The sequence below is a fragment of the Delphinapterus leucas genome, chromosome 3 (assembly GCF_059928025.1).
Source record: "Delphinapterus leucas isolate spDelLeu-1000000601 "Yukka" chromosome 3, BTC_Dleu_Yukka2, whole genome shotgun sequence".
In the NCBI taxonomy this organism is placed as follows: domain Eukaryota; kingdom Metazoa; phylum Chordata; class Mammalia; order Artiodactyla; family Monodontidae; genus Delphinapterus; species Delphinapterus leucas.
Window position 1 is genome coordinate 144,964,611 of NC_143131.1, and position 144,179 is coordinate 145,108,789.

At 45.4% G+C, this 144,179-nt stretch overlaps 2 protein-coding genes across 3 annotated transcripts; one reads left to right on the plus strand and one right to left on the minus strand.

Annotated features, from left to right (window-relative positions):
* The first annotated feature begins 58,569 nt into the window (after positions 1-58,569).
* Positions 58,570-65,786, plus strand: C3H5orf58 (chromosome 3 C5orf58 homolog). Its single transcript, XM_022595145.3, has 3 exons — positions 58,570-58,757; positions 59,543-59,636; positions 64,223-65,786. The coding sequence occupies exons 2-3, from the start codon at positions 59,543-59,545 to the stop codon at positions 64,372-64,374; spliced, it is 246 nt and encodes an 81-aa protein (XP_022450853.1). The 5' UTR covers positions 58,570-58,757; the 3' UTR covers positions 64,375-65,786.
* An 861-nt stretch (positions 65,787-66,647) lies between these two features.
* On the minus strand, positions 66,648-111,209 carry LCP2 (lymphocyte cytosolic protein 2). Of its 2 annotated transcripts, none has more exons than XM_022595136.3 (21): positions 110,967-111,209; positions 106,851-106,913; positions 101,997-102,043; positions 92,646-92,711; positions 92,189-92,220; positions 91,549-91,586; positions 88,827-89,025; positions 86,560-86,657; positions 84,092-84,158; positions 83,907-83,990; positions 81,069-81,094; positions 80,933-80,952; positions 80,733-80,840; positions 79,343-79,373; positions 77,148-77,160; positions 76,317-76,446; positions 74,780-74,829; positions 71,346-71,440; positions 70,660-70,737; positions 68,959-69,114; positions 66,648-67,396 (listed from the first exon to the last, which is right to left on the minus strand). In XM_022595136.3, the coding sequence occupies exons 1-21, from the start codon at positions 111,042-111,044 to the stop codon at positions 67,274-67,276; spliced, it is 1,602 nt and encodes a 533-aa protein (XP_022450844.1). In that variant the 5' UTR covers positions 111,045-111,209; the 3' UTR covers positions 66,648-67,273. The 2 variants fall into 2 exon arrangements, with proteins under 2 accessions (XP_022450844.1, XP_022450843.1); XM_022595135.3 differs by having other exon boundaries at positions 84,092-84,161.
* Between the last annotated feature and the right edge of the window lie 32,970 nt (positions 111,210-144,179).

The window sequence follows — 144,179 nt, forward strand, 5'->3', positions numbered from 1 at the left end:
GGCTCCATAGGAACAAGCTTCAGGCTGCCACTGCTCAGGATCCCACCACCTTGGAACTATGAATGGGCTCCTCTCCCAAAGCTGAGCAAGCCCAGGCTGACTGCAGATCACTTCCAAAATGGTGAAGTTCAAAGGGATGTCTGGGGCAAACGGACAGAGAATGTGGTGGGAACCAGGTGCCAGATATGAGCAGGTGGAACCTATAAACAGGGGATCCATCTGAGTGGTTAAGATCTTGAGCTCTGGGGTTAGAAAGACCAGGACTCCCCCACTTGGCTCCACCACAAACCAACTATAATACTTTGGGTAAGTTTTTTAATAATCTTTCAAAGCCTCAGTCCCCAAACTGTAAAATGAGGATAGCAATAATACCTTGCCATGACACATTTTAAGGTTGAATGAGCCAAAGCTTGTTAGTACATGGCACTAGGAAGATGCCAAGTAATATGGATGCTGGTAGATCTGCAGAGCTTGTGTTATTCTGTCATCTGTCTCACCGATAGACTGGAGATATTATGGGGCAGGAACCCAGGTGACTGAGACAGGGCCAGGCTCATGGTCGATGCTCATCAATTATTTGCTGGATGCATGGCAGATGAGGCAGAGTGGAAATTACACTTTCTGTTGTTTTGTTATAGTGTCGATTTATTTTCCTGTCTCCCTAACTAAACTGAAGCCCTAGAGATTACAGATAAACATTATTCCTCTAGTATTCCCAGTGCCTAGCACACAACCTCTCTGAGTCTCAGTTTTCTCACCTGTATAATGGGAATTAAATCCCTATTTGATAGGGTTTTCTGAGGGTGACATGAGCTAATGCATGTACAACACTTTGCATGGTGCCTGGCATCATGTAAGAGCCCAACTGGGATTGTAACCAGCTTACACAAAGGCGTCACAGCCAGAGTCCAGAACTGAGCAGGTGCAGGTAAAGGTCAGCTCCCTGACACTCCCAGGGTGTTGCCATCTGAGGTGACTGGTGGACAAGCTTAGAGACTACTCCCTTTTTACTAAATGCTCATCTCCTAGACACTAGGCACCATGCAAAATGCCTGACAAGCAGGCGCAGAGCAGCTAAGTAACTGGCCCGTGATCAGAGAGGCACTAAGTGATAGAGCTGAGATTTGAACCTGAGAATCTGGCTCCACAGCTGCCATGATTGAACTTCACTATTCAGCTTCTCTAATGAGGGGTTTCATGACCTCAACACTATGGGCATATGGGGCCAGATCATTCTTCATTACGGGGCTCCCTGTGCATTGCGTGATGTTCAGCTGCATCCCTTCCTCAACCCACTAGATGCCACGTTGGGACAAATGAAATTGTCTCCTGACCTTGATAAATGTCCCTTGGGTTGAGAATACCCATTTGAAACCACTGCTGTAAGGGGGCAGCACTTTTCCCCTCTCCTCAGCCCAAAGCAGCCCTCTCCCCTTCGGCACCCCAAGGCCATGTCTCCTGGATGTAGTGCCTTGACTGGAAGCGGAGAGCCGTTCCAGCTCCACAGACCTGTGGGTGACCTGGTGAGTCAGCCCCTTCTCTTAACATTTCTTTTTTATCAAAAAAGACTCCCAGGCTTCCCTGGTGGCGCAGTGGTTGAGAGTCCGCCTGCCAATACAGGGGACACGGGTTCGTGTCCCGGTCTGGGAAGATTCCCACATGCCGCGGAGCGGCTGGGCCCGTGAGCCATGGCCGCTGAGCCTGGGCGTCCGGAGCCTGTGCTCCGCAACGGGAGAGGCCGCAACAGTGAGAGGCCCGCGTACCGCAAAAAAAAAGAAAAAAGGCCCCCAACATCCACCCAATTGCCCAGTGCAGAAGTGTGGGCATCACCTTTGACCCTCTCTTCCTCACCACCACCGTTTCATCCCTCTTCCAGTCTTATTGGCACCACCTCTTACATAGTGTTCAACTCCCTCCCTATCCATCCCCTGCCCTTCCTCTCCATCCCCTCCTCAGCTGCTTCAGGGCCATCCTCTCACCTCTGGGTCAACTTCCCCACCTGTGTCTGCCTCCTATCCTACCTTCTCAAATCCAGGGTGATCTTCCTTAAACACCCTCTCAAATCCAGGGTGATCTTCCTTAAACACAAATCTGATCACTTCCTGCCTTAGGTGTTTCCTGAGAGCATCTTCTGCTCCTGAAAGAGATGAAGTGAGGACAAAGCCCAGTGAAACTGAGACCTTTGGGGTGAGGCAGAGATGGACTCCTATCAAGACATGTAGCTCCCTGCATATGACCACATCACAGGGGTGACCTGTCTGTCTCCCACACCACATGGTAAGCTCTGCACAGGCAGGACATCTCGTTCCCTGGTCCTCAGTACCTGCCACACAGCCGGCACTCAGCAAATGCTTGTTGGACGGACGAGCGAATGGATGGACAGAAACAGGCACATCCATGTACAGTGCTCTAAGCTGGGGAGAGCGGCGTGAGCCCATTGCGGGGGATCCAGAAATATTGGTGGGGTGACCAACTTCCTGCCCCCAAGTAGGACTCCATTGTACAAAGATGAGTGCCCTTCCTATAAAGCCATTTCAGATCCAGAGAAGAAGATGGGAGAGTGAGATGGACAAGATGCAGCAGATCGTTTGCTGTGTGTCTGGCAGTTCTCCCTTGAGCCAGAATTTTCTTACAGGGACTAGTTACAGGAGGGAGTGACTTCCCAAAGAGCCTGGCCCTGGAGACTGGGGGCGTCTGATGGTCTTTATTTTGGGGAAAACGCACAATAAGCTTAACTGTGTTTATCTGGCAGGCACAACCTCACTCTGTCCAGTGGGTTTTCTTGACGGCGTGGGGAACAGGTTTGTTCTAGCAGAGGAGCTGCTGGGGCCGGCAAGGGCGTGTCCATGTGGAGCACACCCGGCACCCTACTCCCTAGTACTCCTGCAGCACCCCTCGCCCTCCCCTGCCTTTGCCTGCACCCCAGGGAGGGGGCCAGCCAGCCAGAACTTGGGGCTGGAGACAGTGACAGCTGCACCTGCCCAGAGCCAACATCTGTTCCCCTGGATTTTCCATGTCAGTGATTCCAAGATCAGCTCTGATTGCCCATGCGCCTTCTGAGGCCTTTCGGGGCAGAGCAGGGGACTCAGAGTAGCCGTGGGCCTGAGCTGCCTTGAAAGAGGCGCTCCTGAAGGTGGCAGGTAGACGTGACCCTCCCACCCCGCCCATGCACGCACAAAGAAAGTAAGTAGTAGGAGCAAAGGAGCCTGTCAGGAGACAGAACCTAGATTAGGGATCAACTGAGGCCAGGCCAGGTGGGGAAAGGAGGACCCTTCTTGCTTGACCTTAAGCCAGGGAGATGCTAACAGACTGGAAATTCATGCTCCAGCCCATAGCCTCTAGAGTTGGAGCCCAGAACCTTTAGGTCAAGTCAATTTAATAATAGTTTCCAAGAGGACAGGTCTGGAGTCAGAGAACTGGGTTCAACTCTAATATCTTCTCATACCACCTGTGTGACCTTGGACAAGTCCCTTTACCTCTCTGAGCCTCAACTTCCTCATCTGTGAAATGGGGATTTCTGTGAGGACAACTGAAACAATAGATTAGGTGCTCAGCATAGAACCTGGCATATTGTGGATGCTCAAGGCAACCGGTTTCTGTAGTAAGAAATTCTCCGTGCTTATGTCCCCCCTCCTTACACAGGGAGGGGACAGGGATGAAGTATGCAGTCTGGGATGAGGAGAAAGGGGAGAGGCTGGAGAACAAGCGTCTGCTGGGACAGCGACTGAAGCAGGAGCTTCCCTTGGCTACATAAGTCCATGCCTCACGTGGGAGACAGCTGCAGGACCATATTGGTGGGGTGGTATTCTCCTTTGCCAGTTGTGGTAATTTCTATTGATTACCCTCCCAACAGACACTCTCCTGAAACCCACACCCATTTCTTCATTGCAGGCAGAGCCACCTTCCATGGTAGAAACTAGAAATGCTATACATTGTCTTTCCCAGGCTTCCTTGCATATGAGCACATAATCTGTTCATGGAAGGAAGCACACTTCTTTGGCTGGCCATGGATGTGGCTATCTGTGATGCTGGGAGCTGCAGCTGCCATGTTGCAACCATGTGAGGACAGTCTCAAGACCAATGTGCAAAGGATCAGAAAGATGGGAGAAACTTTCTGGAACTTTCATGGCTCCAGAGTTCTTATAATGGGAGAATAAATGAAGTCACTGCTCAAGCCACTTTTGCCAGGTTTTTTATTATTTGAAGCAAAAAACATCCCAGCACCAGACTTTTTAAGCTTGAGAAAAGCATCTTGACCCACAGTGAGTCTGGGACTATATACCAGCTGTTCCTAGGGCCTCCTACTGCCCTTCTCTGGCCTGAATGAAAACGGCAGACACTGAGACATCAAGGAAGGCTGCTGGATCTGAGGCCACACCACATCCCCGCATCCCAGGCCTCCAGACAGAATTTGGTGAGTTACTAAGATCTCTCGTGTCACTCAATGTGCTCACTCCTTCCACCAACAAAGTAGATGCCAGGGCCTACAAAGTGGCCAGCCCCGGAGGAGGTGATGAAGATGCAGAGCTGAAAATGCATGTCTCTACTCATCTGTTCATTCATGCGTTTAATAAACTTATCCAAACCTTCAATATCCCTCAAACTTATTTTTATAAAATTTGGTGTTTGGGCTTCCCTGGTGGTGCAGTAGTTGAGAGTCCGCCTGCCGATGCAGGGGACACGGGTTCGTGCCCCGGTCCGGGAAGATCCCACATGCCGCGGAGTGGCTGGGCCCGTGGGCCATGGCCACTGAGCCTGAGTGTCCAGAGCCTGTGCTCCACAACGGGAGAGGCCACAACAGTGAGAGGCCCACGTACTGCAAAAAAAAAAAAAAAAAATTTGGTGTTTGCTTTGCGATTCTTTGGAGTATGCCCCTCAAATTCCAATATTCCAAAGTAGCCCATGAACATGGAAATTTTGGGAACTACCGTATTGCACAAGTCACTGACCTTCCTGGGCTTGTTTCCTTCTCTAAAAGAGAAGCTAATATAACTTTCTCACTGGAAAGAGAAAGTTCTATTAGCCTCCCTGGTTCTGACCAAGGATCAATGAGCAGTGGTGATTTTTAGAAGCCTTCAAAGGCAGGAGGGTGTAGATTGCAGTCTAGCTTCATCATTAGATCACATGCTCCATCATTAAGATCATACTTCATCATTAAGTATGTTATACCGAGCAGACCAGGTTTAGAATACTGGCTCTGCCAATTATTGATGGTAAAGTCCTGGAAAAATTATTTTACCTCTCCTGGCCTCAGTGTCCACATCTGTAAATGGGGACACACAGTGCCCACCTTACCTCTCAGAATTCATTGCACTTAGCTATGTAAGTTCTTGCCACAAGCCAATGCTCCACAAATAAGAGCTATTTCTGTTGCCAGGGGCGTTCTTGTTACTGTTAGGAGATCTCCAGCCCTCTTGAAACCTTTTCCATAAAAGCCTCAGAAAACTCTTCTGATAAAATTCATTTTAACTTAAGAGATAGACACGCCTTCAGGTAAGGGAGGAAAGACTATCTCTGCAAACCAAACAGACTACAGGAGAATTGGAACGTCAGAGCAGAAGGTACTGTGAACATCATCCTGATCACCACCTCACGGAGCTCTGGGGAGGATGAAAAGAGATGATGCAGTCAGTGGCCAGAAGGGGCACATGAGAGCTTTGTCAGGAGTACTGGGGATATTCCCCTTCTTAATTGAGTGCTAATTGCACAGGTATGGTCAGCGTGTGAACATTCATTGAGGGGAACACTTCTAATTAGCACACTTTTCTGAAAGTATGTTATACTTTCAATGACAGGTTTTCACGATTCAGTTCAATGCCAGTGTTGAATACTTCTAGCTATAATAAATGTTAAATATTGGTGCTCTTGTCCCACCGCCATGCCCCCAGTAGATACCTCAACAGAATCTTCTGAGTTCATGCGTTTGCTGCTTTCCAGAGTTCTGGAAGGGCAGACGCTGATAGGGAAACTGAGGCATCAGGCCCCAGAGGCTCAAGGTCACAGGGCTCCCAAGGAACTGAGTCAGGCAGAGCCCAGCAGCACCTCCCTTCCCACAGCCCCTCCCCTCCTCCTTCCGTGGCTGCCTCCCCACCCGGCGGCTCGTTTCTGCACCTAGAGAGGGTGTGGGGACCCATTAATTCCTAGGCAAATGGGCTCTGGGCGTGTGTGTAGGGGGAGGAGGGGGGCGGTCCAGGGACAGCTCAAACAGGCCTGGGCCGCCTAGTGCCCTGAGGCAGCCACCCCCTGGCCTCTAAATGACAGTGTGGAGTGTTTGGCTGTTTGCAGGGTAAACAGGAGGGCTGGAGCGATGACTGGGGAGGAGGGTATGCACCTCTGGCAATCCAAAACAAAGAGTGAGTGCCGCCGGTTCCTCCTGCACCTGGGAGGTCGCTGAGGGCCAGCTGGGGGCCAGCCTGGGCCAGGGGCTGCTGTTAGAGTCAGCACCAGTCGTCATGAGAAGGGGAGGCTTGGCTTCATCCGCCTCCAGTGAGCTCTGCACCCTCCACCCTGGCAGCCTCTGGCTGGGCTGAGACAAGCAGTGTAGGGTTAAGCCTTGCCTTCCCAGGAAAGATAAGGGGTGAGAGAACCTGCTGAGAGAAACCTGGGGGTCTCACTCTGCCTCCATCTGTCTCCCCAGCGTCTGGCACAGTTCTTGGTTCTCCGGCTGAGTGGCAGCATGAGCAAATAAATACAGATGCAAAACCAGACTGCGTGGGTTCAAGTCCCGGCTCTCCCATTCATCTTTCTATGGCCTGGGGCTAGTTATTTAACCTCTCTGTGCCTCAGTTTCCTCAACTCTAAACAACAGTTGTTGTGAACATTCAACGCCCAGAGTGGGCAGCCTGACATCCACTGGGATGTTGGGACAGTGCACTGGGATGCCAGACAGTCTCAGGAAAGTCTTCGTTATTATTATTAAACAACATATAAATATTTTCTTATTATTAAAAAAAAAAACAGATGACAAAAAAGATAGAGTTTGTCTCCCCTAATATCACTCCCTTTCTCAGGGGCAGTATTACCTGTTAAAGGTAATGTCACATTTTTCCAGACCTTTTCCTGGGGAGACTCACAAAGCAGCCCCATGGGCCGGCTGAGGGCCCCAGGCTGGTCTGAGGGACAGAGGCCTTGGGCTGGCCATCACTGTGCAAGACAGATCCTCTGGCCAAGAGCATTTCTCCAGAGGCTGATGAGCATGGAGGTCCTTAAAGCAGTTTTGAGAGCTTCATGGAAAACACCTGGGCATCAAGGAGGACGAGCACATCCAAGGCGATGCTTCCCAGTAGCAGCTGTGGGACCCCCCTGAGTCAGAGCCTCCAGCTCCCAGGCACAGGGGGTGGTGCCTCCAGCTCTCCCTCAAGCCTTCACAGGGTGTCAAGGAGAAAGTCTCGGTAGATGGCTGGTAGGTCTGACTGTCTCTCCAATGCTTGTTCTGCTTTTATCATCTTCACTTTACGGTAACCTACTTATGGTAAGCCTTGCTGGTTTACCATGTGTAACATACATGATATAGGTTTACCATACCAAATATAGATTTCCTCCTAAAGTTTGTTTTGTTTTTTTTTTTTCTTCTAATTTTAAACAGCAAGAGGATTTTAATTAAAATGTTAAATAAATAATGTTTTGGGTGATTGGCAGAAATGGCAAAAATCATTCTGGTGGGAAGGAAAGGGTTGAATTCCGGCACACACTGTCTTAGATAAACGAGGATGGCCTTCTCCTGAGCAAAGCCCTGAAGAGAGTTGCCCAGCCACTGTGGAGGCTTGCACCAAGGCCTGGGCAGCCCAGGGCAGGACTTCTGGGGAGTGGGCAGCCTGACATCCACCTGGATGTTGGAACCGAGATGTTCTAAGTTGACCCAGAGAAGGCCCAAGTTAAAGTTAGCCCTGGAAGCCTCACTTAGACCTGTCAGGGTGAGCCAGAGGAAAACCAGAGCAACACCTAGGTTTTCTTTCTTTGAGCAGTGCCTGGGGACTGAGGTCAGCCAGGCTCAGTGGAAAGAGCACGGAAAGCAGAGTTCCAGCGTCAGCATTATCGTATCAAATGCTGTTTCCCCGGGGAGCCAAAGGGGCAGGCTCTAGAACTAGACTGTCTGGGCTCAAATTTCTTCTCTTCACTTTCTGAGTTTGTATCCTTCCACAATTTACTTGTGGCTCAGTTTCCTCATCTGTTAAATGGGAATAATAATGGTTCCTATCGGTCTTTGTGAAGATTGAGATACCTAAAGTACTTGACAGGGTCTAGCAAGGGTAAAGCTAAAACTCAATAAATGCTAACTGTCTTACTATTTCTATTCTTACCATTCGTATTGTTTTAAAGCAGAAGTTTCCTAGCGTGTTAGGGCCTTTGGGACCATCCTGCTTTGCCTTGGAGTCAAATGGCCTGCGTTTGCATCCAGCTCAGCCTTTGGGGATGTAATCTTAGGCAAGACCATCACGAAGCATTTAAGCCTTAGTTTCCTTGTTCATAAAATGAGGCTGATCCCGGCACTGCAGCATTGTATCTGGATTCAATGAACTGGAGTCTGCGTACGAAGATACCTAGCACGTTGCTGGACACGCAGCAGATATCTGACAGGTGATACTTTTCTCTCCTCGTCCCCCCAGACACACAGGAGCATGCGTGCTCACACACACACACACACACACACACACACACACACACACCCTCCTATTTTAGTCTTGGCCTGAGGCTGACAAGCCCCAGATTAGTGCTCAGTGACAACTTTGGCTTTATCAGCCCCCTTAGGGGTATTTGCATATTGGTAGAGACATGAAAACACTTCCCATTTCCAAAGAGTGAAATGGTAGGATTACCAGACCTCCTTCGACATTCATTTCATTCACTGAGGACATAAGTACCTTCTAACAACTTTATTTCATTACAAAATAAATAAATAAATACATGACACACGTTTAGAAAAAAGCAAACAATTCAGAGATGAATAGAAGTAAATTTAATAGACTCTTAAGCCTTTTTTCTCCCCCTCAAGTCTCCCTTCTGTACCCCACTTGCAGTGTTGACAGCTGGTGTGCATTAGGTTCATAGAAATATGTATGTTCACCCATGGGAGTGAGAGAAAAGGAAGGAAGTTTAAAAAAAAACCATACTATACATGTGTCCCTGCATACATTTTTCACTGAGTGTATCATAGCCATCTCTCCAGACGAATAGAAAGAAAAAAAAATCATTATTTATCCTAGACGCTTAATCCAATACTGTGGATGTACCGTAGTTTATTCAGTCTCTCCCCTATTGATGTATATTAGTTTTGTAGGATTTTTCTAGTTTCCTCTCTACAAATTCAACCAATGTAGCAATAATCATCCATGTCCGTGTATCCTTAGGAGTTTTCATTTCTACTGGTTAGAGACCCAGAAGTGCAATTTCTAGTCAAAGTGAAAGTACTACTTGTACCCTTATTTGAGGGTACAGAAATCTGTTGACTACAAAGCAACAACATTCTAGAAAGCCTGGAGATTTGGTGGGAGGGCAGGGTCCACATCTACTAAATACCAAACACTTGCCTCTATGAATTATCTCAAAGTCCTCCCATTAATCCTCGACTGGGGGAGTAGGCATAGGGAGTACCCATCACACGGATGTGGAAACAGAGGCTCGGAGAGAAGAAAGCACTTGCCCAGACTGGGTGCTTCTGAGATCTCAGCCCAACTCCAGGGAGCTGAAGACCTGTTACCCACGCTTAGTTGCCTCTGCGGTTGAGCCATAAGCAGAAGGTATCTGGTGCAGGAAGACCTGAAAGTTTCCAAAGGTGAGAGGTGTCTGCTGTTGGGGTATCTTTCTGCTCAGGAACAATCAATGTTATTAATTGTCTCTGTCTTTCCTTCTCCCTGTTTCCAATCCATCAACCTCCTGGCTAAGCATCACCTTTGATGGAGAGACAGAAGAAATCTGCCTATCTAGAACACCTAAGGATGCTCGGGTGGCCTTCTTTCCTTTTCTTATCTCTGCAGGCTGGGGAGGAAGCTGATGCTTTGCTGATGACCTGTGGGCCCCACCACGTTGAACTGGTAGGAAGCTCAGGTGGCAGAAGGACTGGCTGGATCACAGTGGAAACCTTGGCATTTCTGAATCTACAGAAGCCTGAGGGAGGAGAATCCTTCAGTCTGGGCCATGGGGTCTGGAAAGAAACTTCTGGCTTCTAGACATTCAGATAACTAATTTGAATAGTGAAGAAACGGAGGCAGACAGATTAGAGACAGAACAAGGTGAGAAGACACAAATGACAGAGAGAGACCATCTGATTTACCGGAGCTGGAGTCAAAACTTTTACGAGGTCATCACAGGGGTCATTCAAATGGACTATTTGAATCTTATTTGACTAGTGGGATAGTCAGTGTGGTCAGAGGGTCACCCCACACTGACCAAGACAGCACACAGCAGTTGTCCTAAGTAATGACTGATGTCTGTACTGCATATTCGGGTTCCCAGAGCCTTCCTCTCATGATCTCATGGAATCCTTGCAAATTTCCAGTGAGGCCACAAGCAGGAGATCCATTTTTCATACAAAGAAACTGAGGTTGAAAATCCAAGGGCAATAGGAAGCAGAGCTGGAAGGACCTGCTTCCAGGAAGCTGGAGGAGTCTGAAGACAGATTGGCAGGGAGCCTCAGACTCAGACCCTTCTCCCACCCTACCCCTTTTCCTGCCAAAATGCAGAGTTCAAGCTTAGAACCACACAGACTCTGGTCTGATCAGGGAGATGAGCCATCTCTGGCAGAGGCCAGGGTGAAGGAAAGAATGAAAGGCTTAGTTCTCCTGTATCACCAAATGTTTTTTAAAAAAATCTTAAGTGTTTCAGTGTTTGATATAGGCCAGGCCCCGTGGTGCAGAGTCCAAGGCTTGCACCCCTCTTGAAGGCCAGGGACATCTTGACTCCTTTCCTTAACCATGGGCTGGGCACAGACTAACTCCTTCTCCAACACATGCCTAATTACCTGGAGAGTAAAAGGGCTCATGCTTTAGAACAAGGCAGCCCTGAATTCTGATTCTGCCTCAGGCACTGGCTGCTGTGTGCCATTGGGCATGTCATTTCACCTCTCTGAGCCTCAGTCTGGGTCATCATCTGTAAAGAACAGACGAAGGAAATATTGTGAAGGGGAAGATACATAGAAAGATATGCCAGAGCGCTTAGCTCAAGGCCTGGCAAGGGGGTGAGCAATAAACAGCTGTATTCATTCCTTCTGTGGCTCTTTTATGAGGCTTTCCTGTTGCCAGCACAGAGCAGAGGCTGTCAGATGTGAGCCTGCACAGAGATCCCCTGGACAGTGGGCCCAAACAGCAGATCTTCTGACTCAGAGGCCTGAGGGAGGCCCAGGAATCTGGCTGTTAGGGGACCCTAGAACTACACACTGATGGCAATTCCCTTAGGCAAAGGCCAGAGGGGTCCAAGCACAGTCCTAGGAAATGTCCTGGGCTCTGCGTGGTCCCTGGTGGCTTGGGAAAGGCTCTTTCTGATGGCCTCCAGCCTGATGCATCCCCAAGCACCCCCGATCCCTGGTCCTGCCACTCCTCAGGCTATACTGGCCTCCCTCACTGCCTGGAGGGCTGAGGTGTGCCACGTTTAATCCCTGTGGCTCGCCGGGAAGAGGGGATTGCAGAAGGAGGCCAAGCATCCTAACTCAGCACCGCTCCGCTTCCCCCTCTCTTGCCCCCTCAGCCCTCACTCCAGCTCCCAGCACAGGCAGTGTGGGCCTCAGCAGGTCAGCCTCCTCCCCAGGGTCCCCCGGATTGCCTCTTCTGTGCCCTTCCCAGCTGGCCACCAGCACAGTCCAGCCTTGCACCCAGCCTGGGGTTTCCACGGCTCCTGCTGCCCCCTTGAGGCCAGTTCCTGCAGCTTTGCTCCTGAGCCCTGACAGTACTTTGAAGAGGCTGGGAAAAGTCAGCCGGGGACAGACAACCCCCAAGGAGTGAGGGAGGTTCAAGGTAGTCTCCACCATCACCTCTGCATCTCTCTCCCATCTCTTTCCTCGCTCTTCTCTCTCAGGCTTTCTCGGTTCTCTGTTGCCTTGAATCGAGTCACTTGTCAACTTCTCCAGGTCAGCTGTCCAGCATCGTTATCCTGGCACAGGGTGCATCCAGGTCTTAGCACGGAGGAGGTGTGCCGCTCCCCAGATTTAAAAGGACGGGGTGCTGACCCACAGAGAGCTGCTCTGGACCTAGCCAGGGCTAGAGCCATAGCCCACTCTTAGTGCTCCAGACTCTGGGTGAGGCAGAAATAGAATATCTCAGGTTTATGGCCAAAGGAGACTCTTAGAGCCTCACCTGCCAAGTAGCAAGAATGGCAGCTGTCAATTATTAAGCATCTACTGTCTTTCAGGCATCAGACAATGTCTTCTCTCACCAGATCATCTGAAGTAACACTGAGGTAGGGTATACTGGTCCCATTTTACAGGTGAGAAGACCAAGGCTTGAAGAGATGAGAAGCCTTGCTCAAGTTCATACAGCTACAAGCTGGGAGAATGCGGGTCAGCTTCCCCATCTGCCTGGCTCACATAATTCTGTGTTCTTGCCCTCATGGGTCATGTGACCCAACCTGCCCAGCTATGGGAGGCCTGTGTTCTGCTGGGGGAGCAGTCACCATGCACAACGCTGAGGAGTCCCTCATGCCTCAGTCCAGGCTTCCTCGATGGCAGGGGCCCTTCTGGATCGTACGTCACCCTCTACAGCTCCTCAGCCACCCCAAATCCTGGAAAGGCCTCCCGGATGGAGGAGGTCCACTCTGTCAGGACCCACAGAGGCAGTCAAGGGCTCTAGGTTCAAAGTGCCTGAGCGCTTGCTCTTCTGGCCTCAGTAAGTTACACAGACTACTGGAGGATCCTTCCCAGCACAGCTCGGGGACTCAGATTTCCTGGCTTTGCCACTTCCTAGCAGCATGGCCTTCCTGAACACTGGTGCCTGCCCTTGGGAAATGGGGATGATAAGGGTACTGACCTCCAAGGGTTGGCAGGGGGATCCAGTGAGCTAAGACCGTCAGGTGCTTACCCAGCATAACCTCTGACAGGAGGTGGGTGCCCCCTCAGGGGCAGCTGTCATCAGTACTGTCAATTCGCCGATCATCTCCTGCTGATCTGGAGTTCTTGTCTTTGCAAAAGATAGTATGGAGGGACTTCCCTGGCGGTGCAGTGGTTAAGAATCCGCCTGCCAATGCAGGGGACACGGGTTAGAGCCCTGGTCCGGGAAAATCCCACATGCTGCGGAGCAACTAAGCCTGTGCACCACAACTACTGAGCCTGCACTCTAGAGCCCGTGAGCCACAACTACTGAGCCCGCGTGCCTAGAGCCCGTGCTCCGCAACAAGAGAAGCCACCGCAGTGAGAAGCCCGCGCACCACAACGAAGAGTAGCCCCCGCTCGCCGCAACTAGAGAAAGCCCGCACGCAGCAATGAAGACCCAACGCAGCCAAAAATAAATTATTTTAAAAAAATAGAATTGAAAAAATAATTTGTGATGGAGTAATAAAGATAACTTCATAGTTAGCCAAGATTTTTCAAAACAAAGGGCACGTGATGTCAAATAGTAAAACAAAGTCTTTGTTCTTAGAAAGGGAACTGCTGCTCTGAAGCATTTGCATCTTAACCCAGAAGTGAGGGTCTTTCAGAAATGGCTGTTCTGAAATTTGTCCTTGAGTCTGCCAGAGGTCACAGGAAAGGGACAGGGCATTGTGCTATTTGAAGGGTGGTTATGAAACCATCTCTTCTGACTGGTTCCCAGAACTCTGCTCTTTACTTTGAGCTCTGCAGACTGCAGGTGATGTGGAAATAGCCTTGCTCCTAATTCTCCATTTCCTTGTTTCTGCAGCAGTCCCACTCTGCCCTTGGGCACGCTGCAGCCGGGAAAGCTGTCATCTGGGCCTGGGTAACACCTCCTGCGCACAGCCAGCCAGCCGTGTCACCCTGGGCAAGTCAGATCACGTCTCTGGACCTCCTTCTCCTCAGTAAAACAAGGCAGTTGAACTAGGTGATAAGTTACTGACACCTTGAAATTCTTGGATTTCTCTTCAGTAAATATTAAACTATTGCCTTCTCTTCCTAGCCACAAAGAATTCAAGTGTATCTGGATCATCTCTGCCCAATCCAGGGCCTATTACAGCAGAAAGGACCTAGTAGCCCCAAGTTGGTAATTAACTGACTGAAAGAACATGGCAAGCCACATCTCACTGACCCTATTTCTCCACCTTAAAATGATCTAAAACCTCCATCATAGGGCTGTTGAGAGTGATAGTACATACAAAGGCCCTAATGCATAGTAGGCCCTCAGGAATCCTCTGTTGAAGGACAGGGCCCCTGTAGAGGTGGTTTGAATGAAGCTACTGGCTCACACAATGGAACACTGCTCCTGCTACCCCAGCAAGTTGGGGACATGTTTGTCCCCATCAAAGATCCAGGTTCCAGTAAGACATGCTTCATAGCACCAGCCAGCACACCCAGAAGGAAGGAGCTCTATTATTTTCTGTGATGAGCTTGGAAATAGCTACAGATTTAAGCCTATTGATGCAAAAACACTGGTTTGTTCTCGAAATTAGAGTTGAATTCTTTACCCAGGAAGAGAATTTTTAGAGAAGCAAGTTGTCCTCTAAAAAAATAAAATAAAAATCACACATATTTTTTTTCAAGGCCATTTCTCTAGTGTTCCAGCACCATCGAATCCAAGAAGGTTCAAGATAGAAGTCACCTTAGAGAACTCAAGCTCAACCCCTCATCTGACGAGTAAAGAAATTGCAGATCCAGAGAGAGAGGGAGTCCCAGGTAATGCAGGCAGTTGCTAATACAGGATGGGGTGAAATTAAACGAGCAGATTAACTGTCACTGCTCGGTACCGTATTTTCTGCTTTGAACAGCACTTTCACGCCCATGTGCACACTTAACGACCCCGTGAGGTAGATATGAGCATCTCTGTTTGACAAATGAGGAAATTAAAGTTCACAGTATTGGAGGGATCTGCTCGTGATCACCTGGCTTTTTCCCCTACGTCCCTGTGGCTGAACCAGAACTTCTCTCCGTGGCTGTGGGAAGTGTTGGAATGATTCTGAAGGGAGGGAGACATGCTTGGGCTCCCAGGGCCCAGTATGTCAGCCTGTAGGAGTAGAGGGGAAGGCTGTGTGTGTCGGGGCAACTGTCGAATGTGGGTACAGAGTGGTTACTCCCATGTCCTGGGTCAGGAAAGATGGGCTACGCCACTCCCGAGTTTTGTTCACAGGCCCAGGCTCATACCATGTACCAGAGGTGTCAGAGAATGTGGCCTCTGGCTTATCTGAAGAGACAGAGCTAACTCCCATGAACCAATTGGAAAGCGTGTCATTCAGCAATAAAAAGGAACAAACTACTAACACAACAATGGGGAAGACACTCAGAAACAGTATGTTGAGTGGAAGAAGCCAGGCTCAAAAGAATGCATGTTGTATGATTCCATTTATATGAAACTGTAGAAAACACCGATCTATAGAGACCTGGTACAGAGTGAGTGAATGGAATAGAAAGGAATGAGGTGGGAAGAGATACAGTTGGGTTTACATAGATAGATTCCTTGACCAGAGGGGCAGGGAGAAATGATCAGTATTAAGCCTCTCCCAAGGAGCTAACCAGTTTTGGAATGAGTGGAGGCCCTTAGACAGAATTCCTCTGCTCCCCGCTTTGACTTTTCTTGTTCCTCTTCCTGAACTTCCATTGCTTTCCTCTCGGCTCCCCCAGACTTCTGACCTTGGCCTGCAGGCAGTCGGTCTGCCCACACCTCTTGGCTTTCACTGCAGAGGTCCTTGGGGCTCTCCCAGACCCCACTGCCCTCCTCTATATGTCCTGACCCTCTTCCCTCCAGCCAGAACAAACCAGCCCCCCTCTGTCACACTCACAGCCAGGGAGGAATCCTGCAGCAAGAGACATGAACTGCAAACTGGTGGACGAAGTTGCAAGATCCTGCGCGAAAGGATGAGTCTATGTTTCTCTGATGTTCTTTCAAACAGATTCATTTCTCCTTTGATGTTCTCATGGAAATTCAGATTTTTCTTTCTGGCAAGACCATACGCTGAAGTTTAGAAGAAATTTAGATTAAGCTTAGAAGGGTAACGCAGCGGTTTGTTGGGGTAAGATCATTGGCTTTGAGATGAGATAAATGTGAGTTCAAATCCCAACTCGGCCACATCTGTAAAAGCCTGACTTTCAGATAGCGGCCCTGGCACACAAGAACCGAAGTGATGACCACAGCGATTCATGCTGAGGAGGTTTGCAAAGCACCTTCCTGTGCAGGCTTCATTTAATCTTCACAACGACCCCATGAGACAGGAAACGTTTACAGAAGAGGAAACTCAGGTTCAGACCCAACATGATTAGAAATGGAGGTGAGTTTCTCCCCAGAGGAGGAGGTGGCTTTAAAGCTGAAATTCGCAGCCCCTCTGCCATATCATTGTGTTTTCGTTACTTTTGATAGCTTAACCTCTAGGAAATTACTTTGCATCTTGTATCATGAAGGGGGTATCTCCTCAACTGGGCTGCCATTTATTTGATTAAAGGATTTGCATCTCCTTCACCTCTGTATCATCACCCCCTCCCCACATTTGAGCAGTTCATGAAATAGCAACCGACTGACATGAACAACAGGCTTTGGAGAGAATTCTTCAACAGCCCAGCTATCTTTCCCTCTCCACCCATTAAAAAAAGTCATCTTAAATATGAATGTTCCATTATAAAAGTAAACATATCAAATGCAGAAAATTCAGAAAACTATAAAAATAAAGAGAAAAAAATAATTTATGATCTAACCACCCAAAAGTATTATTTTGTCCTATTTCCTTCCAATCTCCCTGTGCAGAGATTTTTATTATTGCTCTTTATCTAAGAGTCTATTCATTATAAATGTTTATTTTTTTTACAATCAAAAAGTATATTTGCGCATTGGAAAAGGGAAAAAAAAACCCTGAAAAATAATATAAGTTACTCAAAAGATTACAACCAAGAGATAGTTAATGTTAAAATCTTTGGCATATTTTGACTTCTCCGCATTTCATCCTGAGGACCCCGAATTGCAGAACGGGGGGCTCCCAGGCCTGGCTGAGGTTCAGATCAGCCAAAGAACATCTCTACGATCCATGAAACCAGAGTGCATAAAGCAGAGGTGTTTGTTCAGCTGTTTTAATCTAATGTTGAATGTGTAGGATTGTATAGGAAAGTATAGGATTTCTTATTTACTCTTTTTTTTATATATACGGCAGGTTCTTATTAGTTATCCATTTTATACATATTAGTGTATATATGTCAATCCCAATCTCCCATTAATGACTACTTGATAATTCTATCACATGGCTGAACCCAAAATCATTTAACCAGTTCCAAGTGGTTGGGCATGTTGGTGGTTTTCGACCAGTCATGTTTGTAAGCACCGGTGAAACCGACATCTCTGCTGTTACCTCTGCTAGCAGGCTCTCTGGTCATTGACTCAGAGGTACCAGGGCAGCCACATGGGCACTTGGATTCCAAAGGCTGAGTTTCACCTAACTTCTGTTCTTTTCGGTGTAAGCCTGAGTGCCCATGGATCTGAGAGAGCCGATGGATTTGATTCATCTGGAGGAACAAGTTTCTGATGAGGAAATGACTTTGTGGGTTCCCCCTAGGAACCTCCTGCAATCTTTCTAGAATGTCAGCTTCTGACCTCCCTTATAGATGGATGCACGGGGATAGAGAGGGCAAAAATGTAGAAAAGGAACTTTTAAAAATGAATATGTGAAAGACACTACCATGTGTAAAATAGCTAGCTAGTGGGAACATGTGGTATAGCACAGGGAGCTCAGCTCGGTGCTCTGTGCTGACCTAGATGGGTGGGATGGGGGGGAGGTTCGAGAGGGAGGGGATATATGTATACGCAGAGCTGATTCACTTCACTGTACAGCAGAAACTAATACAACATTGTAAAGCAATTATACTCCAATGAAAAAAATGAATATTTGCACACGAAAAACATTCCAACATTTCAGAGGAAGAAAAGGAAAAAGGCCACAAAAAGTAATCTCTCTCTCACACCCAGATTCCCTATTACCTTTCCATAGGCAAATATTGTCCATGGTTTCTCATGTCTTCAGGAACTGTCTACACTTACACAATCATTTCTCTATCTTTCCACCTATCTATTCACTTGTCCAGCTATCTTTTTTCCATGTACCTATATAGATAGCTACTCATCCACCCACCCATCCATCCATCCATCCACCCATCCATCCATCTATCCATCCATCCATCCATCCATCCATCCAACCATATAAAAAATCAGGAATCTTTAAATGAAGGTTAACCACAAATAGAGCAGTTTAGAATGGACTTTAAGAGATAGCACCCTGGTTCCCCAGCCCAGCTACCCACCTGCTTTGTAACATTAGCCAAGATACCTTACTTCTCTCTGCCTCGATTTCCTGATATGAAAAGATGAGTTCCCTAATACCTCCCAAGGGGACTGTGAATGTGCCTTGGAATGTGGAGACAGGAAGGCCAATGCGAGAGTGGATGGAGAGTCTTGCTCTCCCTAGACCTGCAGGGAGGAAGGACATCATTGAGGTTTTCCACCCAAATGAGTGCACAGGAGAGGAGAAAGGTGAAGCAAGGTGGCCAAGGGGAGTTCACCCTTGGACACAGGTTGGTCACATTGGCACCCCTGCCTGGTGGAAGGGGACAGAGTGATCTTTCATAAACATTACTTCACCTGCTTTGTGGGAGATAAGGTGTTTGCTAAACTTTGTGGGAAGAGCAGGACCTTCCGCGTGACCACAACCAGGATGGTTGCCTGCTCAGACCGGCTGCCGGGACCTCCAGCTCAGCTTGCCCAAAATACAGGAACCAGCAAACAGCGCTGGGTCTATTTAGTGTAAATAGAGGCAAATGCTCGGGAGATAAAGGACAAAGAGGTCACGGCTGGGAGAGGGACAGTGGCCTCCGCATGAGCCAGTGTCTGTGAACACCTTTGCAATGAGGGGTTCAGGCTCCTGGTGTGGCATTAGCTCCCTCTGGGGTTTGCATCAGGGCCTCTATGCGGCATAACCACGTGAAGGGTGCTCCCTGGAGTTGTGCATTGGGGCAGACTGGCATGTACACATCAACGCGCTCATTGGTCCTTGACTATTTGGAAATTCTATTGACTTGAGAAGTCTGCCACTGTCCGTGCTGGCACTGGGCCCATCCACATTTGGCTTTCGCATTCTGTGCTTCCTAATGCCATTTCTTAATTAAGATTACACAGCTTTAGTACGTAGACTTGATGTTAAGTAATGGCCCTAATTAAGAGTGAATTTTAATTAAGCTTCATTCAGAGCCTGCCTCTGTTTGCCAAAGATTTGCAGCTGAGAAGGGGAAAGCCTGCCTGTACACAAAACTTTGACCTTTGTGCTCCTGAGCTGTCTCGACCAGATGGGTTTGCTTGAATTTCTGGCCTCAGGAGCACATTTCTTCACCGCGCTGCAGGGGATATAAACTACATTCCCACCTTCCCTCCCAGCCAGCCACAAACTCAAAGCCCAGGCAACAAGAAAACAGAACAAAACTATCCTGAGTGTAGGGGGACTGCAATTCCTGAGGCTCAGCCCAGGGGTCAGCAACTGTTGAGGGAATATCACCCACATTGTCCACCTTGTCTTAGGAAATAAAGTTCACTCACTGTTCTCCAATTCTCATGATACCCACTCTACAGATGAGAAAACCAAAGCTCTCAGAGGCTAAGGCTCACGGCTAGTGGGGGTAGAGGGAAGACCAGAAATCAGATCTGGTCTCAACGCCTGTGCCCTCCCCTGGTTAGAACACAGCCTTCCAGTAAATGGCGAGCATCTATGAGTTTGGGAGAAACCAACCTCCTTTTATTTCTTATCGGGCCACTTAAACCAGTGTTTCCCAAACTTTAGGGTTCGTACGCCATACAAGTGAGTTTTACCACATCTGTAAACACAATCATGGACTTAACAGTGAAAAACAAACTCATTTGTTTTAAAACAAAACTTTATGTACTACCATAGAAACTGCTATCAAGCACAAGTTCTCATAAAAATACAACAATGAAAAATGAAACAATGTTATTAAATTCAAAGCAGAAACTGTTACCTTCTAAAAGTCCAAGACTCAGGCCTGTTTTTTATCTAAAAAAGAAAGATGAGAAAAATGTCAAAGACATGAGCATGAAACTGAGACTTTGACCTTGAGATAATCAGAAGGCTTGAAAGAGAGTTGGAAAGATAATCGTTATGTCACAATATGACTCAGTCCTATCCAGGTGCCACCTAAGAACGACTCAACTGCCCAACACTTTCCAAGACACTGATCTAGGCCTTTAGCACACGGTTCCAGGCTTTGCCTCTGAGTAATATTGCCCCTCAGCTGCTCCACGGATGACAAAATTCTGGCCAGAATTTTCGCTCTCCTATCCCCCAGCCCTGGCCCAAGGATGAGGTGTGGATATTCCTTTGGTGTTTCAAGTGCAAACACAGTGAAATCAAAATGCTCTCCAGGCCGGCTGGCGGGGTGCGCTCAGCTGCAGAGGACAAGCCTGACTGCCCTGTTCTGAATGTCATCGCCAGACCAGTCTCCTTCAGGATACTGAAGTTCCCACCTTATCAAATCACCCACTGAAGCTAAGTTCTAAAACCATTTTGATTTTTCTAGAAGGAAAAGGTAAGTGAAAAAATGGGATTCAATTACCTTGAAAAAAAAAGGGGACAATTTCACTCACAAATTACATACTTAGAAGTTCAGTTTGAAAATAGCAATTCAAATGAATCCTAGGCCAAGTTAAAAGGGGAAAAACAAAAAGGAAATCATTTATTAATCCCCTTCCATCTACTCCTTCTGACTGAGTGAATCTTCCTTAGACTCAAAAAAAGGATAAATGGGCTTGAAACAATTAAATAAGCACTTTATGACTTTAATAACCCAAGCCACAGAACTTTTCCATTAAAAGTTGGGTATTTAGAAGACCTAACCAGTCTAGCGACCACAAAACCACCGTGTTTCAGGTGTTCTTCTACATGGAGCTGGAGAAGGACTCTCTGCTCTTCTCCAAGGGATTTCAGGTGAAGTTTCAACCAAACCCTTTAACAGAGCCAAAGACTCTTAGATAAGCCTGCCCAATCTGTTCCCACTTCCTACACCTGGAAAACTTCACTAGAAAAGAAGATACCTTGCTTGAAGTAGAAGAACAATATGGAAATTAATTTATGCCAGACAACCATCATTATCCCATGAAAACCACTACCCATTCCTTTTTTCTTTATGTTTTTAATGCCTGGCATTGGAGTGACGGTTAATGGTTTCTTAAGGCATACTTAGCATATTTTCTCCTGCCGTGAATAACGACAGCTGGAGCCAGACTGCTCTGCAAGTTACCAGCTGTGGAACTTGGAACCTCAGTTTCCCCATCTGTAAAATGGGGATAATAATAACACCGACCTCGTATCGGATTGTTGTAAGGATTAAATGAGAGCATGCTTAGCACAATGCGTGGCACATAGTCTGTGCTCAGTGGACAGTCGATGGTTGACATTAACCCTGGCTCAAGCTTGTGTTGTGGTTTATCTCAGCAGCTACTGACTTGCCTGTTGGGAGAAGACGCTCCTACGCTCAGAAGTATTCAGAAGACCTGCAGGAAGGTGGTGAGTGACTCAACTCCTCTGTGAGTCTCTGAGATGCTTCTCTGTCCTCATTTCAGTTTTCTGCCCACCACGTGGGCCAAAGAGCACTGACCAGAAGCAGGCGCGATCATTGTCCTGAGGACCTGGCCGGAGGGATGGGGCCATATGTAGCACAAGAAAGAGGCGTGTGCTCAGACCAGCACTGTCTTGGAAATCCATTTTGACTGTGGATCCAAAGTAAATCCTTCCAGGCTTCGTGCCACACACCAAATCCTGCACACACGTATGCATTTCTCGCTCCCTATGCATATCTCCCGCACATCTGGGCAAACACCCGTCCCCGCACATGACATCTCATGCACATAGCTGTCCAGCCCTTTGATAAAATGCGCTGTGTCTCCCCAAGTGAAGCTTAATGTGCCTCAGCCTGGGGATTTATACCAAGCAATAAAATCCGCAGAATAGAGAAATGCAAATAGATTGTATAATATAATATTATCATTGTCAACACAAAAGACTTTTATTTACAGCCCCCCAAAAGAAAATACACTGTAGTGTCATTTGTTTCAGGGAATGCAAAAAAGGTTTCAACAACTAACAGGGCATGTTTCTGAGCAAAATATGCCCCATATATGATGTTGGAACACATATTGTCAGTGGCCGCTCGTGTGTCTGTGTTCTTGCAAACAAACCCGTGGAGTCGAGTTAGAGAAGGTCACTTCCAGCCTCTTTGAACCACAGGCCACCTGCCTTGTCCACACACAAACCAAGCAGCGCAGATTTATTTGGCGGGAGAGGGCCTCTGAGGCCGGTCATACTCGATGAGCGCATCTCAGGATGAAGTGTCTGAAGTGTTACTAACTTGGCTTCCTGAGAAACTGAAGGGGGATGTGAGAGAGGCCAAGTGAACGGGGTTCATGCTTCGAGCCAAGGGAGGCAGTAAAGAGGAAATACAGGAGAGCAGACAGAGGCAGTGACTCCATCTTTTCTCTGGGCTGCATCCCTATGAGCTGAATCCCCACATTCCCAAAAGCTAGAGATCCTTCCATCAACGCTTTTGTTGCACAGGTTACTGACCTCTAATGAGACCAATTTTTTTCATGGATTTGGTTAAAAAATAAATCTGTTATTTTATTTAGGGATTTAGGTGTCCTGGGAGACCTGGTCACAGTGATGGTTTCATTTCTGTCTGAGAGGGAAGGGTGTAAATTTATAAAGCTTTAAACAGTAATAATTACCCGAAAGATTTTATGCAAAAATATATATATTCTAGCTGTTTCACCCAATAGCACTAAGAAATATGCAGGTATCATTAGAGCCACTTTATAGATGAGAAAACAGAGGCTTGAGAGAAGTAAAGTACATTATCCACGGTCACCCAGCTTGTAAGAGGGAGAATTGAGACACACATTCAGGTTTGTTTGACTCCAGAGGCCATGATCCTGAACTTTACCCTAACCTGCCTGACCACCCATTACGAAAGCCTCAGCCTGTGCTGGGTGCCCCAACAAGGGTACGTCATTCAGTCCTCCCAGGTGAGGTAGGCATTATGGTTCCAACACACAGATGAGCAAAGTGAGGCTCCAGAGAGGAAAAGCATTTTCCCAAGTTACGCAAATGTTATGGAGCTTGACTGGGATTTGGATCCCAAGCCCTGATTCCAAATCCTGTGGGATATAAAATGAGAGTTTGAAGGTGTAGTGATTATACCTTCTTCAGCCCATCATGCTCCCTATCAGTCCTACATGTTGGGTGAGTTTCATGGATAATCAAATCAGTAACCTCATTTTGCAACCTACGATTCCTATTTTTTTACTTGCAGCTCATTTGGACAAGGAAGGTCGCCATGTTTGAGAAGACAGTTCAGTAAAGCACTCTTCTTTTTTTTTTTTTTTTGCAGTACGCGGGCCTCTCACTGTTGTGGCCTCTCCCGTTGGGGAGCACAGGCTCCAAACGTGCAGGCTCAGCAGCCATGGCTCACGGGCCCAGCCGCCCCACGGCATGTGGGATCTCCCCAGACCGGGGCACGAACCCGTGTCCCCTGCATCGGCAGGCGGACTCTCAACCACTGCGCCACCAGGGAAGCCCAGTAAAGCACTCTTGACCATCCCCAGGGTTTCTGCATCCAGGGTGGGTTGGACGGGTCAAAACAACCAACTCCAGTTAAAAAAGGAAGGGAGGAAACCCCACCCCAGAGAGCAAGCTGATCTCCCAGGGGTTAAATGCCACGACCCTCCTAACTCAGTCCTGACCCATCCACCACAGATCCCCTGGTGACCTTCCACCATGTGCCCCAAAGTCAAGACAGAACCCAAAGAATGGTGAGTTCTGTCAATCTGCTTTCACTGGACCCCATCATCACAGGGAGGTCAGAATAGAGAGGACTCACTTATTCAGGCAACAAATATTGGTGACCATGAAATTGGGTGGCACCATGTCATGGGCTGGGGATTTGGTGGAGAGGAGCACAGACACATTCTCCAGTATCTGGGACTTATATCCTAGTCAGGGAAACAGATGACAATCGGGGAAACAGATAAACCAGACCAGCTATCAGATGGTGCTAAGTGTAAGAAGACAATAAAACAGGGGGTGTGATACTGGGGAGTTTGGGGGGTAGCATTAGATGCAGAGGTCGGAGAAGGCTTCCCTGAGGAGCTAACACTGACTGGGACCTGACTGATGAGAAGGGGCCGCCCTAGGAAGACCTGGGCATCCCGAGCAGCCCTGGGGAACTCTGTTTGGGGCAGTCACCCGTCAGAGTGTCCATGATGACAGGAAGGTCACAAGAATCCCCAGACTCTAATTTCGGTCCACAACGAATCACATCCCTCTGTGAGCACCACGGCCCCAAACCCCCACTGCAGCCACACACCCACAGCAGAAGCTTGTTTGACCAAGAGAGTAGCGTTCCAAAACACACTCAGCGAAAACCTCCCTGGGGAGGTGAGGTCTCCAGTTTCTTTCTTTCTTTCTTCCCTTCCTTCCTTCTTCCCTTCCTTCCTTTCTTCCTTCCTTCCTTTTTTCCTCCCTTCTTTCTTTCTTCCTTCCTTCCTTCCATCTCAGCCATGCCTCATGGCTTGCGGAATTTCAGTTCCTGGACCAGGGATTGAACCCAGACCAAGGCAGTGAAAGCGCCGAGTCCTAACCACCGGACAGCCAGGGAATTCCATGCAGTTTCTCCTTTAAACAGTAAACATTTTGGGAATTCAGAGCTTCTCACAGGATGGCACCTGCTGTAAGGGCCTGGAGTTAATTTCCACACCTGCCTTATTTAGGATTCTGCATGAAATCTTAAGGGAAAATGGAGGCATAAGTTTTCATTGCTGATAGAGGCTAGCTGGCATTTGCAAAGGGAAAAGTTACTGGCATTAACTGAACACCTTGAGCACCAGCTCTGAGCTGGATACTTCACCTGTGTTGTCTCCTTCATTCCCAGGCGGAAGGTATTAAAAGATGCAATTTTATAGCCCAGGATACTGAGTTCTCTGAGAGGCAAAACAACTTCTTGAAGGTCACATAGCAAGGAAGTGGCAGAGCCAGAAAAAATTACCCTATATTACATTAATTTCTAATGGGTTACTGATTACCTTACATTAATTGCATTAATCCAAAGTATTGATCATTAATCCAATGTATTGATCAATCATACTAGGTTCCAGGCTCCCTGTTAGATGCCTAGGCTCACAGAAGATTTCACTGAAATCTCACCATATGTGATTCCTATTTCCATCTGGCAGATGACAAGATTGAGACTCAGGGAGCTGGAGTAGCTTGCCCGGGTCACTCAGCTCCTAAGTGAAAAGCCAGGATTCAAACCCAGGTATCTCTGATTGACACCCTCTCCCTTTTTTTTTTTTCTTTGGGAAAGAGAGACTAAAGAGACTCAAGCGAGGAAAAGATAGAAATGTTCCATATTAAAAGAGACCAAAGAGATATGACCACCAAATGCAAAGTCTGATTCTAGACTGGTAACTGTACTGAGGGGAAAGTGTTATTTTGTGGTCAACTGACAAAACTGGAATGTGGATGGTAGATTAGATAAAAATTCGATATTGAATTTATGATGTTGGTGACTCTGCTATAATTATGTAAGAGAGTATCTTCATCCTTAGTAAACATACAGTACAGTATTCAGAGGTGAAAGGCCATGATATATGCAACTTGTTTATACGGTTCAGAAAAAAAATAATTGTGTATGTGAGTACACGCATGTGTTTGTGTGTGCGCACACGTGCATATAGAGAGAAAAAGCAAATGAGGCAAAATGTTAACAGTAGATGAATCTAATAGGTTTATTTACTTTTCTGTAAGTTTGAAATTATTTCCAAATAAAAAGTTGAAAAGAGAGAGAAAGCATTGCCAGATGTCAAAATGGGCTTGTGGTTTTTTCCTGAGTCCCCCTCCAAGGATTTTCGACCCTTTTCTGTATCCTAATTCTTCCCCTCTGTCTGAAATGCCACCATTACTAATTCATTCCTTCAGCGTTACATGTCCAATTTTAAAATGCACTTATCTTTGAGTTATGTGTCATTCAGATCTTAAGGAGATGGAGCTGGAAATGTTAATACGCACCATCATTTGTTGAGTGTTACATGCCAGGGATGGTGATAAGGACTTTCTCTGTGTTGTCTCACCTAATCAACTTAATAGTCCCAAACGCCGTAAAAGGTAGGCACTCTTACTCTCCTCATTTTAGAGACCTAGAAACCTGGGCACAGAGAGTGTTGTAACTGGCCTCAAGCCCCTCTGCAAATAAGCCACAAAGCTGAGGTCTGAACTGAGACATCTTTAAAAGCGCAATCTTCCAAACAAGTGAACTGTTTGCTTTCACAGCAGAAGAAACTAGATACCAATTAATACAGGAGCTTGCATTCTTCCCAAGATGCACAGCTGATTTCCTAATCTCTACTCAGTGTCCCAGGCACTGTCTTACGCGCTGAGACAGTAATCTTCGTTTTCTGGAGAAGCATCTTTAGTAAGGTATCATGAATGGTTCCCTGCCATAGGACATCAGCTGGCTTCTGAGCAACAACAGGGGATTTAGAAATCACTGGCAACTCACCAGGTGCTGTCATTACCATCACCAGGCATTCTGACTTTCCCAGGGTGGTCTCCTTGTCAAATGGCTGGTCCCACGGTCAGACCACAGCTCTTCATGAGTGAGTTGGGAAAGGCTGACTTCTGTTGGCTGATAGCTCAAGAGAATTCCCCTTTGGAAGGCTCTCCACCAACCCAGGAATCAAGTATTAACTCTTACAGAGCATATAAGTTCCTGAAAAATCAGTCCTTTACTTTCCAGTTTCATGTCTTACTGCCCCCTCCTTCATTCCCTGTTCAGATCATACTAAGTTTCTTCCACTTCCCTGAAAGTGTCTGATTTTTCTCACCTTTGGGCAAATGCTCTCTCCTATGTCCAGAATGCCCCTTGTCCTAACTCCAACTTTTCCTACAAAATTCTGCTTTGTTCTTTTTGTCACAGCCTAGATATCACTTCCTCCAGGAAGCCTTCCCTGAATTCTAGACTAGAGTAGGTGCCCCTCCTTTGGGGTCTCCAGGCACCAAGGTATTAACTTTTTTTGTTCCCTATTAATCTCCTTGTAAAGGCCCATCTCTCTCCCTATATAGGCTCTTTATAGTCCCATGAAACAGGGGCTATGTTTTGTTCCCCCAATTTATTGGCCATAGCTTAATACAGAGTAATGACTCAGGAAATATTTGGTCCATGAGCAAATAAAGGAAGGAGAACTTTAATCTTAACCTGAATTTCCATATGCATTGATGAGGGTTTTGAGTTAAGGCCATGATTCTATAATGCGAGAAGTAGTTTGGAAAACTAACTCAGGTCCTGCTCAAGCAGACCTGCTTTTGGGGCCTAGATCTGCAACACTCTGAGCCTTTAAGTGAGTTACCTAACGTCTCTAGGTCTGTTTCCTCATCTGTAAAATGCACGTCAGCACTGCATCTGCCTCATAGTTCTATTATGAGCATCAAATGTGACACCCATGGAGTTGTCATCACTCTCCCTGACCCTGGCAAACACTGGGTAAGTGTAGGTCATTAGGATTGCGATTTGTTATGTTATTATAAGTACTATCATGATTATTATTGTTAAAGCCATATTAGAAGTAAAAGAAGCAGACATAGACATTCAGCTGGCTGCTACCATGGAAACCTGGATAAACACCCAGAAGTGTAATTGACTCTTCCTCCAGATGTCAGATGTACCGCAGCATCGGGGGGTCTTGCCTCAAGCAGGATCTACCTCTGCACACAAGATTTCTGTTTCCTTTGTCAAACTCAAACCTGATTAGGGAAAAATAAAGCACATCGTTTCAAATTCCCAGTCTCTGGTGTCCACAACCAAGACAGATGTGTTTTGCTAAATCTGGTCTGCAACCTTGAGTCAGGCAAGATAATACTTGGGTCCTGAAAGTACATTTTTTCAGGTACATTTACCAATAAAAACTGGGCTACCAGCTCCAGAGAACTTTAGTCCTATGAGCATGAACGTTGCAGCTGGAGAGACTGAGGCTGGAGAGGCAGCAATGCATTGTGGTTAGGCACGCAGACATCAGACCCCAGCCCCGCAGCTTACTAACTGCACCACCTGGGGCAAAAATTACTTTACCTCCGTGCCTCAGTTTCTTCATCTGTAAAATTAGGCTAATCAGAATATCTATCTCAGAGGGTTTCATAAGAGGATTAAATGAGTAGGTATTTATGAAGGGATTTGAACAGGGTCTCATACTACGTGTTTGCTAAATAAATGTTAGTACTTTGTGGTCAATTCAAACAAGAGAGAAAATTATAGATTGTATCCTCAGAGCCTTGGAGACTATGGATGTCTGTACTTATTTCTGCATTTTTGTTTCAAAGGTATCTGCTCAGGAGGGCAGGAAGGAGTCAGGAAGAAAATCTTTTTTGTTCTGCCTGTATAGTTGGCAATTCCCATGGGGGAGAAATCAATGAGAACTTGATAAACAGTGTGCAACCCTCTCTGGCGAATCCCTAAAATTGATTCCACTAAGATCCTTGACTTTCAAGTCCTCTATAAAGGAGGCAAAAATAAACACAGACTTTTCTCTAAGCTAGGAGGTAAAATTTTATTTCCAATTAAAAAAAAACTTTAAAAAAAAGACCAGTTACATCCAAGTCAAAGGTAATTTATTTTATAAGGGGTTGTTCAAGTATAGAATAAGATAGCACTACTCATAATAACCAGCAACAAGTGTACATTTTAAAGGGCATTTTAAACATCTCAGAACATATTTGCACATCTTATCTGCCCTCCACACATGTCCCATTCCTTCTGTATTGCAAAGAGCTCACGGCCCAGAATTACATGACTTACATTATTCTGTATGAGCTTCTATTCATAAGCAAGTGATTTTGTGTTTCTAGGCCTCAGTTTTCCTGTCTATGTAATGAAGATAATGTTCCTTACCTCGTGGTGTGTATTAAGCAAGTAGTAAGTGAGTAAGCTATGCGAAGCCCCTGGCATGGTGACCGGCATATATTGTTAGTATTTATTGCATCGCACAATAAAATGTGAAGGTTAGATTATGAGAATAGAATGTGAAAGTTAAGAGAAAGTGCCTCGAAAATTTCACATGAGGGGTATTATTTTAAAGGGGATTCATATTTTAAGGAATAATGGTTAAATTTCTAGGTATGATAGTGGCATTAGGGTTATGTTTTTAAAAGGGACCCTTCCAGATTGTAGCCTCTAAATACCACTAACTATTAAAAAGAACCAGGGCTTTGTGGGAAAAATGATAAGGACTGATTCCAGGTCTAGGAGGAATTGTACAAGATAAGACATCTTGTCAGCCAGGGAGCCATCAAAGACCACCAGGGCTGTGACAATAGGACTCAGGAGTCAGTTTGAAGAGGCTCCCACTGGCCAAAAAATGGGACAACTGGAACATCAGTAAAGGCTATAACGGCAAAGGATTGAGAAATATCAACTATGCGCAAAGGTGAGTTTGTAAATGATACTGGGAAAATGACCACTTTGGGAAGACTCTAGAGAGCCAGCTTTTTTATTTTCAAAACTGATTTTAAAAAGGGGAGAAAATCAAGAATTTATCCTGCCTTCCTAGAGGAACTGTTCCTCTGCATAATCAAATAGTTTAATAAAAGAAGTCTCTTTACCTAGGAAGATTCCAGATAATAAACTCCAAGGGAATGGTAGAATATCACCATTTTGTACACTCCTAATGATTAATGGATCTAGTCAATGACCATCCATGGTTCCTCACGTCACCAAAGAGAGACAACCACATATCATGTGCTATGACATAATCTTGTCCCTTCAAAGAATAAAAGCATAGAATCTTATCACGCTTCAGGGTCTAATTGTCTGATTACAAAAAGTGCATGGGACAAAGGAATATGTTCAATACCACGCTACAGTCAGCAAACTGAGAAACTACAAGACAAATAACCCCCCCAAAAATGGAAGAAGATAGATATTGAATAGAAAGAGAAAGAAAGGGAGAGTGAGGAATCTGTAGATTAAAGGAGACTTAAAAATATATCAACCATTTGGAATGTATGAATCGTATTTGGATCCCAATTTTAGCAATCTGTTTTTTAAAAATCAGGGAAATGTGAATACTGCCTAGATATTTGATGCTATTGAAGCAGTTCTTGTTAATCTTGTAGGTGTGTAAATGGTATTGGGGTGATTTTAGTTGTCTTAACTGAGGTGAAGTTCATATAACAGAAAACCAACCATTTTAAAGTGAACAGTTCAGTGGCATTTAGTATATTGACAATGTAGTGCAACCACCATCTCTATCTAGTTTCAAAACACTTTCATCACCCCAAATGGAAGCCCCATACCCCTGAAGCATTTGCTCCCCATTCCCCACTCCCTACTTCCTCTGGTAACTACCATCCTGCGTCTGTCTTGTCTATCTCTGTGAACTTACCTGCTCTGGATATTTCATATAAATGAATCATACCATATGTGACCTTTGTAACTGACTTCTTTCACTTAGCATAGTGTTTCTCAGGTATATCCATGTTGCAGTATGACTAAATTTGCTTTACAATGGTATGTTAGTTTCTGCTTTATAACAAAGTGAATCAGCTATACATATATCCCCATATCTCCTCCCTCTTGCATCTCCCTCCCACCCTCCCTATCCCACCCCTCTAGGTGGTCACAAATCACCGAGCTGACCTCCCTGTGCTATGTGGCTGCTTCCCACTAGCTATCTATTTTACATTTGGTAGTGGATATATATCCATGCCACTCTTTCATTTCTCCTAGCTTACCCTTCCCCCTCCCCATGTGCTCAAGTCCATTCTCTATGTCTGCGTCTTTATTCCTGTCCTGCCCCTAGATTCATCAGAACTTTTTTTTTTTTTAGATTCCATATATATGTGTTAGCATACGGTATTTGTTTTTCTCTTTCTGACTTACTTCACTCTGTCTGACAGACTCTAGGTCCACCCACCTCACTACAAATAACTCAATTTCGTTTCTTTTTATGGCTCAGTAATATTCCATTGTATATATGTGCCACATCTTCTTTATCCATTCGTCTGTCAATGGACACTTAGCTTGCTTCCATGTCCTGGCTATTGTAAATAGAGCTGAAATGAAGATTGTGGTACGTGACTCTTTTCGAACTACGGTTTTCTCAGGGTATATGCCCAGTAGTGGGATTGCTGGGTTGGATGGTAGTTCTATTTTTAGTTTTTTAAGGAAACTCCACACTGTTCTCCATAGTAGCTGTATCAATTTACATTCTCACCAACAGTGCAAGAGGGTTCCCTTTTCTCCACACCCTCTCCAGCATTTACTGTTTGTAGATTTTTTTGATGATGGCCATTCTGACAGGTGTGAGTTGATACCTCATTGTAGTTTTGATTTGCATTTCTCTAATGATTAGTGATGTTGAGCATCCTTTCATGTGTTTGTTGGCAATCTGTATATCTTCTTTGGAGAAATGTCTATTTAGATGTTCTGTCCATTTTTGGATTGGGTTGCTTGTGTTTTTGATATTGAGCTACATGGGCTACTTGTCTATTTTGGAGATTAATCCTTTGTCAGTTACTTCATTTGAAAACATTTTCTCCCATTCTGAGGGTTGTCTTTTCGTCTTGTTTATGGTTTCTTTTGCTGTGCAAAAGCTTTTAAGTTTCATTAGGTCCCATTTGTTTATTTTTGTTTTTATTTCCATTTCTCTAGGAGGTGAGTCAAAAAGGATCTTGCTATGATTTATGTCCTAGAGTGTTCTATGTTTTCCTCTAAGAGTTTTATAGTGTCTGGCCTTACATTTAGGTCTTTAATCCATTTTGAGTTTATTTTGCTGTATGTTGTTAGGGACTGTTCTAATTTCATTCTTTTTCATGTAGCTGTCCAGTTTTCCCAGCATCACTTATTGAAGGGGCTGTGTTTTCTCCATTGTACATTCTTGCCCCCTTTAGCAAAGATATGGTGACCATATGTATGTGGGTTTATCTCTGGGCTTTCTATCCTGTTCCATTGATCTATATTTCTGTTTTTAATGCCAGTACCATACTGTCTTGATTACTGTAGCTTTGTAGTCTATTCTGAAGTCTGGGAGCCTGATTCCTCCAGCTCAGTTTTTCTGTCTCAAGATTGCTTTGGCTATTCAGGGTCTTTTGTGTTTCCATACAAATTGTGAATTTTTTTGTTCTAGTTCTGTGAAAAATGTCATTGGTAGTTTGATAGGGATTGCATTGAATCTTTAGATTGCTTTGGGTAGTATAGTCATTTTCACAATGCTGATTCTTCCAATCCGAGAACATGGTATATCTCTCCGTCTGTTTGTATCATCTTTAATTTCTTTCATCAGTGTCTTATAGTTTTCTGCGTACGGGTCTTTTGTCTCCTTAGGTAGGTTTATTCCTAGGTATTTTATTCTTTTTGTTGCAGTGGTAAATGGGAGTGTTTCCTTAATTTCTCTTTCAGATTTTTCATCATTAGTGTATAGGGATGCAAGAGAATTCTGTGCATTAACTTTGCATCCTGCTACTTTACCAAATTCATTGATTAGCTCTAGTAGTTTTCTGGTAGCATCTTTAGGGTTCTCTATGTAAAGTATCATGTCATATGTAAACAGTGACAATTTTACTTCTTTTCTGATTTGGATTCCTTTTATTTCTTTTTCATCTCTGATTGCTGTGACTAAAACTTCCAAAACTATGTTGAGTAACAGTGGTGAGAGTGGACACCCTTGTCTTGTTCCTGATCTTAGTGGAAATGGTTTCAGTTTTTCACCATTGAGGATGATGTTGGCTGTGGGTTTGTCATATGTGGCCTTTATTATGTTGAGGTAAGTTCCCTCTATGCCTACTTTCTGGAGAGTTTTTATCATAAATGGGTGTTGAATTATGTCAAAATGTTTTTCTGCATCTATTGAGATGATCATATGGTTTTTCTCCTTCAGTTTGTTAATATGGTGTATCACGTTGATTGATTTGGGTATATTGAAGAATCCTTGCATTCCTGGGATAAACCCCACTTGATCCTTTTAATGTGCTGTTGGATTCTGTTTGCTAGTATTTTGTTGAGGATTTTTGCATTTATGTTTATCAGTGATATTGGCCTGTAGTTTTCTTTCTTTGTGACATCTTTGTCTGATTTTGGTATCAGGGTGATGGTGGCCTCGTAGAATGAGTTTGGAGTGTTCCTCCCTCTGCTATATTTTGGAAGAGTTTGAGAAGTATAGGTGTTAGCTCTTCTCTAAATGTTTGATAGAATTCACCTGTGAAGCCATCTGCTCCTGGGCTTTTTTTTGTTGGAAGATTTTTAATCACAGTCTCAATTTCAGTGTTTGTGATTGGTCTGTTTATATTTTCTATTTCTTCCTGGTTCAGCCTCAGAAGGTTGTGCTTTTCTAAGAATTTGTCCATTTCTTCCAGGTTGTCCATTTTATTGGCATATAATTGCTTGTAGTAATCTCTCATGATTCTTTGTATTTCTGCAGTGTCAGTTGTTACTTCTCCTTTTTCATTTCTAATTCTATTGATTTGAGTCTTCTCCTTTTTTTTCTTGATGAGTCTGGCTAATGGTTTATCAATTTTGTTTATCTTCTCAAAGAACCAGCTTTTAGTTTTATTGATCTTTGCTATTATTTCCTTCATTTCTTTTTCATTTATTTCTGATCTGATCTTTATGATTTCTTTCCTTCTGCTAGCTCTGGGGGTTTTTTTTGTTGTTGTTCTTCTTTCTCTAATTGCTTTAGGTGTAAGGTTAGGTTGTTTATTTGAGATTTTTCTTGTTTCTTAAGGTAGGATTATATTGCTATAAACTTCCTTCTTAGAACTGTTTTTGCTGCATCCCATAGGTTTTGGGTTTTCGTGTTTTCATTGTCATTTGTTTCTAGGTATTTTTTGATTTCCTCTTTGATTTCTTCAGTGATCCTTTGGTTATTTAGTAGTGTATTATTTAGCCTCCATGTGTTTGTATTTTTTACAGATTTTTTCCTGTAATTGATATCTAGTCTCGTAGCATTGTGGTCAGAAAAGTTATTTGATATGATTTCAATTTTCTTAAATTTACCAAGGCTTGATTTGTGACCCAAGATATGGTCTATCCTGGAGAATGTTCCGTGAGCACTTGAGAAGAAAGTGTATTCTGTTGTTTTTGGATGGAATGTCCTGTAAATATCAGTTAAGTCCATCTTGTTTTATGTATCATTTAAAGCTTGTGGTTCCTTATTTATTTTCACTTTGGATGACCTGTCCATTGGTGAAAGTGGGGTGATAAAGTCCCCTTCTATGATTGTGTTACTGTCAATTTCCCCTTTTACGGCTGTTAGCATTTGCCTTATGTATTGAGGTGCTCCTATGTTGGGTGCATAAATATTTACAATTGTTATATCTTCTTCTTGGATTGATCCCTTGATCATTATGTAGTGTCCTTTGTCTCTTGCAATAGTGTTTGTTTTAAAGTCTATTTTGTCTGATATGAGAATTGCTACTCCAGCTTTCTTTTGATTTCCATTTGCATGGAAAATCTTTTTCCATCCCCTCACTTTCAGTCTATATTTGTCCCTAGGTCTGAAGTGGGTCTCTTGTAGACAGCATATATATGGGTCTTGTTTATATATCCATTCAGCCAGTCTATGTCTTTTGGTTGGAGCATTTAATCCATTTACATTTAAGATAATTATTGATATGTATGTTCCTATTACCATTTTCTTAACTGTTTTGGGTTTGTTGTTGTAGGTCTTTTCCTTCTCTTGGGTTTTCTGCCTAGAGAAGTTCCTTCAGCATTTGTTGTAAAGTTGGTTTGGTGGTGCTGAATTCTCTTAGCCTTTGCTTGTCTGTAAAGATTTTAATTTCTCCATCGAATCTGAATGAGATCCTTCTGGGTAGAGTAATTTTTTTTTTAAACATCTTTATTGGAGTATAATTGCTTTACAATGGTGTGTTAGTTTCTGCTTTATAACAAAGTTAATCAGCTATACATATACATATATCCCCATATCTTTTCCCTCTTGCGTCCCCCTCCCTCTGTCCTCCCTATCCCACCCCTCTAGGTGGTCTTGAGGACATGGCGAGGGGGAAGGGTAAGCTGGGACAAAGTGAGACAGTGGCATGTACATATATATCCTACCAAATGGGTAGAGTAATCTTGGTTGTAGGTTTTTCCCTTTCATCACTTTAAATACATCCTGCCACTCCCTTCTGGCAGGGATATATTTATTATTATTATTATATATTTTTTGGCTGTGTTGCATCTTCGTTGCTGTCTGCAGGCTTTCTCTTGTTGCAGCAAGTGAGGGCTACTCTTCATTGCAGTGCGTGGGTTTCTTATTGCGGTGGCTTCTCTTGTTGTGGAGCATGGGCTATAGGCACGTGGGCTTCAGTAGTTGTGGCACGCAGGCTCAGTAGTTGTGGCTCACAGACTCTAGAGCACAGGCTCAGCAGTTGTGGTGCATGGGCTTAGTTGCTCCGCGGCATGTGGGATCTTCCTGGACCAGGGCTCTAACCCGTGTCCCCTGCATTGGCAGGTGGATTCTTAACCACTGTGCCACCAGGGAAGCTCTATCCTGCTCATTTTTGTATCGAAGACCCTTCTCCAATGTCTAGCACGGTGCTTTGTATTACAAAGTGGGTATCCAACAAATACTTGTTTAATTAACGAACTAATTATTGTGATCAGATCCCCACGGAGTTTTCTCTTCTCCCGGGTAAACATCCCTCGCACATTCAACCATTTTCACTTCTCAGAGCTTTCTCGATGAAACCCAGGGTCAGGACCAGCGAGAAGAAGAGAGACGCCCAAGTTGCAATGTTGAAGAAGCCCCAGCTCTCATGTGCCCATCCTGCACTTGCACGAGCCTGGGAGTGAGGACTTCTTTATACGTTGCACCCTGGGCACCTCTCTTGCCTCATCCTACACCCTCTCCAGAAAGGTAACTCTCTCTTTCACATCCCTGGACTCCAGATGAGGTCAAACCAGAAGATATGGTGGAAAAGGCTGTCATCTTCCAAGCTCTGCACACTGTACTGTTAATGCTAAGATTTCACTTCTTGTCTCTTAACACCTCTCCTCTTCACACTAGGTCTGCCTCTGCCCCTCCATCCCCTCCCAGATACACACATGGGCTCTGTCAAGCCAGCACTGGCCCATCCTACCCTTGCACAGTTGATGTCTTAAGACCGGGAGCAGAACTTTACAGTTAATCTGAATAAATTTTGTCTTGTTTCTTTCAGCAACTCCTCCTGCTGTGTATCATCTTTTCTTAGGTCCTTATTTGTTATTCAGCCTATTAGCTATTTTCCTGAGCCTTGTTTCCATTCATTCATTCATTCATTCACTCCTCATATATTCCCTGAGCACCTGTTCTGAGTCAAGCTCTGTGCTGAGGGCACAGAAATGAGTGACCTGTCTCTACCCTTGAGAATCTCTGGCAAAGGAGGAAACATGCAGGTAAATAGCTGATGACAACTCAATGGGCTGAGTGTGACTGTAGAGAAGAATGGCGGTGCTCAGCTCATAGAGTGGCACTTGGACCAGACAAGAGGGCCAGGGAAGGCTTCTGGAGGAAGTGACGTGGCGTGAGATCATAGGGGATGACCAGATGATTGTATCATTGGATCTGACACACGAGCCGTCTACATCTTCCTCCAAGTTGTTAGTGATCATGGGGACGAGACCAAGGCTAAGCCTTGCTGCAACCAGGAAACCACTCCCACCTGAAAGAGAAAGTCACCCTGAGGAATACCTGCGTGCTCTAAAAGACTGCTGAGAGCTCATGTGGGGCCTTAGTGCAAGTGAGGATTCGAAAAGGGCAGCCCTCAGCAGCCTCAGCACTGCTCCCTCTCTCCACCCACCCCCAGTGTGGTCTGGTGCTCTGCTTCTCTTCCTCTTTCATCCATACGCATGGATGCCTCCCTTTAAGCTGGTGTTGGAGGAGAGGGCATGTGACTAGCCTGCAGTCCCCAAGCCAGCCAAAGATAAAAAGAGGCTGACATTCAGGACCCTGGATTTGGGAGTATCGGGCAACGGGTTTCTGTTCAGAACCTACGCGATTCCTGCCACAAGGAACTTACCGCTCCTCAAGTTTCCAACTAAACTCAGTTCTCAAGCTCTGTATCGAAGCTGCAGTTCAGTTGGCCGGCTCTTTATTAAGGAAACAGCAGCCCCTGCTGTCACTCCGGTTAGAGATTATGACCTGAGCTGTGCTCCGAGCGGGAGGAGGATTTTATTTATACCTCCACCACAACATTTCTGGAAAGGAGTCCAGCCAGACCACTGTCCACTGCCTTTATTTGTTTGCTCGTCTGCTTTATTTCAAATGAACTTGGGCTGAGGATTTGGGGATACCATCTGACCTATTATTATTATTATTAATTATAATAACAGCAATGACCAATTATTGAACACTTATTGTGTGTTAAGCACTTACATGCTTTTTTTTTTTTTTTTTTTTTTTTTGCGGTACGCGGGCCTTTCACTGTTGTGGCTTTTCCCGTTGCGGAGCACAGGCTCCGGACGCGCAGGCTCAGCGGCCATGGCTCACGGGCCCAGCCGCTCCGCGGCATGTGGGATCTTCCCGGACCGCGGCACGAGCCCGCGTCCCCTGCATCGGCAGGCGGACTCCCAACCACTGCGCCACCAGGAAGCCCTTACATGCATTGTTTTGTTTAATTATCTCAACAATAAAGGTTATTATTCCCACTTTGCAGATTAAGAAGCTGAAAACACTGATCACTTGGTATAATTATTTTTATTTAACAATTTAGTAAGAATAATTTAGTAACTATTTATTCATTTATTCACTCCATACATTTGTATTTAGCATCTATTTAGTACCACGAGGAATAAGGCACTGCCTGTGCCTTCATGAGGTAACGACAGAGTAAGGAGGGGGAACAAGAGGAGAAAAGAACTAATATTGATTGGGCATCCACTCTGCTCAATGTTTTTAATTGCATTATCTCATCAAATCTTCCAACAATCCTGCGAGGTAAGTGTTTATACATCCATTTTACAGATGAGAAAAACTGAGTCTCAGGGAGTTCAAATGACTTGACTATGTCTGTACAGCTGGTTGGTGGAGGAGCTAGGATTTAAACTCATTTCTCTCTGATGCCAAAGCCCTACTTCTTGTGAGTATATATTCTAAGAAATGTTGTTTTTTTTTAAAAAAAAAAAAGTTTATTAAGGCATACGAAGGGGTCAGGAAGGTGAAATGAACAACTCTGCTCAAGGGCAGGCAGATAATTCACTAAAACAGTTGGTGATCTTTGAGTTCCATTGAGCATTCATTTCCTCAGTCATCCAAAGAGCCAGAAAATGTTTACTGAGCACCTAGTTGTGCCAGACATTTTACAGAAACCAGGGAGATGATGGACAAGCTAGTATGATATTATCTGCCTTCTTAGGAATGCGATATCAGGGGATAAGGGAGGTCTAGCATTAAACAATGCAACTCCCAGCAAACTCTCCAGTTGGGATCAGGTGCTAGGAAGCAAGAGAAATAACAGGTGTCACAGAAGTACAAGGGGTGCCCTAAGTGAGACTGAGGTGTGTTGGGAAGCCTGGATGAGGAATTCACATTTGAGCTGCCCCAGAAGGCCATGAGCAGAGGCTAAATAGAGAGAGAGGATGTAAGAGCTGTCAGGCAGAAGGAAGAGCACATGGGAAGATTCAAGGCAGGGAGCAGCTAGGAGCACGGAGTTTGTGAAAAGGAGAGATGGGAAGGAAGGTGAGGCTGGGGAGAGGGCGAGGATCACAGGAAATCAAGCCAAGTTAAGGGCTGGGCACGTATGTCTGGAGCAGGGCTTCGCAAACTAGCTGCAGGAAACAAAAGTTCTGTTTTTGTTTCTCTGGTCTCTCATATACCAACACTTTTGTAAAATACAATAAAAGTGAAAATTAAAAAAGCAAACATACACAAAATAATGGCATAAACTTATGATTACCAGATTCGATGGACCTAAAACGGCTCTGTCAAATTGCTGTTTTTCTACTTATCTCACTGTGGACCAGTTACAGTTTGCAAACTGGCACCTGTTGAGGATGCTTCCCATGCGAAGCACTGCTTAGAGCCTCAGGGAGCCATTGTATCTGTTTCTGGAAGAATAAGTAACATTCAGCTAGGGGATAATGAGAAAACTACAAGAGAGGAGGGCCTTGAGGGCAGAGGCAGAGCCAAGGAGAGCAACCTGACGTGTTTGGGGAACGGCAGAGTATGGGGTAGGTGGGCCGAAGGGGTGAGAGGCGAGGTTGGCAAGCAAGCTCAGGTCTGGGAGGCTTCCTTAGCTTTGGTGAAGAGATGAGCAGTTAGAACTGCACTGAGCAGACCCTAAATAGCAAAAGCAGCTGCCAGGGTCATTGCTCTCTTTTGAGTGGTGTAAAGCAGCCATAGGCAGTTCTATGTGCATGAATCATCATGGTTTGCGCACCTGATCGCCGACCTCAGCATTGTCCCTCCGCACACACACACAAAAAAAAGTAAGAAAGAAAAACAAAGCACCTGATTGGATCAATACTTAAGTCAAAGGCAACCATTTATAATTTGATTAGAATGCTTAGAAATGCAATCACTGAAGATCTTTAACCAGTAGGAGTGGCTTATACTTCATAGTAACTATTTGACTCAATCTCGGGTATTAGAATTATTCATTTAATCGTTCCAAAAAAGAAAAAAAGAAAAGAAAATTCTAAGTGTAATAGAAATAGCTTCCATTTCCAAGCCCTGGGTACAAATGTTTTTCACACTATATTCACAAACATAGTGAAACTCAGAGCAATTCCATAGGGTCCCGAAATTCACACAACTAAGTAAATGGCAGATGTAGGATTCCAGCCCGGAACGTGCACTTCTTCCCACGGTTCACACACCTCTGGGCTCAGTCACATGGCCATGCTGGTCAAGTGGGAGACAAGGGACCTGGTGGGTAGGATGGGTGGTTCAAGGGCCCCAGGGCAGGACTGGGAGGGCTGTTGGGGAAATATTCCATATCTAAACACATTTTCCTTTGCTGGGCCACCGGGGTTGGCGGGGGTATTCAAAAGCAATGATAAACAATCTTTTAAAATGTTTGGTTGGAGTAGAAATAGAAAACAACCTAAATGACTGCTTTAGGGAAACACTGAAATGCAAAGGAAAGATGATACAGAAGAGGGGTGTAAGGGCTGCAAAACTGGTTGTATAAACATTACCCAGCAGACCTTTCAAATGGAAAATCTGATATCTTCTTAAAATTGCTAGAGTGACCCTTCACCGAACATGTGCTCAGTGCCTTACCTGTATTATCTCATTCAATCTTCACCATGACCCTAAGAAGTAGGTTTGAGTACAGTCATCCCTTGGTATCCCGGGAGGACTGGTTCCAGGACCCCCTGCAGATACCGAAAATCCAAAGATGTTCAAGTCCCTTATATAAAAATGTGTAGTACAATCTGCCCTCCGTATCTCCGGGTTCCACGTGTGTAGATTCAGAAGACTGACGGCATTCCCGTTATACAGATGAAAAAACTGAGGTTCAGGGAAGTTAAGTGAGTTGCTCAGAGACCAGAGCTAGTAAGTGGAGAACCCAGAATTTGAACCAAGTTACCAGACTCCAGAGGCTGAACTTTCAAACTCAGTGAGGCCTGTCTCTCATGCTGATGAGAGACTGCAAGCTTTGGCCAGTGAAGTGGAGGTGAGACTATCTTTGGAAGGCAGCTGGGGGATTCCCTGGGACCCCTGATGCTGGGAGCGCTGGTCCCTGTGTGTCTGAAGTGGGAGCCCTCCTTCTGGCACCAAATAAATGGAGGTCCCATTGCTCTTCCTGAATGGCCTTTGAGAAATTACCTGGATGGACTCATGGGTGAGGTTTTCATTTCTTTTCATGTGATTCATCAAACAGTTCTCACCCAGACATTGAACGTCCGAGGACGGCGGCTGAAGGCAGGTCATGTTTTGCATAGGTGGGTTTCCCTTTCTAGTGGGTACAGGCCACAGCACCACAGCCCTATTCAGTGCACATAGCAAGTGGAATCCACTTGTGAGTTGAGATGAATTTGACCTCAGCACGATGATAATAATGCTCCTCACAGACAGCATCATGGCAGTGGGAATCATCCGGGACAAATCCAAAGAAGCAAATAGCAATCAGGGTCAGACAGAGCTGTGAAATGCCACCTCTGCTCTCACCCTAAAAACAGAGTCTCAGAGGGAACTTTTCAATTGAGGTGGCCGCCAACATTACACTCAATTGCAACCAATCATTCCAGAGGTCTCTCTGCAAACTTCCTACAGAACTGACAACTGGGCTGAGAAGATGGCCATCCTGACATTAGGAGAAAATATTTGATAATAAATCAACAAAGACTTGTTCTTCTTGAAGCTGCCATTGTAGAACGGAGAAAGGCATTAAGAAAGCAAATTCATAATAAATAAAACAATTACTGACTGTGGTAAGTTTGGGGAAGGAAATAAACTGGGTGATGAGTCAGAGAATAACTGGGGCAGTGAATCATTCAGGGTCCCAGAGGGAAACATTCAAACTGGGTGACTGGAGAGAGTTTTTAAAGAGACAGTTTACAAAGGTGTGGGAAAGATTGGATAAAGAAGAAAGCTATGGGGCAGTAGCACCATGGCTAAAAATGGCACCATTTCTATCCATAGCCTGAAGGGACAAGGGGAGAAGGCAGTTACCAGAACCTGGAACCAGAGGTCATCTGAGAGGATGATCGACAGCAGTTGTGACCTTTGGAAGCAGAAGTGACACCACCACCTTCAATGACCCAGCACACAGGGAGCAGAAGTAATAAATAGGACCTAACATCAGAAATATCATTTGATGAAGCAATTGACAAACGATTAATCTCCAAAATTTACAAGCAGCTCATGCAGCTCAATATCAAAAAAATAAACAACCCAATCCAAAAATGGGCAGAAGACCTAAACAGACATTTCTCCAAAGAAGATATACAGATTGCCAACAAACACATGAAAGGATGCTCAACATAGCTAATCATTAGAGAAATGCAAATCAAAACTACAATGAAGTATCACCTCACACCGGTCAGAATGGGCATCATCAAAAAATCTACAAACAATAAATGCTAGAGAGGGTGTGGAGAAAAGGGAGCCCTCTTGCACTGTTGGTGGGAATGTAAATTGATACAGCCACTATAGAGAACAGTATGGAGGTTCCTTAAAAAACTACAAATAGAACTACCATATGACCCAGCAATCCCACTACTGGGCATATACCCTGAGAAAACCGTAGTTCGAAAAGAGTCACGTACCACAATCTTCATTTCAGCTCTATTTACAATAGCCGGGACATGGAAGCAAGCTAAGTGTCCATCGACAGATGAATGGATAAAGAGGATGTGGCACATATATACAATGGAATATTACTCAGCCATAAAAAGAAACAAAATTGAGTTATTTATAGTGAGGCGGATGGACCTAGAGTCTGTCATACAGAGTGAAGTAAGTCAGAAAGAGAAAAACAAATACTTTATGCTAACACATATATATGGAATCTAAAAAATTGGTTCTGAAGAACCTAGAGGCAGGACAGGAATAAAGACGCAGACATAGAGAATGGACTTGAGAACACGGGGAGGGGGAAGGGTAAGCTGGGACGAAGTGAGAGTGGCATGGACATATATACACTACCAAATGTAAAACAGATAGCTAGTGGGAAGCAGCTGCATAGCACAGGGAGATCAGCTCGGTGCTTTGTGACCACCTAGAGGGGTGGGATAGGGAGGGTGGGAGGGAGACGCAAGAGGGAGGGGATATGGGGATATATGTATACATATAGCTGATTCACTTTGTTATACAGCAGAAACTAACATATCATTGTAAAGCAATTATACTCCAATAAAGATGTTAAAGAAAAAGAAAGAAAGAAAGAAAGAAAGAAATATCATTTGAGGGGACTTCCCTGGCAGTCCAGTGGTTAAGACTTCGCCTTCCAGTGCAGAGGGTGCTGATTCGATCCCTGGTCTAGGAGCTAGGAGCTAAGATCCCACATGCCTCTTGGCCAAAAAACATAAAAGAGAAACAATATTGTAACAAATTCAATAAAGACTTAAAAAAAAAAAAGAAATATCATTCGGTGGAAACACTTTGATGCTTCACTTCTAGGATGGATTTCCCTGGATGTGAGGCTTGACAATGGCAGGTTAGGGAGAAGAGATGGCCAAGCACAGAGCAGCAATGGCTCAAGACCCCACTGTAATCCCACAGTAAACCACACTCTTCAAGTGCAGTTGCTTTGCAGACACCCTGCGATTTGGCCATTGAAAGGGGGCTATTTGCATATCAGGTCAGCCAAGGAACTCTTGTCAGCCTGGAGGGAGGTGGTCTCTGGACCTTGAGCGATGACCTTGGGCTAGCCACTTAGTATTTCCAGGCCTCAGTTTCCTCATTTGTATACAGAGGGAAGTAGGCTTAATGATTTCTAGATACCAGGCAAGGCTGTACAGAGGAAGAAGCACAGGGTTTGAAGCCCAGCAGCGTGAGTTCAAGTCCCTCTATACTACTGGCTGGACGACCTTGGACACACCATATCTCTGGGCCTCAGCTTCGCTACCTGGTAAATGGGGATGACAGTGTCCACCCAGGCCAATCACGACGTTTAAACGCTGTATGTAAAACCTCTAGCATTTTGTGCAAAGAATAGGAGCTCCATTCATGTCTATTCCTGTCCTTCAAGGCAACATGTCATAAGCGCCAAGAGAGCAGCCTCGAGGTAGATTGGGTTTGAATCTGGCTCTACTACTTTCTGGTCAGGGACCTTGGGCAAGTCATTTAATCTTTCTAAGCTTCTGCATCCTCATCTTTAAAACAGGAAAGAAAAGATACTGCCTGCCTTTATAGGGTTGTTGTCAGAATCAAATGAAATAATGTATATTCTGCACTTTGAATAACTTCCCTCATCACCAACCCTCGTCCCTTCAGCTGTAATATTCTGCCCCTGTACATAACATTACAAAGAGCTTTCCAGAATGTCCTGTGTGAGATTTTTCTCAGTACTTTTAGTTCAAAAAAGTTACATGGGGTTGGTTAAATATGGCACCATCAGAATTTTCGCTATAATTGGATTGAAGCCATATGCTGAAATCTACCTTGCTTTGCCCTGGGTGACATGCATCCAAGACGATAGTCGGTGCGCCCAGCAAAGATGGCACCAGAAGAAAAGAATCTGCATTTACCTCAGATCCCCAGAAGGCCACCAACCAAAGGGGAGCTGCTGCCAACCCTTCGCATCTCAATTTATTGCCCTAACTGCTTTCTCAGACCCCTGGTGGGGCATGGTATGAAGCAAAAGAAATTGTATCCACTAAGAAGGGAGCTGCTAATTTAAATGTATAGTTTGGCAAAGTGAGCACCTCTGAAGAGCTCTGAGGGAGATAATGGCGGCTTCTGTTTGGAGGCTGGAGTCAGGAGGGTTGTTAACTGCACTTTAGGGCCAAGTGTTGCTATAGCAACAGATGACTTAGGGACAGTTTTGACAGACTGTTTATTTGAAAGAGTTTACATTATGAGAATAATTTGGGTTCTTTCTGGAAGGGATAACATAAGGACTTTTTTTCCTCTTAAACATAAGGATATTTGAAGGAAAATTCTTTTTCCAAAGCTGCAGAATAAGTGGGGGAAAAGATTAGTAGGTTTTGTGCAAAAATATTAGCAGTTATAGTCCTTATGTGGAGAGATTACAGGTGATTTTTTGTTTTACTTTTGGGGCACTTTTCTGAGTCTTCCACAATGGTTTTGTTTTTGTAACTAGGAAAATTTTACATTAAAAATAATATATTGACTATGATAAGACATAAGCCTGGAAATATTAGAAAGCTCAGGATCAAAATGGGGGTGGGTGTTTGTGGACTGAAAGAGGGTTGAGCCTGGACTTGGGGGAGGAATGGCCCACAGGGACTTTGCAGTACTACTGACCCTTGGCCTGGGGTTCCCTGGCTTTGACTCTGGGCAAGCACCCCAGGGGTAAGTGAGTGACAGGTTGACATTTTGCTGAGGGGAGAATTCGAATCCTGCTGTCCTGGGGATGGAGTAAGGGAGCTCAGCTCCCCCTTCATCACATTCATCACCGCTTGACTTTGCAGCACACATGAGGCAATTCTCCTAATTTCAAAACCATATTTCATTGCGAAAAGTGGCCATCAAGTAATGGGGGAAAAAAGTCAGTGGTCAATGTGCGACGTGAGAGTTTACCCTGGAATGTCATGACTGGAGGGAAATGAGATTTGAAAGACATACTGTACAGATATTTATTTTTATATTGTGAAGTAGGCAATTTGTGAAGATCTTGAGATGTTTTTCTCTAAGATGCTTTTTCCAGGGACTGGTGTAATTGTTTGTGAGGTGAGAGTGGGGTATTGAGGCGGCAGGGAATTTCAGGGGAGAAAAATCTAAGACAGCAAAACTTTCAGCATGCATTTATTGAGCTCCTTATGTATACCAGGCATTTATTTTAAGGAACTCATAGTTATGCAGTAAATACTTAAGCAACAATAATATGCTATGCTATGTTCATAAACAATATAACATGATTGTGAAGGGTTGCAGAATATGCCACCCCAAAATATGCCTTTTTGGCATCAGGATTATTTTGAGCTGATTATTTTTGAGAAACTGCAGACACAAGAGAAGCTCTTAAACAGAGTAGAAGTTACCCTTGTGTAAGGGACATTTACATTTATAAAGGACATATATATTTGTAGGCGTCTCCGACCCTGTACCAGGAAGAGGAGGATAACGCTAAATCAGAAGAAACTCTGGTCAATGGAGAAGACACTGACTTAAGTCTGTATAGCAAACCTTACCCCTGTTTGCTGTGTCTTTCCTGGGAACTTCTCATAACCAGCCTCTCTTCCTCTCCCCAACTTTCTTTTGTCTTTATTGGAAGCTGGTATTTAAGGTGGAGGCTTGGACCATCTCAGGGAGTTACTCAGTTTCTCTGGGTATCTCCCGTGTATACAAAAGGAACACATGTTGTTAAAAGCAAGACAACAGGCTTAAAATGGACTTGCTTATGCTAAGCCCTGAATCCACAAAGCTGAGGCTTGACTTAGTGAAATTACAGTTTCGGCTCCCCCAGAAAAGGAATCTTAAACCAGTCGATCAGGAATCACCTGATTGGCACTAGTGAGGTCATCTGCCCGATAGACCCCTGCCAACCCCTAAAGGAAAGTAACCTTACAGTAACCAACCCACTTCTTTGCCTAGTATAACGTTCTTGTTCCTGCTCCCTTTTGCCTATAAAAGTCTCTCATTTTGTACAGCTACTCAGAGCGCCTTTCTCTCTGCTGGCTTGGATGCTGCCTGATTCATGAATTGTTGCATAAAGCCAGTAAGATCTTTAAAATTTACTCCGTTGAATTTTGTTTTTTAACAATTTTAATAAACTCCTGTTTGTTTTTCTCTTGTAATAAAATCTGTGTTTTATTACAGGGAGTTGTAGCCAAGAACTTAGAAGGGTAGAGAGAAAACTATTTTTCCTCTCCCACAGTGTATAAAAACCACAGGCTTGGATTCAGATTTACATCTTAATCTGGTTCTGCAAATAACCAGCTGTGTGACTTTAGCCATTTGCTCAGCTAACAGAAATAAGTCACATGGCCAGGATTTGAACCCGTGCGTATATGATCCCAGAGTCCTGGGTTTCTTAAGTCAAAAGGTTTCAATTGGAAAGACTTGTTGCTTTCTGGCACGTCCTCAGGCTCCTCTGTTTCATCTGGATATCTGTCTGGCTCCAGCTGCAGTTCTGGCTAGGCAACATTCTTCCCGCAGCCTCCTGTGCCCCAGAATCCAGGCTATGGGACACTGTTTGCTTAGGTTCTCCTACTTGTCTCCATTTTTAATTTTGTCAGAGCCGTGAATTAAGCAGGAACCAGATACGATTTATTAATTCCATTCCTACCCCATGATCATGCCCAGAGGCTTGTAGGCACACACTGTAAATCACAAAGAATAATAATAATAATAAAAAAGAGCTCTCTGTTGAAAGCTGCCTTAGGGGCCATCTGTCAGCTTGTCAGGGACCCCCAGAGAGCCAGCTTCCTCTTTCCTTATTCCAGAATAAACCACAGGAAGAGGAGTCTGTAAGCGACAGGAATTTTGAGGCCAAATGGAGAGACATTCCCAGCCCCATCTGCCTTCTTGGCTAGCCATGAAACCTTGCCCCTTCTTTTCTACAAAAACAGGGAATTAGAAACTAATGTGCCAAGCCCTTGGTAAAGATGTTCAGATGCAATCTTCACAACGGCCCAATTAAGTAAATACTTAAATTATCCTCGTTTTACATATGAGGACATGAATACTCAGAAAGGATAAGTAACTCTAGGATGTGCAGCTTATAAACTGAGGAGCTAAGATTTAAATTCAAAGACATATGATTCCAAAGCCTATGCTTTTTTAACCACACTAGACTACTAGAAACTTCTAAATCCTTCTTGAAAGTCCTTTTCGAGCCTCCCAACAAAAAAATCCCAAACTGTGGTCCTGATGCAAGAGAGAATTAGGTCAGTGAGAATGTTAAAAACACACAGTGACCTCCAACTGGCTCCCTTCCATGAGAGACTGGTGAAAGTTTCTTATTCACTCAACAAACCCTCCCTGGTCCCCACTCTGAGCCAGGCACTGGACTAATTACTGACAATACAGGGACAAGTAAGGCCCAGGCCTCAACAAGCTAGCAGGAAAGACAGACAAAGAAACAAATACAGTAAGCATTTTAGGGTGTTCTCAAGAAGTAGGGGATACATTGAGAGTACATGGGAGAGATGAGTTCCTGGGCAAATATCCCCATGGGATCTCAGAGACACTGCAGGAGAGTAGTAGGCATATGGCCCTGCCACTTCCCACCTGAATAATCTCTAGCCCAAGACTAAACCGCTCTGAGCCCATTTTTGTCCTCAGGTGTACAATGGGGACGATGCTATTTTGCAAGGCTCTAACAATAAGGAGATAATGCAGGCCATGCTTAATGCTCCTGACCTTCCAGCACCATGTATCACTCATCACCAAGTCCATGTTAATTCTATCCCCTAAACACTCTCTGATTTCATTTCCATCTCTCTGCACACCATTTTAAACAAGGTATTGCCAACTTTCACACGGACTATTCAGCTAGACTCTTAACTGGACTTCCTGAGCCTATTCTTTCCCTCTTTCAATCTGTTCTCCATCATGAAGCCAGGGCCATCTTTCCAAACCACAAATATGATCTTATCAACCACCACCATTCCCAGTCTTCACCTGTCTAAGAGCCCTTAGTAACTTCCCATGGGTTTCAGGAGCGACTGCATTTCTCCACACAACCTCCATGGTCTGGCCTCTGCCCCTTCTCCCATCTCTTCTTGCCCTAGGCATCCCCTTGCTCCCTGCTCTCTAGCCTTGCTGGACATTCTTTCAAGCCCTCTCATGAACTAAGCTGTCTTCTGAGGCAGGGCCCATGAACAGGCTGTTTCCTCAGCCTGGAATGTCCTTCTCTCCTTCTGTTCTCAGCCTGAATGTCCCTACCTCAGGGACACTCTTCCTGAAAGCTGCCCCCAACACATGGCATGCCCCTAACTAAATCGAGCTGTTTGTGGATTCCAGTCTGTCTCTTCCTCCAGACCACGAGCTATCCATGTCCACCGGCAGACCAGCAAGAGAACTGTCAGTTTGGGCTCACCCCTATATGCCTAAAACTTGGTGACTGACACACAAGAGATACTCAAGAAAGAATTGTCGCATGAATGCATGCACGGTACTCGATAAGTTTACGAAAATGTGTTTCTTTTCCCTTGCCTAGGGCTTCTTATATATGCAGTTCAAAAAAAGTTGCTCTTGTTTTGTGGCTCGTTTAATGAAATAAACGATTTGTCAAGAGTCCTCAACAGTTGCAGACACCTAGAATTTCTCCCTGTACAAGAGATGGTCGGCAGAGGGCCCCACAGGAGCAATTATTGAAGTCAGGTCAGTGAATATAGCAACTGCTGGGAGACAGCAGACCCTGTCCCCAAGTCTGTCTCTCCTTGAACCACTCAGACAGAACACCACCATCAGGCTGCATACTGCTGTGAGCTCTGGCCCGCCGTGTCCAAAATCCTTTTGATCTAGCTTCAAGAAACATAGGAAGACATAGGGCAAGAGATCAGAGGCCAATGTAAATTATTTGAACACAAATTCACTACTTGCTGCTTGATTTGTCAGTTTCACGGTAAAGAATTTGTAATCAAGAGCTCGCCCTGTTGGGTAGAATCGTGCATGAGTGTTAGGGGAGATTTGCTTTCTATGGGGGCCACTTTTCACTTGCCAGTCAGTAGTTTTATTTCCATTTTAATTTTCAGAGCATCTGCCCCCCAGCAACAGCCTGCGATTTGGAATTCATGGCTCTGTTGTGTGTTTATGCACTGTGCTTGCTTGTAATTGACAAATTTAAATTCTGGTCATATTTCATTTATTACACAGACCCGGGGAAAAATCTTCGGTGAAAACCTCATTACAGCGAAAGTGCCACAAGGTAATTGCTATGAAAGAACTCCTGCATCAGCAGGGTTGAATATTTCATCCACCCATAAAATGATTATGCTGACAAGATTCTGAAAAATAATAAAATCTGTTTAATAAAAAAGAAGCAAAATATCAGTGTTTTTACACACAAGGTATTAAAACATCCTTCATTTTGGACAGATCCTAAGTCATTTGATTTTTATTCAAATGATGATCCACAGCCAAGAGAGTTCTTTTATCAGAGTTTCATAATTCTTCCTACACCACACGAGGCTGCTTTGAAGCTCTCAGGCGTGTTGTTGCCTTCTAGGACAGCCATGAGTGTGCTTTTTATTGCTCTCTTGGATGTTTGGTCTGTGCGCCAGGATGAATCAGAAAGCAGAAAAAAACTAAGAATATTCAGTGTTTAGATTCTGTGGTTCATCCACTTTCTCCTTGACCACCATGGGAACTGTCCCTCCATCAGAGGGCTTTAGAAGCCACGAAGGTATGACTTCCACTGTCAGAACTTTGCTGAGGGCCCAGCAGAGTGACGGACGTCGATGCACACCCTGGTTTCTCTGACTCTTCAGCATACCACTGTAGCAGGCCAACCCCTTCATTCAGTCACTGGACCAAGATTTATTGAGCACTAACTGTGTTCCAGGAATCGTGCTAGGCACAGAGTACAATCATAGGCATTGAGTAGACAAGGGTGAGCACAATGATAGTTTCTTGCCCTTATAAAAGATATGTAGTAACAGTGAAAGAGACCAACCCAAACAAAACTGAAAAGTAAAGAGAAACATAAATTTAAAAAGTACAATTTAAATCAAGTATTATATGGAAACAAATAAGGGGCTGAGAGAGAGGATGGTGTGATATTAGAGGATGGCCTCTCTGAACCCTAAAGCATAAAAAGAAACCAGTTTGGGAGGGTCAGAAGGAAACAACTGCAAAACAGTTGTCAGCATGTTCTAGGACTGAAAGATGTGTGAGACAAACAGAAACCGGAGCTCATAAGGCCTTATAGACCAGGGTCAGGAGCTCTGTGCTTCTTCCAAAGTGGACTGTAGGAAACCGCTGGAGGATTTTGAGCAGGAGATGCCATGATCTAATTTACCTTTTATAAAGCACATCCACCTGTAGTGTGCAGAGCGAGCAGATCATGGGGGCAAAAGCAGCAGTGGGAAGCCAGTAGGGATGCTATAGCAAGCAACACAGGCCGGGGTAGAGGGGTGGGGGTGGGGGATGGTTTCCAAGACCAGGGGAATGGCAGCAGGGCTAGCAGTAGGGAGTTTTTTAGCACAAAAAGTTACATATTAAAATGTAAATATTAAAGAAAATCATGTAAAATCTCAGACCTTAGCACTGGAGTTTACATTATGTTGGCAAGTGAAACTGGAAGCAGACAAACAAAAAGGCTAGGAAATAGAAGAAATAAAGACCTGAATTAGGAAGCACCTGAAGCTGGAATATCCATCTCCTTCCTCCCCCCTCCCAGAATCAAGCAGACCTTGTGAGTCTCTGTTTGCTGCTATTCCCGGGGAGGGGGGGAGCTTCTGCCCCAAACACTTAATTAGAAATGAAGTGGACCTGATATATGCCTGAAAATTATATACATACATGTATACATATAAGATCTTACGGAAAAACCCAAACGAAATTTTTGGCCAACCCAATGTATATATATTATTTTATATACATTTATATATATTTTATATACATATATACACATAAAATTTTCAAAAATGACTGAACTCTGGCATCAGTAGCCAAAATAAATTGCAACTATGGTCACACATTTAATTTATGTAGAAAATGCTCAATGAAGCCATAAGTCAATATTCCTCAAAATATGGTCCATAGTTCCCCTAGGTTAGAATGGAAGAGGAGGGATTTAAAATGCAGATTTAGGGAGCCCCAGCTTAGATTTACTAAATCAGAGTCATTGGGGAGAGCCTTGGAATCTGCATTTTCACTAGCTCCCTAGTAATTTTTCTACACTGTCAAGTCTGAGAAGCTCTGCCTCAAAGTGACTGATATTTTAACATGGTGAGAAATGCTCTGGAGAGTTTAAACTATAGAGAAGATGGGTTGGGACTAAAGTTACAGCTGGGCTAAATAAATAAATGCAAAAAAGTGAAATCACCCATAAATCTCACTACCCAGGGATAATCATTAACATTTTGGTGTTTATTCTTCCAAACTTGTTTTTATGCACATATACATTTTTTTTCATTTTAAAAAAGTGAGTGCACACTTAGAGTCTATTGTAATTGACCTCATGAACATAATACTTTTTTTTTTCATAAAGGCACTCATCTTTCATTACATGGCTGGCTGATGAGAGTGACGTGTGGGCACTGGGGGCAATGCCCAGAGGGAGAAACACCTGATCAGGATCTATGTCTTTAATAAACATGGGAAGTATTGTTGGGAGATGGAGGGCTGACATGATAGAATTAGAAACACATTTTATTTAGGGACAGAGAAGGTTTTCCCTGATTGATGGATCTCTGAAAATAAATCCAACTTGTGTCATGAATATGCCTTGCTGGATGAAGGCATTTTCTGAAAAGCCAAGTGCAAAGAGTTTTCAGGCAAACAGGCATAGCAAGCAACTGTCAAAAACAGCACCATGTTGAATACTGTCGGCTTTTGTCCATCTGCTTTCTCAAAGACGCATCTTCTTTCTTGGGTTACAAGAATGTTGAAGGAAGGAGGGAGACAAATTCTGGCACAGTAAGTGTCTGCATTTTATTATTTTAGACATCAAGTTGGAAAACCTCAATATTTTCTTGGCTTCCATACCTACTGAATCTACAAGCCTTCAGACTGTTTGCTTTTCTTTTCATGGTTGTAGTGTTTTGGGCATAGGATTGCCAGATTTAGCAAATAAAAGTACAGAATTCCCAGTTAAATTTGATTCTTAGATAAACAAATTTTTAATATAATTATGTGCCGTACAATATTTATAGTAACAGGATATATTTATAGTAAGGACATATTTATAGTAACAAAATTATCTGTCGCTTACTTGCAATTCAGATTTAACTGGATGTCCCATATTTTATTGGCAACTCTATTTGGGTAGCTTCCTATTTCAGAGGGAAATGTTGGCGCAGAACTTTATCTTTAGCCCAGCTTTATTGAGATGTAACTGACATATAACGTAAGTTTAAAGTGTACAGTGTGATGATTTGATACATGGATATATTGTGAAATGTTTACCACAATAAGGTTAGTTCACCCACCCTTCAGTTCACACAATTACTATGTTGTTGCTGTGATGGGGAGAACAGTAAAGCTCTACTCTCTTAGCAACTTTCAAGTATACAATACAGTGTTGTTAACTGGAGTGCCATGCTGTACATTACATCCTTGGAACTTATTCATCTTATAACTTAAAATTTGTACCGCTTGACCAAATTTTCCCATTTTCGCCACCACTCAGCCTCTGGTAACCACCATTCTACATTCTGTTTCTGTGAGTTCAGTGTTTTTAGGTTCCACATATAAGTGATAACATACGGTATTCATCTTTCTCTGTCTGAAAGGTGAATTATGCTCATTTCACTTAGCATAATATCCTCAAAGTCCATTCCTGCTGTCACAAATGGCAGGATTTTTACATAAAGTGATTTCTTAATTAGAAATCAAAATATTTTAGTTAATGCAGTGATCCATGTGGATTTCTGTTAATAACCTCTTTCTAAAGTTCAGAAGTGTTTCAGAGAAAAAGAAAATGACTCGGTCCAAAATGTAATCTCAGCTGCTATGGAAGACAGAAGGCAGCTAATCCAACTTCCACTTCAGACCAGAGGCAGAAGCCATGCGCTGTCTTCCTTCCTTCATGTGATTGGCTATGGCGAAAGCATTGGCTGTTCTTTTCTTTTTTTTTTTTTTAATTTTTGAATCTTATTTTATTTATTTTTTATACCGCAGGTTCTTATTAGTTATCTATTTTATGATATTAGTGTATATATGTCAATCCCAATCTCCCAATCCATTGGCTGTTCTAATGAGCGAGGACACAGGTCATGCTCCTCAGGGAATGATCCAAGCACATGCTCATTACCTCCCAAATCTGTGTACACAGGAGTTGCACAAAGCAATATTCAGAAGGGAGTTGATGCTCCAGCAGGAAGCCAGCCCTAGGCACAGAGACCAGCACTTGTAATTTAAGATGAGCTGTGGGAGGATGGGAATGGGAACTCTGAGAACAAGGGGAAGATGTGAGATAATTTACTCAATTTGTTTTCCTGGAAATGAAGACTTTATGTCAAGAATTTGTAATAAAACTAACTGAGGCACTCACACTCAGCTCCATAAAGTGCTTAATCACCTTGTTGTTCTCTAACAGCGTTTTTCTTTATGGGAGAATTTACCAGCTTTTTAATCTCCTTTATTTGATTAACATTAGAATCAACAATAGCAACCAGTGTTGGGTTTCAGTAAAGTGTTGTATTTGCAAACTTATTAAGGAAGATAGATTTTTTTAAACATCTTTATTGGAGTATAATTGCTTTACAATGGTGTGTTAGTTTCTGCGTTATGACAAAGTGAGTCAGCTATACATATACATATGTTCTCATATCTCTTCCCTCTTGTGTCTCCCTCCCACCCTCCCTATCCCACCCCTCTAGGTGGTCACAAAGCACCGAGCTGATCCCCCTGTGCTATGCGACTGCTTCCCACTACCTGTCTATTTTACATTTGGTAGGAAGATAGATTTTTTTAGGGCCTCATCTATAACAGTCTCAAGCCTTAATTAGCAAATCATGCTTTTAAAGTTTTACGTTCTTAGGGGAAAAAAGACGGAATCTATAGTAACTTGAGGAGGGAAAGCACTACAATAAGTAGCCATCATTGTTCTAAGACATTTTTATGGAGGAAAATACATTATTACAATCTATCTTTTTCTGACTTCAGATCTCTTTTTCCTTCTTATAACATTAATTTAGAAGAAACACAAAGTTAATTCTTTTTTTTTTAAAGGCTCATTAATGACTTTTTCCCAAGTACAGTAGTTTGGACATACTCATAAGAAGTGATCAGAACTATGTATGGGTAGAAGGTCTTTAGATTTAATCAAAAATCCTGTGAGCAGAATCTTAGTCCACAGGTATTTGAGCTGAAGCAGGTCCTGCAAACACTTGCTGGACGCTGCGGATGAATGGATTCAGTGTTTTGGGGACAATGGGGCCCCAGAGACACCACATCCTACTCAGCCCCAGCCCCCATAGTCACTTGATTTTCAGAATTCTCAGCCTCAATGCTCTCTTAGCCCACCTACCTTTTTCACCCCACTTCTCTTAAACACCTTCTTTTCTCCTGCTGTTATCTATGGGGAGTTTCCAAACACACATCCAGAATCATGCAGATCTGAGGTGAAGTTTTCACTAGTCTGCATCAGTGAAGGAGAGGCAAAGAGACACATCCAGTAAGATTTTTGTTAAGATAGTCCTATTCCAAAATTATTATGATCTTCCTTCTTTTTCTGTCTTCCTTCCTTTTCTTTCTTCCTTCCTTTTTGATGTTAAATTATCTCTGCTCGTATAAAACAGTAGTGGCAGTTAATTTTGTTTTGTTAATGATATCCTTAATTCAGAGAATAAATGTTGCTCACCCTATGTTGGTCACTCCGTATTTATATGCTCCTTTGTATATTAGTCTGTGTGTGTTCAAATTCAATAGTCTGTGAAGCTCAAATCATTTCAAAGCCATGGTGTACTTGTTTCCATCATGTTTCAAAAGATGGTGTCCTGGACTGGCAGACAACTTGGTACAATGAAAAGCACAGAAGGTTCTGGAGTCTCACAGACAGGGTCTGTGCTTGGAACTGAACCTGGTTCTTGTGGCCCCTGAGCAGGCACTAAGCTCTCTGAGCTCAAGCTTCACTTTCCATACAAAGAGGGTGATAACAGCTACCTCAGAGAGTTGTCAGAAGATGAACACTTCTAACTTAATGTATAATATAGTGAATGCTGAAAGAATGTTGATTCCCTGGACTTCTGTGCCTCTTTTTGTCCCCCCTACTCAGCACTTGGAGAAATAGATTAAAAAACGCTCAGTACACAAATCAGAAATAAGAAAATGCAAGACTCTGACGCTAGCAAGTGTCCACAGTTAAAATAGTGAGTGAAGGAAGCATTGGCAGAGAGACTAGTTGGAAATTGCAGAGTTGGGTAGGGTTAATTCTGGAAGACTCTTTCCAGGATTGAGGTGAGTTTTGAAGCCCGTTGAGTATGAAGAAGTCTTTTTTTTTAATTGAAGTATAGTTGATTTACAATATTATATTAGTTTCAGGTGTACAACGTAGTGATTCAGATTTGTTATAGATTGTACTCTAATTAATAACTTATTACAAAGTAATGGTTATATTTCTCTGTGCTGTATTCTTGTTGCTTATTTACTTTATGCATAGTAGTTTGCATCTCTTAGTCCCCTACCACTATCTTACACCACCCCTCCTCCCCTTTCCCCCCGGTAACCACTAATTTGTTCTCTGTTTCTGTGAGTCTCTTTCTGTTTTGTTTTATACATTTGCTTGCTTTCTTTTTTTAGATTCCACAAGCATAAAGAAATCTCACACAGAGATGGTGTATTGGACAGCAGCTAATCCTACGTTCACCAATGTAGGATTACGTTGGGACATATCTTAGGGACATATCTTAGGGACATATCTCACTAAGGATATGAGTGATGTTTTATATGGTACAGAGGCATTAAACAATGTGTAGTCACACTGTTAGAGTTATTCCCCATCCAACTCTTTCAATTCTTCTGACTACATCAAGAAGAAAGTCTCAGTTTGTACTAGACTATCTTTAACATTTCTCTAATACTTAATAACCCATTTTAACAAAGAATTTCAGGCTTCAGGATCACAGCCATTGAGAAGCAAGAAATATCTAAATGATTAAAAACGTTTTATTTTCATTGTCTTTATTTTTCCCATTCCCTTCTGCTTAAATTTTATTTCATTCACATTGATGATATAAAAAAATTTAAGTAGATTTAAATGTTAAAGGGAAGTAAATTTAAAGCATTAAGGTAATAATGTAGGTGGTACACAGCAAGGGCAACCAATCTTAACAGTGGCCCAATAATGAGCAAAATTTAGAAAACACTGATCAGGCCCGTTTCTCTCATAAGGAAACGGATGAGTAAAATGAGATTCAGAGAAAAGAAGTTACTCTTTTCCAAGATCACATAGCTAGCTATCCTTAGGACTGAAGTTCAGTCCTTCTGTGCCGCTGTTCATTTATCTAACTCTGCATCAGACAAACTCTAGGGTTAAACTGAAGATAATTGGATATAAAATAAAAACAGACTATGTGTTGAAGGTTGTTGGGAAGGGACTGGTTGAAGAGGCTTATGAGTGTTATAAGGGAGACTTCGTGAAGGCAGACTTGTATAGAACCTGATGCTGGAGTGCATCAAGTCTAAGGCAATTCCCGAGGGTGTTGTGACAGCGATTCCTCTTGGAATCCAGCAGAGATGGCTTGAATCCCAACTTCTCCACTTGGCAAGATACCAGTGTACACCTCTCAGCTCATCTGTACAGATTTATAGGAATGATGATAGCTAACATTTATGGGGCACGTCATCTGCCAAGCCCAATGTGATGCATTATCTCACTTAACCTTCAAAAGAAGACAGAAAGCAGCTATTATTACCCTCATAAGATAGCTGAGGACATCTACAGCTAAACCAGCAACGGAGTAGAATTCAAGCCCAAGCAGTTTCAGTCCAGAGTCTGACCTTAACCACAATCCTATTCTGTGAAAATTAAACACAAACAAGGGCTGCAAAGCACCTAGCCAGGTGCCTGGCACATAGGCGGCAAAATGCCTTTCAACCCTCCCTCTCTGCCCATGCAGTAGTGCTAGTCACATCCTACTTGGCATCCAGAACCTTCTCTGCAGAGGCCTAGCCAGGGACTACAACTCCCAGGATGCACCAGGCAGAGAAACTGGCCAATCAGGAAGCCCGGTCTCACTTCCACTGCCGGCTCTCCCCACTTAGCAGCCAGAACTTTGGTAACGGCTGGCGCGGTAGGTACGGACGGGGTTAGTGTTGTGGGCTGCCCAGAGTTACCAGATTTTAAATAATCTTAATTCAGTTTTGGTGTGTGGGCTGGAGGTGAAGACCGTTGACATGTCCAGGCTGCCTCAGGTTGCATCTTCAGCCGCCAAGAGGGGCGGGTCGCCAGGTCTCCTAGCCCGTGGCTAAGAGCCCGGTTTCCTCAAAGGCATCGTCATCTGTCGGGTCGAGAAGGAGCGGTTGTCTGGGCGGCTCCAGGGAGGGCCGGTGGTCAAGGCTGCTGAGCACGTTTCACGTTATCTTGATAGGTTTGGGAGCCTGAGGACTGCGGAAACTTCGAGGTTGCCTCTGGCTCCATCTTCAGGCCCCAGCCTGTGGCCCCCTAAGGCGTGGGGCTCCTCACGCGTGTCACGCTGAGGAGGAGGACTTGGCCTTCAGAAGGAAAATTTAAGGGATAATAATCGCTCCTCAGGGGGAGGGCCTGGCCTCCTGGCCTCCGGCCCTGGGTTATTGCCTAAGCTGCGTTCCTGCCTTCAGTCTGTGGTATCGTGGCCTCCGACCCCCTATTCCCTTGGCCCCCGAGCCTGGTCTCCACTACCCACCTCCTGGGGAAGCACTGTTTGACCAGCCTCTCCTTTCTCTGAGTGATATCCTGACCGAGCTCCCTGGGGAAGGCTTGACCAGCTCTGGCCTCGCTCTGGTCCACTAGGGTCCCCTTGCCACTCTGGCCTCTGACCCCACCCCACCTACGGGCACCTGAGGGCCCTGGATAACCTGACCCCAGAGTGGAGAGGGTCAACTTTCTTGGGCATTTCTCCATCCATTTAGTTTCTACTTACCTCTTGGTTTTTACTTGTATTTTATTTTTACCTTCATATCTTTAAGGTTCTTTAATCCCCACCCTACCTCCTTTATTTTTTTTATCATCTTTCCTTTCTCCTCAAACCTGGGTCTTTGGCTTTGCCATGCCCAAGTAAGATAGCTGCCATTCCATTTTCAGTGCCTAGGGGCTTGTAGGTGGATGCGAAGTGTAGTTTTTTCATTGTCTGGAGATGAAAAAAATGTATTTCCTTTACAGTGGCTCTGAAGTGAGTGAAATAGGATAAATACCCCTGACTCAGGAAAAGGCAGAGGCAAGGAATTGATTTCAAGGTTAGTTTGTTTTCAATTTTTGGACAAGCAGCCTCACGCGTAACTGCCCACCTTCTGGAGCTGTGTGCACTAATTGTGGTTTATTCAAGTTATTTCGAGATATTTGAATGGCTAAGGTTAGTTTCTAGTGAATCACCTAGAAACATCTCTCTATATTTTTATCTGACACAATTGGCTAAATATATGTACTTTATATATAACATAGTACCACGTTGATTTACACATTTCAGCTAAATTAAAACGTGTGTTGCCCTAAATCCCAAAGCTAAAATAGAAGTGGCCATGTTGCCATCTTTGTAGTCAAGGAATTATAATCAAATCTTATTTTAAGGTTTACTATGTACTTAAAGAAACCATGTACGGACCCTGTCATTCAAGCATAAGCTAGAAAAAGATGCTGACTTACATAAACAAAATTAGAGAAGATCTTATATGAAATTGCTAAATTGTAAGGTAGTTTATAAGTGCTGAGGCTTTCTGAAACGGGGACATCTGCATTTCCATTGTAAGGGCCCCACCTTGTGGATATGGTTTGATTAAAGAAGACACCTCATCCTAAGAATTCCAGTTACAGGTGTTTTCAGTTGGAAAAATATTAAGTTGATTCCTTCGTATGTTAGAATTCTAGCCATTATAGTCTCTCTAAAGAGACTATAATTTCACAAATATTTTAGTTCTGAAATAACAGATTTTTCCTTTCAGAAATGCTGAAAATTTAAGTATTTTTAAAGTATACACAAATACTCCTGATTTATACATTGTTTTTGTTTCTCTTTTAAAATCAGATGTCTGACAATAATGTTACCAACCATAAGCTAACTGTGGAAGCCATAATTAAAAATATTAACACAATTTCTTTGGACTTGAAGAAAATGAAAGGTAAGTATGGAATCACTGGATTAAAATGTTTGCATGTCATTGTTATAAAATAAATAGTAGAGTCAATTTGTGCTTCTGCTGGGGCAAAACTGAATTTTGCCAACTAATTAGGATTTTTCTATTTCTTAAGAAATGCTTACACTGTAATATGAACTAGATCTCTGAAGATGCATTATGTTTGAGCATTGACCTGGACGTTAGCAGATTTGAATTTTCATCCCTGAATCCCTTAATCATTACTAAGCCCCTAAAGTTCCCTCCAAGTCAAAACTTGTAAGTTTGCTTGATTGTGTGAATTAATGGTTCTAGTACGATTAGATCTTATAGGTTATGATGTTTAGTCACTCCCCTTAGAGACATATTCTGTATTTTTATCCCAGGCATGTAAAATTTCCGTGAGTGAATATTTCACCTATTCTTGACCAAACATTTCCTATGTTGGGAAACTCTCTATATCACCAATCTATTCCATCTTAGACAATTCCTCTTCATGGACTAGCTGAAATCTTTTTCCCTATTTCTTTCATCCATTGGTCCTATTTCTAACCATGAAAACCACTGAATATGTAGTGGTTATTCTTATGAAAACCTTTGGTATTTGAAGACAGTCTCTGTGTCAGTTATGAGACCTTCCTACAAGTAACAAAATACCAATTTAACATGGCTTATACAATATGGAAGATAATAAGAAGATTCCAAGGTTGGGCAGCCCTAAAGCTAACTAAGAGTTTTAAAGACTTCATCAGGTACTAGGTTCTTTCCATATTTCTGCTCTGTTATGTTCACTCTGTTTGTCACTTCTCATGGTCATTACCTGCGGACATGACCATATACAGACACTGTCTTTGCCTGTGTCTCTTTTTTTTTTTGCGGTATGCGGGCCTCTCACTGCTGTGGCCTCTCCCGTTGCGGAGCACAGGCTCCGGACATGCAGGCTCAGCAGCCGTGGCTCACGGGCCCAGCCGCTCCGCGGCATGTGGGATCTTCCCGGACCGGGGCACGAACCCGTGTCCCCTGCATCGGCAGGTGGACTCTCAACCTCTGCGCCACCAGGGAAGCCCTGCCTGTGTCTCTTATATAAGCCTTTCTCCAGATCCCTCCAGCGCATTTCCCCTTTCCTTTCTTTGGCCAGATTTGTGCCACATGTGTATCCTACAGCAGCCACCACCAAGGGGAACAGAACAATTTGGACCAGTCAGGACTTACTGCTGGTGCTGGGGAAAGAATCACCTCGAGTGCAATCAAGTTGTGCCCCCAGGAAGAAGAGGGGAGTGGCTGTTACTTAGGCACGGAATAGCGAGTGCCTGTTATGCTTTTCCTATGTGTTCTCCCAAGCATTTCCCAGACTTTGATCTGAGAACACTGCTGTCTCAGAAGATGTTAGTAGATGGTGTGCAATAGAAACGGAGTCCATCAACGGATGATCAGATAAGTTTGGGAAGGGCTTTATGCTATATACTTCTCTCACAAATTCACAGTACATACTAAGAGAGGCTGTGAGGAGCCTGATATAAAGGAATCGGGTTAGCTCTGCTTAATTCATCATCTCTCAAAACCAATCTAAACACTATGGCAAGGATTAGGTTTCTAAAATGTAAATCTGCTGAAAATGCTCGTTGGCTCACCATTGTCCTCAGAATAAAGTCCAGACCTCCTAGAATGGACTGTAAGACCTTGAGATCAGGCCCTGCCTACCTCTCCAGTCTGTTACCTCATTCTTTATTCCCTGCACGTCCTGTGTTCCAGTCACATTGAACTATCTGCATATCTACACGTTTGCTCCTTTTTGTGCCCGTGCCTTAACACCTCCTCCTGCAATGCCTACTCTTGCACCCCTACCTCCACCGCACCAGGTTAACTGCTACTTATTAGTCAAGGTTGCTTACAGTGGAAAACTTTTTTTTAAACCAGTATATCATCTCTTCTACCTTTTCATATTACCTATCACACTGTATTGTAATTGAATGTCTACTTACTTTTCTTATCCCTGCTCATCTGTAAGCTCCTTAAGGGTATTCCTAAGCACTTAACACAGTGCCTTTATATAATAGGCTCTTGAAAAATATTGATTAAATGAATAATTGGTTCCGGATGCTTGCACTTATGTAAAACAATTACAGAAGCTTTAGATTCTTCTCAAACTTTATTATCTAACTGTTCTGGTTTGGGAATTATTCTTTCGTGAAGTAAAATAAAATAAATATGATCAATGTGTTTCTGAAAAGTTGTGGGGTAGGGCAGGCAGTGAAGATACAAGACTTGTAGAGCTAGACTAGGAAGGTAGACTTCTGGTAAACAGGGAAGATTAAACGAACACTGTTACCCCCACTTTCTCCCAAAAGTAATAATATCAATAGCTAACACTTATAGCATTTACCGTAATCCAGATACTCTTCCAAGAGCTCTACATAAATGGACTCAATCGTCATAACAACCTTATGAGGTAGGAAATAATACCATTGGCACTTACAGATACAGAAACAGATATAGAGAGGTTAACTAACTTTCCCAGAGTTACACAACTAGTCACTGGTAGACCTGAGATTTAAATTTAAAGTCCTACAAGTTGAGGGAAAGAGTAGTACTAAAAACAAGGGTCTTAAGACAAAGTTTACATATTGAGTTACAAGACCCACAGTGGGGAAACCCACTTGGCTACAAGACATTGGCAGCCAGATTTATACCCTCAAGCAGATTTTTCTTTCAGGAATCAGACCAGCCTAAGAGAAAAGACCTAAAGATACTGATAGCAGAGGTTCCTCCAACAAAACACCCAACCAGATCACCCCACAATATAGACCACCATGGGCAAAGAACTTCCAATTGTCTTTTTAGTACCATAGTCTTAAATACGAGCAGACAAGTATGGAAAACAGATATTTGAGGAAAGCATCTAATGGGAAAAGCAGAGACAAAACCAATAAATAGATTCAATCAACGGGGAAGAAACAGATTAAACTCCAAGAAGCTATCATTAATATCCACAGAGAAGTAGGAGAAGATGCTATGTTCATGAAAAAGGAACAGGATACTATAAAAAATATTTAGAGAACAAAGTTAAAAATGTGGCATAGAAATAAACTCTGGAGAAGGGTTTAAGGATAAAATGAAGAAAATTCGAGTGTAGAGCAAAAATACAGACAAGGAAGTCCAACATCCAATAAATAGGAGTTCTAGAAAGAAAGAACATAGACAATGGATGGGGAGGAAGTCATTAAAGAAATAATCCGAGAAAAATTTCCAGAGCTGAAGGATATGACTTTTTACAATGAAAGAGCCCATCACAGTAGATTGAAAATAGACCCATACTAAAAAACAATAGTACAAAATTTCAGAACACTGGAAGAAAAAAAGATTCTTAAATCTTCTAAAGAGAAACAATGATTAAGAATTAGAATTGTATGAAATTTCTCCATAGAAACACTGGAAGCTAAAAGAAAATGCAGCAATGCCTTTGGAAATCTGAAGAAACATGATGTCCAACCTAGATTTCTGTAGCCAGTCAATCTATTAAGCATTGGTATAGAGAGAGAAATTTTCAGACATAAATTTCCCCACCTCAGGAAGTTACCTAGGTTGCATTCCACAAAACAAAGGAGTAGACCAAAAAAAGAGAGACCTGAGATTCTGGAAAAATATATTCCACATAAGGGAGGGGTGAAAGGAGACCCTAGGATAATGGTGAAGGGAGTTCCCAAGATGTGAGCTGTACAGCAGTGCTAGAGAGCTGTCAGTCCAGACTAGAGCTGATCAGACAGCTCTAGGAGAGGAGAGGCTTTCAACAATAGAATAGTCAAGGCACTTGACTATACTGAGAGGAGATTTACCCAACTGCAGAAATTTGGGATATATTCAGGATAATTAAGCAATGAAAAAAGGAAACAATTATTAACTGTGGTTAAGTGGTAGCTTGCAGGAAGGGAAACATGTAAGACTCAGCTGTAAAGATTATATAATCAAGAAAAATGTAAACATTAAATATTGAGCTAAGAAAAATTGTTCCTCAAGTCCAGTGGGGGAATGGGTATAAGTGAAAAGAGCTATATCTTAATCTTCTGTGGTCAGAAGCAAATAGATAATACCTAAAATTGAAAAAGAAATATGCATGCCATTTAGAGATATGGAGGTTAAATACCACCCCTCCCAAAACAAACAAACAAACACAGAATAGAACCACAAAAGCAACAAAAACAAAATGGGCTCCAAAAAAGTTAAAAGTCGTTGCCTCTGGGAGAATAGGAGCTGCTATTTTTTGCAACATGCCTTATTTGATTCTTTATACTATGTGCGTGTATAACAGATAAAAATAGTAATTTAAAAAATACATAAATCAAATTGCAATTTAGTTAAGATAACTGACAATTTGAGCTAAAGAGCCCTTCTAGTAAGTTTCTATATCATGCTTATTTTGTAGTATATAAATTTGACTCTAAGTCAAAATTGGGCACATCTAAATTGTGGTTTGAGCAATAATCGCTTAAAAGAAAGCTAAATTAAGAATTAGGAAATAACTCCTTAAAGTAATAATAGTTGCCTATGACATATGTGCTACAATATAATGTCTTCTATTATTTTGTTTTACACAGAGCTCTCCCAGTTACTGCTTTGTGACCTTACCCTATGTTTTAGTCATCCTGTGAAGACGGATGATTTAAAGGAAACAGAAAGAAACAACCCCCTCTTTGAAGAGTCTAAAATGTCAGATGTATCTCTTGCTTCTAACAGTTTTTTAATCTGATATTTATTTGTTGTGAATTCATAACTTTTTATTGTTGAATTAACACATACCTAGGAGAATTGAGTTTACTAATATATTTAATATAATAAAAAACAAAAATATGTTGAGTTGTAAAGAATCATTTCATGCTCTTGAAGGCTGTTATTTTCTTGTTTTAATGTTTCAAGGAATGGCTAATTTATTTCATTAATGGCAAGAGTATGACATAGGAAATTGGCCATGAGGCACTGCTTATCCTTTACCCTATGCTCGAATTTGGCTTAGGTTGAAAGAGAGTTACTAAATTATAAATGTATGGTATGGCTTTATATTAATCAGATCTCTCCTGGTAGCAAGTGCCAAAAGCAACTCAAGCTAGCTGAAGCATTTATTGGGTCATGTGACTTGGAAGTCCATGGTTGGGATAGATTTCAGGGCCTCCACTAATCCATCAGATGTCTCTATCCTGGTTCTGTTTCCTTACATTGGCCTCATCCTCTCCTATTAAAAGCTGATTTCCTCCATATGCCAGGTAGAAGGGTGTAGAGGTATGGTAGACAACTCCAGGTGTACAGCATTATCTTTTGGGGATCCCAGAGGAAAGAGATCTTCTCTGTCTCAGTGTTTAACATTCCAGAGAAAGATCCTGATTGGCCCAGCTTTGATTAAGATGGGTCCTGAGCAGCTGTGTTTGGTGAGGCTGGTATTATATGCCAGGGTCTGTAGCAAAGGAGAGACCCCACCAAAAGAACAGAGTTGCCATGGCCTGAAGAAGGGGAGAAAGAATGCTAGTCATAAAAACATCAGATACCACTCATTTCAGTCACTGAAGTGGAATAGGTTTTAGTTTTAGGATACCTTTATTCTAAAACTTCCTAATTTCTGTCCCTTTCCACCAACGAAAACTTAAACTAATAAGCGTTTACCTTGTAAACATAATTCACTACTATATAGTTGCTTTGAATTCTACCATGTCCTTCATTTTAGATAATTTTGAACATAAAGTATAGAATACCATGAAGCAAGACACAAGGTCAGCAGAACTTGTAGTGTTTTCTATCCTCATTACCCAGCACCTAGCTCAGTGCACAGAATAGGCATGACATAAACGCTTGTTGAATATCCTATTGAATAAACAGGTAAATGAATGCAAGATTTTCAGCTCTAGAATTCCTGAGTTCTGGACCCTAATTTGAGAATTTCCAGTTTCTAAGGATGAAGTTTTGTGAAGCATCCTTTTTATCATCATTGATTAAAAGTCTCCACATGCTCATTATCTTAGCAAATCGTGCCAGTGGTCTTTCTATTCGCTCATGAAAGTGAAGATGCGAGATATTCTTTGTGACTCAGAAAACTCCTAGGTTAAACAGAGAAGCCAAATATTTTTGTTAATAAAAGTTTTGGGGACTTCCCTGGTGGCGCAGTGGTTAAGAATCCACCTGCCAACGCAGAGGACACGGGTTCAAGCCCTGGTCCGGGAAGATCCCACATGCCGCGGAGCAACTAAGCCCGTGCGCCATAACTACTGAGCCTGTGCTCTAGAGCCTGCGGGCCACAACTACTGAGCCCGCGTGCCACAACTACTGAAGCCTGTGTGACACAACTACTGAAGCCCGCATGCCTAGAGCCCATGCTTCACAACAAGAGAAGCCACTGCAATGAGAAGCCCGCACACTGCAACAAAGAGAAGCCCCCACTCACTGCAACTAGAGGAAGCCTGCGCGCAGCAACTAAGACCCAACGCCGCCAAAAATAAGTAAATTAATTATTTTTAAAAAAAGTTTTGGAATAACAACGAAGGCCTCAAAGGGGAAAACTTAACTAAATGCGAGGTTTTCATTTTGTGAAATGCCTACTACTTTTTGTTAAATGAGATATGTAGGTTGAAGGAAAGAAGTGAATTGCTTTGAAGAATTTATAAAGCCTTTTGGGGAAGGGTGAAGAGAGGGCTTTATGACAGTTGTCAGGGGGATAAAAATAGAAAAAAGGTATCTAATTGGAAAGTCTGATCAAATTTTTCCATGTATATATACATTGCTTTTTCATCTTCCCAGGAAGATTTTGGTAAAAATCTACATCACTTGATGATGCTTTTGGAGTTGGGTAGGGGTGGAGGAGGTAGGGTGTGGGTGTCGGTTGTGATGAAATTAAATCCGGGTGTATATGACACCAAAGCCTCATCTCTAAATTTAAAATGTTTTCTTTTGGTATTTGTCACTTAAATTTGCTTTAAAACAGAAAAATAATAGTGTGAATGAAATAAAGTCAACAAAGTTGTTTTAGGAACCAAAAAGTGAAGCAAAAGGCAAATTAATTTTAATTCCAGGAAGTTATCCCAACTGCAGTTATCTTTTTCATTAAAAAAGTATACAAAAATCCCCCCAGCAAAAACACCAAATAAGTATGAAACACTTTTGAAGCCTCTTAAATTATTGCTCTTGAGAAATTAACTTTTAGTAATTTTCAAATTATACATATAAAACTGATGATTGCTTTGAATGGTAAAGGATTGGCTATTTAAAAAATCAGTTTTACGTGTTACCAAAAACTGATAACTGAATTACCATTTCAGTGTTTCGAAACTTACCCCAAGTTGTTTCTGTAGGTATGTAAACTACTGTATGTGGAAATGGGTGTTCAAATACACATCTTTTTAAAATGAATTATTACAGTGCACTACTAGACTTCAAGTGTGAACATTATTACTCATGCACTTTGCAAATATTGAAGAAGAATAAATATATTATGGGATCTTTGACAGTCTTCATTTCAAACACTTTCTTAAGGGAAAGGACAAAACCTTTGTGTTGGTGTTGAGGGGTTCAAATCGTCCCTGAGTGTTTGATGGTTCACCAAGGTTGATTGATCTTCCCAGGCTGGGACAGAGGCAGGAGGAAGGTTCATTTGCTTGGCTAACTTGCTAGGGATAACCTGCAGAATACGTTAATGTGCACTGGTATCTGGAACCTCGGTTCTTCCCATCAATGAGCAGAAGTGGCATTTTCCTGAAGTAGTCGATAATATCTGACACAGACAGAAAGTCCTGAAAGATTCAAAATAGGGAGATAAATCAACATTGGAATAGGTAGTGTGAATTTCACTCTCAGTTTTTTTTATCTGCATAATATCCTACCTCTTGAAGTATGAGGATTATGGGGAAAAAACATGTAAACTTTGGCAAATATTTTAATGATTTCTGCTATAGAACTTTGAAAAAAATAATTCCTCACCAATATCCAGCAAACCTTGGATAAAAGACAAATATGTATTTAGGTATATATATTTTTAACCTCATATAGGAAATTATATATATTATAGAGATAGAGAGAGGGAGAGAGGGAGACAGGGAGAGTCTAATTATGATAGCCTTACCTTAGGATCGTTCTATCTATGGCTTGGTTTTGGTTTTTGTATCCCTACTTTACTCTAAATCACGAACAGTGTTAGGAGGTATAAGGAATCAGGAAGTCAGACAGCATTGCCGGTGTCTGAAGATGCATAATAGTTCCTTTGTGATCTCTGCCGTGTCCCCACTGCCACCTCCACACTCACTTGCTCTGTAGCAAGTCTTTGCATTCATTACCTGGATCACCCTATCCCTGATGGTCAGACTGGGAAACCCCCATCCATCCATCTAGATATGGGTCAGAGGTCACTTGGTACCCCAGACAGAGTTATGCACTTCCTCCAAGACTACTCTGCTAGGTGCCTCCCTCCAGGGCAACTGCAATGAGTGGTTTGTATTTGTGTGTTTCCACACTAGACCAATAGAAGTCCTGGAGGGCAAACATCTGTGCTTCTATAGGACCTATGCAGCTCTACCCATGCTGAACCAGTGATTCAAACATGTGACCAAAATCATGTGGGGTTTTTTTTCTACTGGTTTACATTACCATAACTTAAAAATATTTGGAGTGAAGTGGAAGTTATGGGTATGTTGTTTCTCATTCTGGAAATGTTTGATTCAGCTGATCCTCCTCCTGGAAATTTGAACTTAAAGAACATGTTTGGGACATTAAGTTTAGCTATAGTTTCCTTTGCAAAAAGCAGCCGGGAAAGGTTTCCTTCACACCAGTTGTGTTAACTACCCCAAAAGCGACTAGCATAGACCTTGGAAAAATAGAGGAAAATGTCTTTGGCAATCTGGCCACCTTCATTGGCCTTACTTCCATTTTTCGTAAGCAGTGACCCAAGTCATTTTTCCAGATGTCCATTTAAGACACAGCCCTATAAATACACTGTAATCTTACGTTAAAATTATTAAGTCACAGGGGTGACTTAATTCACCTCTGTGTCACAGAAGGGACTTGCCTTTGGCACCGTCTAACTGGATTTTTAAAAATTTAAATGCTAACATACATATATTTTTAAAGTTACACATGTGATTTTAGACTATTTGGAATAAAAGATATAAGTAGCAGAGGTAGATACTGTTACCTTTTTATTTCCTTCCAGTAAATGAAGGGCTTCACCAATGTGACTTAACTCTAAAGTTGCCAGGCAGTATGGACCCCAAAAGAATGCTACAGCAAGGTTCCATGTAGGTAGTATGCAGAGAGGCATAAATAGAGAACTGGGGGAAATTTTACAACTACAAGTCCTTACCTCTTTCCCTCGGAGTCCAGTTCCCAACAAGTAAACTTGGCTTTCCTCCTGATAACGGATCTGGATGTTGTAAACTTTCTCTTTGTACAACACCATGAGGACGTATGGATTGGTTATTGTTTTTCTAGAGCTGTCTCTAACCAGGAAAGTGCCATCCTAAAAGGATAAATTCTTGTTATTATGGGAGCAGCAAAAGTCAATACTCCTGTTGCCTGTGAGAGCAGTAGACAAGCCTCTAGGGATCTGAGAACCTACCAGTTGACAATTTAGTGAACATTTCGTTCCCCAAACAGCTGCAGTCCCATGTGGCATGGATTTCTTGGTTGTCAAGAAAGAGGCAGCAGAGATTATGTTAGAGAAATCTCCAAATTTCAAAGAGACCTCTTTGAAGTCTCTTGATGAAAAAGGAATCTCTTTTTCAGTAATAAAACAAATGACAGATGGTTGAGTGGATAAAGGGCCAGCAAAATAAGGACTTTATTGGTTAACTAAAGATATATCTTCCTACTGCTGAGAGCTATTTCCCTAACTCTTTCTTTCCACAGTCAAAGTCAGAAAACACCCAAATTCCTAAGAAATTTACCCGTTTTAAAACCTCATGGTATCCAGGTAGAGTGTTTCATCACCAAACACCTGAACAAAATCCAGTGTGGACCATCTGTGTTCTTGTCTCCCCTTTTCTTCTGATATTTACCACAATAGTATTGTGATTTGTCCTGTACTTTAAAATTTCATTCCATAAATTAGCTACATAATATTAATACTATAAAGATCTAATATCAAAATAAAATGAATTAGGAAGGACTCATTTAAATTACTCCCTCCTCCGTGTATTGAATCAGGGTAGTTCTAAATAGCCATCCATCTGCAATAATGGCTTTCCTTTGTTCTTTTTATTCCAGGTTGATTGAGTAAATTCTAGTTGGAACATCTCTGTTGAACAAATATATGTGTGGACCAGCGATTCATAGCCCTGGCTTCACTTTAGAATTTCAAGTTTTGAAGACTTCCAGAGCCCACACAGCACCCCTGACTAATTAAATCAGAATCTCTCCAAGTGAGACCAGAATCAGAATTTTTTAAGGCTCCCCAGGTGATTTAAATGTGCAGCCAAGCTTGAGAACTACTGTTGCAGTCTCGAGATGTGAAAGGTGTGAAAGAGGAATGATCTTTTCTTTCCTGTCTCTGATATATAGATTTAAGGTTAATGTTCAGCACTGGAAGACAGGAAATCTGGTTTAAGATCTTTCATATTAAATGACAGCTAGAAATTTCTAGGGGAAAGGACAAAAAATTGCTGTTGTCTCTCTCAATACGGGTCCCTTCACATTGATGTGGATGGCAACTGTGTATCAAGAGGAAGATGAAACCGATAAGACATTGGAAATTTGGGGGGAAAAGAGTCTCCTTTTGATGCTGTGTGATTCCTGTGAAAAGATGGACCATTTTAGTTAATAAAATCTCCTAAGATTCTGCCAGCCAAATGACTACCTTAATTTAGATTTTTTTCCCAGGGTCCTAAGAGTCTGGTAGGACACTGGTAGGTGGAAAGCTGGCACTAATTGGCCCCCTTGGTATAACAGCATGAATGGCACCCAGCAGAATTCCTAGCCCATAATTGGTACTCGGTAAAAGTCCGTTCCATTTCTTTTCTTCCATTAATATTTATAACTACTTAAAAAATAAACTTTAGCACAGTACCTGGTTTATCTTTCTAAGAGCCGCTTCTGCCTCTATTCGGGTAATATAAGAAACATACCAGTCTTCATTTAATGAATTCTGAAAATGTAAATTTTTAAAAATGGTATAAATTTTGCAGTTACATATGTAAGTGAAAAGAAAAGCCTCCAAGTAATCATTACCGTAAATCACCACCTCAGTTCCATGAAGTTTGAAGCATTTATTTTAATTTGAATATAGAATCATTCAGGTGAGGATAAATAGAAGATATTTTGTGTGAACTGCTTTTTTTTCATGACACTAGTTGCAAAGGTAGCAGTGAATAAGCATTTCATATATAATGAAGCCTCTAATCAGGAACGATATAAATGTAATAATTTCTTCAGTGTAGTATAATAATATATTTAATGAAAAAAACTAGGTTAACGAGCAGTTAAGTGACTTATGCAATGTCATAAACCAAGAAACAGATGAAAAACAGGATTATTTTTCTCATCGTTTAATGCAAAACACACATTTGTCGTTGGAAGAGGAACACCAAGGGAAAAAGAACATATTACTTTTCATCTGAGTCCTCCTCTTGATTTTTTTTCACTAAAAAAATTAAGACTAATAGACGATAAAAGAACAAGAGAGTATTCAATGGGAGTTTCTGATGATTCATTTCCTGGGGTGGAAATAAAATACGAACATATGCTTTATATTACCTCTCCTTCCGAAGGGGATGGCAGCTGAGGTTTGTTCGGGGCTGGCGAGGGAAAGCTCCTGCCTTCACCTCTGGGAGGTGGCCTGTTGCTAGGGCCTTCAAAAGTAGAGCATTTTGAAAGTTCATTTACTTTAAGCAATTTTTCACTTGTCATAACACATTTCCCCCCCCCCAAAATGCCCTTGCAGTTATTCCCTGCAGTTAACATTTCAAGAAACCACAGCTTCAAATATAATTTGCAGGACTTCCCTGGCAGTACAGTGGTTAAGGCTCCGTGCTCCCAATGCAGGGGGCACGGGTTCGATCCCTGGTCGGGATCCTGCATAACGCACAGCCAAAAAAATAATAATAATAAAAATTAAAAATGTCACTTGTTTGAAACCACAGGGCTGTTCTGTAGCCAGGCCAGTGAAATTTTGAGACACTACCACACATCTGAGTGATTGCTTCATTGTGCATGTTACATATATACCACCCACGTGATGACAATGTGGTGATAAAATAATTATGTTCTCATTGTTTTCACAAAAAGAAATTTGTTACCCAAGATGAGGTGAAGTTACCTTAAGAATATTTTTAGCTTTTAGAACCAGAGTTTACTATCTGCTGTTCTTTACCAAATTTTCTACAGAGGTAGAAAGGTTCAACTTCCATAGAGAGCCCCGCCAACTACCTGATCAATCAGGAAGCCTGTGCTGGGTTCTGTAAATTACCCAGCACTTGTGCTTTGCCTTCTCCAACACCTTTTTTTCTTGTTGACAGTTCCCTGAAACTTTCCAAGAGAATGTGTTTCAGGAAAGGTTTGATTTTGTTGATTTATAATTGCCAAGGCTGTCTCCCGTGTGCCAGAACAGCTGTCAAAGGCTGGGAAATTCTGTGAGTTGAATGTTCTCTTAATAATTCATGCATCATTCATTTGTTCATTCAACAGACATTTATTCAGCACTACTCTGTCCAGGCCCTGAGTAAGGCACCTGTGTATGCTACCTTTCATTCTCACAGCAACCCCGCAAGGTGGGTATTATCTTCTTTTTTGAATATCAGGAAACAAAGGCTCAGCGAGTCTAAATAAAGCATGTGCTCTTAGTGGCAGCAGCGCCAGGACTTGAACTTTACTGTGCATAAATGAGAATTCCAGGGGGACCCAGTATCACCCAGGCTCAGGAATATGCATTTAACGAGCACTCCAGGTGGTTCTGCACCAGGGCTGTTACTCCATCTACAATACACCACAAGGGGCAAACTGCCTGCCCCTGGGCCACTGAGAGAAGAGAGTTACTTGGAAAGAGCCAGAGTCTTCCCAGCCACGTCACCTGGATTACTTGAGATGAGGTTCCCTGTTTCTAAAGAAGCAGATCAGGCTAGCCTGAGCTGCTGATCTTCCTTCTTAAGGCTCCAAGTACCTGAAAAGACCTTCCCCATGCCCACCTTTTGCAGTCCAACACGGCAGGCGCTTTTAGGATGTTTGTTGAATGAATGAAATCTAGCTATATGGGAAAGTAGTGTAATCAAGGCTTACAGTGCATGGCTGTTTTAGAGTTGAGGAATTCTTCTCTTTCTGCTTCTGCATCTGCAGGCTAGCACTACAAAGTCATTATTCATGACAGACAATATACTACTTTTCATTGCAGTCACCCACCACCCTTAACATCTAGATCCTCAAGGGTTTTGGACAATATACAGCACATCCTTTATCTTCCTGACCTTGGGACAGCCAGTGGAGGCTTAGACTGAGGACCAGGTGTCCTGGTACTCTTAGGAGAAAAGGGTTCAATTTTGATTAAGGTAGTAAAGTAAGCCCTCTGCATCCACAGGTTCCACATCTGTGAATTCAACCAACTGCAGATTGTTTCAGCCAGTGGGTTGGTTGAATCTGTGGATGTGGAGCCTGTGGATGTGAAGGTCTGATGGTGCTACACCATTTTACACAAAGAACTTGAACATCCTTGGATTTTGGTATCTGTGGGGTCCTGAAACCAATCCCCCTCCCATATTAGAGGGATGACTCTATTCCAAAAAAATTAACCAACTGTTTACATTAATAATGCCCATCACCAACTCATAGAAGTCTGTGGAATTCACTTTGTGAGATACTGCTATAAGTGAAGAGTCTGAAGCTCAGATGCCTGCAGGGGCCAGGCAAGGAACACAATGTAGGTTCACAAAATAATGAGTTGTGAACACTGGAAAATTGAGGGGGATGTGTGGAGGAACTGTGGAAGCCATATAGTGAATATGGACACTATATCCTCAAATGCTTAGGAAACATTGAAAACGTAGTGGATTTCATTGGTGTCAGCAGTAGGGTCTCACACATACATGGGATGACGTACCCAACTGAATGGAATAGATGCGCTCCTGAAAAAAGTTCTACCCTTGAGTTATAATTTAAACTTACTAAAGTAGTTTTCTATTTATTACACATACAGTACTGGTGTTCCTGTATGTGTACCATGAGTGCCAAAAAAAAAAAAGAGTGTTTTGTTTTTACCTCACAGGACTTTTAAAAGTCTTAAGTCAACCTTTAAAAATTGGGTAATTTCACATTAAAAGCCATATTTCCAGTTTTTCTTGAAAAAAAATCAGAAAATCTGGTAACACTAGGTGAGTTTCCTAGCATGAGAAAAAAATCTGTTTACTAGAGTTGGGTGACTTTCCATAGTCATTTGTCAGTCATTCAACAAATATTTTTAAAGTGCCTACCATGTGCTAGTTACTTGCAAGTCTTTAAGGATAAAAAATAAACACAGTCTAGTCCTACCTTTTAGGTCTTTGCTTCTACTCAGAGCGGTCCATGGACCAGCAATACCAGCATCGCACAGGAACTCGCTAGAAATGCAGAACCTCGGGTCCCATCCAAGACCCACTGAACTAGAATCTGCATTTTAACACAACTCCCAGGTGATCTGCATGCATTTTAAAGTCTGAGGACACTCTCAGCAAATACTTATCATGGACACCCAGAGGAGGTATTACTGAAAAGGCAGGTCCTCACCCAGACTTACTGTATCAGAATCTTGGGGCCTGGGGTCTCTTAAACTGTATTTTAAAGCTGTTCCTCAGCTAGCAACTCCAGGTTAGATTCATTATAGAAACCAAAACTACAGAGAAAGCCAGCACCATATGAAAACAGCAGGGAGGAAAAGCTCTGTGTGGGACGATGAATGCCAAGGCTGCCTTGCTGAGGAAGTGTGTGTGTGTGTGTGTGTGTGTGTGTGTGTGTGTGTGTGCCCGTGTGTCTGTGATGTTCTGTGTAGTATCCTATCACTCCAACAGCCTCTGGCACACTGCAGAAACTGAGTTAAGGGCTGAATGAGGAAGTCAGATACTTTTAGGAAACAACAAAACCGTTGCCAAAAGGCTTTGGGACAGGTTGGCCGTCCAGTCATGATGGCATATTGGCGGGAGTAGACCACTAGCGCCCGGAGTACAAACCTTGAGAGAAGTATGGCGGCAGGGAGGCACTCTGCGAAAAACTACTGTTGCTGTGGAGACAGAAAAAGAATGGATTTTAAGTTGGGTTAGGTTTAAGGGGCCAGAGGGGGAGCCTGGACTGGGGAAATGCTGCTTCTTTTGCTATTACTTCCCACTCCCTCCCTGAAACCACGGAAGCAGGGCAAAGAGAAGGAACTTGTTGGACATACCTCACTGCTGTCCCAAGATGGACCATGCCAAAGTCTAACAGGCTTCTCAAGCCAAAAAGCAAAAGCAACAAAAGAACTGTGTAAAGGGCTTTAAAAGCTACTTTAAAAAGTCAGCTACAGTTTGAGGACTTTGAGTTTGCAGCACGACAGAAGTCCTCTGGGGAGAGGACTGCTCTTTCAGTTAGGAAAATATATTAAATGGGCATGTTGTTTGGAAGTGGTGCACCCCCAGGGCCAAGGGGTTATAAGGAGAGGGTAGGGAGGCAAGAAACACAGAGAGGGTTCGGTGGTGCTGCAGCTACAGAAGCAGCATCTCTGGGGGCTGGGGTGGTGGTGACGAGGGCCTGAGGGAGGCCCCGAAATGCTGTCTGCTCCACGCTGAGTGGCAATTTCCCTAGCCTTTAGCCCAAACCTTCTGTAAAAGTCTGCTCTTCTCAGAAATCTCGTGTGAGTGTTATTTTGTAAGAATGAAGGATAGGGCTGGGGCCCCAGGTGGGATGAGGTGGCATGAGAAAGTGGCAGACATGGCAGAAGAAGGAAAACAGCTGGAAGAATGAGAGGAAGCAGCAGAAAATCAGAGCAAGAGGCACCCAGGGAAAACGAAAAAAACTGAGAATCCTTCCAGATATCTGGCAGGGGTGGAGGGGTCTTGCTGGTGGGTGAGTTTTCTCCCATCATTAGGGTGGGGACTGAGCCTCTCCCTTTGGGTAGTGAAGGAGAAGATGAGCCCAAAGTGCTGGTGGATGAACCCTCGGGGGCACTACAAGGCAGCCCGACAGCTTATTTATGAGACACGACCTGAGTCTTCCACCTGTCCATGCCTCTGCCTCTGCCAGCCTGTCTAATCATGGACCCTGAGAAACACTCTTGCTACTGAGAAAACAGACCTGCTGGGGACAGAGCCTGTGCAGTGAATTCTCCCCACCTGCTAGGTACAAGGTGAGTTTTCTCAGTCTTCCCATCCAAGATGCAGGGTGAACTCCAACTAATTAAATTAATTGGGTTTCTTGAGTGTTTGTTTCTTTGTTTTAACTCACAGAGTGAAAACATTCCCTATTTCCCGCCAAAGAGTCCATTCTGTCTGGGGCCAGGACAGGGCAGTCAATTCTGTATCCCTCTGACCCCCAAGCACAGAGACTCAGAGGACAGCAGTGAGTTAACATATGTGATTCTTTATGCTCAGCTTGGTTTTGTTTCTTAAGACCCAAGATGTTCTGACCCTATGACCAGTGGCTCATTTCTTTCTTTCTCAACCCACCCGACATTCGCTCAGTATCAGTGGCCCCAGACGTAATGCTAGGTTAGAACTGAATGACGTCAGCACAAACCTTTCTGAGAAGGCTCCGGGCAGGTGAGCTGATGGGACGGAGTGCTTGGGCGATGGCTTGGTAGATCTTGAAGGGAAGGTGTTGGAGCTCATGGGGAGCAGTGCTGGCTGGGGCAGAGATCTCTGATGTACTTCGGGGGAAAAGAAAAAAGAAAGCAGATTGTCAGGATCCAAGTGTCACAGGAACATCCCAGCACTGCTCCCCAGTTAGAAATAGCTAGTCTAAAGGGAGATACAAAAATCCAAAAGATCAAATGTCATTAGGAAGTGGTAGGTCGGAAGCCCACCGCCCAAGGTTTTTCTAGATGATTTACCGCCTTAGAATGCAGTTTCAAATGCTGCCATTCTATATCATTCTCCATAATACACATTTATGTTATGTATTTTTTTCATTTTTGAAATGTTAACTTGGCAGAAAATTGTCAGTTGGAAACCATATGAATTTCAGAAAAGATTCACAAGTTTTGTTTTATGAAAGCCAAATTTTATGCTGTGTCATTCATCTGCAGTTAGTGATCCTTTAGCCACATGTGTTAGAGAGCATAAATGCTAGAATGTTTTCTGTCAAACTGTACATGCAATTTTCAATTTTGCTGTGCTAGTAATTTGCCCTGTTATGCATGAACTTAACAGTTCTCTTTGGTAACCCAGCCAAATAACTCCATTTTATTATAACTATGCAGTATACCAACTGACATACATCTACTTAATACTAATTTTACAATTATAATGGATTCTGTGGAGTTTCTGTACTAAATAATTCCATCTGAATGCCTGAGCAGAAAAATGAAGGAATGGGTTATAAGTTGTAAGAAAGCCTTTCTGAACATACCATCATCTTCATCCTGGTAAGGGGAAGAAAAAAAAAGACATTAATCTATCATCAAAACACAATTTCTCAACGAGTAACTATATTTCTCAATCATAGAAATGTCCCTGTTTTCTTTCTTTAGCAGTTGTGTGTCTCCATAATAAAGATACTGTGGAGGACAGTAAAACTTGCTAAACAATTTATGATTTCTTAATACAAACGATCATTTAAAGACACTCCAATCTGAGACACTCTTCATATATTTAACATAAAATAGCTTCTGAGGTGTCCAAAAGGGCCCAAAGATACACTAATAATGATGATATCTACTATGTGCCCCAAAGACTCATATACAATATTTCATCCAGTTCTTCAAGCAACCCTTCAAGAATTTAACATTCTCATTTTACAAATGGAAACATGCTACCCAAGAGGGATTCCTAACTTGCCAAGAGCTACAGAAATTGATTCAAACCTTATCTGCCTGACCCAAAGCTTAACCTTCTTTTGCAATGGCCGCTCCTCTTAAAAGCGATGCAACCTGATGGATTCGTAAGTAGCTTCCAAGGTGTGTACGCTTGGTTCAGTACATTTATCTTTAGGACAACCTTCTGAAATAGATAAGGGAGGGGCTCTTTGCTCTACTCCTCAGATAGGAAATGATGTTCAGAGAGGCAAGAATGATTTTGCCATTGACTAGTAGACCCAAATTGCCAACTTGGACTTGTTTTGTTAGGCTAGCACAGTGGTTGTGAAAGAGCACCTTCCTCAAGTGTTGTTGTGAGGTTCAAATTAGTTACTACTTGTGCCTGGTATATGTGGAGTGCTCAGTAAAGTTTGCTGTCCCTAGTCCTACCACTGAGATGAGGCAAGAAGGATCAGAGCCAGAATCACTCATCCCAGTTGGCCAACTGGGAAGGAGTCCCAGCAAAGGGCTGCGTAGATAAATACACATGGACTCAGGGAATCCCCAGAATGAAATTGGTCTTTGACACTTCTGCAACCATGTTTCCTCTGGTCCAAAACATAAGACTTCTGGATTCTCATGACAACAAGTGTCAGTCCTTCCAGAGATAGGGAACCTCAGGAATGTGACATTACCCTCATTTTCAACCTTATCTCCTCTTTGTCCCTATGGCTCTGCAGCCAGACTGCTGTCCTCACCGTCCCCACAGGCTCCACGGGCATCGCCACTCACCTGCCTTTGCTGAGGACATTCCTGAGGCTGGAACGCACCGAGCTTTCTCTTGGGGTGTCTATCTTGTGTCCTTCCCATCACTCAATGGCCACATCTCTAAAAGTCACCCTTGTCTCCTCAACCCCCATATATCACTTTCTTCCCTTCACCTCTGTAGCTCGTTCTGTGATCATATTCTCCTTAGCATGTGGTCCGTGGGTTTGCCTGTCTCCATCATATCTTAGCACAGCATCTAGCACAGAGCTATGAAACACCAGGCACCTGTGGGCTGAGCCCTTGAACATGGCAGGGGTGTGATGGCCTTCAGACAGCTTACAGTATCGAGGAAATCAGACAGACCTGGATTTCGATCCTGGCTATTGACTAGCTGTGCAACTTACAGAGAGTATCTTACTCCTCTAAGCTTCCATTTCCTCTTAGTGAAAGAGAAACAGTGACTCCTCACAGGGACATTAAATGCAAAGCATATGTAAAGCTGGGATGACCAACTGTCCTGGTCCTTGTTTGCCTGAAAGTGATGGGGTTCCCGGGACGTGAGACTTTCGTTGCTAAAACTGGGCAAGTCCCAGGCAAACAGCTTGTCAAAAGTAGCTAGGTTGGTAACATGTACATAGCAGGCATTCAATAAATGCTGTTTCCCCTCTTTCTTAGGCCATGGAGGTATTAAAGGGGAAAGCAGAGGCCTAGGAAACTTTGCTGTGAGGCCCAGACTCTCCCTTTATTCTCCCTTCTACCTACTGCCCCTTCATCTTGCTAATTACCACCTGGTAATAAGGCTGAGACTAACGCATCCTCCCTAGGAACCTCCAGAGGGATAGGAGTTAAGCAATGCAGCATGGTGGGCAGGAGGGGAAGATGGAGGCCCCACCAGGCAGCGGTATTCAGGAGCCTACTGTGTGCAGGCCTGGCTCCCAGTGCTGGATTTCAATGAAGGCAGAGCAGAGGTAGCCTCGACCTCCTCAGAGCCTGTACTGGTTTCCCTGTGCCAAGCATTCACTACATGACATTGAGTACTTACATTCTCTCTTCTGTCTGATCCCCATCCATGCCTGAAATGAATCAGGGCAAAGGAAAAGAACTGAGTATAAAGACTTTCAAAGAATATAGATAGTTTCACTTAATCTAATAATGAGAAATCAAACCCATGGGCCGTGGTAAAATGGGAAGCAAAATCCCCAGCAGAAAAGCAAGGGAGAGGGAGGTTCGGTGACTCAGTGTTCTGTCATCATTGTGAGCTGAGCTAGACAACCTTTATTCTGTTTAGCTACTGCTGCCAATCATTATATTAAAGAAAAAAATGTTCAATCAAGAAACTAACTCTTAGTAACTATTAAATTTCACTGAGTAGATGTTTCTCCAAGCAAATAAAAACATTTTAGGAAACATTCTCCTTTGCCGATATTTTAAAACAGCCATCGTGGGGCTCACCCTTCTTGTGAAGTGAAGATAATTGGGAAATGCTGCTGCTTCGGGATTTTTCCCTGATGCACCAGCTGGTCAAACAGATTTGATGACAGCGGCCTGAGAGCTGTGGTGGGCACAGCTGCCTGGGCCCGCTTCATGTTCTCCTTAGAGAGAGGGACACGAGGAGGATGATTTGTTGGACGCCTCCTGTCGGATGCCTCACGTCATCGCATCCTGTGTTTCTTTAAAACTTTGATATTTTGTTCATTATGATATTTTTGACATTCATTTTGATTTTTTAGAATAGTCCGTTAAAATATTAACTCAGTTACTGAGGTTTTATTGATGCACCCTGAGCCTGGCCCTGATTTAGTCCTCACGCTGGCCAAGCAAGGGCCATAGTTATGAATCCTGATTGCACAGGTGAGGTCAACGGAAGCTTTGCTTTTGTCTCTAATAAGGAGCAGAGTTGGGCCCGACCCCAGATATGTTTGTGCCATTGGCTAAATAGGCCCCAAAAGACTGTAGAGTAAAGTTAGAAACATTAGAACTGACTTTGGTATTCTGTCACCATAAAACGTGGTTGAGCAATGAGGAAGACACTAACAGTGACCTAACACTTCCCACAGTGATTTCCTCTCCGCTGCCTGTATGGAAATACAGAATGGTAGGTATAGTTCCTACACCTTGTGATGGAAGGAAAATGCAACCAAAAATCTGACTGGTTGAGGAGAAGTTCTCCACAAATGGTAGTCATTCTTGTGCTCCTAAGGAAGCACCTCTCTACGTCTCTCTGTGCTAGATTGCCACGTCCTTCCAAGTGACCCAGGCACTCTACATCCAACCTGAGAAGCCTGAACACTCCTCAAGCCCCAGCAGCAAAATGAGCCCACTCCCACCCGGGAGCACCACGGTCTTGGGTCCCTACGCAGAGCTATTTCTACGAGACAGGAGTTCACATCACCCCCTCTGCACGACAAGCTCAAGCAACAGAAGACAATTACTTTGGCACAGGTGGCTTCTTCCCTGGCAGGGGGCTGCTTCTGTCATGCCTTTCCATGGCTGGTGGCAACGGGGGCTTTTGTATCTTGGGTAAATGCTCCCCGAGAGGCCTGCAGAGTTGAGAGAAAGGATGTGCGGGAAACAAACCAGAGTCTTACAACACGTGCCACGTACCCTCACGCAGGTGCCCAGAACCACTCACCTTCCCGCTGGGGCGGAGAGCTGCAAGGCAGGAAGGAAGATGTGTGAGTGTCCTCAGCACTTTCCACAGGATAAAGACAAGGTACAAAACAGAACAAAAACGAAAACAAACGAAAGAAAACAAGGAGAAAGCTTACCTTGTCAGAAATCGCTGGTTTCTTTCCTGTAAGTGACAAACAGCAGGTAAGGCTTGAGTTTAAAAGCTAAGCATTAAAACATTGTTTGATGAACCTGAATCCAAGCCCCTTGGAGGGCTGCTTGGGTTTTAGCATTGAGGAATCATAGACTTTAGACCTGGAGGTGTCCCTTACAGAGCACCTAATTTTAGAGGCTCAGACAAATTAAATGACTTTGCCCAAGGGTCACACAGTGTTGTGTACATACAAACAGTATTGTGGGTTCTGTGCTTCTTTCCATTTTTTTTTAATATAACTGATGATAAAAAGGATTAACGCCCTCTTGAGATTTTATGTCTCTTTCATTTGTCCAGAACTTCTTTATACAGCCGAAGTTTATTTTCATATCTGAAATAAACCCATTTGCCATGGAGGGGTTAATTTTCCTTCAGTCCTCTGGTACATTTGCCGTTATGTAAGGTATTACACTTAGTTTCTGGAAAATTTTTTAACTTGGGGTACAGGGTTTCAGGAGATTCTCCTGGTGGGCTGCAAATCATTTTGTTTTGGTTTTTGCTTTTCTTTCTTTCTTCCTTCCTTTCCCTTCCTTTTCTTTTCTTTTCCTCTCTCTCTCTCTCTTTGTCTCCCCCTCTCTCCCTCTCCCTCTCTCTTCCCCTCTCTCTCTTTCTCTCTCTCCCCCCCTCTCCCCTTCCTTCCTTCCTTCCTTTTTTCCTTTTACTTTTCTCTTGGAACAGATGACGTGCAGGCTCCCTGAAGAAATACTAGGCATACCTGAGAACTCTGCATTGCAAAGTTATTCAAAGCAATGTATTTTTTATTCTGTCTGAAGTTCCCTTGAGTAGATATGCCCTATGCCTTCAATGTAATAAAAGCATTAATTAATTGGATTCAACCAGGTTTAGAAGCAAATCCTGTATGATTTTGAGCAAGTTAAAGTCTTTGAGTTTCAATTTCCTCACCTGTAAAATGGGAATTATAGGTTTGCTATAAGAATTATAGTTTAAAACTGCATAGATTTGCTATAAGGATCAGGTGACAATTTATATGCAGGGCCAGGCAATGACCCATGGGTGCCGACAATTGTTAGACAGCTTCTCTTTCTTCCACTCCCTCCAACCCCAGCTCAGTTAACACCCTAGGGTGAATGGTGATACATCCTTCTGGAGTTGCATTTTCGCAACATGATTTATTCCTTAAAGACTGAATACATCCCTGGCCCATGATAGGCCCTAAGAATCTTGTTCCACTGTTGAAGAGCTCACTGACTAGTGTGGGAGAGTTGGGTGGTATAAAAAATGTTCCTTATTTATAAAATTTTGGTTTGAGGTGGAAACCCTACTTCAGAGTGGTACCCAGAAAACTTGAATTTATATCATTAGATATAATGATATAAATTACATCATTATAATGAATAGGTCTTCTTTTAAAAACATCTGCTGATTTATGCATATTCCCTGGGCATGTTAGGAGTCTCCCGATAAGAGTCTCAGCATCGTAAGAGGTTAATTCTCCCAAAACATCACGGATAAGGGAGTAATTCAAGGGTAGAGCTGGTACTGTCAGGAAAAGGTGTCTTTAATCCAACTCAGCATTATGTGGTGGAAAAGGGCACCCACTGTGAAGTCAGAAACACTTGGGTTCAAATCCTGCAATTCCCTAACTATGCAAATTTGGGAAATTTACTCAACCTCTCTGAACCTCAACTTTATCATCTACAAAGTGAGGATGATAATACTCCCTCTTTGTTGGGCTGGGGTGAGGACTAGAGACGATGTAGAGATAACTCTCCATATCAATGGGTTCCACACCCATGAATCAACCAACCTCAGATCAACAATATCTGGAAAAATAATTCCAGCAAGTTCTAAAAAGCAACACTTGAATTTGCCATGCACTAGCAACTATGTACATGTATTTATGTTGCATTTACAGCTATTTACTTAGCATTTATATTGTATTAGGTATTATAAGTAATCTAGAGATGATTTAAAGTCCACGGGAGGATGTACATAAGTTATATGCAAATACTACACCATTTTATATAAAAGACTTGAGTATCCCTGGATTTTGATATCCACAGGGATCCTGGATCCGGGGATCCCCCCTACGGATACTGAGAGACAACTGTAACTTATTTGTGGTAAGTAAAGCACTTGACCCATAGTAGGTGCTCAATAAATTGTAGCTAAGTTTTAGAATTGGATTAAAAATAGCTTTATGTAGAGGTAACTGCAATCCAAGAATACTCTGGGCCAATTCTGGAGGAAAGAACTGTAGTATACCTACAGTTTGGTCAACCACCCATACAACAAAAGACAACTCTGACATTTGAATAGCACCTTAGAGTTTTATAAAGTATTTTCTCATTACAGAGCACCCACCTTACAAATAAGGAGACAGCTCTGAAAAAGCAACATCCCTGTGGTCAGTGAGCTGCTAAGTTAGCAGCCAAGGCAGCCGACAACAGCTGTCCCAGGCCTCTTGCCTCTTAGCCCACATGCCTCCCCATCTTCCTTCAGGAGGACATGGGATGGATGTGTGTACACAGATGGCACCCATGGAGAAGCAGGCCCAGCACAGGGCTAAGGACAGGAGCTCCGCATCAGGTTTCTCTGACTCTGGGTCTCCCCCCCGCATCACTTGGTAGCTGAGTAAACTTGGTAAGTTACCTCTTCATGCCTCAGTTTCCTCATCTGTACAAGGAGGATGATTCTAATAGCCCCCACTTCATAGGATCGGGGGGATAGTTAAACGAGATGGTCCCTGTGAAAAGCATGCAGTAAGCACTCTATAAATGTTGGCCACTGTTACTATGCATCAAATATAAAAGATACCAACCTATTGCGAAGGGCTCTCTGTCAAACGGAGCTAAGGAACGATCTAGGGGTGGTTTCGTGCTTCTGTCTATGGAAGGGGCAGGGACTGAAAGGGAAACACTGAAGTCAGTTCAAAGAAGAGAGCAGTCGGCTGGGGCAGGGGTGTGGGTGGACTGGTGGGCAAGAGAGGGCAGCCCCTATACTTACGCTTTGCTGTTTTGTGGTTTCTACTTCTGCTAGGCTCTTCGTGGTTGGGCTGGGGTGGCGGTAGTGGCTGCTTTAAAAGAAATCCATGTATTAGGAAGCATTTCCAACCCATCAGCAAGCCCTGAGGGCTTTATCCCCCTAAATAGGTGTGAAGCTGTTCACTTTTCTCCATCCCCATGTTCCACTCGCACATATACCTGTCCATTTCTCACCTGAACTGAGCTCCCTGTTCCACACACTGTGAGAGTGCGTTCTGCATGTCACTCCCCTGCCAAGCTTTTTAGTTGCTCCTATCACATTAGGAACAAAACTAAAACTCACCATGGCCTGCAAAGCTCTGCCTGAGCTGCCCCCTCTCCACCCGTCCAACACCTTTGTACGCTCCTCTCTCCAGTGCCCACCGGACTCTCACCATAAGTATCTTCCTGCAGTTCCTGCAAAATCTCAAGCTTATGCACTCTTTGGCATCTCTGTACTTGTGTTTTCCTCTGCCTGGGATGTTGTTTTCCCAGCTCTCACCACAACTGGCTCATCCTGTCCAGGACAATGTCACCTCCCCACCTACCACCATGTTCCCTGGTCTTCTGTCTCCCTAACCACACGTTACTACTCAAATTACCTTGTTTATACATCTCTATACTTGTTTATCATCCATCTACCCCTAACCCAAATAAAAATTTTATGAAAGCAAGGATCTTATTTGTCTTGTTCACACTCTATTCCCAGCAGCTAGAACACTGCTGGGCACTGCGGCTCAATAAATGTCTGTAGATTGAATGAATGAATTCTGCATCCCAAGAGTGAGGTGAAGCGCTACAGATTTCAAGGGCAAAATGCACGTGTAGATAAATTCAGCTCCATGAGCCCCCTTTGTAATAAAACTGCAAAAGCAGGAGGAAGCCGTCTGTTCTTAGATGAGGTGTCCCAACTGTGGTGTGATCTGGATTGTGAACTTTGGGGAAAATATGTCCTCTCCCTCCTCCTAGCCCTGACACTCGGCATTCACCACAGCTGTCAAAGCGCTCTGGTCCTTTGTGAAGAGAGCACATTTCCAACTATTGACTTCTGATCCTGAACTTCTCCGGGCCTCTCTGGATACAAGCCTACCTCAGAGATATCGCGGGTTCGGTTCCAGACCACCGCCATAAAGCAAAAATCAAAAGAAGCCTAGTGATGAGGAAAAATCATAAATTTCTCTATGACAGGACAATCAAACTAAGTCAGAACTGAAACACATATAACATGCCTCCGTTGGTGATGGGCCTTTCCTAATGTGCAATGTGCATTTGTATTATACATTAACCAGACCTCCTCAAGGCAGGAGGATATAAACAAACTTTGAGAAAAATGGTACCTTTCTTCTGAAACCACCATTGTGACTTTGAAGGTTAGTATTTCTTTCTCATCCTGTCAGGGAGTCATACTGACCTAAAGGCTCACTCTGTAGGTACACCCCTGACCAAAACATCTCTGATGAACTTTGTGTTTAATACTAACCTGTCAATATGATACATGATTCTTTGTCTGAAACTGAATGAAACATCTGAATCTCTAGCTCCTGACCAGTGGAGCAGTTCTCAGAGCTTCTGAGAGTCTGTCTCCCAGGTTATAATCCTCAGTTTGGCTCAAATAAAATTCTCTTTTTTTCTTCTTGGTTCGATTGTTAATTGAATTTTCGTTAACACTAGTCACACAAATTTTTTTATTGCCCACTGAATATAAAAGTTACATCTACACTATAATGAAGTCTATTAAGTGTGCGATAGCATTATGTCTAATAAAACAATGTGCATATCTTACTTTTAAAATATTGCTAAAAAATGCTAACCATCATCTGACACGGCAGAGTTGCCACAAATCTTCAATTTGTAAAAAAAAATGCAATATCTGTGAAACGCAATAAAGCAAAATGCAATAAGACGAGGTGTGCCTGTTAGTTAAGTAGAACCACGGGATCTGAGACTGTAAGCTTGAAGAAAGAGGAAAGGGAGTTTGCTGCCACTCTCTCCCTGGGTTCGTGGCATTGCACGTTTGGGTCTCAAACCTTTTGTCCGTGGAATTTCAGATGTTAGCCAGCAGGTGGCGCAAGTCTTCTTGCAGGAGGGAAGGCTGGGGACCCAAATACTAGTGGGTGCCATTAGTTTATTTTACAGTTTTCACTTATTTCAAAAGCCAGAAAAAACAGCACAATGAATACTAGAAGGCGACTTTTTATTATACAAATAGCTTATATTGTTTATGGTAAAGAGAAAATACCAATGATTAAAAGCAATATGATGTGTATAAAAATCACTAGTATTTCATCCTCCAAAAAGCCCACTGTGAGTACTTGGGAATGCATTTTCCTGACCTACATATAACTTTTTCTTACTGGCTAGAATTGGATAAAGATGTCTATAGTTTTTTCTCTCTGCAGAGGAAATCATCGAGTGGACACAAAGTGGCATAACAGAAAGTATGGAGCCTACCGAGTGAGCCCGGCTGCCGGAGGACAAAGGAAGGATGGCGGCCATCGGCCTCTGCGGGGGCACGGGCGGCTGCTGCACTTTCCCGGAATGGGGCCGGTCTGTGGAAAGGCAAAGGCATTAAAATGAAAGGAGAAATGCTACATCTAGGCGAGTGTGGGCCACACCCAGGGCTCTCCAGGAACCCATCCAGCGCCGGCTGGGGGCATCTCCATATCGCTGGATCCCACAGACTCCCCCCAGCACCAAGGCCAGCCCCAGCCAGCATGGCAGGGATGTGTCCACACCTGGGTCGTACAGGGTGGGGAGTCCTTGGCCCTTTGCCTTCTCTGTACCTGTCCAGTTTGTCTTACTCTTATACTTCGGAGCAACACTCACCTTACCTCTGGGGAACAGGTATTCATCAAAGGTTTTGTTGACGAAAGCATGAAAAAAGGCTTCTTAGTAATTAACTCAGCCATTACCGTGAGGGAGTGTTTTCAGACAAAATTGTAAAGAAGTAAATGTGTACAGACACACAAATGCACACATGCATATGTACACACATGCACACGCAGACACACACAGAGACACATACACTCAGGCACACCCAGCTGCCCGGGCAAGGTGAAATCCACTGTCATGGCTCTTGAAGATCCTGTTCTAGGTCCCCTTCCTTCCCCTCACAAATGCTCTGGGTTGTCCTCCCCCCTCCCACTTCCTCCTTTCTTAAAGGGAGGAGCCAGTCACCGACTCCTGTAACCAAACCACAGACTCTTAACAAAAACTCACATTCTTCTGGTCATCACAGAAGTATCCCCGGGACAGATAGATAGGCTGGCAGTGTTCCATCCCTTTGCCAGGGAAAGACCAGGCCAGGACTGTGAGGAAGTGACAGCATTCTTACATTTTGTGCCCTGGGTGCCTATTTTGCCTCACCCTAGCCCCAGTCCTGGGGAAGCAACACTCTTCCACAGAGAATGGGGCTCAGAACCCAGCAAGCCTGGTCTAATCTCATACCAATGCACCCACTCTGGCCATCTGTCAGCTCCTCTGACCTGTCATGCTCCTTTCAGCCTCAGGGCTTTTGCACGGCCATTTCTACTGCTTAGAATGCTCTTTCCTTCCCACATCTATGCTCACTTAGCCAACTCCTATTCACCCTTTAAGTTTCAGATTAAATATCATATCCTCAGGGAAGCAAGTCCAGATCAGGCATATGTCCCAGCCTCATCTCCTGCGCTTGTCTTCCTGAGTATATATCATGGTTTAATTAAGTCATTTTGTGACTCATTTGTTTGACGTTGCCTGGACTATGAATTCTTTAGGGTGAGGCCTGTCTACCGTCTCGTTCCTTCTGTATGCTCATAACTGGCATGTATGAGGCACTCAACGACTTAGTTACCTGTTTCTTCTCAGGGTCTATGTATGAAACAGGCTTGATAATTGTTGCCTGTATCACGCAGGGTGCTTCAAAACACAAAATGAAATGTCGACAAAGCGTGAAAGGGCTTTAAAATTGCCACGTGTTATACAGCCTAAAAGATTAGTGGTATTAATTTTTGTGATATGGATCATCAACTTTCTAGCTCACTCCTTGATATTATGCAAGTGTGTATGTGCCTACTTTCTGTTACCACCACTGCTAGAGTGTAAGCCCTGTGAGGCAAGGGCTGTGTCTTCTTTCCGGATGATTTTAAATTTCAGCATTTAGAATGATGCCTGGCTCATAATAGAAGACCAATAATTTTTGTTGAATGGATGAATGAATAAATGAATGAGGTAGAAAAGGGCTGACAGGAGCAGATAGACAATGAAAATCTTGAATACTGTTTAAAGATTTTAAAGTTATGGCCAAACCACATTCAATATTGTTATATTTATTCTGACAGTCTGTGTGTAGTGGTGCCACCTAATCATGAATTGGTCAAAGATGGGGAGGAACAGGAAAGTCCTCTTGAGTACCAAAGTAACACTCAAAATAAGCTATTTCTTCCAAATACCCTTAACTGGCAGTTCAGTATCGTCCACCATCAGCAATGATTTGTCTGCAATCATAAATATTTGCCCGCAAATCATAAATATTATTGATCCTCACAGCGAACCTATGTGGTCTGTATTGTTATTGTCCTATTTCAAAGATGAGGAAGTTAAGGCCCAGAGAGGTGGAGTCACTCGCCCAAAGCCACACAGCAGGTTAGCTGGCATCAGCATGCCAAGCTTTCTGCTCCATGGGCATTGGCCTCCCCTACATCAGTGGGGGCTGGGGGCTGGGCTGCCAGGGCCCTTACCTATGTATATGGAGCTGGGGTTGGAGAAAGGCTTGGCAGGCAGGATGGAGTTCTGCAGAGCCTCCTCATTGTTGGAGGGTGGCGGCTCATAATCGGCGTCATCTTCCACGGGGGCCACTTCCTCTTCATTGGGGGACTCATAGTCACCATCATCCTCCCCATACTGATCATCATCGGGACTTTCATAGTCATCTTCATCCTGCCAACACGGTGATGGGGACAACGCGGTGTGTAGAGGTCCCTTGGCAGTAGGCGTGCCCGCATCTACTCTCTCTCTACCAAGCCTCACAGGGGTCCTCACTTGGGGGCAGTCAGGACTAGCATGGCCCTCCCACTACACATGAGGAATACTGAGCTCAGGGAGTACAAAATCCCAGGACCAGCAAGATGCAGACGTGGGACCCCCATCAAGGTCTTCAGACCGCTAGGCAAGTGCATTGTTCTCTACATTTTTTTTTTTGCATAACAGAGAAAAGCAGAACAAACTGCTTTTGGAGAATACAGGAACAGAGGGATGGGAGAGCCCGCTGTTTTGAGTAAACACGTTTTTTTACTCCAGACATTGCCAAGAGGAAGACTAAACCTCAGGAGTGTTTGTGATGCCCCTAGTTAATTGTCAGTTCTGTTCTTAGGGTGCCTGTGCTCGAAACTTTCTTCCCTAATGGGGAAACCAGATAACCAAAGCCTGTTAACTAGAAGGCAGGTTAAGTTGTGCCTGAGAGGGGATAGTCAGGGCTGGGCTAGTCCCTTTGCTGAGAGCTGAGTGTATAAAAACAACAGCTTATTATTCGTGACATCTGGCACTGAGTGTGAAGCTGCTGTCTTGGAAGAGACTCTTCCTAAATTTTAAATTATTTATCGTGTTTTACATATGCTTCTCTGTGGGTCTCAGGGAAATTAAGCCCTAGGGGCTGGGTGATTGCCTTTGAAGCAACCCATGGAAGTGGACAGTTACAGTAATGATTTCCCAGGCAGAAGTGGCACCATCAGCTGCCAAGCAATGACTAGCTTATCACTCTCAGGTCAAGGTCAAGTGGGCCCTAAATGAGCCCAGGGCATTTCTCTAAAGTCGAGGGCAGCGTGGAAAGAAGCGACAGGAGGTTGCAACTTGATGAGGAAAGGTGCCCACTGAGAGCCTAGAAATCCTGACAACCTTACTAGGTGGCTTAAGGAAGCCTGTCTAAGGTGCTCAAGTGAAAGATGCATGTGTTAATGTTTTGACCTGCAGAATATGTATATTTCTAATATTGGAAGACGAGGTTGAGTACCTTCCCGAACTCCAAATAAGACTTGGTCCTGCCATCAGTGTTTCTATAACTTGAGAACAGAGGATGGAACCCCTGATGAACGGGAGGGACTTCAGAACCACGGCCTCAGCGCCTCTGCAGCCCATGCCGACTGCCCCCTAGACCTACAGGGGCTCCCTGCAAGCTCTCAGCCTGCACATCCCAGCCCTGTGGCTCCTGAATTTCCACCAGGCCTTTACCCCATAAGCCCTTCTAAGCTATAAAATGCTCATAGAATTGGGTTCTTCATCTCCACCCACCCCCCCACCCCCAGTGCCCTGTGCAATGCTGGGCACTTCATGGAACCCCAAATGTTGTAGCCAGTGGCTAGTGGAGACTCCCTGTTTACAGAGAAGATGGAGGTGGCTAGCCTCAGGCTGAGCTCACGGGAGGGACTGCATGGCAAGCAGCAGCAAAGATGCAGCTTCTGCCTAAAAATGTAAACATTTGGGGAGAAACTGGTCTATTTTCCCTTTGGAACAAAATTAATCTGTCATATTCCTTTGTTCTCATGTAGAAAGCACAGACTTAGCTAGCAATTTTTTTTTTTTCTTTTCCAAATTCAATGCTTTCTTTTACCAGAATCCCAGCAGGACAAGGGATGTTTAGTGCCTGCTTCCTAAAGGCACTAGAGGTAGCCGCTTACCAGAAAGACCCCTGGACGGAGGGTGGGCGACCCGGGTCCTTGGCCTGCCTCTAACTAGACGTGTGGCTCTACATAAGTCACATTCTCCAGCGGGCTCGGCTGCTTCATCTGTAAAATGAGCAGACTGGGCTACGAGCCGTAATGGAGTTCTTAGCCTGAGTATGGCTTCAAGCGTGGTGACTACATATACAGTTTCCTGGGGACAAGATGTGCAGAATTCATCAGGCTCTCAAAGGTGTCATCATGACCCCTCAAATATAAAACCCAGTTGGGTCGGCCCATCCCTGAGGTCTTTCCAGGGCTGATGGTTAATTCCGAACTCCCTTTCCCTCTGGGTCACCGGTGGGCACTTAAGCCTATGAGAAAGGCTACTTTAAATCTACTTTAGTGTAGACCATGTGGAGGAGGGGTTTGGGGGAGGGCCCTGCCGTGGAGGCATGCAAGGTGGATAACGGCGTGGTCAGCACCCCACAGCCCGTGGCCAAGCCCAGCTCACTGTCTGTTGTTTGTCAAGTGAAGGGCTGGTGGCACAAAACCAAGCCCATTGATTCAGGTGTCGTCTACAGCTGCTCTCGTGCTACAAGGGCAGAGGGGAGTAGATGAGGCCAGAGACCCCGTGGATCGCAAAGCCAGAAAGTTACTAGAAGGCTCTGGCCTTCACAGAGCACATCATCTGACCCCTGGGTGGCTCTATCAGGGCCTTGCTCCTTTCAGCATCATGCTGGTTGCTTATGACAAAGGCGCTCTGGAAACAGCTGTAAGGTGGAAGAACGGCCCACCCCATACTCACAAAGGATGACCAGCCTCCGTTGTCTTCTTCATGGCTTTCTGTGGAAGAGGATAACACCAGCATCGGTACCAAAAGAAGCCGCAAGAAGGAACGTCAGAGCCGCTCCCCACTCCGGGATCCTTCCCCACCACTGCCCCATGCCAGGCCTTCATGCTACATACCTGGGGGTTAACAATTCAGTATCAGCTCTAGAATTTCTACTTGAGGGGCTCATTCTGCCAGACAGAGGCAGTGGTTCTTAGCCTTTCACATGCATAAAAGTCACTTGAGAGTGCTTTAAAATATGCAGATACCCTGGGCCCTATCCCTAGAGCTTCTGATTCAGCAGGACTGAGTGGGACCCAGGAATCTGCATTTTGACAGGATGTGCAATTTAACAACTGAATAATTGCTTTAAAGACTCAGAAGCAGGAGGGCTGGCTCTGCTTAGGTGCTCAGTTCAAAGCCCGGCCTGGGTCATTCCATGCACCCCACAGAGTCCCTCACTGTGTCTCTGCAGAGGGTCCCAGCTGAGAAGGGGCCATAGCCAGGTGTCCCGGCATAGTGACATCTCTCCTCCCCTCAATCTGGACCAGCAGACAGAAGAACCAAAGCGCCTGTCACCTCCTAAAGCCATTGCTCTCACCCCTGAGAACTTTACCTGTTTCCTCAGGAAACCGCTGGACTTGGGGTCTGTAAAGACAAACAGCATTGCATTAATGGCCCTACTGACTTAGGGAGATCTCCCTCTTTCCTCAGTCCAGCCCTGCAAGGCGAGCCCCCGGGGGAGGGTATGTCTCACCACCCAGGACCGCGGTCCTTGTTGCTCTGAAGCCAGGGCCAGACTACCCGAAAATTCTGGAGACCACCAAAGCCATGCTGGTGGCACAACTGGGAGCTTGTGACTGTCTGACTCTCTAAGGGAAGTTCCCCTGATGTCCCAGACACAGGGCAGGATGCAGGGCAGAGGGGCGGGGGGACTCCTGGACTGAAGGATCACTGCGGATCAGAAATGGGGGCCAAACCAGTCCCGTGACTCCCATTTAAAGTTAGACTTGGGTTTGAAAATTCCTTGCATTTCATTAAAGTGACACCAGGCCCTCAGCTGCCCCACTCACTTCCGTGTGAAAATGCTCCTTCTCTCTTCATTCTTGTTGATTTCTTGACTCAACTTACTGAGAATCCTACAAGATAAAGGGACAGGGGAGGTGACAAAACAATCATCTCCCCGCTGGCCCAAACTTCCTCCTACGGAACCCTGAAGTTCCCTGATCTGTGTGACCTCAGGAGCCTGGGCCAGTATTGGCCAGCCTCTGTTCCTTTGGCCTCCAGCCAGTCCCCTCCCCGTGGGGCCTCTGCTCCTCGCTTCCTGAAGAGCTTGTCACCTCCATCCCCCTACCAGTCCCTGCTCAGGAAGCTCTCTGCTGGGGCCTCGGCCTAGCTCAGAGCCCCACTGTGGAGACTGGTCAGCTCACGCCTGGCTCCTCTTCCTCTGAAATCCTGCAGCCTTATGATCTGGACATGACCGCTGCGTATTTTATTGCGTTAGTATTCCCCGGGGCTGAGGTCTCCTGACTCTGGGTTTGGCATCCCTGTAGTGATATCTAACCTCTAAGAATCTTCAAGCCATCTCCGAGACCTGGAGGAATCAGCTGCTCGCTGCATAACTCTTGACAAGAGCTCCCGTGCGCTTCTTGGGTCTGAAATCTCCTTCCATTCTCTGCTCCCTGACTCCTTCTTGGTGACATGGATTCTTTTTTTTTTTTTTTATAGCTCTTCTTAACTAATTAAGTCAAGGGCAGTGTCAACAGACCAAAATTATGTAATTTCTAAGTCACATTTAGAATGAAAGAGACCCATTTTTACTTTTATACAAGCAAACAAATAAATCAATAAATGAAATGCTCTTTTAACGGATTCTGGTGGGGAGGTCTGGGACTGACCTTGTCCACGATAAGGCTCACATGTCATTATTTTATTGCTTGCTCCACTGCCTGACAGCAAGGTTATGGGCAGCTTAATCCTAATTTCTAAAGCTCTGTCAACAACAATTTCTTTTCCTTCAAAATGGGATTGAAGTTCTGTGAAATGATTTAAAGTTATTTTAAAAAAAACTCTCTTAAACCCAAGCAAGAACTAAGAAATAACATCTTTCCATCTTTCTTTAGCAATCTTAGAATGGCAAAAGTTTAATATTAACCAAATTACTATAAACATTCAGGAAATATCCAGGGATGTGACAGAATTGGAATCTCAGGAAACTCAGTAAGTTTTTAACTAACTGAAGATTTTGGGAAAAAAATGTTCATGACATGGATTCTTATAAACACTTGGTGAAGTGTTCCCGATCTAGGCCCAGCCTGCAGAGTGGGAGACTCCCTGAATCACCCATGCCCGGAGGCCACCCTTGGCCAGGACCCTCTTATTCCTTGGATGTTGTAAACTAGCAAATCCCCAAACCCCAGGACAGGAAGGGCCTTTGTGAGTGGGACGGCACCTCTGGCACGCCCTAGCAGTAAGCTCCAGCCTCCCTTCGCACCATTGCTGTGACCAAGGGAGCCCTCATCAGTAAACAGGCTCATGTTCCCTAGAGATCTGGGGCAGCTGGAGGAGGCTCAGAGGTGATCTAGTCCAACATCATTTTACAGATGGCACCACAGAGACCCAGACGGGGGAAGGGACCGGCCTGCACCGCGGGTTAGTGATGAAGGCCACCCTCTCCCCACCACACGCACCAGCCCCAGAAGCCAGGCTCCCTGGTTTCCACAGCAGCACACTTTCAACACGCCACATCCCGTGTCCATGCCCCTGATGCCAGAATCCCCCTGGGAGTGAACGAGCCTGCCGCCCCTCTGGAAATGACCTGGGGTCTACACTGCTTCTGCTGAAATGACCACCTCAAGGTAACAAGTTTAGCCTAAAACAAAATTGCTCAGTTAGCAGAAGTAGTCTTGGCATCTACCACTTCTTGCTTCCCCCATCAACCCCCAGGCCCCCAGTCCCCCCACTTCTCCTTGCTCCCCGGGACCTGCTGCTCGGAACCCTCTAACTCATTAGAGTGACAGGATAAATGAATTGTTAATAACTCCACTGGGAACTTTAGAGGACAGAGAAGGAGGGAGGGCAGCGTTTAATCCTCCATCATAATGTCATTGTTGGGATTTCACACTTCACTGGGAGATGCTTGGGGATGGGGCTTCCCAGTGGCCTCCTGATCACACCTCCAGAACGCCTATTCCTGGTTCTTCTGTTTCCTTTAAGCGATGGTTTTGAGAAGCTGGTGGGAGTCCCTCTCCTCCCTCCTCTGACGTGCGGTGTCCCACACCCTGGCCAGGTGCGTCTGTGATGGCTGCAGCACTCATCCCCATTCAGTCACACCTTCATTCAACAGCGCGCACTCAAGGGCTTCTAAGTGCCAGGAGCTCCGCTGGGGCTCAAGGTGCCTCAGTGAACAAAACAGAGATCCCTGCTCTCCAGGAGCTTACTTGCTAGCGGAGAGAGACAGACAATAAACAACGAACATTTAAGGAAGTGAAATTCTAGATGAGAGCTGTGTGTACACACATGCAGCAGAGGTGCGAGCTGGGTGAGGGGGGAGGAGCGCATAGGTGGGGTGCGGTTGCAATCGAAAATGAGCAAGCCTCTGGGAGGAGGTGACTCTTCAGCAAGACCTGAACTGGGGGATGCTGGGCAGCACATCCCTGCAGAATGTAGCGGGGGGAGGGGGTGGGGGAGGGGGGAGGGGGAGGCCCTGAAGGACTCGCACAGCTGCCTTGATCCTGAAAAGACCTCCTGCTCTCTGCAGCTCCTCTGCTTCCTGGTATCTTCAGCAGCTAGGCTGGAAGCTGCTGGGCTCTTAACTGGTGAAGGAAGGAAATGTCAAACCACAGAACACACAGAGGAGCAGCACAGAGCTGAGAGCAAGCAGAGCCACAGAGGGGTTGGCAGCCCAGCCTGCAGCAAACATGGGCGCCCAGGGCCTCCTGCTTTGGGGGGCCTCAGGGCAACCTTTCCAGACAGCTGGGACCACTGCTGGGGGTGAGTGCAGAGGGTAGCGGTGCTGGTGGACAGAGCAGGAGGTTGTTGCCACCTCTGTGTGCAAACCTTCAAGGTTGTCCCCGACTCCCACCTCCCCAGAGGACCAAGTGACAGTGAGTGGTCAGAGGTGACTCATTCCCCCTCTTCCCCACAAACCCCAGGCCATACTCAGCACCGGGGGTAAAGGCAGAGGGGGCTGGGCAGCTGGTAGACACAGTTCTCTCTGCTTCATCTGTTTTAGCCCCAGAAGTGGAGTGAAATTTTCCACAGGAAGTCAGGCCATGGCAGGAGACAGAATCCTGCCATGACCTGGGTTGCAGCCCTGTTGCATCCCTTAGCTTGCTGTGTGATGGGGGCCGGTCTTTGACTTCTCAGTTGAAGGCCTCTTCTGGTGATGTTAGAAGGTACGGAGGGTGGGACGGTGGGTCCTTGTTGAGTTTGACTGCAGCACCCTGCCCAAGGGCAGTGTGACCTCAGGCAAGGCATTTGCCCGCCCCACCCTTGGCCTGGATTCCTCTTCGCCAGCAAAACAAGAGGGTTGGCCCTACTTAGAGAATCCGTGATCGGCCTGACCATAGAGATAACATGTTACAGACACTGAGCCCACTGGTGACATAACCCATCGGAGCCTCCAAGAGAGATGCCTCGGAGTGCGGGTGGGGTGTGGCAGTAACACAAGCACCCTGGTAACATGGGTGATTCCTACCGTCTGCAAAGGTTGTGAAATCACTCCTGTCATTCTGGTATTCTTGGATTTTTTTTTTTTTTTTTTTTTTCTGTACGCGGGCCTCTCCCTGCTGTGGCCTCTCCCGTTGCGGAGCACAGGCTCCGGATGCGCAGGCTCAGCGGCCATGGCTCACGTGCCCAGCCGCTCCGCGGCATGTGGGATCTTCCCGGACCGGGGCACGAACCCGTGTCCCCTGCATCGGCAGGTGGACTCTCAACCACTGCGCCACCAGGGAAGCCCCTGGAATTGTTTTTTAAAAACAAAAAAATGGAGGAAGAGGACAAGGAAAAGGAGATGGAGGAAGAGGAGGGCGAATGAGGTAGGGCAGCAGGAGCAGAATACGGGGTCTGGGTCTGTCTTGACGTGGTCCCTGTAGGATTCTCCCAGGAGACCTGGGGCTCCCTTTCAATGGTCCCTATACTTCAGCAGCTGTGGGTGGAGGGTCTTGAGGTGGGTCTTGAAGTCAACTTTGCTGATCACACAGAAGAAGAAGCTATGAAAGAAAGACAGGCAGGCAGAAAGGAAGTCAGGGAGGAAGGAGGGAGAGAGGAAGGAAACAGAGCAGATAGAAGCTATCAGAGCCCACAGCACACAGTAAGAGCCAATATTATTTCGTGAACACTCTATTCTTGTTGCCTGTGCTGTCACATGTACCAGCACACAACTTAAATGTATTTCTTACCAAAACTTGCATAGCCTGAGCTTTAGATGCGCTTCCCCTGTCTCCCACGAGGCGGGGGGCTTGGGGGGAGGCGGGGAGTTGCTCTCCTGACTCGTTTCAGGGGCACACTGGTCTCTCCCACGCCCAGAATTGGGCAGAAGTCTGCGTTTGCTCCACGCTGCCCTCTCCGGCTCCTCAAAGCCTTTCTGTCCTCTGACACCACCTCTGTGACCCCTGGCCTGCCCCCCAGCCCACATTCTCAGTCCTAAACTTGCTCTCGCTCTGCGTGTCACCCTTCTTTAAAGGAACAAAACTCATCCTTTAAAAGTCAGCCAAAGTGAGAGAGTGGCATGGACATATATATACCACCAAATGTAAAATAGATAGCTAGTGGGAAGCAGCCGCATAGCACAGGGGGATCAGCTCGGTGCTTTGTGACCGCCTAGAGGGGTGGGATAGGGAGGGTGGGAGGGAGACGCAAGAGGGAGGGCATATGGGGATATATGTATACGTATAGCTGATTCACTTTTTTATACAGCAGAAGCTAACACACCATTGTAAAGCAATTATACTCCAATAAAGATGTTAAAATTAAAAAAAAAGCCAGCCTCCTTGAACCAAGAACCAAACCGTCCAAAGTTCTGTCCTGTCACCTGAGAAGCCAGGGAGACGCCAGAACATGGGTCTCAGGACCCAGGCCTCCGTGTAGAACCAGGCATGTGAGGGGGAAACAAGAATTTGAGGGCACAGCAGGGTCTCCCCACTTCTCAGGCATGTCCTCCGCCCGACAGTTTTACAAGTTTTATTTTAATTGTACTTCACAGTCGTCTGGGTAGTAGCCAAGAAGAATTATCCCCACTTTTACCAACAAGGAAAGCAAGGCGCTGGGGAAGTGTTTGTCAAAGGTCCCATGATGGTTTTTACATGGAGCTGAGCCAAAAGTCAAGTGTCCTGGGTTCACACTAGGGAAGAGGAGTGGCGGTCGGTGGAGAGGACCCACTTTTCATGTGGGGAGGACTGGGCAGCTGGACAGGGATTAGCCAGTGAATGGGAGCGGGGAGGCGCGTGTGAGAGAGGGACCTTGTCACTGTCTCCATCCTGCTGGGGGCTGGGCACATTCTTTCATGGGCACAAGAATGTCATGTTCAGCCCTGGGGCCCTCCTCCATCCTTCCTCCCCCATTATCTGCTGTCTTTCTATCTTAGGTAGGCACTGAGTAGATGAGACAGGAGGCTGTCTCTGAGGTTAGGAGACCGACAGCCTTATCAGAAGACAGACAAATGAACAGGCATGACTGCATTACCTCTCTGATCGGATCTTAGCTTTTCCCAGCCTAACTTCTCTATCGGTAAATGGATACAGTGTGCATTAATGTTATAAACAGAATCATCCAATGCCTATGTACTGCCTACACCACCGCCACATTGCTGCCTTCTCCTTATTTTTTAAGTTACACTATATTATTTTAAATATAAAACTTGTAGCAGTAAAAAAAAAAAAACTCCAAATGGTCATCAACAGATTTTATCACGTGTTCTATCGATTTAACCAGAGCACGCTCAGCTATACCATTGGTGTTAGGCGAGGTCCTCTAAAAGGAGGTTAACATCGTTTTATTTTAAAACCCTCCTCCATTACGTTGTCCTTGATGTCTGTGGGAGAAACTACGTCCCGGCAGAGCGACTATATCTTCAGACAGAGAATGCTTCCTCGCCAGGACCTGCCTGCTTACAAAATCTATTTAGTACTGACTTTTTAAGCATCAGGGAAGGAAATTGAGGTATGCAGAGGAGTGTCTTCTTGTTTTGGTCTGCTGTACCTAAACACAATTTCTTTTCTATAAAAGAAATTTCTTTTCTACCTTTAGGGTAATGATCCAGGGCAAACGAACCTGTGTACAAAGGAATGGAACAAATAAGCACTGACTACCTCTACTCATCAAGGATGGCACCAGGCAGCTTATGTGGGCTGTCTCCTTCATGTACACCGCTCCCTGAGAGTTCCTTCTTTTCTCGTCTATCGATGAGGAAACTGAGGCTCAGTGTGTTGAAGCAGCAGCTTGCCTGAGTCCCACAGCTGGTAGGAGGCAGAGCCCGCCTTAGAACCTGGATCTCCCTTGCTCCAAAGCCCATGCCTTTCTATTCTTTCATCCTCCCCAGTTAGCAGGATAAAATAATTAGTAAGCATCTGAAATTGTGCTCATTGGGATTTTGCATAAAATGGTTAGAATAGCTAACACATCTTCAGTACATTTTATTATTTCCCCATTATTTCCTCTAACTTTTCCACTGGCCCTTTGAGATATGTTCTATTATTGTCCCCATTTTACAGATGAGGAAGCTGAGGCTCAGGGAACTCAGATAACTTGTCCACAGACTCACAGCTAGTGAATGGAAGAATTTAGTCTCAAGTTGTCTGACCTCAGAGCCTGCATTTTACTCACTAAGCTCTCCTGTCTGCCTGTTCAGATCTTAAATAATATCCTTTAAAAGAATGAGCCCATGCAGTTCACGTAACCCATTCCTTCATTTTATAGACTTGGAAACTGAGGGTGGCCTAGGACTCATCCCGGGCACAGAGCTCACAGAAGTAGAGATGGAATTGGTGTTTATTATACATTTATGCCAGGGACGGTCACTATCAGAGTCACCTAATCAGGGCAGCCCAGACCTTCCCCAGATGCCTTCCCCATCACTCCCTACGTTCACCCTTCGTGTTCCATGGGCAGGCCCCATAGCTTGTCTGGGGCACACATTCAAGGACATCAGAGTGAGATTTTACTGCAGGCCAAGTTGTTTAAGTTTTCAAATAGCTGAAGAAATACCTCACACCTCTACCTCACCAATGTGAGTGTTTAGAATCATTCTTCTGCCTTAACTAGCGGTTGTTTCTCACGCCACCTCCTCCTCCTGACTCTCAAACATACAGATGTCAGCTGAGCTCAGCCTTAAGATTAAGAAGGATCTTCCCAGTTAAAAGTGCCTTCCTCATCTCTTTTCTTCTACTGCTCTGATTAAATGCCCTCCTTCCGGCATCTTCATAGCCACAGCCTAGGAGAAGCTCCCATCTCATAGTGGGATCATAGCTGTCATCTCCTAACTGGGTTCCATGCCTCCAGCTGAGCCCTCCTCTGAATCATCTTTACATGCCCTGGGAAGAGTCAAGATGCAGGCTTTACCTAGTGTTCTCCCTGGTGAACTCACTTCACCGACACTCTCAGACTCTTTAGAATGGCTCAAAGCATCCTTCAGAATTGTGACCTGTCACTGTGGTCTCCTTACTTTTTACTTCCCCATGTATACGCCACAGCTGCTCTGACCTACTTGCAGTTCCAGTAAATGCACTGGTGCCATGCCTTCGCAATATAGTCCCCATTTCTAGAATGTCCTTTAACCATTTTTCGTCTGATCACTCCTAATGCATTTCAAGATCCAAGTTAAGTTCCCTTCTTCCCCAAAGTCTTTCCTAATGCCATTTCTTGATTTTAAAACTCTGTGTGGACCAAACTTAACATGTCTGCAGGCTGACTCTGGCCCACCAGCCACTAATTCTCACTCCTGTATGTTAAGGTCTCTCCTTTACATGGAACTATGGTCTTTTTCTAGAGCATCACATTTCTGTAGTTATAGAAATGTTCTACATCTGTACTCTCCAATATAGTAGTCTCCACTATAGCTGGCTTTTGAGCCCTTGAAATGTGGCTAGTGCCTCTGAGGAACTGAATTTTTAATTTAATTTAGATTTAAATAGCCATTTGCGGCTAGAAAAAACTCTGAAGAAGAACGAGGATTCTTCAACAATAGTTGCCCCTGGAGCTAGACGGCACCAAAGGCAAATCCTTATTCCTTTCTTTTTCTTCACCCTTCCCGATGAGGAAAACTGGAGAGTCATATTTTCCTTATTTGAGCTCTCTGGCAGTCTACCTACACATGGGACTTTTCAACCTCCTACTTCATTGACCTACTTCCCTTTTATCGTTGTGAGCTCTGAGACTTTTAGAGCGAGAGAAAGGACCTCACAGGATGTCTAGAGTAGAGATCTCAAACTGGTGGCCCCCAGACTAAATGTAACCCAGAGATATGTTCACTTTGGCATTTACAACATTTGAAGATATTTGAGCAACATTTAAAAATTGAGATACATTGCATAAAACAGATATTTCTTGCTACTTTTGTTAAGTCGAAGACTGGGCATCACTGGGTCCACGTTGACTGGAGCTGAGGAGCTGCTGCTCCCTTTGGATGGAGACTATGATTCCAATTTGCCACAGTCTCCACCATTCCCTGTTGTTCACCAACAATGAGGCTTTGTGCTGATTACCCCTTTTATCATCGTAATCATGCTATTATTTTTCTTACAGTGGAGAAATAGTTCTCCATATCCATGCTTTATTCAAAGGTGGAAAACGATAGGGCTTTGTACTTTTCAACCTGACCCATTTCTATTAACTGTCTGGCTCCTATAAGCATTTGCGTGTAGGGGTCCTACTTGAGGGACAGAAAACCCATGGTACGATAGGCACACTGCAACTTCCCGTTTCAGCGCCCATGTCACACCCAAGAAATGGCCCCCCTTTCCTCAGAATTCTTCTCAACACGATGCCTGGGACAGTCATTCCTAACAGTCAGTACTGACAGACAAAAGGAAGTTCATTGCCATCCTTCATCGGATCCAACTCTCTCATTTTACTGAGGTCCAGAAAACTAAAGCAATGACTGAGTTGGTGATGACACCATGAGGAAATCTCAGATCTTTGATTCTAGTACTATTTTCAAAGGCCAACCCACCCCACTGGGAAGAGGGGAAATGAAAACGTGGTCCAGAGTCAGGTTTAGCTTTGGCAAGAGCAGCCAATACACCAGCTGGGCTAGATCTGTTATTTCTTTTTCTCACGTAATCTTGTAACTTCTCTTCACTATACCCTGTCCTTGCCTTCACCCTTCCTCCTCACTTCCTTATTTCAAACCAGCAGTGATAGAAAACTGACTCAGCTCCCCCTGGACTACTCCCCATTCTACCCAAGGAATGGGGGGGTGTACTTACGGCACCCGGAGCTTAGGGAATTTCTGGATGTCATTCTCTGCCAGGTTCTGAAATGAAGACAGCAGTAGGTTACAACCCACAGGAAAGGGTTCTGGGCCTGGTGAGTAGAGTATGGTATGAAACAATAGGGAACAGTGGGGACTGCAGCAAACTGCAGAGTATACCCCACTCACCCATCCAAAGCGGGCAGCTTCTAGATGGTGCATAAAAGCCTGTGGGCCTGGTGTTGCCAGATCTTTTTCAAAAGGAATCCCGAAACCTAGATCTTATATGAAATGTCCTGAGTTCTAAATATTGACAAATAATTTTAACTGAAGTAAACAGCAAACACTATGAGAGCCAAATCTGTGGGCCCGCACAGGACTTGTTTTGTGGGCTGAATTTGGCCATGTCATGACATCTTTCTTAGACTCCAGGGCCCCTCTCAGCAGCCGTATGGAGCAGCTATGAGAAACCAGCCTGGAGAAGGCATCTGTGCCCTTATAACATCATCACACCCCAACTGCCTCTTTCACCAGGGTTATTAGTAGAATTCTCTAGATGTAAGGACGCAATAAAGAGGCTGTCCAGAGGGAACCAAGAGGGGGAAGGAGAAAGAAACTCGTGTTTGTGAAGAACTGACTTTGGGCCTCTCCTTACAGCATCTTGATTAATCCTCACATCAACCCTGTGATGTAGAAACTACCAGCATCGTTCCCATTTTAGTGAGAAAGCTGTGGTCCGGGGATGTAAGGGGATTCCAGCTTGTAGGTGATGGAGGTGGCACTGGGACCCTGCTCTATGGCATCCAATGTCTATTTTCTTCCTGCAAGCTTCACTTTTATCATGTCCAAGCCCTTTGAGGGTCCCAGTGACCTGTGCTGGGGGCAGGTGGTGAGAGAAGAAGGCACCTGAAAGGGAGGAGGAAGAAAAGAGGGTGGGCACACTCTCCATAGGACCAATGCCGAGGCTAGGAAGGGGCCTCCTTAACATTCTAATTGAGGTCAGAATCCCAGTGGTTAGAGTGCGAGCTCTGGGGTCAGACAGGCTGGTTTGGAATCTTGGTTCCTTCACTTAGCAGCTGTCTGACTTGAGACAGACGCTTAGTCTCTCTAAGCCTCAGCTTCCTTATCTGTATAATGGGAAGCGTAATAATATTAATAGCCCCGTTTCAGGGGTTGTGAGGATTGAATGAGATGACATATGTCCTGTGCTTGGCTCAGTGCCTGACATACCTTTTGGAGGTTAGGTGAGTAATTTCTGTCCCGGGGGAGGGAGCAGCTGGGGTCTGGCTGGCTCTTGGATGTTAGTGTCTTTGCTTCTACTTCCGCTCTGGGCTGGGAGCTGCCTGGCAGGTTGTTGGCTGCCTTCTGAGATGAGCCGGGCAAGCTTCCTTTTAAGCACAGGGGCTGGGGCATCTTAGCAATGTGCTTATGGCCTCATCTGCTCCACTTCTTAGGAGCAGTGTCTGACCCTGCGGCAGGGCCGGGGAGGGAGTTTGCCAAGAGTCCTGAGACAATCAGGCTTTTGGTCAAAATTCTTAACTTCTTTTATTTATTTTTGCATCACTGAGCCATGGCATCCCCTCCCTCCAGAGCCACCTCCTTCTCAGGGAGGATACCAAGACTCTTGTTCAGAGTGTGGCATGATGAGTGGAGGGCTTCCTGGGAGTTGCCAGAGGGATGAATGCTGAGAACTGGGCAGTTTCTGTTCTGCTGAGTCAAGGACATAAGCTGAAGGGATTTCAGGAAGCATGTGAAGGAGAAGGTGAGCACGTGAGCATGGCTGGAGACATAGAGGCAGAGAGGATATTAGGCAAGAGAAAGGCCTTTAGCAAAGTCTGGAAACTCTGGGTTACTTGTACAATGACTTGGAGTTAGACTTGTGGCTTTGCAGGAGTACGCTTATACGCTGAGTGTGTCCTCAGGAGAGACACGAGAGAAAGGAAAGCTGAGAATTGGACCCCACCTGGAGAGGCAATGTGGCAGGGGCTGCTGCTTGCCTACCCAATATCCACTCTCTTTCTCCCTTACTGATGGGACCTGGATTTTGTTCAGGGCAGTAAATGTGCCCAGTTCAAAATATTTAACACCCTAGACTCCCTTGCATATGGCCAAGGTCACGGGACTCCGTTGCAGCCAGTGAGATATAACCTGAAGTCTAACTGGATAAAGCTTTTGGGAAAGTCTCCCTGAAAATAAGGGGGAATGCATTCCCCATGCACTTCTGCATTTTTTATTCTTTGCCCTTCCCCGCTTCCTCCTGCCTGGAATGCAGATGTGATGCCTGGAGATGGAGTAGCCATCTTGTAACCATTAGGACAGAAGCCGCCAACGGTTTCCATTGGCCGGGTGGGGCCTGAGTTCTTGATGACTTCCTTTAGCAGCTCACCAGCCTCGAGTGCGTAACTCTAGATTTCTTATCACTTGAGAAAGATAGGCCCCTCTTTGGTTAAGCCACTGTGGTTCAGTTTCTGTTTCATGCAGCCGCACACCTTTCTAACTGACACAGCTTCCAAGCACATGGCCTCCTCTTCTTCAAGCTTCTGGAAGTGCAGCACCCCTATTCCCTCACCAGACTTCTCAGTGGAAAATGAAATGGCAGCAAAACAGATTCAAAGGGGCTGCTAGATCCTACACTGAAGAAAGGAGGAAGGAACGAAGGAAGGAAGGAAGGAAGGGGGGGAGGGAGGGAGGAGGGGAGGGAGGGAAGGAGGGAATCAAAGAAAAAAAGAGGAAGGGAGGGATAGAGGGATACAGCCTGGGGTCTTCCACTTCTGCTTCTAATAGCAGGATGGTCCTGGATATTATAAAGCTGGAAAGGGTGAGATAGAACCTGAAGTCTAACGTCTCATATAGATGAGACATTGCAGCTCAGATCAGAGCCCAAGTTGTACCCAGAGCACCTGGGGTGGAGAGTGATCTCAACAGAAGCTGCCGGGTCAGGCTTGGGTTCTGCTGTCCTCTCTCCTGGCTCCTCGAGCCCCTCTTTCCACTTCTCCCTGTTTGCACAGTGATTAGAGCATGCAGCATGTTCTCTGAGGGCCTGACAGGTCCCAGATATTGGGGCAGAGGAGGCAAAGCTCCTCGACCAAGGCAACAACCCTGTCCTAACAGGCCTGAAGCTCACAAGGGGAGCGTTGGGGGGGACTCCCAGAGCTGGGAGGGACTGTCACCCGCTTCCACCCAGCCCAATGTGCTCTGTTAACAGAGGAGGGAACAAGGAGAAGCTCAAGGAGGGCAAGTGCTTATTCAAGGTGACCCAGGGCATCAGGACCACAACTGGGACCATCCTCAAGAGAGATGTCTTACTCTCTTTCGACTCAGCCCTGAGAAGTCTCTGTTCTCAGTGCTAAAGGCATCAGGAGGAAATACTCAGATTTAGCAGTAATTTGCAAAAAGAAGAACAATAAAACTCCCAGAACTCTATTGGCTCAAAGCTCAGTATAAAGAAATAGCATTGTTAAAAACGTATGCATGGTTAGATTAAATTAAATGTGTGCTTTAGTCCAATTACTAGGTGTGTGACTTAGAATAAGTCACATCACACCTCTGTACATGTTTCTTCAATTGCAACTGAGGTGGTAGCAGCCTTCCTGAAGATAACTTCCTGCTATAAAACAAGCTTCTGGAAGGCAGAAAACACATCTTAATCATCTCTATATTCCCAGCACACGGCATGGTCTGGTATGTAAAAGGAGCTCAGGAACATGCTTGTCAAGTGAATGACTGAGTGGTTTAGGTGGGACAGTGAATAAACATGTCTTACATGGCACATGAAAACAAAACTCAGACCAAAAGGGGCACAGGTCTGGTCTCGGCATGAGACTTAAGAACTGACCAGAAAGGAACATATGACTATGGGTGGTAGTGAGCTCACTATCACTGAAGGAATTCAAGAAGCTCTTGGTGGCAGAGATGCAATACAGGAAATGGATTGGTGTGCTGGGTGGAAAACTAGAACGTGCGCCCTCTCTGGCCCCTTCCAACCCTGGTTCAGTTCCCTCACTGCTGCTGACTAGGTCTTACGAGGAAACACAGCTTAACTTGCCCCCCGACTCCAAATCCAATTTGGGAACATCTACCCCATGAGACCTTTGAAGTCTTTTTCCTACTTCTTTTTTAAATGATGAAGGAACATGACCAGAAGGGATAGATTGGTGCAATCAGGGTCTCTCTTACCCATTGGCAAAGGTGTCATTTTAGGGGAAATGCTCAGATCACCGCCCCAGCCCGACTACCCAGTGCCTCTAACTCCACCAATTAGAGCTGCATCCCTTTCTATGTAATGGCTTAGTCCTCAATAACAGCTCATCTTAGTCTTACACTTGAAGCTTTTTGCAATATAATGGAGTGGAGAAAGCCATACCCCATGTGTGTTTAACTGGCACAAAACCAACTATGTGAATTTAGTAGAGAAAGAGGGACATATTGAAATAAGGAGGGTGATTCTACCCTTTATTCTAGTCAGTGAGTATGTACCCCAGAGTGAGAAACAGAAGAAGAGAATCTTCTATTCTCCCATACGATCGTTTTTCCCCTTGGCCTTCTCAAAGTATGAGTGCTATTTGAATAGATTTTCAAGAGGCGTGTGTGTGTGTTAACTATAATTGGATTCCTCCTTATACCTTGACTTTAGAATGTACCTTGGTATGGGTGAAAAATCTGGGAGGTATCCTAAATAGGAAGGATCCTGAGAGGTGATGAGAGAGGCGTTCATACAAAACTGAAGAAGGCCACGGGCTGTGTGGCGATCCTGAAGACAGGCATTGCCCCTGGGCATCCCCAGGGACAGGGTAGCCCGGTTGGCCCTGCAGCCATTGATTAAAGTACAGGACAGCTTTGGTCTCAATGGGTCAGACTAGCCAGCGCTCACCAAAAACCGCAGCCCGTCGATGTGATATTTCTTCACAGCCTTTTCACAGTCCCTGTAGTTCAGCTGAAAAAGAGGAGGGGAGGTGCTGTCAGTGCAGGCAGGTTCGTGCCATTGGTTCCCATCCCTTGTCTGCCCTAGAGGCTTAGCAATTTGTGGTACTTGTGGCTAGCCAGGTCCCCCACTCCCCTCCCCTGTCTAACAGAGGGGCCCCATCCCTACCTCAGCCCTGCTTTCACTAACTAACCCCTTGGGACTCTCTGAAATGGAGAAATTGCCTGTCTAAGGCCTTGGGGCCAATCCCTAAGGGTTGGGGTACAGAAAGAGCGCCTTCAGAGCTTCAAAGGGATGGCCATACGCTCCTCTGGCAAGCAGAAAAGAGCTGAAAGAAGAAAATAAATAGCATCTGTCATCTCGCCACCCAAAGACAACCTCGGTGAAAATGGCGGTGTCTTTCCTTCAGTGGTTTTTCCAAAGCATCTTTCTAAACATAATCGAGGTTATCATTCGTATTCAATCTGGTTATCTTGACTTTTCCTCCTGAAACATATAGGCACTGCTTCATGTTATTACAAACTGCTTTTGAACATTATTTGAGTTTGCTTCCTATTGCTGAACATTTAAGTTGTTTCCCACACTGCTGTTCCAATAATGATAATAGAAACTTCTAGCAATTACTGAACACTTGCTATATGGCAGGCACTGTTCTAAGTATTTAAACCAATTTTAAGTCATTTAAGCCTTATGTTTTTCAAATGGAGAGTCAAAGGCACAAAGAGTCAAGTAACTCGTATAAGGTTCCATGGGTAGGCAGGTGATAGAGGTGAGAACCGGGCTTCAGAGCGAGGAATGTTCTCCTTTTAGTTAATAACAGTAAAACTTACATACAGTAAGTGAACAGATTGAAGTGCAGCTTAACATACCAGATCAAAAACCATCAGGGATATGCTTTAACATACAGCTTTTTCTTCTATGTTATGTAGTTGAAGTTAGAGTCTCAAAATAGAATTATAGAATCAACAGGAATGATCATTTTTAGGGCCTGGTTGCTTTCCTAGAGTCACATCAGTTGACAATCGAAGCAGGTGTCTGTTTCACCTCGCCCTCAACAACATAAGCGTTTCTATTTGAAATATCTCTAAATTTGATGTTTCTAGATAGACTCTTTAAGGTGAAATATTTGTCCTTGAGAATTCTAGCTTCTCCTCTCAAGTGTGGGTCTCACAGTTTGTGGCAGCCTTCTTTTGGGGCAAACTTAAAATCATGACCTTTTCTTATGGCCAACAAACCTAAAGAGTGAGAGCAATTGTAACCTCATGGCCTGACAGGGTAGGATGAATATTAGAAAGCTCGGAAAAAGCGACTTAGCGGTCATATAGAAAGCAAGCAGTCTCTGCAGGGCCCCAAACACCCCTTTTATGCATAAGCCGTGCGGTGACATGGTTCTTGGAATTTCCGACTGCCTTTACTTCATCATTTTAACTGTCTTCATCGTCAGCTGAACCTCTGACTTTGCAGAGCGCTGACTTGGACTCTAGATAGACAGACAGTCCTGCAGACTGGGGCCTGCCCGGGAGTTTGATTCTGAGCCAGGAACGTCTAGGCCGGAGGGTGAGGCTCTGTTCTTTCAGCATACGCTTAGACGATTCTTACGAGTGCCCAGCTTTGGTTGGTGCTGGTCTAGAGCAGGTACCTGGTGTTGCAGATGGGACCACTGAGGCCCAGAGAGGGGAAGGGACTGGCCTAAGGTCACACAGTGAGTTGGGGACACAGCTAGGATTAGAATTTATGGCTCTGAGCCAGAGTCTTCTCCACTGCATGGCCCAGGGATGCCTTCCTGCCAAGTCAAAAGGAATTGGAGGAGTTAAAGAAATAGAAAACATGACCTCAGTCCTCAGGGTCTTACGTTCCAGACAGAGGATGAGCTGCACGTATTTGAGACAGTAAGACACAAAGGCCCACTGCTCTGCATGGAGTCCCCAGCTAGGGTCCAGTGAATAGAGCAGGAGAAAGGGAAGACTGAACATGAATTGGTCCCCTGTCTCTGCTGGAGGCCTCACACACGTATTTCCTATATTTCTCCCAACAATCCCATGAGGTTAGTCACCGTTACTATCTCTGGTTTACTGACGAGGAAGCCAAGGCACAGAGGTGAAGTAAAAAAAACGGAGGGTCACCAAGCTAGCAGGTGGCAGAGCCAGGATTCAAACCAAGGTGTGTCTGACTCCAGAGCTGGCTGGGCAAGTGCCTCCAAGGAGGACCTGGCCCCACTGCTTCATTAGAAATTACACCTGCTAATAGGACTTTTGCTGGCTAAGATCCGTCCCCAAATGACTCCGCGGTCAGTCCTCTGCGTTTTCTCTCTTGGGGAATTGAGATGTTCAGGTTTGACGGATGTCTACCTGGGTCTGTGGGTTCCTGGATCACAGGTGCCCCTCAGTCTCCTCGTTCCTGCCTTCAGTCCCGTCATGCTGGGAGGGGAAAGCTGTCCAGGTTCTGTGGACTTGACCTGGAGTCTGGGCTCTCCAAGAAGAACATTCTCCCTTCCTCCAACTCAGACAGAGAGCCGTCCTCCTGAATCATCCCTGACCTATAGTCCAGCTCTCTCTACTAAGGGGAACTTTACCCTTGGATTCTGCAGCTGCTGTACTATCTGTGTAATTCTCCTTCCCACATTGGAGATGGGGCGTATCTGTGCCTCTCAGCCCATCCCCAGGTATGCCTTGTTAATTCTCAATTCTTTTCTCCTTTCTTTATCGAGGTAATATGCCGCTTTATAGCATCTTAGCAAATTTCACTTGTGGCCCTAATTTATTTGGTCTACATTTAACAAAAGTATTTAGAAAACTCTTTCAAAAGTCAGTTACCTCAGTGATCTTTGCACCCACCGTGCTGAAAACTAAGTTTATTATGACCTTCTCATAAGGGAAAAATAACAGAAAGGAGATGCACAAAAAGCAGAAAGTGACAAGATCTGTGGGCTGTGCCTCTATCGTGCCACACCCAATTCAACATTTTCACATTTTTCTTAGGGAAGAACAGTTGTGACAGGAAATACCTTGGTACCATATGGACCCCAAGTTAGACTATGTGTCCCTGGGAGCCTACTCCATCCCAGGAAAAACAAGAAGTTGACTTAGATAACCTCTAAGGTCTTGACCTAAAATCTTATGCTTGTGATAATCTGGAGTAACAACTGAATCTGATGCCAGCCTCCAGAGGTGGGAGTGTTAGAAGCTCAATTGTCCCTCACGAGACATCGTATCCCTTGGACAGGGATAGAGGGTCCCTGAGTCATGTGACTTGGGATCTGCCCAAGCAGACATGTGACCTGTGGTCCCACCAGCAGATGACCAAACACAGGGATCCTTGAGCACCTTCAACGCTGGGAGCCAGGACAGCAACACTCGGCTCTGCCACAGCTTGGCCCCTGACCCTTCCTGGCCAACCTCCTCCTCTTCAGGGGCCTCAGTTTCCCCAGCTATAGTCTGAGGCTCATGTCAGTTTCCTAGCCTGCCTCATAAGACCCTCATAAAGCTCCAGTGACACTCTGTCCAGGTAAGGGCTTGAACAGCCCTCTTTCAAGGTCATGAGCAATGACTTGCCCTGACGCCATCTCCAGCATCATTCATCACAGCCTCCAACTTTCCTTTCTTCTCTCCTACCCCCAGGACTCCATATCTCCCCTTTCTGACAAGTAGCCTTGATCTCACTAGTTGTTACAGCAGTTCTGAGTCTCAGAGCAAGGACTTTGAAACCAGACAGGTGTGACTAGAATCCCACCTCTGTCACATGCAGTCCCTGGGGCTTTGGGCCAGTTAGCTTCCTTGAGCTTGTGTTGCAGCTGAGCCGGGAGGACAGCAGTCTTGGAGAGGGTTAGATGGGACTGTGCCTGAAGAGCACAAACTCGAGCCCTGGCACACAGTAGATATTTGTCCCTCTGAGGGCCTCCCATCTCCCCAAAATGCATTGCCGGAGTACTCAGTGGTGCTCACTCAACTGGCAAGGTTGCATGGGGTTGGAAGTTCCACTGCTATCTTTCACGCCTCTCGTGTTCTGCCTGGACTCCATCTTCAAGCCTCTGCCCAGCCCTACCACCCCCAAAACATCAAGGCTCACCTTCTTGAAATAGTCTGCAAGGGTGTCAGGGTCCCAGGCCAGGACCTCAGAGCGAAAGGGCACGTTCCTGAGTGCCATGGTTGCTCTCCTGGGACGAAGCTCACAAACTGAGCATGGGTGTTGCACCCATGGACAGAGAACCCCAAATCCAGAGCGTGGAGGCGTCTTCGGCTCTTCCAACTCCCAGGTACCCTCTGGAAAAGCTCTGCTGGAGCCGATGTCCTTTCTGCTATAGCCAGATCCCAGAAAGCAACGGCTTCCTCTGAGAACATATATGGTCTCTTCTCAGAAAACGACTCAGCAAGTTTCCTTTACCACTTCCTCTACTGGGCTCTAAATAAGTAAACAAGTAAGCCCAGCTCTGGGGGCTTGAGAGGCAGAGAGAGCTACAGGCTGGTAATTCCCCACTGGCCCCATCTACCCCAGCCCAGTGGGAGGGGCGATGAAGAGAACTTAGACTCCAGTGGGAGTCCAAGTATGTTTCCATTAAAATCCCTGGCATCCATATGTCTAAACCACATTCCTTCTTGGCTGGGTCTTTGCAGATGAAAATCTAATTTGACGGTTGACCTAAAATATAGACAATCTCCCACATCAGTGAAGGGGAAGGAGCGTGACCTTTTAATGCTTTCCAACCACCCCTCAGTTTCTCTCAAATGGATAAACTTGAGCTTCTTTCGCTGCTTCCTTATAGTTATTACAAACTCTGTGAGCCAGTGAGCTGGGCACCCAGGACTGAGAAAGGGGATCCACTGGGCAGAGCCGGGCTTAATTTCTGCTATGACTCTTTCCATGCTGGGCAACCTCAGGCAAGGGCTGAAACTCTAGGAAACTCAGTTTCTATATCTGAGATACAGGAACAGAAGAATTGCTTCGTACGTACATAAAACTTAGATGCATTTAACTAGACAAACTTAAGGGAAAAAAGTTAAAAGAAAAAACTACCGATTGCTATTGATGCTGCCATATATTCTAGTCACTATTGTTCCCACCGTATATGCTACTTACTATTTATCCCTCCACATATTCTATCTAAAGAGCGTATCCCTGGAGACAGGAATCTGGGTTCTCTCAGTTGGTTTCTTAGACCCTGTGCGCGTTCTATATCTGAGCATCTCCTTGACTGAGGGTGAGTCCAGGGTCAAAAGCAAACCTATTTGTACAACTTCACAGCCTCCAAACACACGTTCACCACTCATTTAGTGCTGCAGGCACAGGCACACACAGATGACCGTCTGTCCCGACGCTTAAAGAAAGAACAGAGCTCTGTTGCACTTACCGGGTGATGTTAGGTTGGCCCCTGAGGTGATGCCTTCCTGAAGCTTTTTCAAGGATAGCTTTGGCCGTGCAGTTTCCGTCTTATGCACAATCTAAGGACCCTCACTGTAATGTACCAGCCTCGCAAGGTCGTTGTGTAAATGAGTTCTGCACATTGTCCCAGGCCAAGCACCTTTATGGAAGTGGTTCATGAACCTGAGCTGATGTCATCCTCACCCCAAAGGATGCCAGGGGCATCGGCTGAGACGGCCTAGGCCGAGCACTCCTCACAGGGCTGGTACCTAAGAGCTCTCAGCAACTGACTGTGCTCTAGAAAGCATGGCCTGCTGTTCAAAACTCCGCCGCTGGTGGGAGAGGTCACTTCACTTCTCAAATTCCCAGAAGAGAAGCAAATGATAAAAAACCATTTGAAAAGACAGGAAGAGAGAGTATTCGCCTCCAAGTAGGGCAATCAAAGAAAATATCATGGAATTAGCTGGGATTTAAGCAGGACCTTGGAAGATGTAGCCGAGGGAGGGTATTCTGAACCTGTGTGTGATATATGATGTGTGTGTGTGTGTGTGTGTGTGTGTGTGTGTGTTGGGTTCTACTTCATGAGCAAAAAAACACACCACACCTGTGGAAAGGAACATTCAAGATCATCCTTAGAAGGAGAAGCAATTTCTTTCAATGATGTTCACCCACACTCACAAGAATGCAAATCTAGGGGCGGGCTTCCCTGGTGGCGCAGTGGTTGAGAATCTGCCTGCTAATGCAGGGGACACGGGTTCGAGCCCTGGTCTGGGAGGATCCCACATGCCGCGGAGCAACTAGGCCCGTGAGCCACAACTACTGAGCCTGCGCGTCTGGAGCCTCTGCTCCGCAACAAGAGAGGCCACGATAGTGAGAGGCCCGCGCACCGCGATGAAGAGTGGTCCCTGCTCACCACAACTAGAGAAAGCCCTCGCACAGAAACGAAGACCCAACACAGCAAAAATAATAAATTAACACAGCAAAAATAATACATTAATTAATAAAACTCACTCCAAATTTCATACACAATAAAAACTGCTATTAAAAAAAAGAATGCAAATCTATAGAAAAGCAGAAGTTGGAATTAAGGTATAGCTAAACCTGAGGCTCTTTTGGAAGAATCATCCAATAAATGTGGCCAAGATGGACAATCTGTAGAGCCCATTTGGAAGAGAGACACAGCAGTTAAGAAACCTGGATGACAGTGATGATGACTCTAAGAATCATCACGAATCAATGTATGGAATCCTTCACGTGTGCCAAGGAGTGGGCTAAGGACTCTCCACTAATTGACATTTAATTGTTGGCACTATTATCACTCCTACTTTACAGAAGAGAAAACTGAGGCTCAGAGAGGTGAAGCTCCTTGCCCCCCTTGCACCCAGCAAGTAGGTTGTGCGGCCAGGTCTTGTCTGGAACTCTGAGTCTAGAGCCCCTGTCCTTCACCTCTCTGCCACTTCGGGGCTCTGAGATGTTATGTAAATTGCACAAGGTGGAGCAGGGGCTCAAACCCAGCTCTGTCTCCAGTCTGTGTAATTTCTATCAGTCTGTCTTCCACAAAGAGCAGGTGAGGCTGGCAATTAGGAGCAGTTAAGAAGAGGATACAGCACTTTCCGCAGGGCAGGACTTTGATGCATGCACCCTCCCCACAGGGTCACAGGCCCCTTCCCCAGAAAGGGCAGCTGAGCCGGGAGACCAGGTGGCACAAGGGGAAGGGGCTTGCTTCAGCTTGGAACCTTTACGTTTCCCCAGTCCTCGGTAATTTCCCAACACTCACGAGTTTCACATCTCCAGTCTCCAGCTAGAGGGTTCCAGAAATTCCAGGGGCAGGGCTAATTGACCCCCAAGAGAGGCTCAGGACACCAGAGTGACCCTCGACAGGCTGGCTCACTTGGCCCAGCCTCAGTCTCCACACCTGTAAAATGGGCGGTCATGAGAGCAGCCTCGGGGAATGGCCCACAGCAGAGGACATGCCATGGCGAGGAAGGCTGGGGCCAACTCACAACGATCCTCCAAAGAGCATCGGTCTTGGCTTCAAGCACGAAGCAGAGCAGAGAGTGGGGAGCAGGTAAGGCACAGTGATGTAGAGCCACGGCCTCGGGGGCGGATACCCTCTCCCATCTCTGTCTCCCCCAGGCAGGTGGGGAAACCCAGAACTCATGAAGAAGCAAATTAAAAGGTTTAGTGGAGGTCTTCTCAGGCTTTGTAATCTCTGTCTGCAGGTTAGGAAGGGGGCAGTCTGTGCACAGTAAGAACAATGTCATATCAGTACATGGGGACAGGGGCTCATGGTGTAGAGAATCTTAAATGTGCATCCCACAGAGCCTGTGGATAAGAGAGCAAATCTTGCAGGGAGTAACATGTCAGATTTTTAGATCTTAGAGACAAAGAATGGATATGGGAACAGCACACTGCACCCCAGAGTTGGGGGGAGGATCTCCCAATATCTCCCCTGCCACACCCCATATCGTCCAGACTTGAAGCTCTGTCTTTTCCCTGCTAACCTGCAGAAGAATTAGATGAGGAGATAACTGCTTTTCTACACAGCTAATCGTAGAGGTGATAAAAATATGCAATTTATTAGAGGAGTCTTGTGGGTTGCAGCCTCTGGGGGAATGGGAAGGAGTTGTCACTTAGAGACCAGGATAGAATGGCAAGTAGGTACTTTGGAGGAGAGAATGTGCTGACCTTCTTAGGAGAGGTACCTACAAAGCTAGAAGGTGGAAGGGAGGATGTGCTTATTTGGATGTGATTTGGACAGAGGGTGTTGCCTGGGGGAGAGAGACAAAGGTGGTGGCATGTGGCTCAGAGAAGGTGGCATCTAGGGACACCGCGAACCATGGAGAGAACGCCCTCATGTGGGTTCACTCCAGTCTCACCTCCACCAAATTTATATCACCTGAAACCGAGATGAATCTCTACTGGAACTTCCCTTAGGGCCTCTGTGGATTTGTCTATAGTGGGGACCAGAGCTGCAGCTGTCACCTTTGCAGGAAGGGAACTATTTTCCCCTCCGCTCTCAGAGGCTGGCAGTGGAAGCACCATCTGTGTGGAGTCCTTCTGGATGACCAAGGGCTCCACCCACACAGGAGGGTCCAGCCAGGAGAGCCAGGAAGGGGCCCTGACCGTTGGGCTGAGTGGGGACAACTCCATGCACCTGGCAGCCATACACTAAGACAGAATTTGGGGACCCTGCCTGGGAATGCGTGTGTCAGGAGGGACTGGTCTGCCACACAGCCATCCCAGATGTGCAGGGGTCGTCCTCACCATCACTCCTGGAGGCTAGGGGATGGGGGGAGGGACAGGGGGAGGGGCTCAGGCAAGCCCCAGGCAACCCTTCTCCAGACCGCACTGCACTCTGTGTCCTGAGAGCCACTCCAGTCTGGACACGGTTCCCAACCCCACACACAGGCAGCCTGGGATATGCAGGAGGAAAGCATGAACCATCTACTGCATATGAGACAACGAAGAGCAATATTTTCCACTTCCTCAGACCTGACAACTTCATTCGTTTCAAAAATATATATATGTATTTTTCATCCTCTCTCTGTGTCTCTCTTTCTCTGCTGTTTGGGCTGAGGTGCGTCAGAAGTTCGAAGGTGGGTGGGAGGAGCTGCTTATTTGGACTTCCTGTCAAGCCTCTCTTCCTTGTCTGCCCTATTTTTCACTCGGGCAGCCTATCCCCAGATAGCTCTGCTGCGAAGAGAAACTCCCCAGGTGCCCGCAAGGGTGGGTGGGTTGTGGGCAGGGGACCAGAGGGGGGAAGACAAGCTTCTCTGCTTGATAAAGGAGAAAAAACATTGCCCCCCTCCCCCTCCCCCTCCCCCTCCCCCCCCCCCCTCCCCCTCCCCTCCCATCCCCCTCCCCCTCCCCCTCCCCCTCCCATCCCCCTCCCCCTTCCCCTCCCCCTCCCCCTCCCCCTCTTCCCCTCCCCCTCCCCCCTCCCCCTCTTCCTTGGGCAAGCTGGAGAAAGGCAATGGAGGAGTGGGCAGAGTGGGTGCCAGAAAGGCAAAAGCAATTTTACCCATAGCCCAGCAAAGGTGACCGTGGCCTACTCTGGCTGCACTCTCCCAGGGAGAGCTGTGGGCCCAGGAAGCCCATACCTGCCCCTAAGAGGAAGAGAAAATTTGCGACCAACAAGGCCAGCAGCCCAGCATGGCTCAAATCCATTATAGCTCTCAGCGCATTTCACCCCACAAGAGACCTATGAGTAAGTAGATGGCAATTTTATAGAAGCTGAGAGACCAGAATTCACTTGCGCAAGTTCCCATGGCGAGTCAGTATGGAGCAGGAGTGCCAATTCAGGGCCAGGTGGGTTTCCATCTGTTCTACTTTCACCACTTTTCCCTCAGTCTTGGCAAGTCACTTATCTGTTGACTTTGAGTCTGGACATTCCTGCCTCAACTGTGGCCCTGGTGCTTGTGGCTGCCACACTACTTCTGGAGCCCCTGATGTTGGCTGCATTACCTGTCTTAACAATACCAGTGCCCTGACCACCAGTTTATATATGACCTTCCAGATTTTTGACGCAGACAGAGTGCATCTTCCAATACTCTGTCCTGGGAGAGTCACCTTGTTTGGCCTCTTCAGTCCTTTACACCTTCCTGGGGGTGAGTGTCAGAGCTTTCCTGTGAGCATGTTCCTGGAACAGAGGATGGATCCCTTAGAAAGCAGGGGTTAGGGGTTTGGGGAAAAGAGGATGCATCTAGAAAACTGGTAGTTTGTCTATCTAGCCCTTCTGTGAGACCTCAAGGGTTTGGAGAAAAGAAATGCTAGAATCTTATATGTATAATATCATGTGATCCTTATGACTGCTCTTTGTGAAAGGGAGATAGGGGCATATACACCCATTTTACAGATTGCAGAGAAAGGACAAATGTTTGTCCAAGGCCTCACAGATAACTGGAGGGGTTTGAAACCAAACCTGTCTGATGCTAAGACTGTTTCCACTGAGAGATGTCGTTTCCATAGATGGAAACTTTACTAGGTGAATAACCAATATTTACCTAGAACAGTTTGCACCAACCATATTTATTAGGCGATGAAAGAAAGGGTATTTTGTCTTTGAGTTCTTCTAAAATAACGATTCTTGGTTTGCCTACATTTTTCTCTAATTAAAAAAAAAAAAAACAGGCTTAGCAATGTGAATGCTGAGTTAGTGGTGCAGGCTCATCGAATCCCCTGACTGTACCCTGCAGGTAAGGAGACATTTACTTGGGGTGACAGGCTTGGCTGTCTCAGGCTGTGTGGGGATGGGAGAGGGGGGTGGCCAAGGAGAAGAGTAAAGTAAGGGAGGGAAATGACTGGCCCTCATTCATTTCATCCTGGGACCCTGAAGAAGTCTGCATCGCTCTGCTGTGGAGACCCCTGGAGTTGTCTGGCATCTTCGTGTTCAGGTCTGGTTCTTAAACCATCCTTTTGAATAATGTAAGTTCCCCTGTACTCTGTTGCTCAGGTAGCACAAAGTTGGGTTCTGTTGCTTGTAATCTGTCTTAGTTCAGGCTGCTAAAACAAAACACTGCAGACTGAGTGGCTTAAAACAACAGAAATTTTCTCTCACAGTTCTGGAGGCTGGAAGTCCAAGATCAAGGCGTCAGCATGGTTGTGTTCTGGTGAACAGAACCTTCCCGGCTCATAGCCAGCACCTTCTCACTGTGTCCTCGTGTGGTAGAAGGGGCGAGGGAGCTTTCTGAGGTCCCCTTTATCAGGGCACTAATCCCATTCACAAGGGCTCCATCCCATGATCTAAGCCTCTCCTAAAGGCCCCACCTCCTAATACCATAACACTGGGGGTTAGGAATTGAATACATCAACTTTGGGGGGACACAAACATTCAGACAATAGTACAACAAAAAAATCCATTAACTCTCTCTCTCTCTAAAGGCAGAATTTATAGGAATCGAGATTCAGACTCTGGAGTCAGAATAACATGTTTGAATTCCAGCTTTGTTACACACCAGCTGTGTGACCTTGGCCAACTTACTTAACTTCTCTGTGCCACAATTTCCAGAGGGGGATGGGAAAAGCTAAATAATAGCATCGACCTCATTAAGTGGTTGTGAGGATTCAATGAAATAAAATTTCAGACAATGACTACAGCCCCTGGCACACCATAGATGGTGGTTCTTGCTGGCATTGTTCACTGTAGTGAACATATCTGATTCATTCGTCCTTCCCCAGAGACCAGCAGTTAGCTCTATATTTCTGTGGGTTCCTGGGCTGCATGCAACACTGAGCTCCCCTCTCCTGTATCATATGTGGGTAGGGTCCATTACATACACTACTGTGTGATTCTTCTCATGTAGACAGATAGCAAGAGTGGTAGAGTTGAGATTTCCTAAGAATTAAGAAGAGATGCTGCAAGCTCAAAGGCCGATGAGGCCAGGGGGAAATGCAGGTGAGAGAAGTAAGCTTGGTAGGAAAAATGATAACCCAATGCAATGACAAATGGCAACTTAATCTGGGCATTAGTCAGGAAGATAATAAGGAGGGCTGGGGACTAGGGCAAACAAGGAGCAGCTCAGTCCAAGCCCATTGTTTGCTGTATTGTAAGAATGGGGCCCAGTGTTGCCAGATCCTTGATTAAGAAAATCTAGAAACATGTTACAAAAAGAAAAAGGAAATACAATCTACTGTGCTAGGCAGAATATAATCAACTACCCTCAAGACAGTGAGATTACCCTGAAAACTTGGGTGGGCCCACAGGGGTCCTTACAAGTGGAAGAGGGAGGCAGAAGAGGAAAGAATCAGTGGGACATGTGATTATAGGAGAAAGACACAGAGAGATGAGACACTACTAGTTTTGAAAATGGAGGAAGGTAGCCACAAACCAAGGAATGTGAGTGGCCTCTAGCTACAGGGAAAGGTGAGGAAAAGAATTCTCTCCTAGACCCTTCAAGAAGGAACAAAGCCCCAAAGTTTAGCCCAGTGAGACCTATGTCAGACTTTCAACCTCCAGACTGTAAGATAATGAATTTATGTTGCTTTGAGTCACTAAATTTGTGGTAATCTGTTATCGCAGCAGTAGAAAACTAATACATCAACTAACTTAAAAAAAAAAACAAAACACGTGGGCCCAGCAAATCACACCTGGTATCTGTTCCTGCGAGCCACTTCTGATTTAGAATCGCTGAATGACATAGAATTCATTGGAATAACACATTGGCCTAATCATTGCCCAGAGGTGCCCCAGATCACACATCTGTGACTCACACTAGGGATGATGATTCTTAGGGCAGACTCATGTCACTACCCGGGGCATTGGCGGAAAGCAAACGGAAGTGAGCTAATGTCTATGAAGTCCCGGCCGTCGTGACATTCACAGCATGTGCGCCGTGCCTTACGTAAATACACCTGTACATGGCTGGGAAGAGAGCAAGAAATAGCACTTTCAATGGTGTGGGTCACTTGGCCTACTGATCTCTTTAAGAAAACAAATGAATGGGCCAGGGTGAGCTCACAAAGTCTGACTGCAGGCTCTGTCTTCAGAACACGAATCCTGTCTAAGAAAAGACTTCCTTCTAGACACAGGGCATTGTGCGGGGCCCTTTCCCTGTCACTGCTGTCAACGTGGCTACGACTTCCCAGACTAATGTTCCTGTGTCTCAAGCCAGTCACATTTTATTCTTTGTGTGTGTGTGTGCATGTAATTTCTGAGGCACCATTCCGTTTCCCCGGAAAGATCTGCACTGAGTGGCAGCATGAATGACTGTGTGTTCATTCAGCAGCAGCAGCATCTATGGCACTGGTTTTCTAAGCTCTGGGTCCTGTGATGCTTTACACTCAGAGGACACCTATCAGGGCTGTGGAATGTCTAAAGTTGAGCCTCTGGAAAATGGTAATTATAGAGCAATAGAGTCCCCCAAAGTGGCCGCCCGTGGGTGTCTTTTAGCTATGTGAGTAATCTGCTTGGACCACAGTGCTTCTCCCCACTGCCCCACTCCCAGAAAAGGACTTTGAATACTTTTACCTGGGACATGTTCTCTTCAGTCTGCTGTAGCCCCCAATCCTCCCCCTTTATCTTATACCATCACCCTTCACTCATTCACATTCCCTGCCAAGCCCCCAAAAGAGTTTGAGTCTGGGACAGTTGATGCTTATCCAAGTCCCACATTCAATTCAATTCACTTATTTATTCATCCAAGAAATATTTATTGAGCACCTACTACATGCCAAAATGTTCTAGGTAATGGGGATTCACCAGAGGACAAAGGCTTTAGTCTTATGGGGCCTTATAATGAAAATAGCAATGGCAAGATGGCGACGATGATGATGTTGGTAATTAACAAGCACTGAGTATTTACTTTGTGCCAGGCTATGTTCTAAGCCATATATATATATATATATATATATATATATATATATATATATATATATATATTTGCTCAGTGCATATATATATATATATATATATATATGTTTATTTTCTCCTCACAACAGCCCTATAAACTATTTCCCTCACTATAAGATAAGGAAACTGAGGCACAGAGAAATTCCCTGCGTATGTGGGAGATAAACATTAACAAGGAACAAATAAGAGACTCTAGGGTTCTACTCTCTAATATGGTAGACGCTAGCCACATCTGGCTGTTTAAATTAAAAGTAATTAACATGAAATGAAATAAACTTAAAATTTCGGTTCCTCAGCTACATGCATTTCAAGCACTCAATAGTCACCTGTGGCCAGTGGCTACCATTTTGGACACAGAGCATTTCCATCATTGCCAAGCTCTTTTGGGCAGTGCTAGTCTAGAGTATTGTCATCAATAATGGAAGCTCCAGGGACTGAATCTTCTCTGACACTCACCGGTTGGGAGACCTTGAACAAATGTCTTAAGCTCTCTGAATCTCAGGTTATTGATCTATAAAATGTAGTTAGTAATAACGCCATTCTCAAGGAGTTTGGGGGAATATGAATTATTTCTTGGCTGTTTAAAACACTGTTCAGCACATAGTAAACATCTGATCCATTATAGCTATTATTATAAATATATAAAATGATGGGAGGGAGTGATAAATAATATGAAGACAAATAAAGCAGAGACAGGGGACAGAAGATGAGGGGCACTTGCTTGGACAGGTCAGTCAAGGAGGTCCTCCTGAGAAGGTGGCATCTGCGTGAAGTCAGGAAGCCAGACTTGGTAACCAGGAAGGACACCCAGGTAGAGGCTGTGGATGAAGACTGTGAGGCTGCAACTTGCTTGGTGTGGTCCAGAAACAGCATCATGGCAGAGAAGCTGGGAAGGAGTGAGCCAGCGAGTGAGGAGAGAGACCAGGGCTCGGGAGATACCGAAGGACCACGGGGAGAACTTTGGCGCTTGTTCTGAGAGTGGTAGGGGCACCCGGTGGGTTTGGAGCAGGGAAGTGATGGGATCTGACTTTTATTTTAAAAAGTCACCCTAGCCATGTATGGAGGGAGGGCCAAGGGGGCAGGAGTAGAGGCAGGCAGCTGGTGGCACGGAAAAGAGCGAAGATGAGAAGGTTTCATATTCAGAGCAGCCCTTCACACCGCTGTCCCCTCTGTCTGAACATTTGCCCTGATGTTTTCCTGGCTCGCTCCCTCACCTCCTCAGGTCTTGACTCAGAAGAGCCTTCTTGTCCCCTTTCCCCCACCCCTTTTACCCCTTCCCACTTATCCTGATCTAAGATACAGCATATTTTCTTGGTTTTGTTCACTATGGAAAGAAAACACGAGGGTGGGGATTTTTATCAGCTTTGCTCATTACTGAATCCCCAGCACCTAAGCAGTACCCAGCACAAACTAAGTGTTTGAGAAATATCATTGAATGACTGAATCGGTGTATGAATTATAGAGAAGGAGGAGTGTAGGTGATAACTGAGAAAACTGAAGCCCAGAGAGGGAAAGTCACTGGCCTAAATCCACAGAGCAGTCGAGGGCAGAGCTGGTACTGGAACCCAGGCCTCCCAACCCTGGTCCTGTCCTGTCCCTGCTCCCCCACCACCTCATGTAAGTTTTTCCTTTATTCTTGGAGCTCTCAATAAACATTTTTCTCTCCATGTTTAGTTGTCACTTTTCTCTTGAACCAGCTGTGTCTTGACTCCCTTTCTCCATATTTTCCAGAATATATTCTTCTGTTCAGCTGAACTTTCACTTTTTCTGCAAGCCTGACCCAACTGCAATACCCAGATCGTCATCTGCATCACATGAAAGAGACGAAACAGGAAGCCATGATGCCCAATCTGGTTTCCCTGCCAGGGCAGTCTGCCCAGGAAGATGCAGAGACACTGCCCCATGGCAGGGGGTGGAGGTGCTGAGCTGAGCTGAGCATATCCTCCCCCCAGACATACAGCTGCTGAGCAAAAATGGAGGTCTTGCCGTTTGCTCTGGTACAACGAGCCCAGGGATCGCCCTGAGAAACCTCATTCAATTTGCCCTCACGGGAAGAGTCCCGACATCTCAGCCTTCCCTTCCCTTCCCTCTGTGTGATGGCAGAGTGGTCCTCAGAGCTGGTCACTCCATCATGTCCCTTCCCGCTTCCCCTTCCTGACCCATGCAGGAGGGAGGTAATTCTCCAGCTCGTCTGATGGCAATTCTGAACTCTTGTTCTATCCCACCTCTGGTAAAACAGCAAAATTCTCTGTTTTATTCTTTATCATAATATTAAAAATTAAAAGTTACCCTTTAGAACCCTTATTCTATATTAGGCACTTTGCAAATCCACAATCCTTGCATAGCCCATCTTACAAACGAAGACTCAAATGTTACCCCGTGGGTAAGTGGTGGAGTTGGGCTCAGCCCTCGGGTCTGTCTGTGTCTGAATCTGGAGCTTGTTTTCTTCCCTGAGACGCAATCGGCTTTCACTCATTCAGCAATTTTTCATCAAGCCATGCTATGTGCCAGGCACTGCTCCAAGCATCAGGTTATGATGATCAACAAGACAAGGTCCAGCCCTGGAAGAACAAGTGGGAGAGAAAACAATGAACAAGAAGCAAACAATGAACCCAGAGGTCATGTTCAATAGACGTATTGGCCATGGACACATTGAAACAAGCCCGTGTGAGAGAACAAGCCCAGGAAAGGGGCTTCTCGGTTTGGTGGTTGGGGAAGGTTCCTTCATGCTGATGGATACCAAAGACAGCAGGAAGGAGACACTTTACCAGAAGGCCGTGGTCCACCTCGGGAGGGGGCCATGGATTGAGGCAAGGTGTCAGGAGGTTGTGGGGGGGTGCATGGCTGACCTTGGGGAAATTCATGGGGTGGTGTGTCTCTATTTAACCACTAACCATGTAGGGGCATCTTTGTTCTTCACCTCCAGCCTTGTTGATTAAGTGGTGTATACCATTTCCCCTGTTAGGTTTAATGTCAAACATCTCTTCCTCTGTCCTGGTCCCTCTCTCCTCTTCATGCCCGGCTGGGTCCCCTAATGGGTTTTTCTCCTCCTGACACCAAAGGCTGAGGAAACTTAAAGCCACCATCACAAGGGAAGAAGCTGCAGCAGCAACAGCTACCTCGAGCTCCCCCTGGTGGCCTTTCTGCGAGCTGCATATCCCTCGCCCTCCGCGGCTCCTTGAGCCGCTGACTCCCTGCCCTCTCGGTCCAGACCCCTTTACAGGAGACTTGGTCAGACCTGATGCCTGGCGCCCTCCCCCAACACCCCCATGCTTATTATCACCCCTCCTGGCTCTTCTTAGCTCTTGTCTGGTCACCTGACAAGGGGTCTAGAGCCCCATGATTAGACTCAGAGCCCCCAGACCCCACTTACCCAGAAAGTGACTGCAGAATCACTTCAGGTGACTCGATGCAGACTGAGAACATTAACTTGCCCCTTCTAGGAGAATGTGTAAAGGACCCGCTCCCTAATTCCCTTCCCTATCGATGCTGAGCATCACCTCCTTGGGAAAACTTCCCTGAGCCTCCAAATGTGGGTCAGGGTCCCTCTGCAGTGCTTCCAGCGGGTGCTGCACCTACCCCTCATGTAGCCCCACCCAGGAGTGGCCACCTGACCCCTCATCTCTCCCACTGGAAGGGGGTCTCCTTGAGGGCAGGTCAACACAATATCTCTAGGAGTGACAGGGTTCTTGGTACAGGTGAGCCTTATGAGGCCCTACTGGCCCGAGTCTGAGGCTGCTGCAGCCCTGCTGTCCGAAACCAGAGCATGCGATTGTTTCCGTTTCTAGCTGTCCAGGATGTGGGAATCCTTTCAGACGGTAGTGCCACTTCAGCTTCCTCTTTGGTTTCTCTTAAAAAGTACAACTGGGGGATGTGTAGGCTCAGCCAGGGTTGGAAGGTCAGAAGCACATAAGTCGAGAGCACCCTCTGATCACAAGCAGGGAGATGAGACTTTCTATGACATAACTGAAAGGGCATATGGGGATTTTTGTATCTCCAGGAAGACTCCGAGACACCCCTGTTTAGAATGCAGTGACTCCTTAGATTCCATACATATGTGTTAGCATACGGTATTTGTTTTTCTCTTTCTGACTTACTTCACTCTGTATGACAGACTCTAGGTCCATCCACCTCACTACAAATATCTCAATTTCATTTCTTTTTATGGCTGAGTAATATTCCATTGTATATATGTGCCACATCTTCTTTATCCACTCATCCAACATATATATGGAATCTAAGAAAAAAAAAAAAAAGGTCATGAAGAACCTAGGGTTAAGACGGGAATAAAGACACAGACCTACTAGAGAATAGACTTGAGGATACGGGGAGGGGGAAGGGTAAGCTGTGACAAAGTGAGAGAGTGGCATAGACATATGTACACTACCAAATGTAAAATAGATAGCTAGTGGGAAGCAGCTGCATAGCACAGGGAGATCAGCTCGGTGCTTTGTGACCACCTAGAGGGGTGGGATAGGGAGGGTGGGAGGGAGGGAGACGCAAGAGGGAAGAGCTATGGGAACATGTGTATATGTATAACTGATTCACTTTGTTATAAAGCAGAAACTAACACACGATTGTAAAGCAATTATACTCCAATAAAGATGTTAAAAAAGAATGCAGTGACTCCCCGGCGCTGTCTAGGGTGCTGAGCTGGTCAGACGGCAGAGATCTGGAAGACACCCAGAAGGGGAGAGGGTGGGGATGGGGAAAATGGCGTCACACCCTTGCAGGCCCCAAATTCCTTCAAGTTGTCTGCTACCCTCATATTTTATACTGTTTGAACAAAGCTTTGATTTTTTTCTTCCTACAAAGGTAAAACAGGCATTATGGAAACTTTAATAAAATATAAGCAAGAAACAAGAATAATAAAAATTAAACACTCCAAATTTACTGTTTCCTTTTTAAAAAGGAAATTAAAAAAATTTTTTTCCTTTTGCACTGTCAAAATAAGATCACATTCTTCTTACAATTCTTCACAACCTCTTTTTTTAAAATATATGCAACATATTGTGAACAGCTTTCCATATGGCTGAATGTCATTCTGGAGCAGCTTTTTAGATGGTTATAGAGCACCCTGTAGTATGCAGGTACTAGAATTTATTTCAAAAACTCCCTGCGGTTGGATATTTCGGTGGGTTCCAAATTTCACTACTGTAAACAACTCAGAAATGAGCCTTCTTTTATCCATGATTATGTCTAGGATAAGTTGTTAGATGTAGACTTGCTGGTCAAGGATATGAACTTTTATAATTTTCCTACATCTCACCCTGCTGTTTTCTATGTATAAGTTTATCAAACCATCACACTGGGCACCTTAAACTTAATACACTTTTATATGTCAATTATATCTCAATAAAGCTGGAAAAATAAATTATTATTTTTTTTAAAAAAAGAAAGAAAATCATCAGATAATTCCCGATTGAGGGACACTCCACAAAGTACCAGATCATTATTCCTCAAACTGTCAAGGTGATCAAAAACAGGGGGAGTCTAAGAAATCGTCACAGCCAAGAGGAACTTAAGGAGAGAGGACAGTAAGATGTAATGTGGTATCCTGAATGGGAGCCTAGAACAGAAAAAGGACATTAGGCAGAAAAGTAAGGAAACCTGAACACTGTGTGGACTTCAGCTAATAATAATACATCAATATTAGCTCTTTAATGGGAATTCCCTGGAGGTCCAGTGGTTAGGACTCCTTGCTTTCACTGCCGAGGCCGTGGGTTCAATCCCTGGTGGGGAGCTAATATCCCTCAAGCCTCGTGGAGTGGCCAAAGGGAAAAAAAATTAGGTCATTAATTATGACAAATGTACTATACTAATGTATGCTGTTAATAAGCAGAGGATATCGAGTACAAGGGACCTCTGCGCTATCTTTACAGTCTTTCTCTAAATCTAAAACAATTCAAAGTTTGTTTAAATAAACAAGCCTAGTAAAATGTTCATGGTAGAACCGAGGTGGTGGATAATATTGGTGTGCACTGTACAATTCTTCCGACTTTGTTGTGTGTTTGAAATTATTCATAATTTTAAAAATTATTTAAAAAATTAATGTGTGAGCATTTTGTTTAAACTGAAGGGTAGGAAAATCCTGAAAAGCTTCAAGCACCTAGCAAGCAAACAAAAGATTGTAAATTAAAATGAACCGTATAGCACTAATAAAGATGTGCAAATTGCCTCTGAGGTCTCGTCCTCACTTGGTGTGCTATGTTCCTTGCTTTATATTACTCAATGTAAAGTAATTTATAAGGATATTAATAACTTTCCCATCAACTTTGGTTTCCCCAACCCTGGACCCCCTCTTGAGATTTTAAGATTCTTAATCACAATTTCTCCTGAATGCCCCACAGTTGGAGAGATGCTACATATTTACATATTTCCGCAGATGACCTAGTATCCTACCTCACAGACAAAAAACTGAGACTACCAGGCCTAACTCCCCCACTTCCTGTCCTCCTACCTACAAACGTATTTATAACCTTCCCACCCTCGCCCCTTCCTTCCAGACTCAGAGAGATATTTCGAGTTGACTCCTCCCTCCGTCCTCCATCCTCCCCTTTCTAATTCTTCCAAGACAGTCATATCTTCCATCCATTATTTTATTGCTCTTCCAAATCTTCATATCTTCTCTACCAACTCTCTTCACAGCCCCCCCCAAGCCTGTGAATTTCATCTTTTAAACAACAAACTGAGTCCTCCAGAAGCAAAGCAAACCAACCACAAAAAGTCTTTTCCCTCTGCCTCCATTCCCCTCTTTTTCTCATAGCCAGGGTTCTCAGGAGGACACGGTCTACACTTGCCGTCTGCACACACGTTCATTCCCCAGTGCCTAACTCTGCACCGAAACCTCTGCCCATCTCACTGTTGGCTTCCCCAAGGCCCACAACAGCAGCCTGTACTGTCAGCAGCAGGGGACCCTCAGGACCCAGTGCCTGCTGGGCATTCTCGCCTCCCCTGGCTTCTAGAACTTGCTCTCCTCCCACCACCACTTTGTCTGATCCTTGTCAGCCTCTCTTGCTGGTTCCTCTTTCTCTGGTCACCCTGATAGGTATTAGAGTTCTGTCCTTGACCTTCTTATCATGCCTTAACACACTCTTCCTGCATGACCCCACTCCTCTCAAGGTCTCCATCATTCTGATGACGCCCAGATCTGCACTTCCCCACACAATACAAAGGGCTGACATGTAACTTGTTTTGAGGACCTACTACACACTGGGCACCGTTTAAGCACGTTCCATACATTGTCTCATCTGATCTTTACAACAAGCCTAGGAGGGTGGTACTATGATTGTCATCCCATTTTACACAGAGAGATCAAACCATTTGCCCAAGTTCACACAGCCTGAAGTCAGGATTTGAACACTGACCCATGCTGTAACCACCATACTACTCTCCTTGCAGAACATCTCCATCTGGAGTTTCTTCATTTGCCTCAAGCTCAACATGCCCCAAATGGAACTCATATTCTTTCCCCACCTTGTATTTTTAGAGGAGGCTCTATACTTGCTTCTACAATTGGACAGGGAGGAACTCTTTAAGAAAAAGAAAATAGTGACTACAAAATCAGGTTCAGAGTCCTGAAGCTTCAGCCTGGACTTTCCCCAACACATTTCCGGTGCTGTAGCAGGGTGACCATCAGAAACACACATCTCATCAACCCTGCTATGACTCCCTATTTTCCTCTGGCTAAAGTCTAAATTCCTTCGCCTAGCATTTCCCAACTCTGGTCAGCCTTGCCAGGCTTACTTCTCACTGTGCTCTCCTTTTGTTCCTTTTTTCAAGAAATAATTCTTGAGTACTAAGGGTTCTGGACCCAGTTCCAATGTGTGTGTGTGTGTGTGTGTGTGTGTGTGTGTGTGTGTGTGTGTGTGGTGAGGAGGTTTTCCCACACCACGAAGCAATGCTCAGGGCATCATCAAGGTGTCCTATAACCCAATTCAAATTCTGATGCTATCTTCCTGAAGTTAGCAACAGATCCCATAAGTTAGGGGCTCAGTCTCACAAGATTGGCCAACTTCAGAGGCCAATCTCAAGTCCAGGTTGTCCCCTGTGCTTCTGACCTACCGGCTGTGGATCAGAGATATCCACAGCCCTCTCCTTAGGTTCTATTAACTTGCTAGAGTGGCTCACAGAAACATTTTACTTACTAGATCATCAGTTTATTAGAAAAAGATATAACCAGGAACAGCCAGATGGAAGAAACAAATAAGCAAGATGGGTGAGTGAGAAGAGTACTATAAATTAACCAAAATCACATCACTGGGGGTGCTACTTTAGAAGAAATGGTCAAGTCACTTTACGAGAAGGTGACATTTGTGTGAACAGCCAAGCAAAGAGGAATAGAAAGTCCTGATGTGAACGACTTGAGCATGTTCGACGATCAGGAAAGGGTAGGAAGAGTAAACAGGGAGAGGGTCGGGACATGAGGGTGGAGAGGTCTGCAGGGACAAGACCATGCAGCGTCTTGCAGGCCATGGAAAGGAGTCTGGACTTCATTGGAAGTGAGTCAGAGACATACGTAATTGTTGAGTGGGTGAAGGATTGAGTGAACACATAAACACGATTCATGTGCACTGTTTCAAATGTAGTTTGTCTCTGGTGTGTCTCTGCCTTGAGCCCTCGGCGCCACCTTTACCTGGACCCTCTTCTGACCACCTGGTTGGTGTCAGGTAAGACAAACTTTGTCCTGAACGCCAGGCACGTTGCTGTTGGACAAACTGAGGTGCCCCAGGTCCCATCTCAGAAAGGACAGTTATCACCCTTGCCTGGAAACAGCCCAGGGCTAGCCCTTACCTCCTGGTCCAGGGCTGATCTCCTTGCAATCCCTCAGGACTCCTGGGTGAAGAGCGAGGTCATAGACTAGGGTGGCGGGAAGGGCCAGGGACAGTGCAAGAACTGGGAAAACCCAGGAAGTTTGTATATGTATATATATATATATATATATATATATGTATATATATATATATATATGTGTGTATGTATAACTGAATCACTTTGTTGTATACCTGAAACTAACACAACATTGTAAATTGACTATACGTCAATAAAAAATTTTTTTTAAAGATTTTGGATCCTTTCTTGAGCATCCATCTCTACATGAATGACCTTGGACAGGCCTCTTCACCTCTCAGGCTCAGTTTCCCCACCGTGACATGGGGACACAAATCATTGGGTTTGGGGGAAAGAGTAAATAAGACCATTTAGTAAAATAATAGGTTTAGACAAACATTATTTGCTCTTCCTTTCTTTAAACAAATAATGACCCCGTTGCCTAGAAGTTAAACTGTACTGTCAGAAAGCACCTTTCTTCTTTGCTCCTGTTCTATCAAACCGAGAAAACACCAAAAATCATGTGGTGAGTCTCAGTTCCCCATTTTGTTTATATCCAAGTTGATATTTCTCTTTTGCCACAATAGAAAAAAAAAAGGAAAAAAAAAAATCGAAACAGCTTCACTTCCCCTTCCCTCAAGATCCAGCATGACAATCCCTCCAGAGGCAGAGCTGCAAATCAAAAGAAGCGGCAGAGTCTTCAGAAGGCAAGGGGGCATCACTCCAAGGCTTAGAGATCGAGGACAAGAGCTGGGAAGCCGGGGGGAGCTGGCATTAGACCAAGCCTCTGAGGGCCTCCTTGAACTTGGCTGGTACAATACCCTCCCCTTTCCCCACGTCGCGTGGGAGCAGATCATTCAGATTATTGTGGGAGCAGCAATTCATGTGGCCGAATTATTTTCCTTTCTCATTTAGTTCTTTTTGTCTTGCTCTTTAAAACAATGTCCAAACAGACTGTGGGCCACACCGGATCATCTAGGGTTCAGTGTTTTGGGAGCTGGTTTTCTGAAAGCCCTGGTCTCAGGAAAGCTTAGCAAGTTGCCGCATTTCACTAGGGGGGCCAATGTGGAACATGTACATACACACACACACACACACACACGCACACCCCTCCCCTTGCCCCAGTTCTACACCACTCCCCTACCCTCAACCGCAGGAAGTAGATTTCTCAACCAGCAGGGCCGGGTATGAGTCACAGGCAATTCCGTTTTCTTCGGGGGCATAAGACTTCCCTCTTGCTCTTGGGGCCACAAGGGGTTGCTGAGAAGGAGATGTGGTCCTGACCTTGAAGGAAATTCCCATGTCTGTACCGTGGCTGGGGAAGAGCACAGTTTCTTTTCTCAGCCACCTCAAGGGTCAAGGATGCCCTCGTTCCTGGTAAAGGACTGATGTCTGCAGGGGTTGGTGCCACGTGGTGTGTGGATGCTAGGGAGAGGGTGTAGGAAAGGAGGGATAATATGAACTGTGGGTTCCTCAGCAGAGGCTGCCCAAGGTCACATGATGATGGGGAGCGTGTATGTACGTGTGTGTGTGTACACACACGTATGTGCAGCTGGTTACTGAGGCTTTCAAACTTTCCTCCAGGAGCTGCTGCCTTTGCGGAGGGAATAAAGGAGAAGTCCCTCTCCCCTCTCCCTCCACCTTGGTGGATCCATGAGGAAGGGTGGTCAGGTCCATTGCTCACACAATGTTCTCCTTTTCCTCAAATCAGTTCAGACTAAGCAAAGAAACAGGGTGGTGGCCCTCCCCCAAAACGCATCATGGTGGCAGGAGAGGAAGGGCCCTCCTTGGGGGGACAAGACTCTCCCTGAATCCATAAGAGTTGTCCCGACGGCTCCCTGGGGATGGTCAAGATGAGTCTTCAGGAAGACTCATACCAGGCATCTTCTGTTTCTTTTCCTTTCTCAGGTGGAAATGATGCATCCCTGTCTTTGTGATCCACCTGCAGGCTGCCCACCATCCTTGAAAGGGACAGAGGGGAGAGAGACAAACCAAGCAAAGCCAGTGGGCTTTGAAAGCAGCCTTAGCTCTGATTGCCGGCGCTGCCCCCAGGGGCCAGCCCTGCCTGAAGCCCTTTGAGCCCAGGTCATTGGAAGGCTGCTATGGGGCCATTTGGTGACCAGAGGGGCCTGTGCCTGTCTCAGGACACAGAGGGCTTCTGTTGGCCACTGAAGCCCAGCGTGGGCAGGTGGGAGGGTACCAATCCCAGACAGCAAGTTGATGCAAGATGGCACTGCCCAGCCAAACCACAGGAAGAAGAGAAATTCAGTAAACAGAAGACACTTCACTGAACCCAAATGAGGTAAACGCCTATGTGGCTGACTTTTAGAAGAAAGGGGAACATGAAAAACGTATTCTTAGCAAGGCTTCTTCAGCAAAGAAAATGTTTCACAGCATGAGTCCTGGTGTGGGTACACTTCGGGCCATTCTGAGTCCAGAGTCCTGGTCACTGGCTTCTCCAAGTTCAGTGCCAAGAGTCCACGATGGCCTCTGCTCTGCCATCCAGACTGCGGTCTCAGAAAGATCCTTCCACTCTCAAGGTGTGGAGCTAAAGAGGGTTTCCACTCAGATAACCTGAAACCCAGGAAACAGGTTAAGCTCCTCAGCCCCTGGATTAAGTGCTGTTTTGCAGTGCCTACCCCAGCAGAGGGCAGGGCAACATTGCTCTCTTCTCTCCCCACCCCAGCGCCAGGTCCAAGGCCAGAGGAGGTGAGCATTAGCAAAAATGTGGCTTTTTTTCCTTGGGTGGAAAGGCTGAAAGCCTGACTTGCTTCCGGGCCTTCGGCTGGCCTAGGTGCTACGAAGAGGCTGATGTTACTGCTTCGAGCATCAGCGCTGTCGATTGTGCCAGGAGTGTGGGTGTGTGCATGGGGGCTGAAGCCTCTTTCACCCTGGGTTCGCCTCCATCCCTTCCATGGTGAGGCTGGAAAAAAAGCGTGCGGCTTCTCCCGAGGCCTTAATCAACACCCTTGCCCCCATTTAAATCCTGTCTGGCGTCTGTCTCCTGCTAAGTTTATGACACCACTGCACGACGTTTCCTCTTTAGCAAAGCGGGGTCCAGGTGATGTTCAAGGGTTGGCCCCCAAAACTGAAAAGAACAAGAATCAAGGATGGTGTTTACTTCCTAGGAAATGTGCTGTTTCTCAGCAAAACTGCAGAAGCCCCAAATGCATTTGCCAGACAGAGCTAGATCAGCAGAACAGCGGGCTTGGACTTGGAGGCCAGTTCAGTTCCGCCAGTGGGAAGAAAAACAATGCAGAATGTGGTTTTCTAGTTCCTGGGGTTTAGGGAGCTCAGAAACTCCCTCTCTCTCTCTGCCCTTGCTGCACCATTGTTAATTGTGGAGGAAACTCTGCCCTCTCTTAGTATCGACATTGAGCTTCCAGCAACCTCAGTTTATCTGGCAGTGAAATGGAAAACCTCATTTTAAACTCATCACCTATGGTATGAGAGAGGTGGGTGTGACTCCCATGGGCCTTTCCATATCTTCTCCTCCCCCTCAATCACCCTTTCTCTTTCTCCCCTGACTTCTGCTTGTTGTTTCTCTTTTCCTCCTACTCTCAAGGTCCTCTGTCCTCTGTCATCTCTCTGCCCCCTCCAGGCAGCAAGATGAAGAGCGTGCCACATTCTGGTTAAGAAGTTCTGCTTTGCAGAAACACAGCCAATTTACAATCCTGCCCTTCCCATCTAGGGACTTGTTTATTTACGTTTAGCAACATGAGGAGAGAGGCTTAGCTGGGAGTTTCTGAGGCTGGGGGAAAATTACAGTGATACTTGAAAGTGATGCCCTCACCAAGGTGCTGAGCTAGTGCTGTGCCCAAGCGGCCACTGAGCTCTGAACAGAGGGGCTTGTGGAGGGCGGGGGGGGGGCTGGTGTCGGAAAGGAGGGGGGCTAAGGTTCCCCCTTGGAGTCATGGTTAACTTTCTCCGTGTTCCCAAGCCAAGAGACAGAGACAGAAGCACAGAGGGAAAGAGGGAGACAGAGCAAGACACAGAGAGAGCCGGAGAGACAAAGAGAGACCAGAGAGGGGAGAGACAAAAAGCCCAAAGGGTAAAGAGAAAGAAAGAGGTGTGGCAGTTCTTGAATATGATTAAAAATCACAAATAAGATTTGAAGAGAGGGGAAAGAGTTTAAAAGGGATTTTTCCCCTTATTTACTACTAAATGAAAGAGCCCCTGCAGCAGGTGACTGGCGACCAGGGGAAGTTCCATAAGAACCAGGACCAGTTAAGTGGCAAGGTCCCCGAGCCTATGTTCCTGGCCTGCAGGGCAACTTGTACCTTCTGCATTTTTCTGTGGTGCAGGGTGGTTGAAAAGTACGGTAGACCAGGCACTGAAGCTTGTCCTGTAGAGCCAGGTCATGGGTTGATCTGTCTGGGGTGTCTCATGTCCCCCATTCCGTTAGATATCCCTGTCCTACTAACACCTCTCCCCCCAAGCTGTAGATGACGTGTTAAAGCAGGAAGTGCAGGGCCAGGATCATACATATCCCAGCTGGAACTCAGGACCTGCCACTTACTAGCTATGTGTTTGAACCAAATTCCCTAATCTCTGCGAGCCTTGGTTTTCCCATCTGGAAAATGGAGGTATTAATATCCCACAGTGTTATTATAAGAATTATTAATAATTTTAGTACACTATTAAACAAGGAAACAAGTAATGGTCTTGGCTTTTAACCAACACATACTGAACACCACACTGTAGGTGTGTGTCATACATTCATGAACCCAAGTCGTCCTCACATCACCTCCACCAGGTATGGACCACAAATATTCTCACTTTTTTTTTTTTTTTTTTTTTGCTGTACGCGGGCCTCTCACTGCTGTGGCCTCTCCCCTTGCGGAGCACAGGCTCCAGACGCGCAGACTCAGTGGCCATGGCTCACGGGCCCAGCCGTTCCGCGGCATGTGGGATCCTCCCTGGCCGGGGCATGAACCCGTGTCCCCTGCATCGGCAGGCGGACTCTCAACCCCTGCGCCACCAGGGAAGCCCAACATTCTCACTTTTTACATGACACTGAGAAAGGCAAAACTAAAAGTTCCCGCTGACAGGGTGGCTCCAACACCCTTCCCTTTCACAGCCAACACATCATAGGCGAACAAGATACGTGAGCTTCCTTTCCTTCTCCACCTACCAATGGTTTGGCTTTCTGTTTGGACAGGCCCATTCCCTGCAGCTGGAGTCCAGCCCTGCAGAGCTGCAGAACCCTGGAGAAGCAGCCCAGCCTTGGAGGGCGTCGGGAAGCACCTCGTCCCAAATCCATCAGCCAATAGCTGGCGGAGGCACCCTGGGCAAAATCATTTTCTCTCTCTGAGGCCTCTGATTCCTCATCAGAGGAATAGAAGTAGAGGTGATGCAAAGGGTCTTCCTGCCCAGACAAGTTATTTCGAGGACCCAGGGTAGGGAGGCAGTGTTATCAGTACAGAGAAAAGCCACAGCTCACAGGACGGGCAGAATTCTCTTCCTCTCTCTCAGCCCCACCAAGAGCCTCTGTTAGACCTATAGACCCTCGGGGCATAGGCTGGGCTGTGGCTGCACCCAGACTTTAGAAGGGGAAAAAGGAGGACCACACAACCTGAAACTTACTCTGACCTGGGGTTTAGGCCCCCAGTCCATTGAGAGCAGTCAAATTTCAGGATAAAACACATAGGTTGAGAGATCAGACATGTGGGGCTTCAAGTCCATCTTAAGAGTCTCTTCCTAGCTGTGTGACCTTGAGCAAGTCACTGTCTCTCTGAGCCTTAGTTTCCTCATCTACATAATGGGAATAAAACTAGTGCTACCTCCAAGGGTAGATGTAATAAAGCAAGGCTTAGAAAGCACCTAGCCCAGCCTCCAGGGCACAGCAAATGCTCATCCACGCTGCTGCCCCTGCACCTGTGCTGAGAGCCGAGGGGCTGTGCTCCCGGGCTTCCCATCCCCACCTGACTCAGGGCCTCGTCCTGCCACCGCTGTCCATACCGGGTACGAGTGCCACTTGCAGGGTACGTAAAATGGCGTTTGAAAGATGAAGGCTCTGTGCAGCTCATGGATTTTCTGTTTAAATTTACTGATTCCCTAATTATAATCTCAGCAAGAAGGAAAGGACCGAGACCAGCAGGGGCTGTCAAAGAGCAATTACTTGGCAATTTTCTTTTTTCCAGTGGAAGCGAAGGGAGGTGTAGGAGCACGACACAGCGAGCTCAGGTGGGTGGCTGCCTGGGAGCCGACTCAGCGTTTCTTTGGAGGGCAGCCATGGGGATGGTGCTTGGGGGACAACGGGGGAGGGGGAGCTGGCGGGTGGAGGGGAACTTACCCATAAAGTGACATCTCTTTGACATCCCCCTTTCTTGCAAAGCTGAAACAGAGGCTGCTCTTCCCTTCCTTCCTGGTTAACAGATAACTGTAGGGCACATACCTATTTGACAGATCTTTCTTTTTCTTTCCTAATCTCCAAAAGCAGAAAGAACACTTGCATAGAATTATCCAGGGTGCTTGTCAGAGATTCAGGCCCCAAAGTCTCACCTCAGACCTACAGAATCAGCCTCTGCCACCTGGGGGTGGGCACTGACATCTGCACGTGGCTAGCGGCCTGGGAGATGCTCACAGATGCTGAAGGCCGAAAGCCCCCCACGGTGGGCTGTAAACTCCTTGAGCCCATCCTGTTTCCACATGGCAGCAAGATGCAAGGCTGGGCCCAGTGTCTGACACCTGGCGATCCGTCATTGCATCCTTGGGCAACTCAGCTCATCACCTCTTGGGTGCCTGGGGTCACCAGCTTTGGAAGTGTCAGACGCAGAAAAGGATGGCTGAAGGATTGCCTTGTCCTCTGCACAGAGTGACCCAAGCCAGTACCTTGTCATTTGCAGAGTGTCAGATCCAGAAGGACTCTAAGCAAGCAATTTCTGAGCGTGAGAACAAAGATGCCTGGGCTTCAAAATCTGGTTCCACCACCACTTACCAGCAAGACAACTTTGGACGTGTTGCAGCACCTCTCTGTACTTCACCTTCCTCAACTGTAAAAATAAGACAATAACAGAACCATCTTCCTGGGAGGATAACTTACGATTACATGGGACACATGCACACCAATGCACGTGTACGCCCATGCATGCGCACACACAAACATGCGTGCATGAACACACGGTACCTCACAAAGTGCCGGGCACCTGCGAACTGCGAATTGACTGCTGTTGCTGGAGGCTTACTACACTCTAAGCACAGTGCTGAGTGCCATAGCTGGATTTTCTCATCAAATCCTCACCACCTGGTAAGTAGGTTTTTGTCCCATTTTACAGAGGAGGGAACTGAGGCTCAAAGAGATGAAGTGACTGGTGCCAGGTTAAAGAAGCAGTAAGGTTGGAGCCACTGGTTTATTCATAAAATATTGACTGCTCTGTGCGTGCCAGGCTCTATTCAAGGCATTGGGGATTTTGTGGAAAACAAGATAGACAAGGTTCCTGGTCCCTTGGCAATCACGTCTGTTTGAGGGAGATTTGGAGACTGACTCTAAATTGTCTGACTCCAGAGCCCAGATGTCTGCCCACCACGCGTACTGCCTTCTTCATAGGCGATGGGTCTTATGATCATTGTCAAGCACACGGCCAAGCCTCTCCCATCTCCTGTCGCTGCGTCTGGGTCCTGGGACTCTGTACTTGGAACAGAGTGGGACTTGCTGAGAAGAGCTCTGATCCTGGGGTGGGGAAGCAGGTTGAGGGTAGAATACAGACCACCAGGTTCAGAGTGAGGGTTGGAGGGTCTCAAAAACTGTGAGTAGAAACAGTACTCATTTTACAGTCAGATCTAGCCTTTGCTGCTTGTGATTCCTGAAAACGTTGTCCAAAGTGCGTTGAGATCTCCCCATCACTAGGAAGGATACCTGCTCCTCCGCCAAGTCCCCTGACCTACATCTTCTCAGGATCAGAAGGGCGGTCACCCCTAGCCAGGTGGGCTGCAGATCAGGGAGTAGGAACCTGGGCTCCCTCTAGTGAGACAGTGGGGGACCTGCGTTCTAGGCGCAGAGCAGCCTCTCTGTAGGACTTCTTCCCTGTCAAGAAGATGGTGGGGTTGAGAGAGTCCTGGTCAAAAATAGCCCCTCCTGTGGCTGCCAAGAACGGCAACAACTCCCCGGCAGAGCTGTCAGGAAAGCTCGCTCTTCTGAGGTCCTTGCCTCTGCACCTAAACTTCCCCCAGCTGTGCACACACAGATCCCTGGGTTCTGGCCCCATGTAGCTCCCTCAGCCTCTGCACCTAAACTTCCCCCAGCTGTGCACACACAGATCCCTGGGTTCTGGCCCCATGTAGCTCCCTCAGCCTCCACACCACACTCTTTGCCACACCAAACAAGCACTGCTTTCCCTGCTGGGCCCGTTGGGCTGGGCTTGCCCCTGGCCCCTTCCTGCTCACCCCGCTGCTCCCTACCGACTGGGGGTGGGCCATGACAGAGATTGGCCCTAAGCCCCGTTTCCGTGCTCAGCTTTTCCTCCTGGAAGCTACCCCATAGTATTTTTGGAGTCACTTAACATCCTAACGATTAGCAAACTCTTGCAACCAGATGCCTGGGCTCTGCTGAGTCAGCAGAGGTCCCAACAGCAGTGGAGAACAGACCGTGGGCAGTGTCACTTCGAATGAGTCTCGTGACCTCTCAGGGCTGCAGTCTCCTTGTCTGAAAACTGAAACAAAAGGCTGAGGTTAAAAGGGACAAAATATGGGAAAGCACTTTGGAAAGTATAATGCACAAGCCACTGTTAGTATTTCTATTATGTTTGAAACCGGGAAATCGGCTGAGATGCCTTATCCTTTAGGATTCCAATGGCTTTTCTTGGATGTCCCCCCACCGCGACCATGTAGTGGGCCCCTTCTGCTCTCAGTCTCTCTGCTATTATGTAGATGTGGGGAGAGGGGTACGGAGGGCAGGGTATTCCCAGTCACCTGGACTTCTGAGCACCTGCCAACACTGAATCAGGCCAGCTTAGGGAACTGCTTGGTTTCATAGGTACCCTGATTCTATTCCACATCAAATCCATCTGAGTTTGTAATTCAATCCCTTCTCCTAATTTTCACTTTAAAAATCTGACAAATCCTTTGTATGCAGCCAACGTCACGGGAAGTCTGGGGAGACAGACGGAGCTTACCTCGCGGCCACACAGACAACTTAAAGGTGAGTTTCCACATCTCCCTAAACATCCCTTGGTTATTCCCAATACCTGGAGGCCAGCCTCCATCTCCACTTCCCTAAGCCCTCTTCAGCTCTCTCCCATCCCAAATTCCTACCACAGAGAAGTTTAGGTCTTTCTTTCTTCAAGGACCCACACCTCTATCTACAAAGGCAATCCCTTCCCCGAGAGGGGCTTAGGTGTCAGTTGAGGGGATAATAACTTCTTTCTCTCCACTGCACTTTATCTCTGGACTCCCCCATTCATGTGGGTAAGAGACAGGAAAGAATGAGGGCTGATGGGATGCTACTGCAGGGTCAGAGAGCGAGGACGTCGCAGACAGGAGCTCCGAGGCTACACAGAGTTCTGCCCCATAGTTATTTTGGAGGGAGTCTTAGCCCCTCAAGTCAGAGAATCAAACTCAAGCATTTTCTCCTCTACACGGCAGAGTCTTAATAAAGGTTTGTCCTGAGCTGACCTAGTTCACTAACATATTAAGGAAGGCAGGACCCATACTCTTTCCAACCGAAGCTGAAGCCACAGAAGCAAAAGGGCCCTGGAAACGCCTCCAGCCCCATTGTGTCTGGTCCTTTGTCCTACTGCTCTGGAACCTCTGAAGCCCAAGGACACCCAGCTCTCAGACTCGTGGCCAGAGACAGAGACAGGAGATGTGACTGAAGCTTGTGAGTAAGGAGGGGAGACGCACAGTCATTGCAGACTCCAGATCATTCCATGTGGGATCAGCACACCCTGGAGAGGCAGCCGCGGGTCTCTTCATCTGTATAGTGGTCAACATCATAACAATAACAACAGCAACAACTGAAAATGATAATAGCTGCCCTTATTTGAGCGCTTATTATGTGCCACGTCCTTACACACATTTTTCATTGAGTACGGTAATCATATCATGTAACTACCCTCATTTTACAGAGTGAGGAATGGAAGAACCGAGGCTTAAGAGGTTTCGTTGGTCTAGAGGTGACATAGCTCGGAGGTGTAGGAACTGGGCTTTTAACCATCACGTGGCCCTGCCTCCTAACCAGTATACCATTTAACACTCGTATCAATTCTCAACTTAGAAATGAACTTCTCAGGTATGATTTTATTTACCCCTCACCTCGATATACCCAACCTGGAAGCTATGTTACAACCACGTCACAGACAAGGAAACGAGGCTTAGACAAATGACAAGGTTCGTCCGCCTCTCCTTGGCTCACTGGAATTCGAGGGCGATGCCAAGGTAAAAGGTATTGACATTCTGCAGTGGAAAGATAACCTGGGGCGGGGGGAGTGTATATTAAAGGGGTGAGCATCTCCCTCCCCAGCATGAGCAAGCTTACGGACTAGATGGAGAAAAACAACACAAACCACCCCAAAAGCTTTCACATCCCCTTTGGTATGCCATTGCCTCCTGCCCTTCTGGGAACATGCCAGCTTGGCACTGAGCTTGAATTCCTCTAAGAGTTGAGTTGGTTTCGCTATTTGAGGCTCTGGGCACAGTGACAAGGGCGGGCTTTCTCGGATCCGCACTGAGCATTACACCAGAGTTTGGGAAATAGCCCCTACTCAGCACCGCAATGCCCCAGTGTCTCCCTCCTGCCCACTAGCCGCCCAGGACTCTGCCGGCCCCACTGCGGGCTGATGTAATTACCAATATGAGGATGAATATTTAAAGGGACTTTTATTTAACCGGTAAGTGCCTCCTCTCCAAGTTCCCTCCATCACTGCCTCTAGATGGATTTCTAGAAGGATTGTTCCGACTTAGACCCGGAGCTGCCTGTGGTTTGGCCTTGGTCATGTGACCATTCTTCCGGCTTTCTTGGTGGGTGGCCTTAAAGGTAGAAGGGACTAGTCAGTCTGGCCTGGCTGTGAATGTCAGGGTCAGCCCCTCTATTCTCCACGACCGGATCTGGGGAAACAGGACTGTGACTGGTACAGAGAAAGTGAGACAACCATAGAAGCAGAGCGGACTGGCCACCCATGACGAATTACCTCTTTACTATCTCTGACACCCGCCTTGGTGCCACAAGGGATTTGGGTCATTTGTGACAATATATGTAGTAAAATATAAAATGCAAGTGACCCAAAATCTGAAGGCAGTGTAGAATTTGGGTTAAAAACGCGGGTTCTCCACTCTCATTGTCATTGTTGTGGGAGAGGCAGCCTCTCTATCTGTGCAGGGGCCCCTAGAGTGACCCAGGACTGTTGTGATTTCAGCAACTGAAAGTGGCTGCCTCCCCGGAAGCTCCTCGGTCCTGGGGAAACCAGGACAGTTGGTCACCCTGCCCGTTTAACACCAGAATCAATTCTGACAGTTGGGAGGTCTTATCCCCATTTTAAAGATAAGGAAATAGAGGCTCAGGAAGCTGGAATACCTGGCTTATGGGCACACACCTAATGAGTGGTTACGGTGGCAACTTAAGTTGAAGTCTCACGAGCTCCAAAGCCCACGTTATCCATGGTGCTCTAAACCAGGCAAGATCCCGACCAGAGCAAAATTTCAAGCCTGTTTTGGTGGATTTATTCAAAAGAGCTTGGTGGCTGGAGGAACCCACCTTGTCTCCATGAACAGTGGGGAGGTGGGCATTCCTCCTTGGGCTGCCCTTGGCACTGGGGATGGAGCAGAAAACAGACCTGGTCCCACTGTCTGGGAGCTTGCAGACTGGGGGGACAGACATCAGGCAGACGCCTATATAAAACAGAGTCAGGGAAGGCCAAGTGCCCTGAAGAAAGATACACGCACACACACCTGCCCCCGCCGGGTAAGGGAATCGGCTGTCAGAGGGGCGCCTTCCCGACAGAGTTGTTGGAGGGACCTCTCTGCGGAGGTGACATGTGAGCAAAAACCTGAATAAGGTGAGAACAACTTTGTGTGAATAGCGTTCCAGGCTGAAGAAGTGCAGTGCAAAGGCTCTGAGTCCAGAACATGCTTGGCCTGTGTGAGGAACAGCCAGGGGCCCGCGAGGCTGGAAGGGAGTGAGCGAGGCAGAGGCTGCCGGGACCTTAACCCAGAGCCTTGCAGGGAGGCTGCTGGAGGGTTCAGGGCAGGAGAAAGTCAGGACTGTGAACTGGAGGTGATAGAGATCAGCCCCTGCCCCCCACCACAGTCTCAGCCACAGCAGCCATGTCCCCATGGGCCCCAGGGCTGTGGTCTCCTCTGGCCAGGTGGCTCAGGGTCAGGGCCACCGAAGTGGGAGATGAGGGTGGAGTACCTTCCCCTGTGTCCCTGGCCGAGTGGCTCAGCTCCCTTAGTCTACCTTCCTCCTTGTCTCAGCATCACTCCAGGGTCAGAATACTTTGTCCAGGCATCAAAGTTCTCAAGACGTTCTCCGTGCCCAACACTGTGCTGGGATCTGAGGGAGCATGGAGTACGTGTCAGGCCTGGGATAGAAATGTGAACAAAAGAGACACATTCTCCCTGTTCTCCGGGCAGCTTACATGCAGGGAGAGAGGCTGTCATTAAACCAACAGACACACAAAGGGGTCCACATTTATATGCGAATGAATACAATTGTGTATCCTAGGTGAGATGAAGTTGGAGAGATAAACAGTGGTGGGATCACAAGGGCCTTGAAAGCACTGCCAAGCAGCGTGGGTGTGATTTTGAAGGCAATGGGAAGTCATTGATGGAATGTAAATGAGGCACTGACTAAGCAGATTCACTGTGAGAAATGGGCCAATCAGAGAGGTACTAAGGAAGCAGAAGTGACAAGAAAGGGGGATAGCTTGGATGGAACTAATGATGGCATGGAAAGATGGGAAACTTGGGTAGTTCTCCCCCAGAATGGATGTCTACCAGGAACCTCAGAATGTGACCTTATTTGGAAATAGGGTCTTTGCAGTTGCAATTAGTTAAATTAAGTTGAGGTCATACTGGATTGGGACCATTGTCCAATGACTATTGTCCTTATAAGAAGAAAAAGCAGAGACACAGGAAGAAGTCCACGTGAAGATCAAAGCAAGGTTGAGAGGGATGTATCTACAAGCCAAGGAATGCCCAGGATTGTCGGCAATCACTGGAAGCTAGGAGAGAGGCAGGGAGCGGATTCCCCCCTGAGCCTCCAGAAGGAACCAACCCTACCAACACCTTGATATCAAACTTCTGGGCTCCAGAACTAAACTTTAGTGAGTGACTAAATTTCTGTTGTTTTAAGCCACCCAGTAGGAGGTAATTGGTTATAGCAGCCACAGCAAACTAATACCGAGGGGAAAGAGGATGAGGGAGAAATCAAGAATGACCCCCAGTTTTGTGACCTGGGTATCCTGGGAGGCTATGATGTGGTTTGCTGAGCTAAAGAATATGGGAAAAGCCATCTGGGCTATCTGCAAAGAGCAGGGTCCTGCAGACCCAGAAACAGGACAGGTATATTCTGGTGAGAACATAAGAATTAAAGAAGAATCCAGAATCACTTGTATCTAGGAATTGGGACCCCAGCCCTAAAATGTGCATTTTGTGAAGCTGTATCCTGCTTTCAGAGAGCCTCCGGGGCGCAGTGGTGAGACACAAGGAGGCTGACTTATAGGGCTCTCTGTTGGTCAGCCTGGGGCAGCCAGACCACACCTGTGGCCTTTGGTATCCAACCGAAGCTGGCTCTTCCCTTTCCACGCTTACATAACACAGGGGTTCCGAGTCCAGTTCTGAGCATAGTATGCAAGGGTGGGGGTCAGGAGAAGGCAGCACTGGGCCGGACGTGTCGATGGGTAGCAAAGGGGTGGCATCTGGGGCCACCAGACGGAGAAGGGGAGGTTTCAAGGACCCCCTTGGTCTCTCCCCATCTTTTCCCTGGAAGCCTCTGCAGCTGCACAGTCCCCCTTCTCGCCAGTTGCATAGCAAAACCGTGGTTCCTCCAGCTCCGAGCCAGGCCCTGCAGACGTGCTGACACAGTTGAGGGCAAAGGGCGTCAAGACCCCAACACGAGGTGCCCTGCCCTCAACACAAATGAGCCTGAGCAACTCCAGCCAACAGCACTCATGAATCTCCATCAGCTCTTAGGCATCATTTCTCATAATGATAATGGAGAAGGACACGGAGCCCCACTGGGAACATGGAGGCCTAGAGCAAGGTGAATCCCTCTCTGAGAACCACACTTGCACAGAATGGATTTTTCTGAGACTCAGAGGAAAAAAAAAAACAAAAACTGATTTAATTCTGAGGAAATTGCCTTTTTTACCCACCTGTGTAAGCCTGTATTTAAATGCTAATATTTTGGGCCTGCTGGGATGCCACATTTATTTTCTCCTAAGCAGAAACAAAAAATCATTTATTTATGAGAATTCTAGCTCCTACCCTCTCTCCTGAGTTCCTTACTTTCATTTCCATCGACGAGCTAGACTTTTCTCTCCCTAAGACAAATGGAATCTGTAACCATTTCACTCCCCAGACCTGATCCTCTTTGTATCCTTCCTGTTTCTGTTTCTAGGAACGCTGGTGGCTTTTGACTCCCTCCCGTCCCTGAGACTTTCCTCTGATCAGTCACCAGTCCCATTGACTCCACTTCCTCCACTGGAGTGAATCACCAAGTTGGCCTGAGAGCCTCCACTTCCCCATCTGTAAAATGGGTAAAATTAAATCATAATACCAACCTCATGAGTTTGTGACAAGACCCAGAT

Coding starts and splice junctions, on each gene's coding strand:
- C3H5orf58 (XM_022595145.3), top strand. CDS start 59,543: ATGTCTGACAATAATGTTACCAACCATAAGCTAACTGTGGAAGCCATA. Junction 59,637..64,222: donor GGACTTGAAGAAAATGAAAG/GTAAGTATGGAA, acceptor TGTTTTACACAG/AGCTCTCCCAGTTACTGCTT.
- LCP2 (XM_022595135.3), bottom strand. CDS start 111,044: ATGGCACTCAGGAACGTGCCCTTTCGCTCTGAGGTCCTGGCCTGGGAC. Junction 92,712..101,996: donor TTCCCTAAGCTCCGGGTGCC/GTAAGTACACCC, acceptor TTTATCTTGTAG/GATTCTCAGTAAGTTGAGTC. Junction 71,441..74,779: donor GCCGCCATACTTCTCTCAAG/GTTTGTACTCCG, acceptor CTACTTTTGAAG/GCCCTAGCAACAGGCCACCT.